This window comes from Zosterops lateralis (assembly GCF_965231275.1).
Source record: "Zosterops lateralis genome assembly, chromosome: 1".
Taxonomy (NCBI): Eukaryota; Metazoa; Chordata; class Aves; order Passeriformes; family Zosteropidae; genus Zosterops; species Zosterops lateralis.
The window spans coordinates 33,521,138-33,665,316 of record NC_139762.1 but is presented as its reverse complement, the minus strand read 5'-3'; the positions used below and the strand labels follow the sequence as shown (position 1 = coordinate 33,665,316).

At 39.2% G+C, this 144,179-nt stretch overlaps 3 protein-coding genes across 6 annotated transcripts; 1 reads left to right on the top strand and 2 right to left on the bottom strand.

Moving 5' to 3' along the window:
• Positions 1–82,455: 82,455 nt before the first annotated feature.
• Positions 82,456–91,231, bottom strand: FAM221A (family with sequence similarity 221 member A). 2 transcript variants are annotated; one of them, XM_083881316.1, is made up of 7 exons: positions 90,481–90,596; positions 88,792–88,965; positions 88,137–88,327; positions 85,891–86,097; positions 84,952–85,062; positions 84,228–84,316; positions 82,456–82,548 (listed from the first exon to the last, which is right to left on the bottom strand). In XM_083881316.1, exons 1-7 carry the CDS (start codon positions 90,534–90,536, stop codon positions 82,486–82,488), a joined length of 891 nt encoding a protein of 296 aa, XP_083737442.1. In that variant the 5' UTR covers positions 90,537–90,596; the 3' UTR covers positions 82,456–82,485. The 2 variants fall into 2 exon arrangements, with proteins under 2 accessions (XP_083737442.1, XP_083737441.1); XM_083881315.1 differs by lacking the exon at positions 90,481–90,596 and adding an exon at positions 91,020–91,231 and having other exon boundaries at positions 82,456–84,316.
• A 5,332-nt stretch (positions 91,232–96,563) lies between these two features.
• CCDC126 (coiled-coil domain containing 126) lies at positions 96,564–111,866 on the bottom strand. The gene is made up of 4 exons (XM_083868579.1): positions 111,778–111,866; positions 101,437–101,574; positions 100,407–100,809; positions 96,564–98,153 (listed from the first exon to the last, which is right to left on the bottom strand). The coding sequence occupies exons 3-4, from the start codon at positions 100,642–100,644 to the stop codon at positions 97,972–97,974; spliced, it is 420 nt and encodes a 139-aa protein (XP_083724705.1). The 5' UTR covers positions 100,645–100,809; positions 101,437–101,574; positions 111,778–111,866; the 3' UTR covers positions 96,564–97,971.
• A 4,769-nt stretch (positions 111,867–116,635) lies between these two features.
• On the top strand, positions 116,636–141,788 carry TRA2A (transformer 2 alpha homolog). Of its 3 annotated transcripts, none has more exons than XM_083884840.1 (8): positions 116,636–116,839; positions 125,689–125,822; positions 127,387–127,546; positions 130,944–131,132; positions 139,184–139,299; positions 139,729–139,836; positions 140,543–140,610; positions 140,797–141,788. In XM_083884840.1, exons 1-8 carry the CDS (start codon positions 116,804–116,806, stop codon positions 140,805–140,807), a joined length of 822 nt encoding a protein of 273 aa, XP_083740966.1. In that variant the 5' UTR covers positions 116,636–116,803; the 3' UTR covers positions 140,808–141,788. The 3 variants fall into 3 exon arrangements, with proteins under 3 accessions (XP_083740966.1, XP_083740965.1, XP_083740964.1); XM_083884839.1 differs by having other exon boundaries at positions 116,637–116,839; positions 127,381–127,546; positions 139,732–139,836; XM_083884838.1 differs by having other exon boundaries at positions 116,637–116,839; positions 127,381–127,546.
• The last annotated feature ends 2,391 nt before the right edge of the window (positions 141,789–144,179 follow it).

Genomic DNA, 144,179 nt, shown 5'->3' with positions numbered 1-144,179 from the left:
AATGGGCAAGGCCTAAACACAATATGTACTTTCTTCTCATCATCACTAAGAAAAAGAACCCAAAGCAAAGTGAAATGAAAGCAGGCAGCAGCCTAGAGTTCTAAAATAAATATAATACTTTAGAATAGAGAGAGAGAGAGAAAGACATGGAAAAAGATAAAGAGAAAATTACTTCAAAAGCTAATTTGGAAAGTACTATTTTTGCAGAGCATCCTGAACTGAAATGTGCTCCATCTGAACACAAGAGTGGAGTATTAAGCTTTTTTTAATTTGGTGTCTAAAAGCTAAACAGCTCCATCAAGAGGGTGTAATTCTGCAGTAGTCTCTGCAGTGGGAGTCACAGGGGCAAACATCCTCACTGACTGCAAAATGAGACAGTTCTCAAAGTCTCCTGTGATATGCCTGCTGAGAGCATTCATAGACTGCACCCAAGAATCCCAGAAAGCTTTTCCATTCCTGCATCCTGGGAGAGTCCAGTGCTCAACTGATCTGCACATGTAGCACCACAGTTATGCATGTTTGATGTAACAGAATTCAAAATGAGCCAAGCCTTTCCTTACAGGACAATAAGGAAGAGAGAGCTCTCCTGGTGAGTTCACAACCTCAACATGTGAGCTGTGCTGTGGCTTCCCAACAGCAGGGAGAGTCATCCAAGCCATCCAGCACTCCTCAGTGAGCACCATCTGCCTTTTCAGCTGGGATTTGCTGCTTTGTCATCATATTCTTTATGTGTTTTGCCCCTTGCTTATTGAAAGAGGCAGTAAGGGCTGTTTTGCCATTCAAATGAAATCTCACATTCTACGACTAAAACACATTAATATCATCCAGAATTATTCCCACTTGCTTGTACTGCTTCATACTCCCCATATCATTTATTACCTGAACATCTCACAGCAGTTTAGCAAATTGACCACTGAGTTAGGGAACCAGAAATATCACCAGATGACCGGGACAGAAGCATTAAATGACTGGTTTAAAGATACATAGCAATATGCAGCAGAAGCTCGAGTGTCCTGAGTTATAGCCCCATGAGGTCACAGCACTCATGTGACAGCAACTGAATAATGACATCAGCAATGGGCTCAGGGTTCCTACTGATTTTTTCTATCCCCTGTACATAAAGGCTGCCTTTTCCCTCTACTATTCAGTCATTGCACATATGTCCGACAACAACTCACTTTTCTGAGAAGTCTGACAGAAAGGGAGTAAACAGCACTGTTATTTGCTGAAAACAATAAATCTAAACAATATTTTTTTCTCACAGTATCACTCTGCTGTTGTCTCACTTAGACTGCAGACTCTTCAGAGCTGAACAACACAACATTTTCTATCTTGTTCAGCATGCTGTGGGCACCAGTAACGATGTTTAAAGACTGTTGCAGTGTTCAACCAGATAGCAGCCAGAGGAATTAAAGGGACTTTTGCAGCTGAATCCTTTAGTCATTCATTTATGCTTCCCCTTCCTCATAAATCAAAGGACAGGAAAGCAATTTAATCAGAAATAAACATAGAATTAGCAGTACAATTCAGCGTCTTGTGCTTTTTTCTCATTGCTTTTGATGAATAGAATCAGCAAACAACCATACAGCCAAAGAAAAAAAGAAATGAAAAATTAAAACCCCCACTAGTATCACCATGATGCAGATTTAGTGAAGGCCTGTTCTAGTCTTAAACTTAATTTTCTTCTGTCTCCTCTTCTTTTAGTCCTCTGCAATCTGGTTAAATAACTGAATTTTCAACTTCTTGTTAAGGATCTGACACCAGTTGTATTATTGCAAAGCTCAGAAATTACAGAGTGTACTTATTTTTTCCTATATATATACAAATATAGCGTCCAGTCACAATGATGTGGCTGGATGTCCTTTACCCAGCATTCTGTTCTGATGTGATATGTAGATATACTTGCTAAAGGACATGGCCAGGAGGTCACTGAAAAAGCTTAGTAAAAATGTGACAGAAACAGAAAATGGCAACGAAAGAGAAAAAAGCTAGCCAACTATTAAGAATATGGCAATTTACACATAAAACCTTGCTGAAGTCTCTGTTGCCTTAGAAAACTGTGTTTCTCTATGGCCCTCTCATCTCACAAAAAATGCCGCCAGAAGAGAATCCATCCTACAAGCACAAGTAAACTTTTAGGAGCCCAGAAAGCCTATAACAAAGAGCTGGAGACATTAGAAATATTAAATAATAATTAATGAGAGGATAGAAAAGAGATGTGTGAAAACAGCAAATGCCATGCAATTAGCCCTTTACCCTCACTGAAAACATAAACATCAGAATATAGAAATAAACTGATGAAAAGAAATGTATTCTAAGTAAGTGGCAGAAGGTTTCCCATGGAATTATCTTGGGAAAGATGCTGCCCAAAGATACCATAAAGCCTAAGTATCCTTAAAGGATTCATCAAAGACACCATTTTCTCAGAAAAATAGAAGCCACTAATAATATTTGGCACATTAAAATATATATGAGATATTGAAAAAACAAATTCTAAGTATTTTATTGACTAAGCCAAAGAGTAATTGTGTTGAATTAGAAGGCAAATTCTCATCTAGGAAGATTATTCCACAGCATCTATCAGTGGGAAAGTTTACTTCAGCATCTGTCAGCAGTCTCAGCCAAAGAAAGAGCTGGTCTGAACCCCCTTATTTTACAGCAAGTCTTACTAACTGCCTCTGACAACTGCACTCCTGGGAATGACAAAATGCTGTACCTGTGCCAAGGTTTACACCAAGGGGATGTGAACAACAGGCAAAGCAACACACACTTTGCAAGAGGCTTGTGAAGAAGAGCACGTGTGCTGTGCTTTCAGCTGCCAGCACCAGCCTGCCCAGGCACGAGGGCTGGCTCCAGTGCACGTGACATCTTCAGCAAAAATCACTAAGAGCACTGATCCCCCCTAAAGCAGCTTTTTGCAGTCTTCTCCACTCCCAATGCTCCATGTGCCCTGCCAGTGCGTATCCGTCACGCCTGACCCCGCAGAGCCCTCTCCTGCAATTATCCTATTACACCTAACACACTTAAAAATTAATTAATGCTCCTCTGCACTAAGATGCCATAATTAAACTCTTTCTCTTTTCATTTAAGGCTGAACTTAAATGAGGGTTTGGTGGCACTGCAGTACTGTAACACTCACAAAGAAAACACTGACCTAAGACCTTTGCAATGGGTTTTGGCCAAATAATTGCCAAGGGCTCCCTAGAATATCAAGATTTTGACCTTCCCCAATTTACATTTATATTCACCCCAGCTTTCAGAAATATTGGCTGAAACGTATGTATGGGTGATGATAGAAATCTCCTCAAAGAGAAAAGCAAAGTCTTCAGGATTTTTTCCCCCAAAATGAGCCTCTCTCACACACATGCCAAGCAGCGACCCAGCCTTCGTGATTGACAGTGGAGAAGAGTAAGATGACATTTCCTGACCTTTAAGAAGCATTTACTGATCAGCACTAACTGCACCATTTCATTCATCTTGTTACTTAGTAGTTTTGGTATAAAGTAAAAAAAAAGAAAGCTGTATTTTGCTCTTTATAGAATATCTCAAACACTGTCCTTTTCTCAGTGCCATCACCACACGTCTTGAAAAGAAGTGGGAAGCCCTGGCCTGTTTGCATTCAGCTCTCACTGAAGACAGGAGGGCTGGAAATACCTGACATCAGATTACTGTACATACATAAGAGAAGTAGATTTAGTAAGCTCTGCTTAAAGAAAAAAAGCAGAGTTTGACCAGGTTTTGGTCAAAATGGACCGCACATATTTTTCTTTCTTTTTTTTTAATTAAAGCCTGAATAAAACAACAGTTAAAAACAGATAGTCCAAATCGAAAAAGGTTTTAGTTTGACTCCATGTAAACAGTCTAAATATATCTATAGTCAGCCATACTAAGAAAGTACCTCTTCAGTTCAGTCAGAACATGGGACTGCTGTTTACCTGCAGGCATAAAGACAGCTCTGAACCACCTAGAGTAGGTCCTGACTACACTGTGGTCAGAGCAAGGTGGATATCAGTACTGACTGGCTCTCCAGGTGCTCAGCCAGGACCCTACATAAGCTTTGCAACTTGCATAATCACAGCTGAAGGTCTCTGTGCCCAAATCCACAGCTCTGGGCCACGCAGTGGATGCACTGATTCACCTGGACACAAAGGACCTTTAGGCATCCAAGAGGGCACTAACACACTGGTATGCCTTCAACTTACTGCAAGAGAGATTTTTGGCAGCTCAAGCAAAACCTCAGGGAAAATAAATGACTAATTTCTTTCTCAGAAAGGCTAACTTCAGCTGGAGATGGTGCTGACTGGAGGTTGCTCCCAGTTGCTCCCAGGGAATGTCTGTTCTCACAACACTGCCCATGAGCAAACAAAGCCTTGTGAAAGGCCTTTTAATGTCCCTGTGGTGCTCACCATGCTCTACACATCTTCTCAGCACTTGATATGAACAAATAAGAGGGAGTTTGAACAAAGCACCGAGCTTTACCCCAAAACCTACCTGCACCACCACTGCCTGCCAGTGTTAATAGGGATTCAGAGCCCTGGGTATGGACTCACCCCAAAGAGAGCAATGCTTTCAGCCTGCAGGCCTGAGGAGGGGTTAGGGAGGACAAGAAGTATAGCTGGGCAGGATGGAAGAGTATGACTTCATTTTTTGATGGGAAATTCTCAGGAGTGGCAAAAGGAAGCAGTCTTCTTGTCTGGACAGCCATGGGATTAGTGCATAAGAGAACTCATTTTGCCTTCCATTCCTCTGTCTTGTCTCTCACATGTACATCTGGATTCTAAATAGAATAATTAGGAATTTCTAGGAGTTTGCTGTGACCAGAATATTCAGTTCCTTTCCCTCTCTGGTGATCACTGTACCACCAGTCATTTATAACAGTACACAAACAAGATAACTCCATTAATAGTTGTGGTATCAGGACTATTAATTTCCATATTTTCACACTTCAATTACTCCATACTCCACAGTTCCTTCAGTATAGACAGACTCTTTTACCTATGTCATAAATTTTATGTGTATGTACACCCATACACACATGCTCCTTTTTTGTTTTACATATGCCACACATTGATATCTTTTATGTATCTACTATTGCATTTTAATCAAAGGGCATAATCTAAAACAAACTTTGTTGGTTTTAAAAGTATGTTGTAGAAAATTGAGAAATAAGATTCAGCTCCCAAGCAGTGGGTCAGAGTACTTGGGAATGGCATTTACAAATACTAGATTTGGAGCAAGAAACCCAAACCAATAAAAAAATCTGGGGATTTAGAGTTTCTTTTCAGTAGTTCTGTTCTCTTTTAAATTATTTGCAGTTCATTCTTATAGGTCTCTATTGCTGCTCCTAACAATGTACCCTGTATTCACACTTTTAATGAAAACAATTTGTTATGGGTTTTATTGAGCAAGGGTGAAAAGTCACACAGTCCTTGAGGAGCTAAAACCTGCTCTGGCTGTAGCCCTGTCAGAGCAGGCTCATCTACTCTGGCTGCTTTCCTTTGCAAACAGTCAGAGAGAAGTGTGTGGGACTGTGCCAGGCTGCAAAACCCCCTGGCCTCCCTCCTGAAGTTATCAACTCCATACCATCATTTGGGAAGGCCATTCCAGTGACTATTCACTGGTTCATTAGCTAATAGACAAATCCAGTGAGGATTTATCTCCTGTATCCATAAGAAAATCAGATCCATGGATTCATCCTCTTGTCTCAGTATATTTCCTTCCTGTTTTCCTCCTTCCTCTAAAAATATATCAAATATCTTTCTCCATCTTCTCCCCTTCATTCTATTAAATTCAGGTCATCAGAGATTATTCCTGAACTTCTCAGATGCACCTAGCAATGCTACATTCACAATATTCCCATTTGCTTGTCTCTTAACAATACGATTCACATAGTCAACATGGGTTTTTATCTAATGAACAAAGAAAGAAATCAAGTCTTTCCACTACCTGTTCAGTGGGTGACTACCTGCATTTATGGTTTAATATTTATGTTCATCTATGCTGTGCAGGTTTATTGCTTCTTATGTATACATAAGTTATTGATGGATTAGGTGTGCAAGATTTTGCTACTTTTTACACAAATCAGTAGAAACTTGGAGCCTAAATCAATATGGAACTAAGAAAGAAATTAAATTGCTATTTCATGGTCGCATGGACTGGAAGGTAAACAAAACCTGAGATTAACAGTCTTAAAAATAAGAAGCTGGAAGCATGGTAAATAGTACAGATCCATCACCTCTGACTTGTGACACCTCTTATAGTGATGGGAGGGAACCAGAAGAGTGACCTTGAAATATAACGAGATAAAATTATCAGAGAAGGCAGGAAGTAGCACAGATATAATACCCATGGAAAGGAAGAGAAAGAAAGAGAAAGGAAGATAAATCAAAAGTCCATTTCCACCAGTGTGACTGGTACAAACCATGACCAAGGAACAACCCAAGACAACACAATTTGTAGCATCAACAGCCTGCAAGGAGCCTGAAAGCCCAGAGAGCACATCCATCCCACGTTACTGAGCGACCACCACTCCTTGGTCAGCTGCCATGGCCCACCAGGCACCACTGCAAGCAACAGTGAAGGTTCTGAGTATTTACTGAATTTCAACAGAGAATTACAGTTTCTATTTCTCCGTTCATTGATTTCTCATGAAGTCAAAGCATTCCAATTTCATTCCGCATTTATTTCCACCCTGTTTGGGGGATTGGTTTGTATTTAAATAGCAATAAAGTAATTGTAACCAGCAATCCTAGGATGAAACTGTTGCATCACACTTCTCTCCTTGATCTTCTGGCTTAGCTCAGCCTCATGGCTTTTCTCCAGCATTAACTATTTTTCCCCTTCATTTTTTCTCATTTCCTTCATGTTCTCTGTGCACAAAACTATAAATTATTATTTTGAAATAGACTTTTGCAATACAGCTTCATCCCATAACTGCCCTAAAAATCACAAGGAACTCATTAAACAATGCACCTCTCACTGAGAGCAAGCATACCATATTCTGTCTCATTTGATGAGTCTAATTAAAGTTTTCAAAGTGGGATATGCAAACTGATTATCTGCTCTACAGGGTTTCAGAAGGAGCAGAATGCATTTAAATCTCCTAAATTTGGATTTATTTGATTAAATGCCCTAATCGTGCTTCAAGTGTTTTGAATTTCCCTTTGTTAAAAAAACAAAACATATATATCTGAGAGGGGGGGGGGTGGGTATTTGGGGGTTTTTTACAAGATAGCTATATTATTTGTAACTATCTGTTTTACATAAATATTTATTTAGAGACTATCTTCCTCTTCTCCAAAAAAAAAAAAAAAAAAAAAAAAAAAAAAAAAAAAAAAAAAACCCATGTACCAAGTCAATTCCTACTTTAACTGTCAAGGGAACTTGCCTTGTCATACTATTTTTCAGCATGTCCCTTTTGTTCCAAATTTTCAAGACCTGAATAAAAATGAGAAGCTATTATGCAGCAGAGAATAAAAAGAGATTGCTCTGTAAATTTTCTTAGAAATTACAATGTTTTATGCAAATCAGCACATTTCAGCCAACAGATTTGTTCTTCAGCTTCAGCACATATAATTTGATTCCACATCAGCTTGTGGTCATTTTTCAGATTAATCTCCCCTGATCTTTTGGCCACATCATTTTAGTGTACAATAAAAATCACAGTAAAGCTTCAGTGGAGCCTAAGCAGTCCCAAGAGGACACGGTTCTCCCTGAAGACCATAATCCAGATCTAATTTCAGAAGAAACCAGGTAGGATTTACATTTCTGAATGTTAGAGATCTCTGTTCATTCAAGTAAAATCCTGCAGCTTCTTCCAGCAGTATTTTCTCCCAGTTGTGCTAAAGCATCCTTATCACCAAGATACATACACAATCAAAAGAAAAGTTTAGGGATTGGGATTTTTTATTTGTTTATTTTTAAACACATATCATATATTCAACCCATTGCACAGTTCTAATGCACAGAGGGAAATGAAGTTTTCTCTATTCTTTTTGTCTTCTACATCTTTTTTCCTGAAAATTCTTGAGGAGAAACACTTCCTCTGCTGGATTAAGGACAAGTGCAGTTACTGTCCCAAGAGTGCTCCATGTTTGCATGTGAGAGAGAACATCCCTTAAGAGGAACAGGACTTCAGGCTAGGAATCTGATTCTCTTTAACAACAGATTCTCTTTAACGAGACATGTATGTCATGCCTCTGACAGACACCTTGATTTCAGCTACTTTTCCAAAGAACGTAGATTAAAGGAAAAACACAGCAAACAACAAATTCATCAGTGCCTATAAAACACTTACCTATTGCTGCCTTTCTCAACTGTTACATTTCATAGCGTTCATACCATCCATATACTTTCCCCCAGGCTCAGAAATTCCCTACTACTTCCAGCTCCGCATCACAGCAGGTTTTGTTTCAGAAGAAAGTGTTGGGTGAGGCAGAGTCAAACTTTTGTCCTTTTTGATTGTAAAGGTCTGAAACCTTTGAGTTTTCCATTCCTTAACTGTATACCAATTAAATATTTTGACAAAGCTGAATTGAACTTTGGTTCATAGAGTATGGTTAATTTGATCTTCATTCCATCACTGAACTCTCAAAAATTAATTTTCTTATCTCTAAACCACAGAAATATGAATTAAAAAATTGTGGAGCAATTTATCTTATGTCAAGATAAATTAGCAGTCTGAGCAACACTCTTTCTTCTTTTGCTACACCCACAAAGAAATCTGCTGACCTGGTGTCAGAGCATTCTCCCTTTTCTACCCACCAGCTGAAGCATTCCTTGAAGCCTCTATTTGTCATTATCATTGAAAATTGATTTACAAAATCTCTGGACAAAAAGCCTGTGCAAAATCCACATTGATGTACTGATTCAATAAACTGAAGTTTAACACACAAAAGCAAAAATTGTACTTATCATTAAGTAAATTTTACTGGGTTTGGCCAGTTTTAATCAAGACCTTTTCAGGAGGCCAAATGGAGCCATTTTCTGTAAAACTGCTTTGGCACCTTCTCTTTAACAAAGGTTTTACATCACAATACATCAAAATATAACTGGAAATGCTGTATTTTATTAGGACTAGAAGTTCAAAGTTATGATTAGGCTTAAGCTTCCAGGGATAGTAGGAGCAGGATGTCAGGCACCTTCATTAGCATGTTCCAGAACAACACACAAAGATTTATGAAAGTAGATGGCAGCGCAGCTGTGCAGGTATGGTTACTTCTGAGCTGTTCCCCGGCCAGCCTGCTCTTCAGATAACCATATAAATGAGTTATTTGTAGGTCCAAATCTCAGACAGAGACATGGTCACGGCTGGAAGAAGGAGCAGACTCACACTTGGGGATCAGGAAGGTTTATTCAGGCCCAAAGCCCAGGTGCAAGTGAAAGTTCTGGGGCTTGCATGCCCTTAAATACAGGGGGCGTTGCCTAGGGGAGGCAACACTCAGAACCAATTTAGGAATGAAGGGGAGTGACTTAGGAACAGGGGGCATTGGCAGGGCTATTTGGGGGCAAAAAGGGGAGTGGGGAAACCTGAAGTCTGGCTGAGTCACCAGCTTTTGCCAGAGCAGTCAAACCTTAGGGTGTGGTGATGAGTATTATCAGGGGAGGATTACAGTGAGCTGGGAGGGGCTATTGTAAGGGGAAAACAACAGGGATTTGGGAAAGAGGGGTGGTAGGGATAAACCATTACAGAAATTTAATAACAAAAACATACAGAACTTTAGAAAACTCAACATGCACATTCCAACATGCAGACACATCACTATTGCATAGAGAAATTACTGCAGGTAAAGACAGAGAACTCCAGAAATAAATTATATATGAGATATCCATCCACTACATTTTTGCATGTATGGACACATCTTCCCTTTGAAAAAGTTTTCCCCCCAAAGCTTTCCATTAGATTTGCTGCCAGAGAGCTGCAACATGACTGAACTGCAGCCAGCTGCTCACACACATGCAATTGCTCCAACACTCACATTTTAACCAACATCCCAAAGGCAGAAAGGGTTGATCATCTAAACCAACCTCCTTCTCAAAGCATCATCAGCTCCAGCAGAACTGTGGGTCAAGTTTTCAATCCCTCTGACAATCTCGTCAGACTGTCTGGGAGACTTGTTCCAGCATTGACCACATTTACAGCAAAAAAAAAAGGTTTGTCTTATATTTGGGTGGAAGCTCAGTGGATTTCCTGTATTTCAAATTGTGCCCACTGTTTTTGCCCTGTCACAAAAGAAGAATGAGAAGAGCCTAGCTTCATCTTTTTGCAACCTCCCTTTAGATATTTATACACATTAATGAGATTTTCCTGCTCTAAGTCTTCTGTTCTTCGGACTGAAGAGTCCCAGCCCTCTCAGCCACTTCTCATCTCAAACGTTCCAATCCTTTCAGCATCCTTGTGGCCCTTTGCAGGACTCCCAACAACTGTTCTACATGCTGCTTGTTCACTGGTGCAGATTTCCTACCACCTTTCCTTTATTTTCTGCTTGTCAGGATGGACCACTCTTAAACTTGGAGGTGATCCTTGAAAAACCAGCCAGCTTTCCTGGGTTTAATCACACAGGCTATTGGTGCCAGTGTTATGCAGATATACCTACTCCCCTGATCAAACCACCAAACACACCAGCGGCAAAGCCTGCCCTGCTGTAAGTGATGGCTTGGGAAGAGGAATCAAATCAAGGTCCAACCGTGTGGGGTCATCAGCACACTGCTAAAACAAAGTCCTTAATGTTTAGGTGTGCCCAGCTATCCTGAGAAAATTGTAAAGTTGATGTGACACTCATCCCACAAATACAGCTGATGTGAAACTTATTCCATGGATACAATGAAATTCACAATACAGGGTATATTTGAAGCCCAAATAACCCAAAATTAATCATGTGTGATATGAGGCTATCCATTTTGTCATAGGAACCATAATTTCTGAATTGTTTGATATATCCCTGTGTCTGAACTCTTAATTTTCACATTGAACACAGAACTAGTTGGATTCATGGCTAGATTTGGTATAAAGACAGCTATACCATGTCAGACAAGAAGCCTATTTATCCCTGTATCTTCTCTTTGGCAGTAAACAAACACCAAAACAGACACCAAAAGAATGTGAGAATACTCTGTACGTGTCCTGGTTCTTCCTGAACGTGTGTTTCCCACTTTCTGCAGTCAAGATCACACGACTATCCTGCAAGATTCCACGTTATTTGAGAAGCAACAAGTAATCACTTGCCTCTCCACCTCTTTGTTATTTCATAGATTTTTCTCATTTCTGTCTTAGTCTCTTTACAAGCTGAAGTCCTAATCCAGTTAGTATAGACTCAAAAAGAAGCTATTCTGTGTGCTAGGTCATTTCTGTTTCGCTTTTTTTGGTGCAGTCTTCCAGCTCAGCTAACTCTTTTTAGATAAGGGAATGTTCAAGATGTGAGAGCATGTGCTTATACAGTGGCAAAAATATATTTCCTCTTCAGTTCTCACTTTCTTTCTTAATTAATTTCTAACAGCTTATTTGCCTTTTTGACCACTGGAAAGCACAGAGTTGCTGTTTTAAGAAAGCTTTTTAGTATAATTCCTAGTAATTAGAGCCCATAATTGTCTAGGTGCACTGCGGATTTTTATTTTTTTTCCGTCACATATATTGTTTGGCATTTAGTGGCCTGGAGCTCCATCAGGCAGCCAGCACTTCTCAACTTTGCCCATGATCTGATGACTCTGACTGACTGCATTTGTCTGTTCTATAAAAATACCATGTGAGGTGTTCTGAAGCTGCTGTAGCTGTGTGGTGGATGGCACCAGCACTGGGAAGCTAAGTGTCCTTTCTCATCAATCTCCAGATATCAACCATCTCTTTCCTATGGCCTCTCGCTGTTGAGGGTGACCATGACAGAGTTTCTGGTTCACCATGGAAATCACCTAAAACAGCTGAACCAGAATTACAGGGATCCTGACTGGTAAAAACCAGTTGTAAAATCCTGGTAAAAACTAGTGTCATATGGCCTGTAACCATCACAACATAGGAGGTTCTTCAGCCAGCTCTTAAGCCCCAGACTTTGGCCTCACTCATATCTTTTCATAGACTCTGAGCCACTGGAAAACAAGACCTGAATTAAATGGAAGAACATAAATATTATTCCTCTGGTACTTTAAGAGCAATTAATTTCCCAAAATTTTCCATAGGTCTTGCATCCTCTATGTGTGTGTATATTTATCATTGCCTTTTCTTTCAAAAGTATTCAACATTTTTTGGGCTCTGCAGACCTTTACTAATCTCCTACCAAATCATCTTGCCCTAAAGATTCCCCTGTTTAATCAGATTTTTAGAAACAGCTGTCTAGAAAGCTCTGGGAATAAAAGTTCAGCTTTGTCACAGGCAGACATTTCAAAGCCAGAGATACACCTGCACCCTCACACACGTACATGCACATACACATAACTGCAGTGCTGTAGATACATAACCACATAGCAAGTCCTAAAGGCTTCAGTATTTAAAAATACACTCTTCCCTGAAGTTTTTTTTGAGAGTGCTTTATGGGATGTAATTCTAAGTGATCTGAACATGAAGGAAATATCGCCAAAACTTCTTTCATTTTCTCCCTTCCTTCTCCATTTCTCCAAGGTATTTTTCTCATGCTCTCTTCAGCCAAACAGAATTGCATGGACTGCTATTAATTTGAAAATCCAGCAAGAAAAGGCCAGCAAGAAACTTCCCCTTAGAGCTATCACCAAAAAAATTATCTCCACATAGGGAGTTTCATGTTTTTGTGAGCTCATAAAAAGTACAATATTTACTCTTGTAGTCTGTAACATTTACTCTTGCTTTAATTTTTTGCCTAAGCTTAAAATACTAGTTTTGACATTTTTCCTCAAGAATATGTTGCTTAGTCTGCCAAAAGGGAACTAGCATGAGCTCAGGCTTTATTGAAGAGGTGAGATTTTATTGTGCTTCTCCCACTTAAAAAAAAAATCTGTGTTCTAAAATTTGGTGTTATTGTATATTCCAAATTCCATATGTACCAAACAAGCTAATTTAGGACAATGCAGACCGGGTAGGTTTTTAAGCAGAAACTATTCCTGGAACAAAATCTGACAGGTCTGCACAGCTGGAATAGGTTTAAGCCCTGGCTCTAAAATATTTTGGAGAGTTTTTCTCTCACCATATGGACTTTAAGAACAAAAATTCTCTCGAGTTGATGTAAACTTCCAAGACCAGATCACTGAAATTTCAGCAAAGAGGCTGAAAGCTAATAGCAAAAGTTGACGTCTACAGTTAAAGGAGTCCTGTGGGACTCCTTTGGGATACATAAATATATATCTCCCCATATCCATGAGTATGTGGAAGGTATATTCAGAATGGAATTTGTGGTCATTGCTTGTGGTTTGCATCATTGAGTAGATTGTCTGCAGCTGGAGCCCTAAAATCTACACCCTGAACACTTTCTTCCTGTAGCCTCTCATCATTTACTCTATATCCCTGAGAATTCTGCACCACTTACTGTCTCTCATAATATATTTGTTTACTATACAGTAAACCTCTTACCCTGCTTTGCTGTAAAAGCAGCTAGAGCCCTCCTGATTGTTTTGTGGTTTATACAAGCAGCTCTATTGGAGTGTAGGAGATTTCACAATGTGTCTATGTAACCTGTATTAACATTGCTGGGATGCTCTTGTTTTTGTCCAAGGTAAAAACCCACCATTTCAATAATGTACATCATGTTGTGTCTGAACATATCCCACTAAAAATACAAATATGTAATAGTCTGGAACCTGTATACTCGCAGACTGTTATTTCTCTCTCCTTTTGCACATATTCACTTGTCCTTCCCAGTATACAATCTTCTGTGCTAACCCTCTGAGCCACCAAGGACTAAACATAAGGTGGGATGCCTTTTGTATTTCACTGTCTCCCCAAACAACATATTACTCATACTTAGAAAAGCAGCATGTTTAAGGAATATGTTTCTCCAGAGACTCTTGCAAAAATAATCAGTAGTGTTGGGGATTATCTGTGTAATCATTCTGTAATCTGGGTCAAAACCAGCAATCTAAATGGTAGGCTGCTTTTCTCCTATGAAACATATTCACCTTCCAACCTAGAGTTAGAACATTTCATACCTAAAGGTTCTGTCTCACAGATCTATAAACGCTTCTCAAGACCCTGAGTTTGGGTGCCCAGTGCTCTTAGTCTACCAACAGCATCCTCTTGTCAAATTATCACTCCAGACACACATGAGCGCTCCATGGCCAAGGTACTACATGAGAAATAAAATATTGTTGCTTACTCCCCCTCCAGAGGAGAAGCAGAGTGCCACAGCCACCAGGAAACACCACAGCTTTCAGCCAGTGCTGGTTCTGACAAAGTATTTTTAGCTCATCCTATGAGGAGACCTGAGTCCTGTTGCCTTGCAGAGGCCAGCAACCTTGTTGACTCACCCTAAGTAGCAAATGCATGAGGAAAACCTTCTTAAGTGATAAGCCTACAGCTGGGCAGAGACAATGTAGGAGATCTGGAAGAGCTGTGCTAAGGAGAACACTGGGAACATAAAACATCCAAGCCAGCTTGCAACACAAGGGCACTCACAGTGCCAGCCCTCCAACAGTACAAAGTTAATGGGAAGCTGTTTCATGCTGCCTCTGTCTCTTTCTTGGCAGTCCCTCAACTTCATAATTAAGAATGATGCAAGCGTGATTAGAATATTCAGCAAAATCTGAATAGTTTATGGTTTCTACTAAGTTATTTCCCATGAATCCAAAGAGCTCATAAGATCGTTCTGAATATTAAAATAAGTTATTCTTATAGGCACAGGGTATCATTATTTAATATTCATCATGACAGAATATAGTCATCTCACAATTAATGCTGCAGTATCCAAGATATTATCTAACATCCATTATCAGCTGTGTCTTGAATTGCCTATATTACATTTATTTAAAGAAATTCAGACAGGTGAGATGTTCTACAAAGAAGCCACTTTCAAACAAGCAAATGGGGGAAAAGGCACTGACTGCTATAAGTGTAATAAACTCTTACTGACTTCTCAAACTCATTACAGTTCACTAAAAAGTATAAAGGCTGATTATATGATAAAATAAGTGGAGAGAAATAGCTTCCTTTCCTTTATAGGAAAGGAAATGCAACAGCTACTCCTCATCTGCCCAACATATTTCCCATCCTTTTTGTTAATGCTGCATTCATAAAATAACCCATTTTTCCCCCTCGATTTTGTAAAGCTAGGCTTTGAACACAATTTAGGATATAGAGAATGAAATTTGAAAGCTATATTTACTATTTCTAGGGAAGTAATTTAACTGATCATTTCTTTTTCAGACCCAAAAAATTAAAGAATTTTTGCAGTACTGTTGATATGCCAGTTCCTCCCTCTGTCTTACTGATAATCAGATGCCAATGAGATGAAATTTAGCATCATGCAACTAGGCAACTAGAGTACCAAATGGGTTTTAAAATATTTAATCCTGTCAAAATCCTCACACAAATATAAAGCCCACCAGGTATGTAATCAGTGGTAGAAGAGTTAGTTCATTCTAATTAATCATCTTTTCAACACAGACTAGCACACCCAAACCCTCATGATTCGATAACCCTGGGGAAAAAAGCTATTTTGGAATAATAATGGTTAATATAATTTCAGGTAAAACAGACAGGATCCGGGTGTCAAGATACATATTTGAGAAAGACTTTTTGTGGTGAGTTTGCTCATGTTTTTTCCCCTGCACATCATGAGGATTTAATCATGCCTGATATTTTTGTCACCACTTTCTTATTGATGGTGTTAAAAAGTCAAAGTCAGACATGGTAGGATGCTAGAGAAGACAAGGTTTCCCTGGAGCCTGGGAGGGGCTGAGCTAATTCCTCTCAGCCCATAGATGAGCCTCAGTACCTGTGTGGGGGCAGGCAAAGCAGGCAGTGAGGCTGAGTCCTTCCTCCTTCTCTCCACTCTGCTTCAAAATCCTGCTACTGCCACTATAAAACTCAGTTTGCTAGTGATGCCAAGATGCCTGAGGAGCAAACAGGGCAGATTTACCATGCTGAGTGTATTTATTCAAAGTCTTTCTGTTTTTGTCTTTTGAATTATTGAACAGCCGAGTGAAGTAAATGAAAAGGGGACATCAAAACACAGCTGCAGTCAGACATCATTTAATGTTTGTTTTCCTCAAGGCCAAATATGTATCTTGATGTTATATAATGCTGCTATAAATTGATCAATAATTTGACAAAATAATTTTTTTTGCCCATTTAAAGATTCCTTTTCCTTGCATCAGTCCCATTTTGATGATGATGAGATACATGCATCAATTCCTTTTTAATTGCAAGCCACAGCCATTCAAGGATTTTGCTAAACCAGAGGATATGGAATCAAGGATGCAATACCTGAGTGACAGCACATCTCAGAGCAGTCTCATCTGAAACATTAGCCTTTTAGTTTTCTCCACTGAGAAAGAAAAGGAACTGAATAATTTAAAAAAATCCAAACCACACAAAAACAAAACTATTGGGGTAATTTGAAGTACTTCATCCCCTTCTTAAAGTGTTCAAAAAATGACTGTGTGTGGCACTTCATGCCATGGTCCAGTGGACAAGGAGGTGATCACTCAAAGATTGGATGTGATTATCTCAGAGGCCTTTTTTCTAACCTAAATGATCCTGTGATTTTGTGAAAAGGCTTTTGGCAGTGCCCCAAAACCAGCACCTGGCCTAATGCCCTAGAAAGGCCAAGGGAGTGCTGGCCTGTCAGCACCACCAATACCCCAAGCACTTTGAAGCAGGGATATTCCATCACTTCTTCCAAAAGCTATTGCCAGGGGCAGGAACTCACAAAAATGCTGGATCTGTTTGGCCATAGCATTGGGTTTCACATTCCTCACAGAACTAAAGAGAAAAAATGCTGCAGGGGGTGTAAAAGGAAAGCCCCAGCCCTGAAAATCTTTGCATGGTGGAGGGCCTCTGTGTCCACAGTGCAGCTTAAAGGTCTGGGGTCAAAAGACATTTAAAGAGTCCCCTTTTCCATTAATTCAAGCCTTTTCCATGTTGTTTGCAATTAAGAGATAATGCATTTAATTACAAATTGCACCAATCAGTCATGACTTCCAAAAAAGTCAAGGGAAAGTTGCTTTCCCTTACTTCGACTCATGTAATTGGCAAGCACAAGCCAGTGTGCAGACTGAAACAGTAAAAGCAGTGGGTTTATCTGTTGGAGTCTATATCCTTCTTCACTTGCAGGCTGCTTTGGTGACAGTGATTCTGGCTGGACTCCTGATCCCTTGCTGCACAGTAGTTCTAAATTGGAAAAAAAACAACCCAAACAAAACAAACAGAACAAATTTTGAGGAGCCAGCATGTCTTTTATGAAAATACCATCCTATCTTTAAAAAATAAAACATAAAGAGAAAAGTAAATATGCAGGAAAAAAAGGGAAAAAAGGTTCAATCTCTTAAATACAAGAATAAACACCCAAATCTGTCTATAAATTATTTTGGAAATATGTGGTTCAAGTTTGGCTGTAGGACAGGAAGCTAGTCACTCTTGAGGAGAGATGCCAACAATTTTGCAGTGAGCAGTGTCATTCAAGTCTTCTGTGAGAACTGCAAGCCTTACAAAGAAGCTTTGCGGTGTTTCTGAGCTGGTGGTGTTATTAGGCAACAGCATATGTAAGCATCCTTGACACATACAGCTTGTCAACACATTTCAATCTCAGGAGGAATCTAAATAAAATCTTTGCCTAGTACATTCAATACCGATCTCAAGAGGCATGAAGGAAAGAGGAGGGCAAGATTAACGCATATAAACTGTGGAGATCTTGGATTTTGAATCATTCAAAGCAATGAAAATCAGCAGTGGCTTACTTAATCTTTTATTTCCTTTCCATAATGAGCCTTCCTCTATGAATGCAGTTCTCTTGCCTCTCAGCTGTTTTTTGCCACTTTATAAAGCAAACACAGCTTCAAATTTGACAGTTTTGTTGTTGTTAGTCTGTGTTCTGGAACAAAATCTCCTGTTGATCTAAAAAGCCAGCAACTCTCAGTCCCATCCTGCCCTCATTACAGTCTTGTCTCTTCAGTGCAAAGGCTTTCTTCAACTTCTTGTTTTTTCAATGTTTTATATCACCCGCAGACTACTTCCACTTTTGCATTTCATCCTTAACCTTAAAAAGGGAAACCAAAACTAGCAGTGCTGCAGGGCAGTAACACCGCATCCTATAAACTGTCTGGTCCTCAGCTGATAGAAATTTTTCTGACAAAAATTCAACTGCAAAAAATTTTGCAGGACAAGGGCAGCCAGTAACAAATTCTACAAATTTACACAGCAGCATTACTAACACCCACAAAAAAATTGCTTGCTTCTTCTATCAAAGAGCTTCTGAGGGAGAACACATTTTGGGAATTGTGGCTTCTTAAAGCCTGCAGCGTATGAGCAGCATTAGCTAGGTTTGTAACTCTTGTTGGAATAGCCATATTTAATAAGAACAGTCCCTCTGAATGTGACAGAGGAGCTGTCTACTCCACATCCAGACTCCCACAGCAACGAGCAGCAGATGCCTCTGCTACAGAGCGAGTCCTGGGCAAGCATGTTAGGATACCTCCTCCAGTGCAACTTCCCTGCTTCAAACAGCCTGGAGTTTGGGCACATCCTCAAACAAAAATATGATCTACTGCTGAGCAGACAAAGGATTCTTCTTTCGCTCTTTCTGTGTTTTGGCGTAGATAAGCCTTTGCAAATTAAACCTTCTTTAACAGTGATTTTCACTGTTGGCCAGATGCTGTGTAAGGAAGGACCTCTTTTGGTTCATTTGCAGTCTTCACAGATCAATTCAAGACTGCTTGTTTTTGCTGTATAAAAAGTTATAATGACAAGCATTACGACTGCATTGTTCAAATCATGGCATATGCAGCATTTCAAACCTGAGCATTTTTCCTTTTACTCTTCAATTTCAGTTAGTTTTTAAATTCAAAACACTAAGCTCAGTTGAAGGATCCTAAATACTTATAAAAACAGCAAACTAAGATGTGCAGTTTCCAACTTCTTCAAATTCATGAATTGTTTAATTTTAAACAAGTCTTCATTTCATTTTCTTTTTTTTTTTTTTCTTCTATTTTTTTAGTAGATAAGCAAAATTATGACATTCACAATGCTTACTGGGAGAAAAAAATCTTTTTACTGAAAGAAACTTCTGGATTTTTTTCAGGCATTCAAGAATGATCTAAATGTGAGTATTTTAGCTCCTGTGACTGGCCACCTAGTTTCATGTAGATCTGCTTGGGTGTATACACTGCCATATGAAAGCCTTCTGGCCATCCCCTGTTAAACAAGGCAGATACTGATGTGGCCTATCAGCCCTTCCACACTCCATCTCCTCTGCAGAACCTCAATCTGCAGTCCTGGGGCTGCTCCAGACACAGCCACATGTTGAAATGAAGGGATCATAAGAACATACGGGAAAATCAAATTTAAATGTGGGTTTGCTCTTTATCTTAGGGTAAAGTCCTGGCAAAGGCAGAGTCACAGTTACTTTTCCCTTACCCATTTCCTGGGGTGTTCAGCATAAACAGCTCAGTACACTGGAGTCAAACATCCCTACTCTCTAACATGCTCATGGCTGCTTCTAGCTCTAAGCAACTGTCACTAAAGCAAGATTAATAATTCATGCAGCCCATTTGTGAATACACACTTTGCAAAACGCTCCAAATCCATCATCCCTTATTTTTTAGTGAAGAATGCACAGCCCTGCAAACTACTCCATTTGGTCGTGTGTGCAGACATGGAGAGACAGGAAAAAGATGTGAAGAAAATGCTTCTGTTTCAAAGGTCTGATGATGACATGTTTCCAAGCAAATAGTATTTGGACTTGAAGACAGAGAACCACAAAAAAATCCCCAACTTTAACAGCATCAGCTTCAGTAAGCTTTGATAGAGAAGCATGGCAAACAACAGTGAAGACATTCAAAAACTTACACGTGCAAATTTTCTCTTTCAGTTAACAAGTTAAGAAAAATGCTAAAAGGCTAAGTACAAGAGCTTATTAAGAATATCACACAAGGAGACTAATCATAGCTTAATCATGACTTGCTTAAATTCACTCATAATAATTATAACTAAAACTTGTTATTAGAGTGGCCGAAGTCTTAGATTTCCCCCGTGACAAGAGTAAAAACAGTTAAAAAGCACTACACAGCAAAGCTCATTGAGAGAAAAAAAGCTTTCCAGCAGTATAGGAGGAGTGTCCAGAGGGATGTAAATACTGCTTATAGTCTTAATATGTAAGGGCTATTTTGGGTGGTACTATCTGTTCCCTCTCTTTCTCCCACACAATACAAGAGTTCTCACAATGAGCAGGACTGCCAAAGTCAACTAAGCAGATCCAAACAAACATGGATTTTCAAGCTCCTCAGTGCAGCATATCTGCCTATCCACTCCTGGTGCACTTGCACAGCTGGATTAACATGATCTAAACCCACATTCTCATCAGAAGGGGGAGACGTGTCCCCAGCCACTTGTTCATGCCCTGGGCCAGAGGCTGGGCTCACACAAACATCTGGCTGCCCAGACTCACAAGCTGATGCACAATTGAAAATTAACCCTGAAAAGTAAAGTCGCTGTCTGAAAACAGATTCAGGTCACTGCACAGCTGCCTGTAAGTCAGTGATGGTAGAGGGAAAGGAGCACACAAAGTTAGGCAGGCAAAGGGCAGCAGTGGCTGGTTCAGAGATGGCAGGGACTTAGATGAACTTGACCTGTCAGCAAACTTCACCCTGAAATCAATCTCTACATTGCTCATGAGGCCTCAGCTCCCAGGGATGTCAGTTTGTCACATCTTTTGCTTCAAACCCTGTGTTTCTGGAACAACCAGGAGCCCCTACCCAGGGAAGTGGGAGACAGAGCTCTATCTTCCATCTGCCTATCTCCTCAAGAATTCCTATTCAATCTCCACTGCTCTATGTCCCATCCATGGTGATGGTAATCAATATTACCTAGATCCCTATAGATTAGTGTTTGAAATAAATCACTTTTTAAAACTTCTCAGACTACACCAAAGCACAAATCCTCCCTTCCTTTTGGTACAGCTTCTTTTGAGGACATTTCTCTTAGAACCACATCCAACATAATGAATATTTTTTCCTTACACTTTCACAGTCTACCTTCTTTGGTTTACCTGGTTTGATATAAATGGGACATTCAGCACAAGTTGCCAAATACAAGTATGTGAGATTAACATCAGGAGACAAAAAATTCTTATCTGAGTTGCATTTATCATCGTAAGACTATCAGTTGGCCATTAGCTCATTAGCTCAAGATTACTGTCTTCCAACCTGAGATGTCTTGAGATTCTGCCTGAATACCAGGGGTCCCTTCTGGTTAGCAGACAATTCATTTTAAATCTAAATGTACAGACAGAAGGCAAATAGCAGAATTTGGAAGAAATCTGCAGTTTGAATCACAGATACTTCAACCATCTGGCTCTGTGCAGGTTGACCATCTCACAACAGAGACTCAATTACAACAAATACAAAATGAGGGACAGTCATGGTGGGACATTTAAACCACGGATTATCCACAAAACTGTTTCCCTCAGAGGTTTTTCTCAGTGCTCAGGGAACACCTCTGGAGGTGTGTTAAATCAGAGGAAGTTCACTGCAAGGAAGGAAAAGTCTAAGAAACAGACACTCTAGGAATATAGGCGCTTAGTAAGTAGGTTCCATATAAGTATAATTTTGGAGGCCTAGTGGAAACCAGAATTGTTTTGATACTTATGTGAAAGCAATAGATAGAGAATATGCAAATGCAGTTTAAGATCATATTTTTATCACATTTCAGGGCTTTAAGATCTCCACATGGTGAGGTCAGCAGCGTATGCGTAGCAGATAATTCAAACAAAAAGCCAGAGGAAAAAAATTCACTTTCCAATTTCAGAAAATAAAAATAATTGGAGAACAATTATCAAAGCTTGAGCTATTTTTTTCCATTTGAAAATAAAACAAAGCAAGATTTGATGAGTGAGTTTTAAAATTAATGATTCAGGCTTAACATGCTTTAGAGGAGATAAACTTGAATTTAAAATAGTTTTGCAAAACAGGGAATGAAGTTGCCAACCACCCAGTAAGGGAGGGTTTGCCTCTTATTTGATTTCTGGCATGAAAGTCACTAAATCCCAACTCTCCTGATGAATCACTGAGAGTGGGTTAAGATAAGCCACAACTCTATATTTTTTGTTTCTTCAAAGTTTTGTGTTACGGTCCAATAAACAAGATTTCTCTTGAGTCATCAAGCAGTCAGCTATCAGCATTAGATTTATTCTCATTTGCTGAAGAGTATTAAGTGTCACCATCACTTAAGCCAAACAACCTAGCTCATTTTTGCTAAAGTAGACAAGAAATATAGCTTGTTTTAACAATAAAAAAGGGTGATATTTTTAAGGCTAATATATAGTATACTTGTGGTAAAAAATCAAGAAACCTTGATCCTTTTTGAGCATCTCTTTCTTGCAGAGTCTGGGAAAGCAGTAAATCATGAACATATCAGGATATCAGAGTCTGTATCTGAAGGGATCCATTTTCTTCATTATATGATTTATAACCATTTATTACCACAGCTTGTAATCTACACCTGTTTGTCCACAACACTCACAGCAGTACGTAGTGGACCAAGAGCATTGTCCTAGGGTATACAACATACAGATTTAGCTCTACAGGGATTTTTGATAGCTGTCAATATCATATATGGTAATAGCATTTCCAACCAACTAAATCCTAGACAGAAGCTGTCACTACACCCTTGCTGGGAGGGAGAGAAACTATTAAACATACATCAAACCAGCTGCCATGCAAACCTAAAATGCAAGAAAACATGTACAAATAGATTTATAGAAAATGTCAGGAAAAAAAAAAACCAACCCAAAACCAAAGAAAACCCAGTGGTTTGAGGCTAATAGCAACCACAAGTTTTTCAAAGTACATTCATACACAATAACAACAGCCTTCAGAGCTGACAGCATCTGCTCTCTGGCCTTCCACAATTTAAAATGCAAGTAGGTCCTTCAGAGTGAATCGAGGCAAAGAGAGCAGAAACAATTTCTAAAAAGGAGTAAAATAGTCTGTAGCTGTTACTCACTACCACACTTTAGTAGGAAAAGTGAATAATTAGCTCTTTTGATTCTGATTTATTTTTTAGCAGATTTTACCCAAATGTACAATTTGACACAAAACGTGTGCAGCCAATCAGGGACCCAGCTCTCAAAGGTGATGACACAATTTTATGCTCATGCAAGTTGCACGTCAATGCAAATCAGGTGTGTCAAACACCTTTCTGGATTGGGAACCTTAATGCAGGCAGACAAGAAGTACCTCTCTCACCTATTTCTCCATTCACCAAATTTACCCCATGGGTGCTTTGCCAGGTCCCAGCCTTGGTAGGAAACGTGTTCTTCCTCACAGACCATCAGCTTTTTGCAGATATTGCCATTTCTGCAGTACTCCACTCCATCACTGTTCATGGGAAAAAAGGACTCTTTTCAGGAGAATTGCAAGTGAGGGAGGTTGTGGCATTCCCCTTCCTGGAGATATTCAAAAGCTATCTGAACATGGTCTGGGGCAACCATCATCATTTGGACCTGGTTAAGTGGGACCAGATAATCTCCAGAGGTCATCTCCCTCATAACCTCAACCACTCAGTGATTCTGTGATGTGCAACCTTCTCTCAGACACCTGCAGAGGAATCTATAACTCTGAATTACAGAAAAAAAGGCTGCCAGAACAGGATTACCTTCAGAACAGCAATCAGAGCTTTTGTGTGTCACATATATGCTACACAGCAAGGAAACTTTGTCTTCAGGCACAGTTTGTCTTACAGCTTAAATACCTGTAACAGTTTGGGATTTACAGGTGTTCTAGCTTACAAGAGATTATTTCTAAAGCAGAGCAGGAGCCATTTCAGGCATTGCCTAGGAGCAGCACCCACCCCTACTCTCTGTTTGGTAATGTCTCTTCCTGAGCATCTGCAGGCAGGACTTCTGCACACCTGGCATCAGAGAGGATGCCTATAGCTCCTATAGCTACTGGAGTTTTGCAGATGTTTAGGGGGAGAAAGATTTTTAGCCACATTTTGTCAGAAGCCACATTTTTGGACCAGAGCTGTGCTTGTTCTCATGAGTGAAAGAAACCAGCAGTGTTTTTGCAGAGATGGGAAGAACCATTGCCTTCAGCGTCATTAAAGCAAGATGCTGAGAAGGAAATGGCTGGCTGGCTTATGCCGGGTCTCTCATTTCCCATAGATGAATTTCATAACTACCAACCAACTGCACATACATGAGGACAGGATGCCACTGACCCTCTTTTACCCAATTGTTTGGGCAAGAGTGTCAATGACCACTATTTCCAGAAGAACTTTTACGCACCAGCTGCTGTCTTGCAGACATAGTGATTGACAGATATGATGGAAATTCTATCACAAACACACTCATCATTTGGGTCCCAAAGGAGGCTTAGAAATGTCTCAAAATGACCCTTTAGGACTTAAGCACCTAATTTTGCTAAACCCTAAATGAATAAACCTTTTTGAATTTCTTGAGGTATGACTGCAGGTAGGGACACATGAATTAGAAAAGACAAGAATGAGAAGATTAGTATTAAACAAGCAATGTAGTATAGGTGAATATGAATTATGCAATATCTGATAGTTTATTAACATGCTTTATTTGGCATTCTGCAGTGATAAATCCTGAGGAAAGACTGTTAGTGCCATTTGGGGGACAAAAATCTGAACAATTGAACAAGATTGGTAGTGCCTTTGGAGAAAAATATTTCTGTATGTCCCTGTTCAAGTTTGGCAACTGAAACAGCAAAGCCACTAAAAAGAGATAACTAAAATAATGGATGTTAAATAATGACATGTCCGTATGATTTATAAACTCTAGATTTAAAGTTCACCTAATTGCAAGCAGAATACAGTCTCCCCAATCTATCAAATCTTATGTTTTTCACTAATAATGAACAGCCTAAATTTAATCTTGACTCCATAAAATGATCTTTCTTTTTCTTAGCAATGGCCATAAAGGAACATCGTGCTACTTAATTTGTGAGGATGGCAATACGAAGATACTGCTCTAGAAGCAACTTCAGCATTTACCAAAGTCACTCATGGATTTTTAACTCCAGTTGGGAAGATTATGACTATATAGTCTGGGCTGCTATGAAGCACCAGTGACAGACAAACAATTTCTGCTTCAAAGACCATGAATTCCTGTTGAGACGCCTCCTCCCTTTCCAAGGGCTGTGTAAATTTACAGTTTTTATGTTATATTGTGTGATACGGTGGCTGTTAACTCTTTCTGTTAAATGTGTACCCCATGTGCATAGAGTGTCTGTCCATACACACACACACGGGTTTTAAAATGGGCTATCAGTTAAGAAATCTTAATCTATAGGGGAAGGGAATACAGGTGACCTTGCCCCTGATAAGTAACAGCTGTGTTAATTACCCAATAGGCCTCGCCCCTGATGAGTTACAGCTATATCCAATAAAGAGAAGTGTGATAAAGCAGAATGGCTTAACTGGTGAGGGGAGGAACATGAACGGGAGGAGGGTCCTGAGGAGAGAGAATCACTGCTGTGAGGCCAGTCACAGTCTAGCTAGGTAAAAGCCTGCGTTCAGAGTCTGCAAACTGCAGTCATAGCTTAGCAGGAAATAACCAGCAGTCAGAGGCTGCAGGGGAAACCTACAGGAGGAGCTTGCCGCAGCCAGAGTCAGTGAATAGTTGCAATCAGGATGGCTGAGCTGTAAAGAGGAGTAAACCACGACCCTTTGCATGCTGTGATAAACAAGAAGTCTGTGTCTCAGCTCAGTTCTACCCTCTAATAAGAGAGCTGCTCCAACAACATCTTTCAGAAGAATCAATTGGATGTAAGCTGGAAGTCTACTTGAAGAGTCCTCCCCTTCTCTTGGCCCACCCCCAAATTGCACCAATCAAACAGTGTAACCACCTCATCACCTGGGACAACATGGTAACTTCATCTTCTCTGTAAAGCCTGGAGCACAAGGGCACAACACAGGCCCACTCCACATCTTCATAAATATATCTTCATCAAGGCACTGTATCACCTCAATCAGCATTTTCATTGCCATTAAGGAACCTGTGGGTCCTAATACCTCAAAAGACACCAAAAAACTTTTTTCCTAGAAATATAACTGCAAAATCAGCCTTTGCATCACTATGGCACGAACTTATGCTGAAAACAGCTGTAAATATTATAGAGACTAGAGTAGTGGTAAGCTTATGGGTTTCCCTAGGTAATGTCATTTGGACCAGGAGCTGCATGGAAACTCCAGGCTTTCTAGAACTGAAGGGGAGATCTATCTTCATGAACAAGTGTGGTGGGCCAGCTTTGACAATCAGCCAAACTCCCAACTAGCTGCTCCTTCTCTCCCTGAGACATTCACACCTCCTGGCTTGTTTTTGTCCCTACAACTGAACTTATTTAACAGGGGAGTAAACAGCAAGAACAGAATATAAAGCTTGTGGAGTGGAATAAAAACAGGGAGATTGCTTCCTGTTACAAAGTCATCTTGGTGAAAATTAACTTAATTTGTTGCCTACTGATTAGGGTGGCAGGAAACAAAAAGACAAATACTGAAACAACACCTTTCCTTCTCCTGCCTTTCCCACAATCAACCTCCTTCCTTCTCTCTTGCTTCCTCTACCAGCACCAGGAGGTTTGGGTGTAGATGAGGATGGACAATTATGATCGGTACACAGCAGTTCCTATCTGCTACTCCCTCCTCCTGACATCTTCCCTCTCCTCTGGCATGGCTTTCCATTGGCTACAGTCCTTATCAAGGAAATCTGCTCTGGAATGGTCTCTCACTGGGCTGTGGTAACTGTTCTGGCACCTGGAGCACCTTCTCCACCATCCTTATTGTTGAACCCAGTTGTTTCTCACCTTTTTTTCCCCTCCTCTGCCTGTCTAGTATTTTCTGCCTTTTCTTGAGCACATTATCCCAGAGGCACCACCAGTTCGGCTGATGGTGCTGTGACCAGTGGTGGGTCCACTGGAGGCAGTCAAGTCCTGCATGGGCAGACCTTGGTCTAAGGGAGGTCATCCCCTCCATGGTCACCCAATACAACAGGAGGCAGGAGGAGGCAGCACCACAATTCCAGTTTCTGCACTAGCTGACTGTCAACACCTGCTTTGGGCGATTTGGTACCTACCAGAGCACTCATTTCTGAAATCTTCCACTTGTGAGGCACTGGAAACCCTGGCAAAGAATGAAGTTTTACTATATAAAGCATTCTAAGAAGGAAATGAGTTAGAATGAAGAATGGAGTTATTTGGAGAGAACGTCCTTGCTGGTTTCAAAAGCCTGCTGTGTAACTGGGAGAAATCCAGACTTGCAGACAGTCGAAATGGAGAATGAGCTGGTGAATCTGCAGTGTCAGAAAGGAGAGGAAATGTCTTTTCAAAAAAATGCAAATTTATTGGCACTGCAGTAGAGAACATGCAAAGATTTAATTTTCATATATTTAAATGGTCCTGCAATGTACAAGGTGGAGACACCACAAATGTGTATTCCCACACTAAAAACAGATGCCTTATTCTGCAAATTACATTTATCATCCATACCTGGAATAAATCCCCTTGTACTGTCACAAGGGACACTGAGCTCCAGTGAGTCTTTTGAAGGCATCTGTGCTTCCTTAGGTGAAACTTGGTAATGTTACTGCTATATATAGCATCTACTAGATAGGAAACCCCCTCATCTTGGTGTGATCATATATGCTACACCACAGCAAAGAAAAATCTCTAAATCTGAAGAACAAGATTGGGATGGAAGAGACTGTTCCAAGCACTGCTCTGTATCTTAAAGAATTAGACATGTTTATGACAGAATTTTCTTAGTCATTTGAAAATACCACATAGGGAGCTTAATTGCACTCTGGTTTTCAGTATCAGGCAACATTTGAAGGCATTTCAGGCAGCATTGTGGAATGAAATAAAGAGAAATAATTATTGGTTTGCAAAATGAAATAAAAAGAAATAATTATTGGTCTGTGATTAAAACATTAAAATGTTGCAGCTAGAAATCAATTATTATTCTGATCACTTTGAGTCCCTTTGTAGGACTGTAGCTAAAGTCTGACCAAAAAATTCTGTACATCTGAAGACTGGTCATTTCTCAGTAGTATGAAAATGCTCAGGGGAAAATGACTTGTTTGGGTTTCCACAGGCAAAGTAGAGTTTAGACTTGGTAATATTCAAACAAACAAACAAAAAAGGCTCTCTCCATTTTCTAGCTGTAGACAATTTGTCTCAAGAAAATCCAAATGAAGTATGGCTGCAGAAGTTTCCCAAAGGCTCTATTCTTTGCTTTGCCCTACTTTTTATTTCTTCCCCTCAAGTAATGTCCCCAGGTTTTTCTGCTTTATTCTCAGCACGAATTTTTAGCAGTGGTCTTCCTACAGCAAATTCAAATAGTGCTGCTGTTTCTCACTCAAAACTGAGAAGGTCTCTAACTACTTTAAGGAAAACTGGATAATCAGTACTGGTAATTCTCTGGAGAGCACCCATGTGGCAGGTAATCTAAATGGAAGTATACAGAATTAAATCTTTCCAGTCCTCTCCAGAGCAACCCTATGTTGATCAGCATTCCCAGAAACACAGAAAACATCTTTTTCCAATGTCATACAGCCTGATGGGAACCAAAGATGCACAATTCTTGATCACTGGCTTGTACAATCACTGAATTCAGAGACATGATTTCAAGAATAATAACACAGAAATGTAACATTTGCTTCTAAGTATTTTTCCTTTACTACCTGGCTAGAAGTTATAGCACTTGTACTTCTTTCTTCTCCATTTTTAAATCTTTAGCAGTATAAGCTTCACAGTTTTGGGGTCAGCAAGAACAAGACAAACATTGTATACGATTTTAGGATCTCTGTGACTTTCATTTAATCCTCAATATGTAGGTTTTGGTATCCAAAGTCAAACAACATTTCTGAGATTAGGCGTTGGAGAGGAGATAAAGAGCAAAATAAAAACAAGCTTAAAGTTGTATTAGTGCAAAGCCAGAGGTGTGTGAAGGTGGATTTTTGAGCTGTTTTCTTCTAAACATCTGCTAAGGCTGAGGCACTGATTGGAAACAACTGCATTTGAGAGGCTGCTCTGACTGTAGTAATTAGTCCTACAATCACTGCATGCAGGTGTTTAATTACCCAGGTCCTGCTAGCAACATGGTTTTATTGAATCGGTGTTTTCCTTTTGTGGCCTTTACTGACGTGTGTTCAGACTTGCTGGGATGGTACCCTTGGGATAGCACATCTTTGACCTTCAGGGTTTATTTCAGCTGTCTGAAAACAGGTGGCCCCACAGGCATGCATGAGCCCAGAGCTGAGCATCACGGAGGGAGCAAACAGGCTGTGCAAACAAAGGTTACCCACTAAGGCACACCCTGGGGGAAGCAGGGATTCACATTAACTCCTGACTTCCAGGACACACATCACCTTTAACCAGTCATTCCGAGACCAGGATCAGAATTTTCCCTCATTCAGAGCAGCATCAAAAGTAATTTTAAAAGTTTAATTGTTATCTCACATTAGATCAAAACCTCCAGGACAAGCTACACTAAAAAATTCTTTGTTAGGTGTCTAAAAAAGGAGCTGCCTTTTAAACAACCATTTGTAGTCATCTTCGCATTTCTTTTCCAGAAGAACAAAATTCCTATTCCAATGTTATGAAAAAATAATCTTCATGCTGAGACTGACAACTGCATGCTTAAAGAGTGGTACAACCACCTTCACTTTCACAGCAAAAGTAACCCACTCTTTATGAGGTTTATTGTTTTCTTCTCAGGAAGGCAGGTGATTTGAAAGAAACAGAGTGTGAAATTGGCCCAATTGAGTAAGCAACATTCTTTAAAATTTCTGCAAATGAAGTCCAATGTTCACCAGCATTTGTGATCAATCTTTGTGTATTCATCTCTCCTTCCTTTCTATATATGTCACCAGTGACAACAACTGAACTTCTGAGACCCTTCCCCAGGATTTTATCTCCAAGAACAGAAGTACACTTCTCTGAAGATGTTCACACCAGAAGTTCCAGCGCTAAACTAATTGCTTCTGTCAGAAGTACAACACACATTTTATAAAGACATTTAACCCTGTCTTGAACAATGGTAGATCCATCACATCTGATAGTAAGTTGTCTCCTTAATTGCACTCACTTTCAGTCTTGTACAGCACACACACTCCCAAAAATGTATTGTGATGGTTATCCCCTGAATCAGTCTCCTCACTACTACAGGCTAACTGCTAATCTTCAGACCAGTGCTCTCCTCCTTATGCACAGATTTGGCTATGCTGAGCACCAACTGACACTCAGCTTTCTCACCTTTTAAAGCATTTTCAGCAAATTTATGTTCCTGTCTCACCATGTGCACAAGAACATTGGAGGCATTTTTATGAGGAAGGCTGTCAATCAAGATCAGCTCTTTATGTAAAGGATGTGATTTAATGAAATGGGAATTAATCCAGAGAAGCCTTACAAACCAAGCTACGAAGGATGCCAAATATGACAACTTGGTGTCTGTCATTGGTGTGAAGTTGCAGGCAGAGCTCTGAGCATGTGAAGCCCAGGATGAATGGACACCTAACCTACATCCATCCTCATGCTGGCAGCTTCAGGATGCCCTGGGATGCCAGAGAAGAAGGCTCTTCTCCTGGCTATCATTTTTTGGCCCTCAATAAGGTTACTTCTGAGTAATACTTCAGAAGTACTGAAAGCTGGAGTGGTCTCCTCCTGACAGCCATGACATTGTTTTCTAAGAGCTGTTCACTCAAAACCTGCTGCCAGAACTATCCTGACCGTAAAATAAACAAAACCCACAACTGTGTGTAGACCGTTGGCTTTACAAAACTGCAGCAGAAGCACTGAAGTCTGCCACTCTTGTTTCACTCCTAACAAAAGGGAAACGTCACCTGGTGCTGGAAAGGACAGTGACTACTGCCAGGAAACTGAAGTGTATGCTGCTGAAGTTTGCTCCATCCTCACCAGTAAAATTTCTGGAGACACACAGGATGCATACAAAATGTGTTTGTAGAAACATGAGTATTAATTCTGCAGAACACACAAGAACAGTGCTGTGTTTACACCCCAGACTATGCCAGAAGGTGCTCTGTGTCTCCTCTTGTACCAGCACCAGCCTTCATCCACATAGAGATGTTGAAGCACAGGCTGTGAGGAGGAGAGCTGTGCTTGCAGAGCATCCCTTACACCACTCCTGTACCCAGAGGGCATGTGCTCTGTGGACAGGACTGAGAAGAGCAGTACTGGACACAATTTGCCTGGAAATTGCTTTCTGTTGCAATAAGCTACACCACACAAAGAGGTTTGACGATGGAGCACAGTGGGAAATCTGAGCTGTCAAAGGGCTGAGCAAGACTCACCCGGACAGCCTCTCACCCACGGATGTGGTCACTTCCTAAACGTTAGAATTTTACGTGACCTCTGTCTCTCCCAATAAAAGCAATATCTCAATTTCACAAAGCAGGACCTTTGTTTTTATTCATCAAGATTTCAGAAACAAAAATACAGGTCTGAGCAATTATCCTCGGAGAAAAAGCAACAGCAGAACTGGAATGCATTAGCCATAAATGAGGCAATTAAGTCTAACCTTTGCTAACCTGGCAGGCCAATGGTATAAACAATATGCCAGGAGTTATTTGGGTCCTATAGATGCCCTTTAAAAAGCCAATTATCTGAAAATGAGTGACTCTGTCAGATGACAGTGTAGCAGTCCTTCAGAAAGTGCTGGGAGGGAGGTGGGAGGGGGTGTCTCTCTGCCTGGGCCCACATGCAGCTTTCCAGTATAATTGAACAGCTCTCCTTGCTCAGAGGAAGGCAAAGGTTTCTTTCAGTGGAAGGTCTTTGAAATTAATTACACTGCCTCTTACTGGGGAACAGTAGCGCACACTTGCTTGGATGCTATGTCAACATGTGAGTAGGTTACTAAAGCGGAAAAAAAAGGTACAAATGCAAAGCAAAAAAAGACGGGTGACACAGCAAGATGTATGAGAATTCCAAGTCTCAAAAATGCCAGGATGAGATGAAACACAACTAACTCAGCTTGTGTTATTAAAAACAGAAAAAAGAAAGTACTAAAATGGCTGTCAGGGCACATATACAAACAATGGTTATGAAGCAGGTAGGAAAGGCATACCCATCCAAGGACAGGAACAGAAGGGGAAAGGTGAGCCTTGATTTCAATTTGGCTTTATAAACAAACTTCTCCAGGTGACTTGGCTGACCTCACAACAGGTATCTCCATCAATCTATGGGGGGATTCCAGGTCCCAGTGCTGATTTGGGCTCATTTATTTTGCCTCATCCCTGATTATTTTTTTTAAGTTTATGAAACAAACTAAAACCACACTGCCCTTCTAAGATTCAGCAAGTGAGAATCAGGAAAACCTTGAAGGAAGGTATTGAATGACATTTACCTGCCATTTTTCTTCCTATCTGCATGCCTCTCCTCTCTCTGCTGTCTCACTCCCATCTCACCCCATCTCACTTGCCCCATTGCTCTGAGCATCCATTCCATCTGTCCTTCACTTTCACACTCCAGCATCCACAAGCAACAGAGACTGTAAAAGGGCATCAGAGACCACATTCATGAGCTAGCACTGGGATGCAAGCCAGCATGTGCCATGTGGGCACACACCCAAAGGATGTGGCTGCTGCTTGTTTGAGATGGGCCCTGATTATCTGCATGATGGCCAGGGGACTTGTGATGCTTTTGGGGTCTCATCTTGTCCAGACCACTTCTTTCTGCCTGTGCAGGATGGCAGGCTGGTTCTCACTGGCCCTGGTGAGACACAAAAGCCATTGCATGTGAAGAGCCTCTAAAGCAGTACAAGGCCAGTGCTGTCTGGGATGATGAAATTACTTACAAAAGCACTGTTGCTGGTGTTGGCTCCTGTCTTTGCATGTACTTGTCTTCACAGGCCAACAAGAGAGAATATGAAAATTCATAAAGCAGCAGCAGTGAGCAATCAGAAAAATATAAGATAATAAAACAGTGAAGTACTGCATCATAATTATATGCTCTATTTTGACACACAGACTGTATGGCTACCACTTTGGAAAACAAAATATGACTATCACAGCATCCAAAGAAAGTGAAACAAACAGCAAAACTAACTACATTCATCAGCTCTGTAACTATCCTGTAGAGCCCTGCCCCTCAAAAACCTTTTAATACTCATTTATTAGTTTCCCACCCCAAATTCAGATTTCAACAGTAGACTGTTTTCTCCCAGGAGGCTGTAAAGAACACACTTCACTCACACGCAGCAGCTGCTGCTCTGTAAACCAGCCTGTTACACAGGTGACCTGGACAAAAAGCATCTCCTGGGGTATAGCACATTTAATGAGCTGGGGACTCTTAACAAAAAGAGATTTGCAAATTTTATATTTAATAGAGCTTTCAATATAAGCAACTAAAATGCACAGACCATTAATTAAGCTGCTTGTTTTGGCTGTATTAGCCAAACTCTCTGGTGATCTGACTACACATTACCCTTAACTTAATGACAGCAACTGTTGGTGTACCTGATCTGACATTCATAGAGCTTTACAGTTCCTTTTCTAAGAAAAAACATCTCCAGAGAAAGTAGTCCTTTGGTCCTTCCAATGAATCGTTAGACAAAGGGCACACTAAGCTCTACTCAGCAACACCAGTCTCCTCTGTTATTAACCTCCCACTCAGCCTGCTTAATGCACACCCCACTGACACTGGACCCAGCAGCTTGTTTCTTGGAGGTGTTTAAACAAAGTCTTACCAATTCATCTCTGTTCCCATTGCTACTTTTTTCCGTTTCATTAACTGCTTAGTTCTGGGTTTTCCCCTCATTTATGTTACCATGGCAGCAGTTTCCTTACACCTCAAGCCACCTTCTGTTCAATAATCACCAAAGTCTCAATGTGGCTCTCAGCTCTGTGCTGCCTCAGTCCTGCTGGGACAGCCCAAGATCAGGTCTGTTCACACAGCAGCCTGGACACATGCTTCCATCGACTGACAATGAGAAAAGCTTTAGTACAGAGGGCAAAAACACTTACAATCTCTACTTAGCACTTTTGAAATCAATGAGGGCTCTCGCTCAGATCTGACCTTCAATCAAGCACACAGGACAACCTCAAAAAATCCCCAAATCCTGAGGGTTACTAATGAACACTGCAAGTAAATCTCAAACACCTGAAACATCCTCTGGAAAACAGCAGAAAATGTGGAGGGCAGACCTAACCTAGGTGTTTGGCATTACTTGTGCTACAAGTTCAGCAGAGCTGATTTCTTATTTATGTGTAATGTGTGAATCAGCTCCTTCTGCCATATAAGATTTACCCACTTCAAGAAACTGGTAAAACCATGAAAGATAGAAGACTCCTGGAATTTTATTTTATTTTATTTTCCTTGGAAAATAAAAATAATATTTGATTCTATCTCAAAGTAGTTGCTTCTTCCACACCTGGGAATAAATCCTGTTCTCCTGAAGTCATGGCAAGGCTTTTGCTGACAAGCACCATAAAGATGGTGTTCACTCGTCTATCTTCACACACACGCCTTATAGTCTGAGATTTCTTTTCTTCCCTATATTCTGCATTCAGTTCAACTTCTTTTCACATGAAAATGTGATCACAACAGTTAAGACATTCTAGCAGCCTTGTGCTTGTATATGTAGTGCTCAGACATGGCTCTCATTAGAGATTGTACAGAAATAAGCTTGATATTCTGAAGATTAACTTTACAGCCTTTGTACCACTTCCCCCTTTGCCCACAGCACATCTCCACCCCTATTTTTATGGTGCTTCATGTGATGCTCAGGATCTGCTGACCTTCAGGATCCTCTCTCTGCTTGTTCTACTCATGCATGAATAGTGCCTGCTGCCCCTTCTTTCAGAACCTGGAGAAGTCATCCTGCTCAGAGAGGTTTCTTCAGCACCACAGCCCATCCAAACTCTTTCATGTCTGACCATCTGAATTCCTTCAAAACAGTTTTTAAAGTTTTTTCTTACAGTCTACTATAACTGCTCTTCTCTCATTTAGCTCAGTTCCTTAGGTACTGCCTACATGGGAATCCAAACAGATCTACACTGGCCATCCAGCCTTTCTTACTAATTTAACTCATTCTCACTCTTCTGTGCATATTCTTCTTTCACAACTCATCCCTTATTGTCTCTTTCTAGCCATTATCAATCCAAGTTGTTGGTTTGTTTTGTTTTGTTTTCTCATCCTTTTAGAGATTTTAAATATTCTTTGCTGATCAGTTACATGTTGCTCAGTTGCTTTTGGCCAAAGACTCCGAATAACAGGTCAGAATCAGCACACTTTAACATCATAGCCTATCCCTCTGCCCTCATTTTTTAACAGGACTTCTCACCAGCACCATTTCAGGGTACCTACCAGCTGCATTCCCCATGATAATTAATGTCCATTTGTGAAGCTGCTTAAACTCCAAGAAGACTGAGTATGAAATCAGTGCATATGAGTTCTTAACTCCAACTGCACAGGAGCCAGAAGACAGATGGATGGTGGCATTAAATGCTCTCATTAGTGAACAGTTTTGACCTCTCCCTGGAAATCTCCAGCTTCAAAAGAGATACCAAGCAGTCCTGTCACCTGGAAGAGTGACACATCATGGCAATGGGTAGCATTGTAGAATGCAAGAAGGTATCTCAAGTACCAGAAGGGAGAAAACTGGCAAAGGGGAATAGAAGCAAAAGTAAAAACCTCTTTATCTCAAAGACTCTTAATCAAAAGGAAACCTTAATAGCAATGCCCAGAAATTACAATGCTCCCTCAATATAGTGTCCATGGTGGCAATTAAACTGAAGGGGAAAACATGATACAACATTTGAGTTTGAAATTGTAACAAACCTTTGCCTTCAGGTCTATACTAAACCCAGTTTGCCTGCATTCATACAGGAAAAGTAATCAAGGATTGGAATTACCTCAATTTATCTGTTTGGGTCATTCTTGCCTCATGGTGCTGTAAAGACACAGAACTTCCTATTCATTTTTTCCCAACAAAACCAAATGATTGCCAGATTGTTTCTACACTCAAACCTGAAAAAAAACCAAGAATCTCACACACTCCTTACGCAGCCTCTACAAAGGGACCCATTCCTGGAACAAATTACAGTAATATGGGTCTTCTAAGGCAGGGACTCAGCAAACAAAAAGAGCAAGCAAGGGTTATGATCTCTTTTTCTTTTTTTCTTTTTTTTCTTTTTTTTTTTTTTTTTTTTTTTTTTATGTACTGGAAAGGCAGAATAAATTGTTTTGTTTGATGTAAGTCTTCTTTTTGTTTAGCATGTTTTGTTAAAAAAAATCAGATATGTCAAAATTGTTACCTCTACTACAAAACAACACAGAAATATTGGGTAGGAAATAGGATTCTGCAAGTTTAGCATTGACAGATTTTCTTCAATTTGCTAGGATTTTAAGATAAATCTATTTTATACACAACCTACAAAAGAGAATTGTAAACAGTCCTAGAACAAAGAATCGCTCTGCCTCAGTTAATCAAATTCATTTGTTTATAATGTATGATCCTACTAGTACTCTAGTCTTTCATAAAAAATGGGGTAAGCAAGATAATCTCATATTATGAAAAGAAACAAAAGCAAAAAATCTCTATGTCATTTTAGCACATCTTAGAAGAGTAACAAGAAGTCCTACTTTTTCCATTTTGCAAATAATTACATCAGTAATTTAGGAGCTGCACCATCATTTCCAAATGCATTATCTACAACAGGAAGCCTCAATTAAATCAGTTATTAAACCTAATTAATTAAAGTTGCATGATTTCTACACAGGTGCACTTGTTTTTGTTCAAGGGAGTCTTACTTGCACTTGGTTCTTTTTCTAATCAGCCTAAACAAAATCGATATGTGAGAGTTGATGACACCTCTTGGTAGTTGAAGGATGAATTCCTAGTCATTTAGTTACAATTAATTTGGAAACACTTTCACTACTAGAGAAACCCCACTGAAATTGCTTTTTTCTCTTATCTGAGAATCAATCATCTCACTGGAAGATGAGGAGGGGTGGGTATACTTCACTCTGCAGTATTAAATGTCTAATTAATATTTTCCAGGTAACAAGTTAAGAGGAAAAGGAGAACTTAGATGATAAAAACTTGTCAAAGCTTGAGGAAAAGCTCCTGTCACACAAATGGCCATGGCTGTTTAGCCAACACCAAGAGCTCCCACAGGCTGCTCTACACAAGGCATAACACAAAAAGGTTTGCCGTAGTTTTGACTCATCTTCCCTCTCTTCCCACTCACATCCCACTAGTTTTTCTAAGTATTTTTCATTTGGCTCTTGCATTCAACAGCTCCTTCAGGTTTTTCTCATGTCTCCTACATCATTCTTTGTCACTTTTATAGCCTCTCTTGTCCTTCTCTCCCTTTGTCTCCTGCCTTCTCCCATTTTTTCTTCTCCAAGACCATTCCTAGGCATTGTAAATGTGAGTGCTCAGCAATCAAGCAGAAAGGGAAAACCCAGGCATCAAGGGAACCTTACTGCCTAGGTCTAACTTGAAATAGACTGACACGGGAGCAATTAGAATGTAATTTTATGTAATAAGATGATTTATTCATTAGTACGAGGCAGGGATAAAAGCTTACAACTGATGAGAGAAGCAGGTTTGTTACAGCTGTCAGTTCCACCAGCAAAATGTATTAGTCATTTAATTTCCTTTTTTTTTTAAACACCAAAAGCATCCTATAATTACACGTATGTGCCCTTCCTTATAGCAGGAGTTTTTGCAGAGTTCTTTATTTTCATAATGAAAGGAGAACAATTAAAATGTCATGAGATGATTGGTCTGCCATTGAGTTTGATTGACCATGTACTACAAAAAAAAAAGTATTTTTTCAAATAAATAGGAAGATATTGGAATCAAAATACCTATATTTTCTGTAGAAGGAAGGTTAATAAGCATCAGGTACCTCAAGCATACTCTTAGCCAAGAGACTTATATGAAGGTTCAGATGGTTTCTTTTCAAGGACAGCTGCTTTAACAGGAGTCAGCTCTTATTCCTTTACTGCTTTCAAAGCAATTTCAGCCTAAAAGTCTGATTATCAACATCCAAAGAACTTCTAAAGTTGGCCTTCCAACTCATAATGATTAGTTCCAGCAAAAGATTGCCATGAAATGCATCTGAATCACTGATGACATGTGGAAGAGAATGCGAACATCAAGGCTTTGGTTCATCATCTCACACACCAGCCACAAGGCTTGAGACTTCAGAAAGTAAGGAGTACTTTACTTTATCTCTCAGAGGTCACAACTGGAGAGCACACTTCCCACTTTGCAGTACCTCCTAGGTTGAATTTATGGTGGATAGGAGTACTCTAAGCTTGTCCCTTTCCTGTCTACTGGAGAACAGGAATGCTTAGTCCTCAGCAAGACCATAGCTGAACATGGTTCAGCACTTAGTGGGACTTAGCTGGCAGCAAAACACGGCAGAAAGGCCCCTTGCCTTGTACCAAGTTTCCCAGGTCTCCAATCATTCCACCCTCCCTCTAGTCCCCATCTGCCCTCCAAGGACTTGCTGCTCTTCAGAATACAAAATTACAGACTAGAAAACAAAGAAAGGTGCTTATGGCAGAAACAGGCAAGATTCTCAACCTTCCTCAACCAGCCCCTGTTTCTGCTATTCACCACCCAGCAGTGGAGAGCAGGAGCACCACCACTGCACTGTCATGGGGGGTTGGGTTGGTTTTATGTGTCAGAGCTCAGTAATTGCATTAGCATGTATGGCCCTGTTAACATTTCAGACACCAAGATGAAAGCACAAAGAGCCAGCTCGTGGTAAAAAAAGGAGGCTACTGTTGTCCTGGTCCTCCCCAGGGCTACCCTTTCTGGAGTGGGGTGGCTATCCTTACTCCTGTTCCCCTCCATTGTGGACCTTGCGTAGCTTGCCAGCACAAGCTGCCAGCTCCAGGTGGAACCTTGAGCTTGCTTGCGCTTTTCCCGTTTCAGGAAACTGCAGCCATAGCATCTGATCCCCTAATTAGCTACTGAATGTGTCTGCAACAGAGCTGATCACCTCAGCAATCCTTTGTCATTCAAGTGACAAAGGTTTTCCTTTGTCTTAACTACTTTCCTTTGCCTTAAACTACACCGAGTATTTTCAGATTCAAACTTCCCCCCATCAGTCACCAAGATCACAAACACATACAAAGTGCTAACACATCTGCTCAGCTCTGCAGATGCACAGCAATCCATTTAAACACCTGCTCCAAGAAATCTCCGGAGGGATCTTCCCTGTACTGGGGCAGAGGGGGAGCACCTGCCTGTGCCAATCACCAGAAGGACGAGAGAGGTGATCCTTCCCTTTTACTCATCACTGGTGAGTCCTCTGGACCACGAGGTCCAGTTCTGGCCCCACAGCTACAGACGGGACTTGACATACTGGAGAAAGTGAAACAAAGATTCATGAAGATGCTACATGGACAGGGGGATTTGCCACACTTGGAGAAGTGGAGAGCTTACAGCCTGAAAACTGCAAGGCTCAGGGGTGATCTCATCGAAGTGTATAAATATCAGATAAGAGAGTGTAAAACAAAGTGAACCAAACCCTTTATGCAGGACAAAAAGGGGCAAAAACTGAAATACAAGAAATTCCATTTAAACACAAGAAAAAGGGATTTTTTTTTTTTTAATTGTCAAGCTAATCAAATAATGGAACAAACTGCATGGAGACATTTGAAGACTGCATCTTTGGGGGTATTTACTACCCAACTGATTGTGGTCCAGAGCAGTCTACTTCCATAGTTGATCCTGCTTTGGACAGGAGATGGGACTAGACAATCTCCTGCTGTCCCTTCCAACCTTGCAAAGAGTGAGATGGGTTTCTTTACCTTCTCCTGGTTTAGGATTCCCCCTCAGCCTCTGATCTCCAGTTTTCCTGAGAAAGAGGCTAATAGCAAAAATACAGTATGAGCTAATGGTCTGGAACACTTTGCTCCCTTTAAAAAACAAGTCTGCTTGCATCATACTGGTGTATTATTAATAACATTACTCCTACCAGGAACAGCTGAACAAAAGCAGGAGCTGTATTTCTCAGAAGTTCCCCTCCTTCTGCTGCTTATTTCTCTATCTGAAGGCAGCTGTGACTGGATTAATGTAAGTACCTCTGCAGCAGATATGCCAAACAAGCACAGTAAAGGGAAATCAGCAGCAAATTATGACCTGTATAGAAAGATACACTATTTTTGTAGTCTGGTACTGTTTGTAAGAAAAGAAGAGGAATAAAAACAGCTTGTAAGATTCTAGTAAACTCTCTCAAGGGACAAAGTCAGTCCTGTTTACAGCAGATATTTGGGAGGCAGTTGAGTCCCATACAAATAGTGATGTAAATGCAGTTTTCTGCCCAGCTTGATGACAATTTACCAGAGGGCAGCATGTTATCTGGCAAGTCTTCCCCTGTGAAAGACATACAGGCAGCATACTCTAAATAGAATGTTGTCCAACAGGATGAGGCACTTGTGGGTATTTTCCGCCCTGTATCCACACAAAGCTCAGTATCTTGCTAATCATCTACCTGTAACATTCTAGCCACAAAAGAGAGTTGCTGCCTGCAGCAATGGATTTGACAACAGGCCTTTGCATAAAATAGATTAAAAACTTTCAAAATTGATTTAGAGATGTACTGAACAAGACTTTACAATGGAGAAAACCTTTGTTGAAGTCATCCTTGCAAGTAGAACCTATTAATTTGGGTGCTGCAGGTCTCTGCAAATGTCAGGTTGCCTCTGGTACAAAGCAACTCATGTGCAGCTTCCAATAAAGGAAAAATGTCAGCCACTTTTTAAGCTTCCTTGGGCTGACACAACTCAATTGCACGCAGTTAACCCAGGTCTCTGTTCCCTACCATCTGCAACAGAGAGTTTATGACACAGGTTTCCTCTTTTTAATTTACCTACTTCAAGGTACTTCAAGTTCACACATTTTTTCCTTGCTGAAACCAACCTACTTAATAGTGATGGCTTAAGGCAAAGTGATGCATTAAAAAAATATTCAAAAGACAGAGCCAAGTAGGACAGAAAACTAGTTCTCCAGCCCAGTCTCCACTCAATAGTAACTGTACATACCTATGTCACTCAGCCAGGCTGGTAGCTTATCTCACTAGTAAGCCATACATTCCAGAGTTTAATTATGTTGAATTAGAATTGGTGTTTTTCCTGATAATATCATAGAGTCATAGAGTGATTTGGGTTGGGAAGGACCTTAAAGATCATCTTTCACTAGACCAGGTTACTCAGAGCCGCATCCAACCTGTCCTTGAACACTTCCAGGGAGGGGGCATCTGCAACTTATCTGGGTAACTTCTTCCACCCTCAGAGTAAAGGACTTCTTCCTAATAGCTGAACTAAACCTACTCTCTTTCAGTTTGAAGCCATATCTATCTTTAACTTCCATTGCTGTAAAATTCAATCCATTTATCCCCAAAGGAAAGTCATAGGAACAACAACTCCGTTTTGTTCAGCTCTGTTCTAGTTTCTGCCTCTTTGAAGAATTAAACCTTCTCTTTACCTAAATCTTTTTTCTAGCCCATGGATCCAGGTTTGTAGACATGTGACTTCCTTATACTCCTCTCTAAACTGTCTCTGGTGAGTTTTTATTCTTCCTTGGTGACAGATGTTGAAATCTGGAAAAAGTAACTTGGCCAAAAATAGTTTCTCTGTTATTTTACTGAAACAAGAGATCATAGCATTGAAGTCACTGGATATGTTTTAAGTCTTTAAAAATTCTGTCTTCTCCAATTATTTATGCTGAAGTTGTTTGGCATTTAACTTGATAAAGCTAATTTAACCTGGTTTTAGGGTACTAACATGACCAATGCATGATCAAAATACATGATTTTGCATATTCTTTAGAAGTGACATCATCGTGCACAGCAACTTATGCAAATGGAGTAAGTTATCATACTAAGATTAAGTTATACTTAAGTATAACATACTAAGAGTAAGTTATCATACTAAAGCTGAGCAGGGAGGTTGGACCAGATGATCCACTGTGGTCCCTTCCAACCTCATCCATTCTGCAAACCAAGGATACTGATTTTATAGTGAATGACTGTGGGTTCAAAGATGCTGGTCATATATTTATATGCCCATAACTTGTTTCTTTTCACCACTGGTTCCTGAAAAACCAACATTGCTAGAGCAAATTCATTCTCATGAATTCAGACAAGTTCTGATTTAATAATGTATCTCTACCTACCTATCTATCTAAAGACTGATCCTTTCTGTAGGGCTTTTCAATCTTCAGGTTTAGTAGGTGGCAAGTACTGTGGCTTGCATGGCACCTAGAAAGAGGGGACATTCCAAAACAAATCACACCACTTAAGGATTTTAAATTGTAAGTAAATCCACAGACAGTAATGGAAAAAGCATATTTTCTGTAATTAAATTAAAGCCATCCACAATCTGAGGGCCTGACAGTACTTCTGTAGTAGCACTGACTTAACATTAGGCAAATGCTGATCACTTCCTGCTAAAGTCAGCCCAGGATCACTTTGCAAGTGTTTGTGCACTGATCCATAGAGGAAGGTCACCTTCAGCAAATGAATAAATGCATTTCAAAACCATTTGAACAAACTATAAATTTTAGGTTGAAGTAGTGGCCATTTGATAGTCTGAATGCCTTAATGAGCTAGTGCTACACTGAAGCACAGGAAGCTGTTTTGCAGATTTAAGAGGTCAGAGGGACAGATTTACTACTGATACATAGGAACAATCAGACCTGCTTTCTCTCCTGCAACTGGGGTGAGACAAGACAATTCTGCCACCTTACTGTTGAGCTGTTTATCTGATGACACACTAAAAAAAGAAATGAATAGATTTATGAATCATAAAATTATACTAACTGCAGCAGATGATGAAATTCATGACTCAGGCTACTAAGATTACCATGTTCCAAATTATACTACTTGCATTTCTTTTATTTATTGCTTTGCAGCTAGTATATTTTGTAGTTATCATCAATTAAATGACAGTCATAAACTGAACTTTTGAAAGATAAAAAGTTGACTGTGATGTTGAGCCAAAAAGCAAATAAAAATGTAAAAAGGTTAACTTTATAAATGCCCTGAGGTATTAAGATATTAACACAACTTGCCAGTCTGTCAGCATGCTCTGACTAGGAAATTTTCAGTACACCAAGTGTTCAATAAACCAGATTCAGCATTTTGGCTCACCTAACAGCAACAGGTTGTTTCCTCACTGTGTTTTTGCAAAGGACTAAAACTGTAACTTCTGGTAGAGTTAGGAGCAGCAGTAGCTAATACTACCACCTGTGTTTGAAACAGTGGTATGCATAGGCACTATCAAGTACACCTCAGATGAACTACTTAGAGCAAGTTCCAGTGCATATTTATTATGAAAAATAATAATTCCTATCAAAATCTGTCTTTTTTAAGAGACACTTTCACTGAAACAAAAATACCCAGGAAGGAAAAAGTGGCATTCAAAAACTAAGTCATTGGTATCCAGCATCTCCCTGAGTTCCCCACACCATTTCTGTCTGCAGCAGTAGGAGCAGAAGACTATAAATACAAGTGAGATTTTTGATCCTGTCTCTAAAGAATAGCTCTTCTCTAGAAAAACAGTGGGAAAATCTGCAGCACACATGCAGACAGGGATAGAAGTCTATTATTAACTTGTAGGGAAAAAGGCAAATCACTACAAAACACCCAAATGTTCAGCCTTGGAGTTTATACGCACATTAGCAGTCACATTACTTGCAAATGGCACCATGAGATAAATAACAGTGTCTCCAAAAGAATACTTGCACCAAACCATTCTCACTATCTACAACAGCAACATTTGTAGAGGCAATGCAAGGAATTAATACTGAAATACAAAGTCTGTCGAGTCATAGTGACTGAACTATAAAGCCCTGAGAGTAAAAGATGTCTCAAGTATGTGGCAGTTTTGAAGATATGTCACTGTAATACAATAAAGTCAGACTCTGGTTAACAAAATATTTCAAAAAAGTAGGAAAAATGCATTAGTGTAAACATACTGTTGTCCAACCAGAACAACTTTGAAACATTTCTTTCTTTCACATGATATGTTGGAAACTGTGGACTTAACTATGCCTGCCAGTCACAACCAGCCCTCAAGGAGAGCCTGGCTTTGCTTTTGTGGAATCGCCATTTTGACAATTATCTTAAATTAGAAGGAAGAAAAGTTGTTGTGGAGCAGAACTGCATTTCCCAAGAGCAGATTTCAACTTTAAACAAAGTTCTATGAGGGAAAAAAAAAAAAGATTTTTAAAATAACACCACTTCTACTTCCATCAGCCTTTACCTGCATCTCCTGATCTAGAAGTCAGTAGGCTTTTCCTTTGAACTCAGCTTTCATCACAGTAGTTGGACCAAGCCATCTTCAATCTACTTCCTCCAAAAGAACTCTCCCGGTTTCTCTCCTGAGGGAGATCAAATCAGTCCTGGAAACTGAAACCCTTGCACACAAAGAAATACTCCAAGTTGTGCTGGCTATACAGATTCACACTGCATGTGACTTTTACGCTGCACAAGGCTTCTTGTGTGTTTATTCAATGTTTCAGCTGGTAGGACTTGCACAGCTTGCAATTTACCACAGCTCATGCAAACACAGCATAAAAATTTGAAGTGTGTTAATTACCACCAAAAATCCTTCTACAGAGCTTCAAGACACTGGAAATACTGTCTACTGGATGCATAAGTCTTATTCTCCTTCCAGAATTGTCCTTGTGTCTCCTCTACTGCTGTCTTGGCAGGGCAATAACTTAACCCACTCCAGGTACAGCAGGCAACACTATTAAGAACTTGCATTTCACAGATCTTCAGGTTCCTGTAACAACATAAGAGACTGTCTTTGAGCACAGAGAAACTATTGCCAGAGGAGGGAGGGAGGGAGAACAGAAGAAAAGTTCTCAAGAATTGGGTTAGAAAGAAAAGCTGCAGCAGTGCATGAAGGGCTCAGTAAGTGATGGAGTGGAGGATGTATATGTTCCCCCAGTCCTTGCAGCTAACTGCATGGGGCCAAGGCTGTAACATGCACTTTTACAGCACAAGCATTGTAGGCCACATTTGGGAGAAAACCCAAGACACACCTGATAAGGGCAAAACCTGCTGTTGAGGCATCCAAAGGAATACCACCTTGCATCCCAGAGCCCCAAGGTTCACATTCACCATCTTCTTTGACTTCAAACAAGGACTGTTTCTCCAGAGCTGTCACGTCTGTCAGTATCCAGTATAACAATGCCAGGTGGTACAGGTCTTGGCTTTGCTGAAACACCAGGCCATGGAGTTGGAAAAGGAGGCCAGAAAGAACGCAGAGGGCTGCTAAGATGACAGAATAAACTTGCAATACCATGTTCAGAATACCAGAAGCTTCTGGTTCACACTGGGACTGCCAAGATGAAACTGAATAGATCTGGTCTGCTTGACTATGCTACCAATTCTTAAGGTTGCAGGAAAGTTGAGCAGCTGAAAGTTCACAAGAGAATAAAGGAATTTCAGGGAGTTTTGGCAAGTTTTCCCATCTCTGCAGTACACGAAGTAGAAGAGGGTCTCACCCACGGGCCTTAGGCAGCTAAATAGCTACTGGCAACACAGCAGGTGACAAATACAAACCAACATCACATCTTCACATAGGAGAGCAAATCTTGTTTGTCTCCACCTGTTGGTAACATAACTTACAACATTAACACACAAACACTGGCCATATATAACATACTAAAATATATTTACAAAAAGTCCAGTGCAGCATTTTTTAAGTCAGCCTTCTACATGGCATGGTCTTGATATGTTGCAGTCCCTGAACTTAAAGCTGCCAAAACCCAACTGCAATACTTGATCCCATGTGGTAACAGAAGATTTAGGACAATTTGAAAATTGTTTATCTAGCCGTGGTATGTCTGCTGTGAAAAACACATGGTTCAAGACAATTTCTGCAGGAACTATGGCACAGCATATTATCTCAGTGCCTGTCAGCACACACCCAGAAATCTGAGGAAAGTTTTCACCAGGGTTTTAAATTATGTGAATGAAGATCAGGCTCTCAAACATTCATCACAGTCTAGAAAGTCATCAACTTGCAAGCTATCAGACTCCTGATTTGAAATCAGGATAAATTCATGCCAGTTTCCTTGCAAATTGGGGAAATTAAGTGACTGCAGATGAAATCAATCTTTGCCCATTTAGCAGAAGTTCTTGAGGCAGTTACCTATGAAGGAATACAATAAAACCTGCAAGCTATACATACTTGCAGGAAAAAAAATGGTAAAATATCAATGAGTGTTAGTTAGAAGGACTTTTAACTAGCAGAAATCTATTTTGAAGTACAAAATACCCACCCCAACCCTTCTCAAAACTACATAGACACAAGTATTAAATACTGATGAAGTGAGCAGCAAATTACCTGCATAATAAGTAACCTAATTATGGATGTTAAGGTAGGCACGAAGAATAAGAGGTATTGAACAGAAGAGCAGGAGTCTCCAGAACCAACCAGAGGTGCAGCAGTCAGATCTGAAATAGTTCCTCCTGCTCCACCCAAACCACGGAGATAAGAAGTTCTGATGTTCTCTCAGTGGGCTGAAAGAACTCCTCTTCCAAAAGAAAAGCAGCCTTATGGCAGGTCTGCAGGCTGGGTCAGGTAAAGCCAGAGGAAGTGGTTGGAGATGCCTGAAGAGAGTCTTTCTTCTGAGGTAACTTTGTCACTATTTCTGCACCCTAGAAGGCAACTGTGGTGGCCGACTTGGGTACAAGGTAGTGGGCAAAAGCCAAGACTCATTCCAAGGCACAGATGGTGAGCACCAGGATGAGGAGTGAGGAGAGAACACAACTCTGAACAAGTAACAAAGGTCAACAGCCCTCACAAAAGAAAGCTGTCACTAGCTAGGGCTGGAGCTGCAGGCTTACTGTTCAAAGCTGTAAGGAGTCTTGGGCCCATGACAACTTCCCAATACCTTACTGCCCAGTAAAGCAACACCCAGGGCCTTCACCATCCTGGTCTGCGCAAGGACCCTGCGCAAAGCTGCAGATTGCTCACAACGAGGAAGAGTGAGGCCAGTTTCCTTTGGGCTTCTTAGAAGAAACAGCAAGTGAGCAAGGAGGCAGATGGCTCCTACAGGATCATTTCAGCCTCCTTTCCCTATCCTCCAAGTACCCATTTCTAGCCAGAAGAGATGCAGCTGAAAGAGGTGTTTCAAGCCACACAGAAGGCAGTCCATTACCATAGATTAATATTCAGCTTTGGCGGGAGAGCTGTGCAACATGACCCTCAACCAACCTGTTTTCTTAAGGCCTCTGGCAAATAAGAAAAGAAAAGAAAGCCACGGCTACAAAATTACCATAGAAAATGTCAACATAGAAACAAACAGAACTGGTGACACTAAAACTTTAATCAATGTTTAATTCAAATTGAAAAGGCTCATACATAACAAAAGGTTTTGTAATACTTAGAGCTGGTGAAGAAATCTTGAATAATCTGCAATTTATTTTTCTTTAATCAAGCATACAAGAAAGCTTCTGATTTCAGAAAACCAAGAAGGTTAATAATTTGGGGATTTAAGTACAGTTTAGTTTGTGTGGAATCCAGAGCAGGAAAATCAGGCAAATATTCATTCTAACATTTATTACATAGCATGATACAAACAATCAGGTTAGTCTAACCTCTCTTCAGTGTTTAACATTAATTGAAATTAGAGTTAGAATTATAATAATGAAGTTAATAAAATGTTAGTTAATGGGGAAAGAATGCAATCAGTATTTGGAAAGCATTCCACAAAACTTCTAAAATGTTTATATTTATTGACAAGGTATTATTCTTCTGTGTTTTCTGCAATGAAAATATTTATCACATTAACCGAAACTTCTACATAAAAATATTTTTATGTCATAAAAACACCTTTTATATTTTGCTCTCTTTGGTTGTGTATACAGAAATCAAAAAATCAGCATCATATAATGAAAAGAAGATGAGCACCTTACGCACTATTCCACATTAAAAAAATCTAATTTTGGTTTAAGGATAGAAAACCAAGAAAAATATCAAGGATGAGCCTGCTAAAGGTATCTTCTATCCACTGTGGACCATATTATTGCACCTGAGGGGTCCCCAATTCCCCTGGTGCTGCTGCTTACCTATTACACACTGCATTTTGACATTCTTCATCCAACAACAAGCAGCCTCAGTAACTCTTCCACAAAACAGCAGTCTGCCAACAGCGCTGTCCAAGAGCAACACCCAGAGGCTAAATATACTGCTACAGCAACACTGCACACACTCTGACCTGTGCTTTTCTGAGAAGAAAGGAAACCTTCCTAAGGATAAACAGCAATTTCCTGTGAAGATAAAAAGCTGACAAAACTTTTTCAATAGAAATATCAACAGCCAAGTGTTGCAGGCAAACAAATCCATTCATGAAAATCACACCCTCATAGCTACTGCAAAAAAAAAATCATTTACTAACAGGTGATATATGCACACAGAGCAGATAAATAGTAGGTTTTGCAAAGCTGTGTGTAGAATATTTTGGTTGGCAGCAACACAGCAAAGGAGCAACTAGAAGAATGGCTTCTCTCTAGAAAGCCAATTGCATTTTTTAAAGGCAAAAAGACAGAAAAGAGGAAGGGTGCTCACCCTTTCTTTTACCAGTTTTCAAAGCAGTATATTGTGGTGTTGACTTAAATCCTGAAGGCAGTTACTGTAAAAACAACTGTTCTATGCAATAAAAACAAATCTTCAGCAAAAAAATAATGCCTCAGGACATCTTTAAGAGAAATATGTCATCTGGATTTAGAGCATAAAGAGGGATAGAAAACACACACACACAAAAAAAAAAAAAAAAAAAAAAAAAACAAAACAAAAAAAAACACCCACCAGCTCACTAAAGCTTCATTTTAAAAATCTCTGCCCTTTAACAAGGCTGGTCTCTATAAATTTAAAGCCTACATCTGAGTAAAAGAAAAAGGCTGAAAACCAAGAACACAATCAGTAAAATCACACTTATAACCCTCAACACTTAATTAGAATAAAACATACTGGAAAGGAAAAACAGTGAAGACTGTATAATCTCAAAAACGTGAATCCACCTATCAAATCTTTTATAGTTTGATATTTTAGATCAGGTCAATGATTTCAAAGCAAAAGTCTCAAACACCTGATGGAAAAGTTTTCATCTGTTAAGTAGGGTTTGCCCCATTCTCCTTGGTTAATCACTTTTTTTCCCAAATCTGTTGTCTCAGAATTTTGTTTTTTATGCAGCTCATACTCTTCACCTGGTGGCAGTGAAACTGGAATCACAACAAATACAGGGAAGCAATCATTCCTCAGCACCTGCTCAGGCATCAGTCTGTTACAGCAGAACAAATTCAGGAGAACAGATTTAAATTTATCATCCTACAAACAGAGGGAGAAGAATTTAATCAGTAAGCAAAACAAAATGGATTACAAATAACAACCAAGCATTTGAAGCATTTGATGAACATATTTTGTAAATTCTTAGGGCCCAAAGCCTTCAAAAGATGTAGTACCATAACATTCCCAATGGAGAGCAACACTCAACATCACAGTGCTCATTAACAACAAAATTCAATCAAATGTTCAGTACCAGGTCTGTCAACCCTGTGGCAGCCAGGACAATGCAAGCTTTTGAAATTTTGAAATACGAATTCACTGAACTACCATGAACTACAGAAATACTCAGGTTGGCCTTTCTAATTGAGAATTAATGAAACAGCTGCCATTCATCTTCTATAACTTTATCTTTTAACTTTTGTCATATTGTTTTATCTCTCTAGAGGAGCGAAGAGGGAGAAAAACACAAAGTAATGGAATCTAAATCAACAGCAGCTTTTTTGCTATTAAACCATCACTTGCATTTAGGATCTTTGGATTTATCAGAAGGGATTACAAGCCTAAATACTTAGCACATTAACAGCACTAGACTCCATACACAAAACATAAATCCACAGTTCTTATACACATAAGCATAAACATCAGCTGTTGAGGAGGAAGAGCACACACTGGGTTTGGGGAAGGGGACTACAAGAAAGACAATCTCAAATGCTGATCTAGAAATCTAGATTGACAAAACTCAACAGGAACAGTATTTTTACACAGGAAGGGTTGCTTGTTCAGAGTCTCCAAGCCAGCAACTCCTCTGGGCTAGGTCAATACTAACAGCAAAATACAAGATAACTGTACATCTCTCACCTATCCCTATTGCACCCAGGGAGGATTATATGGGACGTAAGGGACTTTACACAAATAGTCAAAAACTTGAAGACAGAAACAAGCTATTTCCAACTCTTTCAACAATTATCAGAGTGACTCCAGAGAATTAGTCACTTCCCAAGTAACCTGAAATCTGGGTTAAAAGATGAGATCTGAAAACTGGATCTTGCAGGCATAAAGGACTGTTCAATATTTATAAAACATTTTAAATGCTCAAAGGAAAATCTTTAGCTAAGAGGATCCAAAGCACGCAAAGAAATACAGGAGTGAACCATGACTACACTCTTAGAGTGAAGAAAATCTGAGCATTTGAAGAGCTTGAAAAGCTTTGTATTTGCATATTTGCATTTCAAGATACCGTCAAATGCCTGTCAACAGCAAATATCCCCTTCTCACACTAAGGAAACTGAAAATTGATTCTACGAGGAATACAGCTGTAGGACAACATTTCATCGTGTTTACTCCATTGCATTGTGTTTGATCTTACTTGCTTTTTTAATTTTTTTTAAATACACAAAACTGGATGTTGAAACAGACTGAACATTGAATCTTGGTGTGGCTAAATGAGTGGCTGCAAGACCTTACTGCTAAACATTGCTTTTTCTACACAGTTACCTAACATTAATATCCCTGTTCTAAAGCCTTACATTATTTTCCTGTGGCAATTTTACATTTGCTGAAAACAACAAAATTTTTACTAGTTACAAGTGTGCAATTCCTCTGGGTGCGAGATTGAGATGGAAGGGAAATTACCAGTCTGTCAGGAGCCTGCAGATGGGCACGGAGATTAATTCCGAATAAGCTGATTATAGATAAAGCACTTTGAAGCAAAATAGATTTTCCCCAAGAATTGGGACAAGGATTAACAGCCAGAGGTCTAAAAGACTCCCCAAGAAACAGCTGAAAGATATTTATTAGTATCACAGTTCTTAATAAAACTCTCATCTGTATTTCTGTGCTCTGCAGGCAGTACAGATTGCTTTCTGGTGAACTTCAGTGGTTGGAGCACATGCATGTACACAAATCCAGAATGAATCCTTAAAAACTGCCGGCAGTGCTGTGTTGTATTTTGCAAGGTGATTGGATCACCTTACAAAGTCAAAATCAAATGCTTCTTTTCATCAGGTGAAAAATGTCAAAAAAATTTGCTTTTATTAATAACTGTAAAACTTATTAATCCCTGCTAAAATCAATACCAGCTAAATTCATCAATGGTTTGAGAGATAAGAGCAGTTCTTTGCATTTCAGAGGGTAGCTGCGATGGAAGAAGGCAGAAGCATAATACCCTGAAACTGGCCATTAAAATTTTAATTTGAGTACTTCAGGCCTTATTTATAGAACATTATCACAGCAGAAATTTTATGGAAAGCAGAAGTGGAGCAACTAGTTTTTATGTCCCAAATAATCTTTTCTACATCCTTGAAGCAAGTTTCCTTTACGCATGAGAGAAAGTTAGGGGGGGTTTAGTATCTAAGGATTATTATGAACAATCCTGAATGCTGCTCTGGGCAGATGGTTCTGTACAAGTTTTGTGAAATACGTTTAAAACCCCCAAGCTGGCCCTAATGTTCAGTCATGAACTACTGAGTCTTCTTTACTATAGTACTGTGTGTTTCATGAGATTCACTTAATTTTTAATAAAAAAATCCATCAACGATAATGAGCAAGAAGATACACTATTTATAGGATAACTTCCCTGCTCAAATGCTGCATGTTTTATTCTTCTGTTTTCCCATGGTAGTCCTCCACTGGAAATAAATTTGCAGAAGGATTTGTTAGACAGTCCTGTGCATCATCAGTAATGCTTTCACCACTGCAGAAAATGGTCAAAGTGAAGCTATTAAAAGACATACTGCAGAGAAGTCATGTAATAAAACAAGATTATTTACTGTACTGTATAAGTGATATGCAGTGATACATAAGCTACCCTGCCAGGACACTGAAGTACTACAGCTGTCTTGGCCTGGTACTGGATCATGACATTTCCTCAACCTAAACACAGTAACCAGGATGCATTAACCTCATAATGAAAACAATTTTAATTTAGCTCCATGCTTAAACAGTCATCTCTGTAAAGCTGGCAAATAAATCATTAGTACACAGGCATAACTAAGAAAGAAGGATTTATTATTTGGTCTTAACTCCTGGCCAGAACACTGAAAGATTATAGAAAATAGTTACACAAGAAAATGAACCTGAGGAAAAACAAGCACTCAGGTGAAGAATGCACAGATATGAGGCTATAAGATTATGTGCTAATGATTAGCATTCAAGAGGAAGATAAGTTAGTAAAGATGGACTTCAAAGTTGGAGAGCCAAACTGTGAAGTATGAAGGTGCACAGATCTACTTCTTATTCTCAGAGTCACTGAGACCCTGGGCAAGGGTAAGCTTCAAAAAGGGTCTGCAAATGGAGTTCAAGGAGATACCAGTTGCTGTCTTAAGGCAGGGAAAGAATAACAGTTGAGAGGAGAAAGAATGAAAACATCAACAACAATTTGTATCACACAGGGTTCACGTATATCTGTAGATTTGTTTCCGAGGCATAGGAAAACTTGCTGCACAAAAAAGAAACACAAAACAAAGAATAAAGGCCACAGTACATTTTTTCAACTGCATTTACATTATTAAAATTTAATTTGGTTGTTTTAATAATGTTCAAACACTGTGCAGTCATTGGATAGTAAGATTAAAAAAGTCAACTTTCTGACTTCAGGAAAAAGTAAGTTTCTAATAGAAATATCTCCTTTGAGGCTGAACTGCCACGATTTATTCTCCAAGTCTATAACACAGTATCATTCAATTATTAGTTGCTCCTTCTGAGATCTGAGTTAAATATTAAGAAAACTCTGGGGCTTTCTACGTTCTCAATTGTTATTTGTGCAGGCTATCCAGAATTATGCAAATAGTCAATTAAATTATTTTTTTTTCAGCCTAGCACTTCAAATAAAATATTTCACTTTAAAATCCAACTAACCACCTCTATACAAGAACAGCCTTATCTTCCTCATCTGACAATTGACATACCATGATAACATCTACCACACGTGTTCCATCTTCTTTTTACGCCAAATTCCTGGTTTTGAATGCAAAGCTCTAAATGAAAAGATATATAATACATAACACTGGTTATGTATTAACTTCCCCTTTAGTTTAACAGAAACGAACATCAGTCAAGGAGATTCACCAGGTTCCAAATGAAAATGGATTGGTGTGAAAAAATGGCGAGGAAAGATTTTTTCTAATTTTACAGTAAGGTAAAACATGCAAAGGGCTCAAATCTCCCTTACACAGAAACAAGAGAGAAAAAAATAACATCAGAAGAAACACTAAGAGGTCAAAAGAAATAGACTTTTAGAAGCATGACTGAAAGTCCCTCCCCAAGTTGTATGTTAAAGAAATGTTGAGGGGTAAGCGCTCTCTGAATAATGTGAACTTTGTACTCATAAACCAAGTAAAATCCCCCCAGCCCTCACTATTGCCTAGAAGCATGTATGCTGAACACAATACTAAGAAATTTCCATCAAATGATAAATGTGACACCAAGTCTGAGGTGAACATGAGGAGAAATTTGAAATTCACCTGGCAATTTTGGATGATGTTCCTAAATTATTATCTTGCTGTACCCCACATATTCTCTTCAAGAAGAACCAATCATTTTTTAAAACCATCTTTGTTCCTTTTGGTTTTGGTGGGGTTTTGGGGGTTTTTTTTGGTTGATGGTTTTGGTTTGTTCTTTTTTTGTTTGTTTGTTTTGGTGGGGCTTTATTACATTTTCTTTTTTTCTCACTTTTATGTGAAAAAGCCTCTAGAACAGAGCCAGATCTGAATAATGGAAGCAAAAGTGTTCTAACTAAATCCTACCATGTTTAATAATTTATAAACATCTATGATATCATTCTACACTTTAGTTAATCTATTTCATCACTCATTCATCCAAATAGAAAAATTGCTTAATTTTAAGAAACTGCTCTTTAAATGGGGAATGAAACACAATGAAGAATGACTTTTACATGAATCAGCTTCATCCTCTGGGCACAGTAACTGATGGTGGTCACCCATCAACTTGCTGTTCACATCTCTGCTAGGAATTATTCTTAAAATGCAACAGCACAGGAGGCTTTACTGAAGCCATCATTGCAGAGATGATGGAATTGCCAGTACGTCCCACAAAGACCAACCCATGTGGAGCTCCAGCTGGTACTCAGTGAACCAGTTCAAATATATTAACTGCTCATGTAAAAAACAGTGCATGGGAACATGAGCACTTGCTGGGTAGCTTGTGGCTTTTCAAATTTGGGAGCCCTACTGAGTTGGGGAGGCAGCAAAACAGTGCCAGATGACAAGGAGGTAGAGGAAGTGCTGTCCAACATGCCACCTAACCCAGGAAAGTAGGCTGCTTTCTCCTTCCTGGCATACCATGCACCAAGAAACTATTAAAGCTCAGAAGGTGGCAAAGAACACAAACCGCAAAATTCCTCAAATTTAAACAAATATATTACAAATACAAAAGGACATTCAGCACTATTTTGAAGAATTTAGTTCTGCCAGGTTGCCTCTTTTTTCTTCTCCGTCTTCCTGCTTTTTACCTATTACTAGTTCCTTTCCCGCTCCTGGTTTACAACATATTTTGGGACTGTCTCCTGTCAAAATAAAAGCCAGACCCTGAGTTTCTACCCCCTTCCATGATGGCAGCCAGCACCAGCTCTGGCCAGACTGGAGGACACAAGTTTGCAGATTGTCAGGAGCCCTTGGTAATGCATGAGTTGCCAGCTCCATCCTTTTGTGACCCCGCAGAAAGCAGGAGCTCTGAGCAGTGCTGACACCCTTACAGAGGAGACACAAACCTGATCCAGGCTGTGAAACTTTCCTGCTCTGTCACATGAGCTGCTCATTTCAGCACAGCCCATACCTGGAACTCTCCCTCAGCTCTTGTATTTTCACAATTACACCATCTGTACCTAGAATGACCTTTCAGAAAACTCAGCTGTCAACAAGTAGTACAATTCCTTGTCCATGACAGTTGGAATTGATTTTTTATGTTAAGTAGAAGAGAAGTTTGTTTATGGCATTTCAAAATCACTGTAATCATTGGACTGCATTAGGAATAACAAAAGTCTGTGTAAATTCTCTTTCTGCTATTATACCAAGCAACAGTAATCTACTGCATCAGGATTTAAAAACAGCTTCCATATAACAGCTCTGGAGTTGAATGTATTCTTAAATGCATATTTTACTCAGTCTCCTTCCTGGAAACCCAAGAGAATCTCTGAAAACCTAATCATTGAGAAAGGTGTTCCCTTTATTTATGTGACAAGCCAAATGTTCTAGCCTTTTGCTTATTTGTTTCCTGAGACAAAAAAAGAGCTTTATTTTTATTTATTTTAATTAGCTGCTTGCATATAAAAGTAACTGCAATGTCATTAATCTACCAGCAACACCAGGTTCCATAATTCATTTACTTTTTTCTCCCTTAAGTAGGCATTTCTTCATGTCACCTCATTACTCAAGAATCCTTTTCCCAATAGGTTTCCTCAGTGCATCTCATTTTAAATCCCTCTTGGGAGCTTACTGTCCCTTTACAATGCTCAGAGGCAAACTTTTTTGCAGTTTCTTTTTTCCTTAAGCATCATTAGAATAATTAATGTACAATCAAACCTACAGCACCAAAGCTGAAGTAGTATTTACCTTCTTTAAAGCTCTCTGAGGAATAGTGGGGAACCCTGACAACTGGAACAGATGTTGACTTTTGTCACCAAGGAGACGAGATGCACATTATCAGTGAAGTTATAAGTAACCAGCTCAGTAGATAAAGTTGGACAGAACTGCTCATGCTGTGAACAGCACCTGTCACCAGAGGGAACTAGTTAAAAGCACATGTCATGGCTGGAGACTGAAACAGAAAAGTCTATGTACTTTTTTTTTTCCTTGATGGTTGGTTAGTTTTTTTGGGTTTTAAACCATTCAAGCTTGGTCTCAGGGGCCTGTAAAATTTCCACATTTAAAGGCAAAATTGAATTCAGAAAACACAAACTGTTCTGCATAGTTACCTCTTACTTGGAATAGACAAAATTAAAGATTCTTAACCCATCTGAACAACAACAGACAAAAATTCCAACACTATAAAATTTATTCTTTTCAAACAGCTTCCACTTTAACCAGGCCTTTAAGCTTTTCACGGTTTTCTTAACAGATAATAAGTAGTGAATAACATGTCTTCAATTCAACAATTCCTCTGCCTGTTTTTTTGAACTAGGAGGAAAATAAAAAAAATCAGAAATTATTAAATCTTTCTATTTTAATGTTTTACTCAAACGCATTAAAGGAACACCCTGGAGCCTACTTGAATTCAGCTTTTCAGGGTCCTTCCCCACAGAAGATGGTTTCTATTGTGTTTCATTTTAATGACATTAAAAATCTTCTGAAAAACCAACATTCTCCTTAATGCTCAATCCTCTTAAGCTGGATATTACTGATTTGTCACAAATCTAGAGGGTCCAGCTTTCAATGCTTTATTTTTTAAGAAAATACCTTTGTATTTAAATGTATGAAATAAAGCTTTGACTAAGGCAATGTACCCCTGGGATTCTGACGTTTTAACCCAACTAACCTCGTATCACCAACATACTCCTAAAATTCTCCTCCAAAAAGATAAAGGCACATTTACCATAAAGAAGTTGTATCAGAAAGGGTTAGGAATAAATAAGGCATAAGATCACCTCAACACTGGCCAGGTATCTATTCTGTATGACAGTGATGATACTTTGCTCATGGTGAGTTTATATATAGCTTTATTGTAAGTACTCATAATTACTCCCTTCTGTGCTTCATCATGCTCCTGGACTGAGTTAGAGAGAGAAGATTGAGAGTCATTCTTCATTTATGCACACTAACCTTTAAGATGTGAAACCTTGACTGAGAAATTCCATTGCTAATGAAAAAATTATTTTGTCAGATTTTTTCTCTCTTTTCTTATAGAGATTCAAAAAGGGAAATTAGCAAGTCTAAGAGTTCATCCAAGAGTTTCAACAGAATAAAACTGCCTGGCATTTCTATGCAGAAATCAAATTTCATATTCTACATGCTACTAAAGAGTTTTTCTTAAGGCTAGCACAGTTAAAAAGATACGGAATATTAAAGTACACAAGCAATGAGAGTCATTGGTTCTATCACTGAGAGCAGTCACAAGGTAAACTCCTGGTTTTTTGTCAGTATGATGCTACATCAAAAGATAGATGAAATGTTTACTGAAACGGCCATTCTCTGGCACAGCAGGGACTCCCATTGCAGAGACAATGCAAGTACCTCAGAGGGAGAAAAAGAGAATGGAGAAAATGCTTGTTGAAAAATGTAAATAACTGAGAAAAAGGCTAACACCAGCACAGATAAAAAGTACTGGTAAGGCAAGAGCTCTTGTCCCATGCAAAATGAAAGTGATGAAAAACTGTTAATCTCTTACGACTGGAAAAAGTAAATTTATGCACACACGTGGACCCAGAGAGGCAAGTCCATTATTTCAAACAGAATTTTCACCTGTATTTTAAGCACACGCACAAAAACTTGGTAAAGGTCAAAGAAAGCTTATCAGCACATAGAGAGGGAAGAACCAGTTTTCCCAATATTTTCTAGTTAACCAACTCAAGAATTTCATCCCCACTGTGAACCACTTCCTCTGAATCTGAAGATACTTCTGGCATCACGTTACAACACTTCAAAGAGCAGAAAGGAAAAAAAACCCAAACCTACCCAAGCAATCAGCTTTGCAATTGAAAATAAGAAGTTAGCAATCAGACAGCAAAAGCAAGCAAGAAATGCAAAGAGTTAGACCTACTGGAAATATAATCAGGATTCGTGTCAGATCTCACCTCACACTTGAGTAATATAACAATTTCTAGAACTAACAGCTTTGAGATTCACCAGGCAAAAATAAAGTTAATTATTCCCTAGACTGGGTTTATTTTCCTAATCTCATTTTGCTTTTTATCAAAATATGAAACAGTAGAAGAATCAAAATCCCTCTTCTACTGAGTTTCATGCCAAAAATCAATATGTGCTGCCCACACAGCAGTACACAAGATTTCCATCCCTATATGGTACTGCCCGAGATGAAGACACATCCTGGGATCTATTTCACAGTTTATCAAGTGTGGCATGAGGTTAAATATTTCACCAAGAAACCATAAGGACTTTCATAAAAGTCAGAAATAACTTGAAGATACAAAATGTAGAAAGGGACAGGAAAAAAAATCAGTAAGATCAGCTTATAATTACACTGAATATGTTTTTTAGTAAAGTTTTGTTGCTCATATCTGCAGAAGAAGAGCTATTACACTGGTAACCAGAACTGAAATAGAAATATGGTCCTGTATTTAACAGGCAAGATACACAGTCATAAGAGAAACCTGCAAACCTTGCCTTGTTCATTTACCTATCAAACTTATGTATTCCACTAAATATTGTGAAAATGTTTTATTATCTAAAGCTTAAAGAAAAAACAAAAAAATAACAAAAAAATAACAAAAAAAAAAAAAAAAAAAAAAAAAAAAAAAAAAACAAAAAAAAAAAAAAACACAACAACAACACCTTGAACAGTGAGTACCTTGAACAGTGAGTGTTGCCCCTGAAGGCCTGGAGATGTTTACTGGAAAGGAGTCATACAGGCTCTGAAATTTTCCTTGTCTGTCCCTGACCCAAATCCATACATTTCCAATTGTATAGGTTTGCATTGATGCTACAGTAGATGAATTTGGATTCAGAAAAATAGAGAGAGGAGTATGTATTTAAAGGGAAACACTTCAAAGAAGCACTTCCTCTACATAACTGCTTACCCTTTTTTAAAAGAGGTAGAAGTTAAATTGCAACAGAAAAATTGCATAGCAAGTTGAAGTGACAAAGAAGGATAAATGAAAATTTCTTCCTTGATCTACCAATTAGGGCTCTACCAATCCATACCAAATTTCTGTACATTTCCTGTACTTATGAAACTTTTAAAGAGAAGTTCAGATTTTAAATAGGTAAACCAAAGTTGTTACTATACTGACAAACTTCAGCCATGCTTCTACATGCAGAACACCACTCTGAACAACAATCACAGAGACCCACCTGCATGTTTATTTGCCCCCTCTAATAACCAACATGATTATAAACAGCTGTAAGTAATTATATTCATTAACATTGTACTCTACATGACATGTACCAAGTCTAAACTGCTGCATCTGGCTACAGTAAATGCTCTGGGTATAATGAAATGCAAGAGCAGAAAACTTATTCCCTATGAGAGGGCACGACCCTTGTGATTATGTACAACTCACACGGGCAGGGAGGTTGTGCTGACATGGAATATTTATGTGCAATAGTGACAAGAAGGAGACTGAGGAAGCTGGGCCTGCAGGAATGGAGAAAGAGCAGCTGATAATCTTTTCAGGAATATTGTGTCCTAAACTAAGAAAAAGCATAGATATTAAGCACAGTCTCAAAGTTACCTCCCTACTTTGTGCTTTCTTTACAAGCAGAAGTCAGTGAATGGTAATACACTTGCACCATCCATCTCCTTTTATGACAAATAACCTGCAACCAATTTCATGGCACCAAACCTACAACTCAGACTGAGACAGACCATTAGAATGCTATTGCAGAATGGTATGCACTTTATTTGTATAAGTTTTCCACACAGTATTTCAATGAGAAAGAAAATCTATAATATGCTTGTCTGCAGCCTGTATCTACAGCACATCCAGCCAGATTTGCTGCTCTTTACATAACCCTTCATCACCACCTTCAGAAACAGAACCTTTTAAAATCTGAAATCTTTCTATCCAAAGGCCACTTGAAAGAACTAATTAAAACATTTCAGACACACAACCCAGGTGGAAGAGCACACGCAAAATTATACTTGCATAAAAGCACTGACATGTCTGTTTTCTTTTGAGAGGACATCTTTTGTATAAACTCTGGCTCATTGCACCAGGAAAAAAAGGAAAATTAACGCTCTATTCCTCAACGCATTACCTTTCTCTCTGTATTGAGACGCTGAGATTTAGAGCCATTGTTCATGTGCACAATGTCTCTGCCACGAACAGTTGTCCCTACTAATGCCTATGCCTCACAAGCTTGGATAGACAGTGTCATATTTCATCTTTTTCACCAACAGGAAAGATTGATTGTTCTTCGTACCTCTTAGATGTCACTGAACCAGTCAGCAAGAATTTGCAGAGTTATATCCATATTATTTCTGACACAAATTAATTTCTTCATTTTAACACTCTTTCACTCAAAGAACTGTTGAAATACCTCCTGAGTCATCTGCTTCGAATCTTGACCATGCATCATCTCCAGAGAAGCTGTCAGCTCCTGTGTGTCAAGTGAATCAAACAAAAACAGGTTTGCATACTTGATGAATTCTGTGACCACACATGACCTACTAAAATCAAGATTCATTTAACACAGAAGTTAGCGCTATCTGCTGGTGTAAAATTTCTTTTACTACAAAAGTCTCTTTCTATATCCAGTGAAGTGTATTTTATTTTACATTCCACTTTCCTATGAGATAAAGTGCCAGTATGTCTACTAGAAAATGCAATGCAGAAAAGAATCTCACACAGAGATCATTGACTCTAATTTTTAAACTGAATTTGTGGAAGAAAAATACACCACAAAAAGCTTAACAGCTCATAAGAAGTTATTTGTATTCTTGTTGCTTCTCCCCAATGGACTTAGTCATGCCCATCAGGATAAAGAGCTAAATGGTGTTCAATTTATAATGCTCTTCAGAGAACTGCTCAAACTCAGAAAAAAAACCTCAGAAAACTAATTCAGAAAACAAAGTGAATTTGTGCTAAGAAACAAGGTGAGCAGCCAAGGAATGCTTCTGAATGTAAAGCCTTTTGACCCCTGAAATGCAGAGGTAAGAGCAACCAAGTAGAACAACGAGTAAAATGACTGATACCACCACCAGAGGCTGAAACAGCAGTGGTCTTTCCTTCCTGAGGACTGCAGGTACTGTGGAGGTGAGGAAGTGAGTTTAACCAGTTTTGTAGAACTGTGTATGATGATGCCACAACATGAACTGGCACTACAGACACACCACAGCAAAAGTTCAGATTGGGGCCAAAAGAACAAGAATTTTCTCACATTATAATTACTGAATACAGTGGCCAAAAAAAAAAAATTTAAAAAAAAAAAAAAATAAAAATAAAAATTTCTTGAACAAACAGTATTTTATAAAAATTATAAACCTGCTTTCATAACAAGAGCTGCTACAATGAGCAGCATTCATTCCGTACAATCAGCTGTTTAAACAGCAATTTCCAACTGAGCCAAGTGGCATGAGCTTTGTACAAATATGCTTCCCTATAAATAAGTACCAGGAAGAGGTTTGTGCTGTATTCATGGAGACTACATAAATCATTCAAGTTTACAACAGAATTTCCTTGCATTTTCTCAATAGCTGGGATTCAATACACCAGGATACACATGGGTAGAAAATGGCAGGGCAAGGTTATAGCCAGGTCTAAGTGGAACACTCTGAAGGAGAGACAGAAAATCAGCCCATTTAACAGCAGCCCAAATGGGGTAATAGAGCAGGAAAAAGTGATCAGTGAGAGTTTCATATCCAATATCACACTTTTTTTACAAAAATAATAGCACTAGTCACACCAGAAGAGTATCTGCATGTGTTCCATCAGGCTGCCTTTGAGGAAAGAGTCCTGTAAGTTACATCCTATTCCTTCCCATTTATTTTTCATACCATAAACACAGTTTTCTAAAACACTAGCAATTTCACCAGCATGTACATGCAGAAGCAGGTTCCAGCTCCTGTCACAAGAGAGGACCATCAATACTGTTAAGCTAAAGCTCAAAATTCAATCAACACACTTACTAGCAGTATTTTAGTACCCCTTCAAATATTTTCAAAACACTTACAATTTCACTGCTGTACAATTACCTAGAAGATGCTTGATGCCTACCACCTAGTGGATTTATACAGCATAACCTTTAAGATTGCACACAGACAAAAATACCCTAACCAACTATAAAACAGAAAAAAACTTACAAGCAACACACCAAACTTTTCTCCATCTGAAGGAGCAGGATGCTCACAGAACCTCCAGCAATAGAGAGCCACAGAGTGCTGCCTATCCAGTATCTTTTCCAATTAAATACCAATCTGTATATCAGACCATTAAAAAAAAGTGAATAGAACATTTTTAATGGCATTGAAAAATTAATCCATCGTAAATTGAGTAATTCCCTGAAAATTTCAATGCTTCAATTCATTACTGCTGCTCCAACCTTACAAAAACGTATGTGCAGACTGTAACCTTGGTGATTATTCATAAGAATGCAATCTCATATGTGTGTGGATGAATAAATCTCTGGAATTTATACAGACAAGCTGCCCAACTTTTGACAGAATTTTCCCTCTCCACACACACTTGCACTGTCAAAATTAGGGAAATAATATTTCTGAAGCAAAAAAGAAGAAAATTTATTATTTCTAATATTAAAGGCCAGTAACATCTTGATTGGCAAAGTCCTCTACTGCCACTATGGAGCCTATTTCCCCATCTATATCCTTACTTTTTGTTATTGGGTTGGCTGGGAGGAAAAGAAACTCCAGGTAGGGAAGCACACAATTCAACCAACCAACACACTACTACAATTTACAAGGTGACTGCATTGACTTTTTAATTGTAGGTTCTCTCATTAACGCTTGACTTCTAAACATTCTGGGCTTTGTGTCTTGTCAGTCACCAAACACAGTGAAGAAAAGCTAATGCTCAAATCCAGGATCTAGATAATAATTCCCCTCTGGAAATAAAACATCTAGGAGACCAGGATCAAAAGTTCTATTAAGAACTACAGGGGTCAGCTGTACAGCTTCACTTGGAAACGTAACCTAAATCTTCATCTGCTGCTGCCAGGTCTCCAACTATAAAATGTGTCACACTGAGCAAACCCCCTCAACAGGTTCTCAGTGTCTCGAAATCAGTGCTGATCAGAACAACTTTCTCACCTCTAATGCTCTTGAGTGCTCAGAGAGGGGTGGTTGATCCACTTCCAAAATTAATTCAGTTGCTGCTGAATATAAATTCTTCTGCACTTCATCTCACTTGATAATCAATTCATCTGTTTCGTCCATCTATGCAGAAGGAAAAGCAAGTCCGAAACTCTCACTCAGAGAACCTAGAAACTGATACCAAAAAAGCATTAATCCTCTTAAGGTGCTCATAACACAACACATACCTGAAGAGAAATGAGTGAAAAAGCAAAAATTTTTAACCTCTGCTCCTATGACATGACTGCCTTGCTTCACAGAGTAAAAATGTGACTACATGATCAGGCAACTAAAGGAAGAGTTTCTGCATTACTGCTGATAACAGTGTGAGTCTTAACTGCCACTGAAAATTTAAAATGTCCTAGCCATCCTCCAGTTTTTGATTATATTGCAGAATTTAGAATCTGGATTATCCACATGTCCTTACATCCAAAATAACATCCACAAAGTCAGACTACAAAAGATTTCTGCTGGAAAAGAATTCTCTAGAATAAAAAGAAATCCTTCCCTTCCAGCAGGAAAAGCAGGTGACCTGGGAACTCCCTACTGATTGTCAGCAGAAAGGTCATTAAAATAAAGATAGTTTTCCAGAAACAAAAAAACCAAAAAGCTTCCTTGAATGACTGGCAGGATTAGTTATAGGAACCCCATATTCATATCACAACAGGTACCTATCAGACTCAGCAAATAGAAAACCTTTGAAATTTATGAAGTTAAAAATCCATTCTCAGAAGTAGGCTTGCAATGATCTTTTCACTGTAACTTAACCCAACATGCCCACAGAAATATGAAAATATATATGAACATGGAAGACCAACCTACGGCTTTACAGACTTGCTGTAAAGATTTGCTATTCCCTCTATACTCATCTCCAAAAATGAAAAGATAAATAAAATGATTGAAGTACCTCTAACACACTGTCCTGACAACCCTACCACACACACACATATTCACCTCAAAATCTTGGAAAGCCTGGTGTGGAGGGCAATTAGTGAGGAAACAACAGAAGAGTTAACAAGGCACTAATGCCAGTTTCACATTAAGCTGATGAGCAATCAAATTAACATCTCCTACTAACAAGCAATATATAATATAAATGTATCTGTGGATACATTTAAAATAAGTATGTAAAAACACAGGTTTGAAAGTGTTTCTAAATTTAGTTCATCTAGTGAAATCTTAGAAATGAACTTCATCAGGAATTTTTAAGTATCCTCAGAAGATTGACAGAAATCTTTTACCTGTAACAAGGGCAGAATGAGATCCAGTGGTTGGAAATTGCAAGATGGACAAACTCCAACTAAAAATAAATCCCCAAATTGTAGCACACATTGCTTTAAAAGCTTAGATTAGCAATTGAATAGTTGCTGTAATTCAGCCAGACATTAATGAGTTGGATAACAAAAGCCAGTGGATTAAGTTCTACTACAGAAGGTGAACAGAATTTATTCCTTCAACACTTAAAAATATGAAACAACAACAGAAAAGATTTATTAGGCACTCCTGCACTTTCAGGCATTTCTGGTGACCAAAAGCACATGCTTTTGTTACAGACTTCCTTCGTTTTTTCCTGCATAAGGCAAGAGCTAATTTGTAAAAAAATACTGTAGCACACTGCATGAAAATAATAAGGACTCTGTCTCATGAAGAACACTTTCCAAGACAAGATTTCTGCAGGATATTACTTCAAAAACTAGAGCAATAGAAACTTAATGAGCAGAAGATTCAACCAGGCAACCAAACTCCAGTTAATACCAGTCCAAGCACTAGAGAAAATTTAACAATCTACACATGACTAAATGAAAATGCAGGAGCTCACAGGGTGGCTTGGGAGCCACAGGACAAATCTCCTTCCAACCTGTGTGCATGAGACAGTTCATGGCTCAGATAATGCCCTTTGGATAACTCCACGGGGCATTAAGTACACGGGCAGCATTTTACTAATCTCCTTTACGAAGATGCAAGCTCTTCACACTAGCAAACAGTAGAATTAAATTCCTTTAAAACAAACTAAAGGCTTTTCAAACTATAACATTGAGTTTATTAAAAAAAAAAAAAAAAAAAAAAAAAAAAAAAAAAAAAAAAAAAACCACCACACAAACAACCACAACTGCACAAACCGCCCCACACAATCAACCACAAGACTCAGTCATATCAGCTTCCAAGCCAGCTTCCCATCTTGTTTCTGATAACTATAGCAATGCTTATGAAAGTCCACAAGAGCAAGTTTTGGGTCCCTTTAGTGCAGGTTACTACTTTACAGTATATGGAATAGCTAAAGCTAGCTCTGGCACCAACTTGCATCCTTAAATAATTCAAATTAACCCACCCTCCCCCACTTTTTTATTTTAATGAGCTACTGAATAGTTACCCTTTTTTAAACATTAGCATGAATATTTTTTGATTCTTCCTACAAAAAAAAAAGGGCTGAATATGTATGCTACAATACGTTTCAAAATTAAAATTACAGATTAGTAGACACATCCACATAAAACAAGCTACAGTGTCTGAAAAGTCAGTATGTATATTGCACCCTATTACTATGAGTACCGACTTGAGCTGCAATTAAGGGAACCTCTAATTACCTCTGTTGTTTTATCTGTAAAGCTGCCATCCTCTCAGCAACGTTTCATAGGAGACCTGGTAAAGCAGTCAGCACCACTACATTCCTCTTTGGACACAGAATTTACATCAAGTTCTATTAGTTTGTGAAATAATTTTTAAGCCCTTCCACTCCAGAAAAATCTATCTTTGTTATTTTCATACACGCCATGTCCCAGTTCACTGATTATCTCCTTATGTTTCCAAGACATATGTTATATAAATACTTTATTAAGAACAAATGTTCCAGTCACTCATCTTTGTTTTTTGGGACAGTATCCAGGAGAGACACAATTAAACCAGCATAAACTAACTAAGAAAGCACAGGCAACAGCAACTGAAATAATGCCAATTACTCTGTACTCAAATTTTATTGGGTTTACTCACACCTGTGATAGTTGTTTGACATGCACCAGGTTTCCCCAAGGCAAGACAAGATGTTCAGTTCCAAGAGCTTCAAAACAAGTGAGGCTTGTGAGAGAGGGCACGAGCATTTTCAGGATCTTGAAGGAAGAGCACATTGCTTAGGCAACTGAACAGCAAGATTTAACTCAGTAAAGCCAATTTTGACAGTTAGGTTGGCAGATTAAGCAGAATTAAACAGTCTGCTTCAGTTTAATAGCCAGCTATCTCATCCATCTGTTTGGGTTCAGTGGGCTTCCTGTACAATGAATTTGCATGAACTTTGTTTAACTGAGCTGGAAACAAAATCAGTGATATCATCACACTTGGTTGTACTATCAAAAGTATTTGCTAGCCTGCCTACAGTCAGTATAATTTAAATAGGTATGACAGGCAAAATACTAAACACACCTCTTTACTGTGTGCATCTTGGACATTTCTTCTGTTTGAAAATACCATAGCCAAGATTCTATGGAATGGTACAACACAGAAAATAGGTCCTTACCAATTACTCTCAGTGAAATAAAAAGTCAAGTCACTACACATTAAAACAGGACAACTTTTGTGGCTCCACAACTCTAGCATGATGCCAGCAAATACTCATGCTCTGTATCCTTCGCTTACCAAAGATTTCAAAATACTTAGAACAAATTCCAGAAGAGTCTGAAGATGGCTTGCTTCCACCTGCTACTTAGTCATCTTGAATACTGCATTAATTCTTCCACACACATTACCACTTGCATACCCTTTGCAGCATTCAAACACTCTGGGGGATATCTGACATTCAGCAGAACTCCTCTCCTCTTCATTGTTCCCAGTTTAGAATATTTGTGAGACTGCTATGATAACTTCCCCACTAAAGATGGCAGGATTTTTTTTTTTTTTTTTACAATGGCATGTTCTTGAAAAGTCAGAAGATTTCATGTCATCATTCATTTGCACCTTAACTCAGGCAACCAGGAATAATGTCAGAATGGATGAGGTGATGGGGTGGGGACTGCCGTGTTCCTGAATAAAAATAGTTTTCAAGCTACACATGAGGCCACACATTGTCAACACAAAACAAGAGGGCTACACAAATATATGTAGAGCTACCAGAAGCATCAAAGTGCTGTAAGCTTATTTCAGCAGCACTTCAAGTATTTTGGCAGTGTAAGACAAAATGCATCACACAGACATGACTTCACTGTTAGCTATTCACAATTGAAACAGGTGTCAATGTCCAGACTGTATAATGTTTCAACAATTTAGTACATCACTCAAGTAGTCTTCAAGAATAAAAGCCCTTTTCATGATATTTATCATGGAAGAATGCTTCTTGTTGGGGTTGGGAACACAAAAATAGAAGAACCCCAAAGTACCTCGCACACACTGTCATCAGAATGGTACCAAAGAAACTATCTTCCCTGTCAAATGAATGCCTTTAAGACTCCCCAGTCACACCAATGAATCTGCATCTGTTCCAACTCTGGTCCACATTAATAGTTTTCTTTTCCTTTATCTCCAATCCAAATCAAACCCAAACCAAACTGGAATCAAAACCAGACTGGACAATGGAGTAAAAACAAGTTCCAAGACAGTTTTGCATTACTTGTGGGCTGTTGTTTAACACAGCTTATGGACCCCACTGAGCTCAATCACCCCTGTGATCTCCAGAAAACTGCAACTGCTACTATTTCATGTGGATCAGTAAAGTTTGTGAGAGTCAATCCCCAAACCCTGTCTCACAACCCAGCTATTCTTCTACACACTACTTCCCCATACAGGATACAACACTAAAACCGCCCCTGCTCATTAATGCGTACCTTAATGTGATCAAGTCTAAACATTGAAATTGGGATTTAGCAAACAAAATTATTTCTTTTCTCCAACAGCAATCAAATGTATGCCATGCTCTACTAGATGGTTTCCCTTCACAAACAACAAAAACAGAATTTACTTGGGTTCTCCTTGTAGCTCATCATTTTCTACTCCATTTCACAAGCTGTTAAATTCAATATAAAACAGCAAAGCTTCTTAAGCAAACACATTTAAAGTGGTTTAGGTTATACTTGAAAATAGCCACAAGGTGTTTGCTGTCACTGTCCCAGGCTCACAGCTCATCCCTTCCCCCGCAGACCAGGGAACCGCCGGTTCCCAAAAGCAGCACAGCCCCATCCTTATCCCACTGCTGTATCCTTATCCCAGTGCTGTGCAGGCACACGCAGGCGGGTGTCTGAGGTCTGTGGCTCCCGAGAAGTTGCACTAGATGGCAGCTTCCCCCTGTCCAAAGCCAGCTCCCCAGGCCCGCTCCCCCCGTCCCTCCCCGCAGAAGGGGAGCACACGCCAGTGCTGACATTCTGCCTTTGAAGACGGGCACTAAAGCTGCACAGCTGAAGAGGTTTTTAACTATTATAGAACAGAAACGCCTTAGTCACCATGTTCTGATTTCCCTACATTTCTTTTAAAAAAGCAAAGATGTCAAAAAGTCTAGGTTTAACACAAAGGAAAAGGTGGCAAAGCCTTTCATGTTACTGGAGAAGGACAGATGCTTTCATGCTGTGCTGATGCTGTCCAGCTACACATAAGAAACTAAAATAGTATGTCAATAGCTAAATAGTTAAATTCTGGTTTCTAAGGAAAAAAAAATTTCCAACATACCACATTTCTGCATAACTAGATCATCTTTTGATGTAACTCATACTCTGTCCATGTCTTCTGAAATTTTTCCAAGGATCACAAAACAGTGAGACGAACTTCTGTAACCCTTTCTATGGCTTGCGTGAACTGGTCCCTAAAACTACTGTTCTTATTTGTGGTGCCTAAGTTGTAAGGAGGAAACAACATTTTACCTGGATTTTTTTTTTCCACAACTCTAGCAGTTTAAAATTTAACTATTCAGGCTCCTTGAACATACAGATTTTCAGATAACACCTGCCATGTTAATAATTCAGTTTCTTTCAAAAGGTAGCAGCAGCACTTTGTCTCATTCAGCTGGTAAATCATTTATTGTTTGGTTTGTGTTTTTTTTAAGGAATGTGGAATGACCAAAAATACATTCATTACACCTCAGTATTGAGCAGGCTGCACATGGAAATTCCCTCCTGCTCCTTATTTCCCTTTTGTCCTATTTCCTCTCTTGGTAGTTTTTTAACTCATCTTTCACACACACATATATTAATATACACTTTCCTTCTTAAAGGATCTGATGGTCACTTCTATTTCAAGTCTCTTCCTTTTTGTCTGCACTTTGTCTCTCCATTTTTATCTCTTCTTTTAAAACTAAAAAAATAATTTGGGCTACCCAAAGAGACACCTCTCAGCAATACAAACACCTAAGGAACTCTGACTACCCAATTACTTTTAACAACTAGATGAATTTACGAATTAGCACCTTCCTTGGAGATGGAATTAAAAGCTCTTCCAGTAAAGGGACAGAAGGGAACCTAAGTCATCTGATAAGCACTGAGTGGCAGATAAAGCAAACTGCAAAACAAGCTACCAAAAAAACCAGGTTTCAGCCATGCTTTTGGGAAATACTCCCCTCTCCATACACACAACACTACATTTTTCGTAGAAAATTAAGAAAATGAAACTTCTGGGAAACAAAAAAAGCAGGCATGGCTTCAAGAGATAAGCAAGACAATGATTAATAGTCCTATTTTAGATTAAAAAAACATACCTAGCTTTTTTCGATCCTTTCAGCCTAGCAGCCAACCTTTTTCCTTTCATTTTAGTATAAGTATGTAGGGTTTGTTCAAAGCTTTCTGCAGTTTTCTTAGACGCTTCCTTCTCTATGAATTATTTATCATTTTTGGAGCGATGTTTCAACAAAGCTGGGGAAAGAGACATCAGGAGTCACAACAGCCAGCCAGCACTACTAACACAGAGACCACAGTTCAGACTTTTGAAAACTTGAGATAAACACACACAGAGCTGGCCCTCCTCAAAACACTAACAAAATGCCTAGAAAGACATACAAAGCAATGAGAATAATTTTATTTTCTCTAATAGCTTTGTAAAAGTTAATGGTTAATTTCCTTCCTCTCATTTCAGTACTGCATTTCTCCAACTACTCCCCATTTGCTAGCAAGTGTCTAGAAAACATGGAATTTTTTCTTCTCCAGCTGAAAATTCCTACCCACTAGCTCAAGGATATCAAGTCCAGGGCTTCATTAAACTCTTCACTCTCATCATGGCCACATCTCAAAGCGGTGCAGCAAAACTCTCACTCTGTGTAGAGCCAATCTGACCTTCCTACAAGGAATATTCTTAAGAAAAAAAAAAAAAAAAAGGAATATTCTTAACACAAAAAAGCCCAAACATCACATCAGGCTATATCCCTCAAGGGGCAACCTAGATTTAAAAACTCTTGCTCTCATTCCACAGAGATGTTTTTATAAAGTCCTCTTCAGGTATTGAAACAGTCTTTAAATGTTGTTAGCCTTTCAGATTCATTTATATGATAATAATAAAAAAATGCCAACAAACAAAAAAAAGCAAAAAAAATTTTGAAGGATTTAAATATTTCTGTATTTTCAGATGTGCACCCATAGTCTTATGATGGCACTTTTTTAAGGTACCCCTCAAAGCCACCAAGACCACCAGTCACCCTTCTCAAATAAATCATTGCCTACACAGTGTTTTTAGCACTAAGCAAATATTTTCTCACTTAAGAGAATCTCCACAACCTTTCCTTTCAAAGTAATTTGCCTGCATTCAACAAAAAACAGTAATTAAACTTGTAGAAAACAGCTTTTTTAAAAAATCATCAAACTGTATGCTAGATTTCCTTACATTCAAATATTTTTTTTCTTAGCTGTGTTCTGTGAAAATTTAGTTTGCATAGAAGTGCACAAACATTGTATCTTCAGTGGATGGAGGAGCCATGCAATGACAGCCTGGTTTACATAGAAACAGAAATGTTCTAGGAAAAGTTAAGCAAGTAGAAAAGCTGGTTATGACTGATTTTAGTCTGCAAGAAAAAGAAACAGCTGTGTGCAAGTTCAGGTTTGGGGATATCAAAGGGATTTCCACAGTGGCAGATTTTCCTTTCATATCTGTTGTTTGTACAACATTTTTCTGAATACATGCAAACATAACATCTTTTTACAAAATCCCTTCATATTTCTGCTGTTTATCAGAATTAAAACCATTCACAGTCTTTTTAACCATATCAGTAACTATTACTAAGTACTGTGCTTCTCAGATAATGCCAGGAAGAAACAAAAGCACCCTTTTTATAAGGCAGCAGTTAAGGAAATACTCTAAAATTCCATAACTGCTATGATTCTGTGATGCTTAGGAAATTTTAGCCAAACACAGAAATCTGGTTTTCCCTCTATGTAGGGGAAAAAGAAAAAAATTTACAGAAAACTCTTTGTGTTTTCCCAGTCACTAACTCAAAACTTTTTTAATCCAAAACCCATTTTACAATATATTTATATCTTACAATACACACTTATAATACAAGACCTGGGAAAGTCAAGGTCCATTGTAGCTCAAATCTCCCATCTACTAAATAAGCTAAAGCACGTTACAGTGGGTGTTTGGGATCTCTACCCTAAAAGTTGTTTCTGTAACAATAAAGAGTGATGTGAAGCAATCCATCTCTGAGTATTGTGATGATACTAGACACTACCAAAGCTCCACTACACCCCTCATCAACTCCATCCTCACCTGCATGGCTTTGGTTACATCCTAGCTTGTTTCCTTCTCAGGCGTGCTACCCCAAAAATGCCTGTGATGTGCAAAACATACAGAAATGGAACAGAGAATCTGCTGGCTGCTCCCTGCTCAGGCCAGTCAGGGCAGCTTTGTACACAAAAGTATCTTAACACTGTGTGCCAAAAAAACCCAAAAAGCCCTCTTCCTTTTTTAAAAAAAATCAGATTCACAGCTGTAACTCAAAAAGCAGGGTAGATCAGAGTACCAAAATAATTCAGTACGAGGCGTTTTGCTATAAATTTAGACTATTTTGAAGAGCACCTCGTTTCGTATTAGTATTTGCTAACAGCACAGACTTGCCTAAATGATCTGATTTAAAACCAGAATTGGATACCCTGCTGGTATGTGGAAGGCTGTGCCCTCAGGTGATTCGTTAACATGTTCCAAAAGTTCAAAGTATGGAACATGAGCAAATCCTAAACAAGTTTTTTTGGAGAACATTATACTCCTTACACCATCTCAACTTTCTGAATGCCAAGTACCGTTTTTTCCCACCCACAAGCCTTTTCCTCAGCAGCCTGTTGCCAAGGCAATCCTAGCAACTGCAGGACGAGTCTCTTTAAAAAGATTTCTGACAACAGCTGTATCTGCCAACTTAGCAGCACCTCTTGTCAATGTAATTACAAGTTGCAGAGAAACTGTTATCCCCTAACAGCTTGCTTCAAACTGTGATAGCTGGCTTTATTTCGTATAAGCACACATTGCTACAGTCCCACACGACTAAATCACCATAATATGTCTGTCCTGGTAGGCAAGTATGCTTTTGCAATGCGTATTTGTGTTTGGTGAGTTTTTAATAGAGATAAATAAAGAGGGAACAGCTACAAAAAACCTCGAGGACAAGCCTATGGAAACAACACAGATGCTAAAACAAGCATCACAGCAAAATCTGCTTAGAGACCTAATGTCCTGCAACATTCATTTTCAACAAAGCTTTTTGGTATCTTCTCCTCTACTTACAAGCTGCTACTCCTTCCTTCTTCTCAAAATCTTGCATTAAGATACATAACAACAATATCTCTCTGGAAATTATATGGGGAAGAGCAAGCTCTCCAACCAGCAACACTACTAATGAACAGTTTTCTGTAGATTAATGTCCTAATTCCCATGACCACAGCAGGCACACATACTCACATGTATTTTCTTTCTATCAAGTGCCAGTACTACCCGCTGCTGAAAAGACAGGAATTAAAATTTGTATTTTAGATATTCACTCTCATCTTCTCATATATTTCCATCCCAGAAACTAAGCTGATCAGATCACTTTATACCAAGTGTCCTATGGCATTCCACTGTCTCGCTTTGGGCCAAATGTACAGTTTCCAGTAAAATTCTGAGCTGGCAGATACTCAGTCAGAGTGTTTACTGAAACTATTCATTTAGAATACTCTAATTTCTATTAATTTAGAAATTGGGAAAGGCCAGAATTGGCAACTACCAGTTTCATCATATTATCAAAGAAAAAAAGGTTTTGAAAGACTGGGGAATGCACTCAAGACCTTTGCAGGATATCTGGGAGAAATTAATCTTTTACTAACAGAGTTTTCCTCTTACTTCCTTACTTCCTTACTTCCTCTTACTCTACCACTTCTGGAAACAAACTGGTTTTGCTGAAAACTAAGAGTGGAAGGTATAGGGTCGGGAAAGCTACACAGAGAAAGCAAATAAAAAGGTAGCTCATTCAATAAAAACTATAAAAAATTTAAAACAGGATTAAAAAGAAATAGAAAAAATGTGCCAAGATATAACTCCAGGGAACTGATAACAGATTTTCATCTGTTTAAAGTAGTCTCATTTAGCAATGTCAATAGGTCCACAGGGATGAGGCCATGCACAAGGGCTCTTGGAACATCTTTTATATGACAGATGGACAGACAAGGCAAGCTGGACAGAAGCTTCCTGTCTCCTCCTCCTCTGCAATCCCTGCTCCAAAGCCACAGGCTAGTGTGGCATGGGCAGTGCCAGTGCACATCTCTGAAGAGGCATGATATTAGGGCTGTGAAAGGTGTCCCAGAAAGGGAGATTGACATTAGTAGAACTTGTCCAAGAGGCACCAGTGTACCTCAGAAGGCCTCAAAGCTTTTTTAAGTCCTGTTGCCATCAGCTCCTGAGCCTTTCATATTCAGTTCTGGCCAGGGGCAACAGGGTTCCTACTCCCACCTGCTATTCTCTCTTTCGACCAAAAGTGTGCACAACACCCAGGCATTCAAGCAGCTCACATGTGCAAGTGAATTTATTGCAGGTTCTGTGACCAACAGAGGTATTTTTTCCCTCAGAAGAGGAAGAAACAGAGGTACTTTGTTTCCTCAGCACGAGAAACAAAGAACTTGGGCCAGACAGAAATAGACCTGAGGCAAATCATACTCCAAAAATCACTTCCCCAGCACAACCTGAACCATTTTTGACAAAGCCATTTAATTTCTAGAGTATGTTCCCGGCAACAGATCAGACAGTCCTTCCCAGCCTGCCCTGCTTTCAGTTAAAAAGATGACTCCTCCAGGGAGCACTGTGCTGGTATTTGTAAGCATCTGTTACACATCATATCATCTAAATGCTTTAAAATTTGTTACTCACCTGGTCACACATGTTTGAGTTCAGACCAGCTGTCACCTGCAGTGCCCAGAGCCTGTACTTCTCATCAACACTCGGACACTGCAAGTTCGGTGGAATTTTAATCATGTTTGTTCAATTCAGAATTTAGGATTTTCCACAGTCAACTGATACTGCTCAATAAGAGAACATACAAATCAGCAGAGATTATGCAAACCTCCTACAGAAATGTGCACTGACAACTACCAGAATATAAGCATGCTGAAGAGGTCAGAATATTCCATACTAAGGCCAGATTCCCTTCTGAAGAAGGAACTGAGAGGAATCTCTTACACTGGCATCCGTCTAAAAGCTTAGTGACAAAACTTTCAAGTACAGAATATTCAAGTACAGAATAGATCTCTGCTGGCAACTTTTTTCTCTAAATGTGACAATTAAGAAGCAATATACAAGATTTTCTACATGACCAGCAATGTAATCTAATATTTCAATGCCAAACAACCTGTCTAGACATTAGCATTTTAAATAGGAACTACTAGCCCTCTGTATCAGTCTCCTAATGCTGATTAGCAGGTCTTTCAGGTCATTTCCATCAGCGCTAACATGTCACACAAAGCCTACCATTTTCATCTGGCAGATGTTTTCAAAATTAAATTACATTTCTTACCAACATTAACTATTGCTCATGAATCTCATTATTAAGGGATACAAACAGCACTTCGCAAATTTGTCATGTTTGCCAGTCTTTTCATTACAAATTTTTTAAACTACAGGTCACTTGAATGTGTGTCCCACATTATTCAGTTTTAAAATGCATCCACATAGCAGGTTTCAAAAAGAGAAAAAAACATTTATTGCTATCATTTTGTATGTAGAACTGACATACAGTTGAAAACTTTAATAAAACTATTCCTGCCTATTCCCTATTGATCCCTTGCTGTACCAACCAGAAAAACAGCCACCATAGATCTGGAAATTAAGAAAATTGGGGAAAAAAATCAAAAATGCCATTATGAAAATATAAGCATAACTCAAACAGATATTTATGGAATGGAATATAGATCTTATTTCTACACTTTCCTGTAATTATCCCAACAGAATTATGGGAAAAAAAGTAATGCATTTGATACCTTATCTCTCATAAAAATATGTGCTAGTGCATCAAAAACATAATCCTCTAAGCTAAAAAGAATAGATCAAAGAATTTTTGTGACTAGAAAAGAACCAACAGATTACACAGCAGCCTCACATGGCTTTTCTCTTAATACATTGCTACAACACTTTATTGACAGTGACATCTTAATACAAAGGAACAAAGAAACAGGCCAGTCACAAAATAAATGTGCAGGTTTTGTTTTCTTCCGTTTCCAAGAGGAATGTAGAAAGTAATTTACCTTCATTTACCTACAAACACAAAAAAGTTCAGACACATCTTTTAATTTTAGTTTAGTTTGCAATAGGCAAAAACACCAGTAGTTCATATACAAAACCAAAAACTGTCATCATCCTTTTTATGCTTGTCATACAACTGCTACTAAATATGTCCTTGTTGTCTTCTCAAGAGTACTTTGTCCAGCACATTCAACATTGTGGGTTTTTAAAAAATCTTTTTAATTTCTTGAGATGGAGCAAAGAAACCCTTCTCTTAAAAAAGCACTGCTGTCTTGTTAAAGAAAGCCCATAATGCATACTGGACGAAGAACAAGAATTCAGCATTCTGTATATTACCTTCTTGTAGTATTTCCTGAGTGTTAAAAAACCCAAAACAGTGTTTCCATAATTTTACTGAAGTGTGAAGTGCATCAAGACCTGCTCATAGAAAATAAGCATTTTCTTTAGGAGAACCAACAGTTCTTAAAGAGAACTTAAGAGAATATAACTCACAACATATTCAAAGATCTAGCAAGTACCTTGAAAAGTGGTTGTATAGAATTAAAGCTTTTACATCCAGGTAAAACACAAACTGCACACATACACAAACTACTTACCAAAAACAGGTTCGCCAAAAACTGCATTAGTCCAAGGACAAGCTTCAGTCAACACACAACTTGTTTTCAAGAAGTCATTACATCCCCTGACATTTGAAGTGTGGAGAGAGCATATAAGTTATTAGCTGTCATTTTTCATAGGTGCTTGATGGCTTATAACAGCCAAAAGTTACATCAAAACAGTTGCACTGCTGTTGAGACAAGTAATGCCCCACCTTAAGCTTTCAGTCTTTACAATTTTAGGTGCATTTGCAAGCCTGCTCTCATTTTCTTCCAAGAATTAATGAATCAGATCAGGACAGGTAATGTACCTCAGAGAAACAGTTTGCAGCGAACATTTTTAACAGTTTAATTGCCAGCTAGCAGTATGCAGATCTTACTTTTCAATCCTTCCTCACAAACGTTAGCATGTATCTGGTATCCATTCTCTTTCTCTCCTTAATCAAAGGAGACAGCAGCTCCAGCATACCCCCTCATTCTCTTTATATGAAAGACTTGGGGTTGGCTGAGAGAAGCATCGTTTCTCCACTTTTAACTTTGTATCTGAACCATTGTAAAACAAGGTCAATTCCAGAAACATGGCTTTTGGTAGACAACTGTTTACCCCTAGTTCAAAGGAAAAGGTCCAGGGTTCAGAGCTGGAAAGAAAACATCTGTACAACTGAATATTTTGATAACCTTAGAAGCACACTCTCTACACTCTGTACCTTACAATATTAAATAAAACACTTTGACTGAGTCTCAATGCCAGAATAAGAACCCAAAGGAGAATTACCTATGATTATTAAATCTAAAAACTCTTTATTAGAAAAAGTTATTCCATAAACAGAACGAGTAAAGTTTTGTCCACCTTCTCAAATTCCTACTGGGGACACAACAAGCACCATTGCTTCCTCCAGTTGGCTCAAAGCTACACAGATTCTGACCAATATTCACACACCAATTAGCCAGCAGATCAAAGAGGAAAGGCAACCTGTGGTACTCCTTCTGGATTTTCCCCTCACCCTGCTGCAACCCTCACATTAAAGAAAACTATTCATTGTTTGGATATTTTTACTTTTTCTCACTCCCCCCTTCCAACATCCTCCTGTCCATCTATGTAAAAATGGATGCTTTTAGGGCAGGAGATACTCTCTTAGCAGGACTCCAACTGCCTCTTACAGTATTCTTCCGTCAACAGCAAATATTTTAGCCCTCCATTTATTTTTTTTTTTTGGCTTACCAAATATTCAAGAAAAGCATAGCTACAAACTTATTTGTGCAACAGATTCTCACACATCACGTATTAATTTAATGAACAATTCTTTTTCACATTACAGATAAGAATAACTGCACTTTGAAGGAGAACAACAGTACTTGAAATTCTGAAATCTGAAATAGATTATTTTTGTTTTTCCAAAATCAAATGCTTTTGTTCTCATTTATACAGAAACTTACTGGGAGAGGGAGGACAAGATTAAACACCTCAGTTAGAATCAAATAGTTTTGGATGAGCTCAGCCGGTGTGTAACAGGATACTCTGCCTAGAATGGGGTAAAGCAACTTGAACAACGCCCTGTTTGCAAAGCTATCTGTGCTGCTTTTGGTGTTGAATAATGCTGAAAGCAAACTGACTCATCAGCTCCAAAATTAAACATCCTGAAAGTGAGGTGAAGATGTAGCTGGCCTTAGTAAAGTGCCTCATAAAAGAATGGAAAAGTGATACTACTGCTAACTTATCTGAAGCTGCAGAACTGACACAGCTGGCCTGGAGACATCTGACTGAGCAGTCCCAATCTTTAATGGCAGAGTCTTCTGACATCCCCTTCTTGGAGTGTGTGGAGATCCTCCCCTGGGTTGGGGGTGCCCCTCAAGGTTATTCCTCAAGGCTGAGCAAAAGAGATTTGCCTAGTCTTTGGTATGAGCCAGTAACATCAATCTCTACTTATTAATTAGTTTTGCTAGCTTTCCCACAATTGCTTCAATATGGCTTAAAACCAGAGAATTAGACTGTACTAATAGTCACAGCTTCTGCCTATGGAGTAAATATTTCTGATTAAGATATTTTAGTCTAATTATTATCATAATAAATTAAATATTTTATATAAACATATCTGGTTTGCCATCCTTAATTCCACAGGACAAAGTTGTACAAAGGTTCAATTACACTTGGATAATCCTTTAGACATTAGCTGTTGACTAAATCTGGGGCTAAGATTGGATCCAGCCACACCCAGACTTCTCTCTAGGAGAGGAGTTAAGAGAAAGCAAGGGGGTCCTTTCTGCAGTGCATGACTCAACTAATAAACTTTGTGTGAGGCTCCCATTCTGTTTGTGACACAGCATCACAGTGGTGACAGGTTATGGCTGAGCCTGGCACTTTCTCTAGGGAAGTAACTAAAGGAGCCAATGGGATCAGTGCCCAGCCATGCCAGACAGCATGGGTACAGTGAATGTAAAATCAGAGCTAAAACAAGTTTAAAGCAAGTAATTATTCCTTCTACCAGAAGAGAGATGCTAAAGGTTCCAAAGCAAGAGTAGGCTTCTAGACAAAAATAGTATATTTAGTTACAACCCCCCCCGCCATAACAGGTACACCTGTGAGAGGTCTTTTAAACTGGAAAACCTTTGTTGTTGTTTTTTCAATTATATTTGTGCTAAGAATAAATAATATCACTACTTGGAAAGTTGTCTCCTTTCTTAGGCCACATGGCTATAAACTGTCTCTAGAGAGGCTCGGGGATGTACAGTCATGAGACCTGCCAGTCACTGAATATGCACAACACGCTGCAAAGACACTGACAACTCGACAAAGTAACTGCAGGGATGCCATTGCAGGCTGTGAATTCACACATGGCATTCCCCTCGCTCCAGAACCTGAGACAGACAGATGTGGTTTATATTTAGTATCAGAAACACAGAGAAAGGGGAGGAGCTCCTTGCAGTCCACTCAGGATCACTGACCAGTGTCCACTATCATAACAGCCAAGGAACATCCAAGCCTTTCCACAGGATGAAAGGATGATCAAATCTAGTGAAAAAAATGCTGTTGCACACTCTAACAATGATATAATATTGGCAAAATAATGATTTGAAAGCCAGCTACTTTCAAAATAAGACATGCTTAAGCACTGCCCAGGGCCTGTGCAATCAGGCTTAAACAGCTTAGAGTGCTCATGTGCATGAGAACAAAACCCTTTTCCCTGCCCCTGATTCCTTGGATTAGGGTCAGAAACAGTTAATGCTTTCAGCTGAATGACAGATATATGCCCACCCAATAAATCACACGGATGAAATGGTAACTTATCTATCCCCTGATATTTTGTTCAAAGTTCATTGCTGCTCTCAGGAAAACAAACCATCAGCAAGTACCTGTTAAACCAAGCTCTTTATTTAATGAACAGTACTAATGGTGCATACTAGCATTTGCTCTCTTCTTTTGTAATTAAAAAAAAAATCTTTTCTAAGAGATGTATGAAGAAATTTTCAGTAGAATTGGAGGTTGCAATATTGATCCTGCAAAACAATTATTGGGTTTTTAGGATAAATTCCAATTTCATTTCTGATATGACATCAGTGTCCAGTTTTCACAGCCAGCAAAGTTATGAGATATATTGTACCTGGGTTTTTTGTATAGATACCAATAAAGTTTCAGAAAAAAAGTAGTATGCAAATAATAAGTAAAAAAACATGCCTATTTAGGAAAACAAGTTTCTTTTACTTGGACATCATCAACATGAGTGAAAAGTGGTTGGAACTTCTAAGCAGTATTTAATGCCATTGATATTTTTATGATCCAACCTGTTTTCCAACTAAAAAGAAATATCACTAAATAAATGTAGTAACTTTTTTATATCCTTAGAGTGAAAACAATAAGTTAAAGCACTGAATATTTTTAGAATTACTTTAATAAAACCAGTTTGTGATGATCAGAGTACAGTTTAGTAGGACTGAATTTGGCAGAACTAACGCTTAAAACAGACAAATATTGTCAACTCAAAATGTAAAACAATACATTTTTTTCTAAAAGATATGCTCTTTGTATCAAAACGAAAACAAAATAAAAGGTCTTTTAGCTATTAGAACCTCTCTCATTAACAATATTTTGCTGTGAAAAAGCTCACTTGTGCAACACACACACAGATTTCCAGAACTGCATTCCCTAATGGATATAGTAATGGGGATAAGTAGGAAACTAAAGTAAACTTCCACTATTAAGCTTGTAATAATCACTTTGAAAAATGAAAACATTTTCTTTCTGCCTTTTTTTTTTTTTACTTTTCTTTATGAATGTTATTTGTATTTGTTTGTTTCTTGTGATTACTTTTCTTTATGAATGTTATTTGTATTTGTTTGTTTCTTGTGATTACATTGTGAAAACCCTATTTATTTTCAAGACCATGCAGAGGACGTGTAGAATGGATTGCTTGCCAGGGCCAGAAGAGGGAGCTCAAATTAGTACTTTCATTTATTAGGCTAAAGCAGCATGTAACTGTAGAATTTAACAGTAAAGGTACTTTAAAAACATTAATTAGACACTTTGATGTAGCATGCATTTAAATTAAAGTAACATTAGCCTCTCTGATCGGCATATGTAGTAATGGCATTATAGGTCAGAGTTAAAGGTAAAAGGCTCTCTTAAAACTGAGCCTTCACACCACAGGTGATATCTGAACAAAAACCAAGTCACCCTGCAGTAAATGCCTTCAAACTCATCTCTTTTCCTTTGCCCATCAGGCACATGGAGATATTTTCTCCAAAGCTTTGCAAGCTTCTCCCAGTTCTTGCTGTAAAGCCTCCAGTCCAAGAGACACCTTCAGGTATTTTTAAGAACAAACTGACTTACACCTCTCTGTTCTCAAAGTGGAATCAGTTAACTTAGGCTCTGCTTTTGCCTCCTAAGCTGCACTCTCTGCTAGTTATTCTGTACCAAGTTCTTGCTGTGCTACTTTGCAGAATTAAACCATCACACATGCACTAAATTTTATATTTTCCTGTCCACTACCTTTAATACAACATATGTTGCCACAGCTGTGAATATGGACAAAGAATACAAAAGCATATCTCCCTGAGGTGATTCAGTCTATGTTGGATTAGACATGATGAATCTCTTGGATAAATAAGTTTGTACCAAACAACATGCAATTATTGCTTTACATGATATAAATAACATACACATTTCCACTTAAGGTTTTCAGAAGTTTAGTGTAATAATTGTTATAGACAGTAACGGACAAACAGAACTGGTAGAATAGTATCACCAGAGAAATCTGGGATAAAGTATACAAGCAAGATCCCTTCAAGTAGCTCATAAGTGTGGAAATGGGTTTGCAAGTGTACAGAAGGTCGTATTTTATAAATAGATTTATATGGTGACAAGAACAGAGCCTACAGCAGTGTGACAGAAGAAGGGTATGTTTCAATTTTATGTCAAGGAGATGAAATCAACAGAAAGGGGGAAAAGATTTAAAGAAAATATTAAAATATCAATATTAACACAACAAATCTCACCACATAAAATCCATAACCAAGATGAGTTTAAAGCACTCTACAAATAAAGAAAATGTATCATTAAACTCTAAGAATAAGACATATAATTTCTTTGTTCTCCTACAACCTCATATTCAAATACGAGGTTATTCTCTCAGATCTTAAACTCTCAGACCTGCAATTCTCTAAATATGCTTCTCCATTCTCAAATAAATATCTGTGTAACAGTTTCTGGAGATCAGAAACACATTGATTAAAGAAGCAATTTTATTACAATGAGATAATTAAAAACTAATTTCAGAAAGGAACAAAACAACAGAATAAATAAATCAATAAATACAAGTATGCAGGTAGGCATAGAGAAAAATACTCAATGCAATCATGAACAATGTCCCAAACAATAAATATTTATTTATTAATCTCATGGCTTCTTTGATGGCACTGGATTCCTCTCTTTACGTTTAGCAGCTTTCTCCATTTTCAGCTGTAACAAAAAAAATCCACCACCAGTGGTTCAAACATTGATTTGTAAATAGGCTAACAATGCAATATTAAATTTCTACATCCAGTCACAAATTTACCAGAGAGAAAGGTACACAACATTATTATCCCAACCCAGCACTGCTCACCTTTGCACCACAAGACAAAGGAGCACTTCCATGGGGCTGCAGCTCCTCCCCCATGAAACCAGGCTGCCTTATCTCTGATAATGGCAATCCAGGTATTTAACTATCCCTCAAGGCCAGTGTGCCTCAGGAATGTTCATGGGTTTATCTCTAAGTCACTGGAAGGTGGAGTAGTTTTACTGCAGATGTCTAACAGACATGGTTAGCGGAAGCAGCGCACATAAAACCACACAGGAATGGTGCTGAACCTTCATCTCAGAGTCTCCCCACTGACCCATAAGGCCATGACTTCCTCCTGTAAGATTTTTTTCTACTCAACAGGCTCTTGCAGTGTGGTAAAATTTATCAAAACACACATTTCACAGATTTTGTAGTAAGACTAACAATCCAAACAAATATATCTGTTGGTTTTAGAAGCTACAATTTTTCTCAAGTACTGTTACACTAGTGAATGAAATTGTATTTAAAGCAATTATATAAAAGGGATGCAGAGACCTTAGCATCCTATCTAATACACATGCTGCTATTAAAAGTGCAAGAAAAAAAGAATTAACGCTTTTTCCCATCATCAAATAATATCAAAAGGAAACAAGACCTCATTGGGAGGTCTACAAATGAACTCACTGCTAAGCAAATGTTGTTGGTCTACACAAAAATGGATTTTAAAACACTTTTTCCCCTTTGGAAGCTTGAGGATTTTATCTAAAATTCCTGCTACCTTTTGCAAAGAAAATAAAATCTTGGGGTGGAAAAGAAATGGAGAATTTTGATGTTTTCTATAAACCAGTGTAATATTTGTAACATCTGTCCATATTTTGTGATGATTTACAAAACAAAGAGAATTATATTGAATTTCACAAAGCTAGAACAGCTTTCTCCTTAACAAACACCTTGTTGCAAGCCAGCAAGCAAAATTTTAAAAGTTAATGATGCAACATTGCCTTTCAAAAGAATTCATAAAGAGTCGAGACACTTCAGCTGAAATGGTGGAGCTAAGAGGCTAATGTGAGGAAATAATAGGTATTTAAACATGTGAATAACCTACACCACAGGACATTTAAATTAAAAATAGTTGGTGTGGTGGAGGAGACAAGTGAGTGATACAGATCATCTAAGAAAGACAGACCAAATTTGGCCAAAATTACACAGAGAGTAATTTAAAAAAAAAAAAAAAAAAAAAAAAGAACATTACAAAATTTTAAAAGTGAGGTAGCAAACACACAGTCTTAAATGTCACAGGGGAGTTTCTGTAACTCTGTATTGTTGTTTCATTTTGTCACATAGTAAAAGGTTTTGGTTTTCTGTAAAAGAGAGTTACCTCAATTAAAATCTGCTCAGTTAAGGTAAATGCCATCCCACACGACTGACCTTTGAAATCCTGTAGTAGCTCATAACTGTATTTCAAAATTTATATTAAGAAGCTAGCTTTCTCAGGAATTCAGAAGGAATTATAATGCATTTATATGCCACTTAAATGGGTTTCAGACATCCTCTTGTGAAAGTGTATCTAAATTAAACAATAAATGTAGTAACTTGCCCGTTCCTGATAACGTTTTTCAAAGTAAGCCATGTCATCAGCTTCTGATTGTTTTCCATGAGAAACTTGCCCTATGGCACCTGAACTACCTGAAAAACAAAACATAAACAAAAAACAACCCCTCCTTTTTTATTAATGATACTTTCTATTCTATTAGTTATGTTTTACATTTGGCAAAACTCATTTAAAATGGGAGCTCACCTTTATAGGCAAGCCTAAAACCCAGCATTTGGGACAAAAGAGAAACTTTTTTAGTGTAGGCTTGCACATACCATAAATTGTATTAAAGGAGTTTAACAGTTATATTAATTGCTAAATTGTTGTACTAAATAAGGGACATAAAATAAGTGTAAGTGATCCTTATTCTACTGGCAGAAGGCAGTTTCATAGGATTGTGCTGAATATGTACAACCCATTCAGACATGATGAGTTTCTAAGAGGAATTAAGAATTTTAAAAACGGATCAACATGACACCATCGATGGGAAAGATAACAAACACTAAGAAAAAAACAATTTAAGGTAAAAAAAAATATTATGAGCAAAAATGGCAAGCATTAAGTTATTCTATGCATCTGAAGTACATGAATGTTGTACTAACTTATCACATAGCAAAGCTTCAATATTCATTTTAATGCCCTGAGCATCCTTCAGTTCATTAATAAAATCAGTTAATTTTATACTAAATCCTTTTTGTGTAACAGTATTATGCTACTTATACATCACCTGCTATTTGTGGCGAGGTTTGAGCGGAACTTGAAGGTCCCTGAAATGCTTTTAGAAATGGATGATCCATGCTAGTAATGGGGGCTTCTAAAAGTTCAGCAGAAGGAGCACCTGTCAGAAAATAAGTTGAATGAAAATAATAATTAATTCCAGGAGATACAGTCCTAATACATATGCTGGGGTCAAAACAAGGTTACAGATTAATATCTACAACTCTCAGCGCAGACCCCATAAACTGGAGTTAGCAAAAGCATTTCAAGGATGGCTTCAAAAGGATTGAAAAGCTTTGTTTCTTCAATTACTACAGTAAAGTTTTAGCTTCTAAACTTCACGCAAATCCAGGAATCCAGATCAGATCCAGAATTTAGAAAATAAATAATTGGTATGTGGCAATAATAGACAAAACAGTATTTCGGGACTAAACATGTGTGTTATTAAATGACACAAAATCACAGAGCAGAAAAAGTATCAAGATCAACTAACATGACTGTTAAAAAGGTCTACCAATTACCACTTTTTTTTTATGCTGAACAGCTATTAACCTTTGAATTTGGAAACAAAAGTGCTGTAAATATATAAACCAAGAAATACCTGGGCAGTAGTAGGCTAAAGGACCAACATAAATAAAACATGGAAGTATTTAGGTTACAGGAAGTATTAGAAGTTACAGGTTCTCTCTAAAGGATACGCTGCATTTCAAGCAGAAGCTACCAGGTTGAACACCAGAATTGTTGGTAAATAGTTTTTTATCAACTCCTATAGGGAGTAGGACAATGTAAACCCTTAACATCTTGAGGGCAGCTGGAAAGGAACAGTCTTCCTGCAGTTCTACTCCTATTCATCCAATTTGCCATCAAACTTTGAAACTCTATTTTGATCTAGTACTTCTCAAAACTTAGGCGGAGAACTAAAATTTCACCTCAGGTCAGCTGCACATACCTATTCCACTGTCATCAAGCCTCATGTAGCCTTCTGCTAGAGAACTGAAACCAGTCAGTCCTCCCATGGCAGCGTAAGGAACATCCTGCCCCACGGGCTTCCCTTGGGCTAAACGCTCCTCTTTGGTTTCCACAACTGTTTCATGAGCATATGCTGGCTGACCACACGCACAGGTAAAGGAGCTGTGAAAGCCTGAACACTTGGAACCTAAGAAAAAAATGAATGAGTGAGATGGTGATGGGATTTAAGCATCCAGCTGTATGAAAAGGCTGTATAAAAGAGAAAGGACAAGTCTTGGGATTAGATCATGGGGGCCATTCAGTCACAGGATCTTACTGAGCCAAGTTTCAAGTACCTCTAAGGATGGAGATTCCACCTCCCTGAGCAGCCTGGACCAATGCTGCATCAGAAATTTCTTTTCTGATATCTAACTGCATTTCCTATGTTGTAACTTGTGTTCATTGTCATTAGCAACATACCTCTTCATTCACTTACAACCAATAAAAAGAAAAGAAGTTCTGACACTGGGTAAAGCTGACAACCTGCCATCATTTTAGCAGCATTCCCTTCAAAGGTGTATAGCACAGCTATGTCAACGTTGCAGGGCTAAGAAACTTCATATCTTGATTTATTACAAAAATCACAATTTAAATGTCTTTTAAAATTAACAAAATTTTCTTGGTAGCAAATAGAGACTGTGGAAGCAACAAAATGGGTTCTACACAGGAGTATCATTAGACTGACTTTCAGGGGTTTTTTAAGCTTATACAGCCACAGTATGTAATTGAAATAGTTACACAAATGTTATGTGACATTCAGAAACAGAGTAAAGTGACCTGTCTCCCCTAGCTACAGCTAAAACTGTCATCAAAGCCCCTCTGGAGCAACGATGTGACCAAGAAATTGAGGAAGTGATGTTGCAAATGTTTCATTATACAAATTACTCTGCTTCCAGCTCACAGTTCATTTTGTGGAGACTCAAGAAAGATTTCTTTAAGTCTTTCATAATATGCTGATCACATTCTTGAAAATGTTAAAGGTTTTTCATATTATTTTGGGTGCTCCTCAGTAACAGAACTCTATGTTTGGACACAGAATACAGTATATGCAATATATACAGAGCTACAATCAGTTAAATTTTTTAGTTATAACCTATCTCTCACGTTAGATTTGTCAACACTGGACAAGACTCATACCATTACATTAAAACAAAACAAGTCCAAAATAGAAGCAATTCTTGGTTTACTGCAAAATCTGTGAAGTCCTCAGAAGTGTCTGGTATTTTTGAGAAACACTAAGCAAAAGGCATCATATATATTAATATTGAAAATATTATGTTCTATGGATTCAATCTGAATTATCCAGCTGTACATCTAAGATTTTCACATTACTTAGAGTAAATTCTTGAAAGGTTGTCATATAGATATTTTATGGTTTATTCTATGGGATATAATTTTCAACCAGCAAAAGCAGTTTACTGTTTTTTCTGTACAAAACAGAGACATTCCATGAAAAAAATTTAGTAACAGCACAAAACTCCAGCAAAAAAAAAAAAATCTTCATCTTATTTAATTCGAGGTTTCAAACATCTTTATGCATTATTTATTTCCTGTGATTAATAATTACTGTTGTTTCATAACATTAACCTCAAACAACTGTAGCAAAAAGCTTCCTCTTAATCCATTCTCTAAGATCTTGATGAAAGTTCATTCCCAATTGCATTTTTGGACCCACAATCTACAGTCGTGAACTGCTTTGTTAGAGTGCTGGCAATAGAATTACTTGGGAACAGAGTACTACTTCCTGCTGAGTTGAGAAAAAATATAGACATTTATTAATGTTATAGTAAACTAGGCAACAGAGGAATGGAGATCAACACTTCTCTTTCTCAGATTACCAAGTTCAGGTAGAAAAGGCACATGCATGCAGCTGGAAGTGACAAACTGCAAAAAGGGTGCTTTCATACTGTCCATCTTCAGGCATCTGTCTCCATAAGCACCTATCTGAAGCATTCAGAGATTTAAACTCCTTCACAGGACCTAGGGAAACTAAGGATGCTGTTCTGAACCCTCCTGTGCAAAAGGTGATGCCTTCCTTCCCACTTCCCATCCTCCCTCAAGGATGAAAATACACACTGGTGACAAGAGCAGCACATGCCAAATACCCTGGGCAGAACACAGATCCCTCACACGCTGTTCCTGTTGAGTCTCCTGGCAAAGAATGCTGCAAGCCCAGCAGTAACTTACAGGAGTTACAGGGGAAGCCAGGGGCTGCGCTGTGCTGGTCAGGGAAGTGTTTGCAGCGGCAGCGGATGGGCTGGGTGCCGTTCAGGGGCACAAACTGGTAGGACTGGCACGGGCAGCCTTTCACTCTGCAAGGCACACGGATAGGGCGCTCTTTGGGAAGCACCTCATAGTCTGTTTTGTGTTGTTTATACCTAAAACAGGAAAAGTAATAACTTTTATAACTTTGTTAGCAGCAAACTACCTGAAAGGCTTACCATTTACTTCACAAGTTTTATTTTGAAGTAGCTTTAATTGCACTATTTACTCTTAATTGTTAATTTTCAATTAAATGCGTAATAGCAGGTGGTTTTACATCTATTCATTACATAAATATCACATACTCTTCTGTTTCATTTTGACAGCACTACCAGAATCAATCTGATCTACGTTAACTCATGTCTTGCAGCTGAATTTATTGAGACTACAAAATCATTTTTGTCTCAAAAATATATTAATACTTACATTTACAAACAGTTCTTACTATTTAAAACCTATTTTTCTCAACTCTTACACATTAAATAAACTTACCTATGTGCTGCTGTAATTTATCTGGGAATATTTCACACTTTCCTGATTTTTAAAAATACTAAAGCATAAAAGAAGGGAAGGTACCCACCGGTGAGTGCAGAAGCACGGTGTCTCTGGTCCCACAAGTTTACAGTCCATGCCAGTTGGTGATCTCCAGCTCACATACAACCTGTTCTGTAGCCGAGCTGGTAATACTTTTCTTTTGTACTCCTCATATTCCTCAGGAGTAAAGAGCTTTCCTCCATCATCATCACCTACAATTCTGTATGCATGGTATTAAAAAAGCCATTAGAAAATGAAGACAATAAAAGTAGGCTTCTCCAGATTTTTTTTAAATGACAGAACTTTTTTTGTAAATGCAAAACAAATCTTGTATTTCCTATTACTCTTCTAATAATTTAACAGAACTATAGCTGATTTTTAGAGAATATTTTTTGAATAATGCTCTATTAAAAAATTTGCTCAGATGGACTGAAAATCAGTTCCAAGAGAGAAGGGAAAAATTAATACAGCAAACGATCAGGGGTTCCCTGGGAAAAAAAGCAATGAGCACCAAAGGTCATGTAACCAGCCAGGTCTGCCTCAGACTTCTTGACTGACCTCTAGCAAGTCACTTCACCCATCTACACCCAGCTGCAAGCTTCTATCAGGAGATTAATCTTAGTCTAGTCTGAGTATTCAGCTGCAAGCAGGTAACCCCACTGCCACTGAAGTAACAAACAATCCAAGTTGTCTTCTGATTTGCAAGAAGACTATGCTAGTTTCTGCAGCTGAAGTTGGTGGGAGCTGTATCCCTCAATTCAGACAGGCCCATTTGTTTAAGCCCATGTTCAAATTCAAGGTAACTGAATAGCTGGAACTCTGGAGCAGCATCCTAATTCTGCATTTATGGAAACAATTAAGGACAATAAATAAAATATGTAAAATACAATTGAGACTTAACTGCAGCACCTGCCTGTGCAGACAGCGATTTAATTCATGTCTCTAGTATTTCAGTTATTATTTATTGTCTATGCTAAAACACGCTGAACGTGTGATTCTTTGTCAAATATTCTGTGGATTGTGCACTGCCAGCACGGTACAGCACGAGAAAAATGTGCCAACACAACACTATCATTTGCATGTCAACCCAGCCAACACCCACTGAATCACTGCACATCTTATGTAAGAAATACCACTGTGCCTTCCTCGAGTGTTTTACTCAAGATTTTCCTAAACTAAATTAAGATCTCATCGCAGCACGACTGTGTTTATTTTTGTTCAGCCTTTGGAGAGGACTGCCGACAAGATTAGCAAAGACACGCAGCAGTGTAGGGGATTGATACAATACAGAACTTTGAACTCATGATGCACACAAGTCCGTGTATTCTGGAAGAGCAGCGCGGCTGGCAGATTATCTATCAAATAATGGTTTGGACTGGATGGGACATTAAAGGCCACCCAATTCCAGCGCCCCTGCGGCGGACAGGGATGCCGCTGGCAGACCAGATGGTCCCCGCAGCACACCTCACGCTGCCGGGCGGGCCTGGACGATGCGGGACTCCACCACCGACAGCCAAGGCTTGCAGCGCGTCCTCCCTCAGCAGGCGCGCCAGCCACGGCCCCTCCGGCCGCGACACTGCAGGGCGGGCGGTGCGTGCGGCCCAGCGGAGCCGCCAGTTCGGGCGGGCCGGGGCGAGCATCCCTCCCGCAGGAACCCCGGGCCGGCTGCGGGGGATGCGACACGGCTGGAAACGCCCGGCCCCCGCCACCCCAGCGCGCCGCCCCGTGCCCTCACCGCCGGTACTCCGCGTACTCCTCCAGGGCCTGAGCGTCCACCTGCAGCCGCTCCATGCCCGCTGCGCCCCGGGAGAGCGCTGGGAACGGGCACGGAGAGCGGGAGGCACCGGGGGACAGGCGGGGCAAAGCCGGGGGACGGGCGGAGGAAAGGCGGGGGACAGGCAGGGGGAAGGTGGGATACGGGGTGGGGGCGGCAGGCGGAGGGAGGGCAGGCGGGGCAGGGGGCGGCTCGCCCAGCGCGCTCCGCACCGGCGGCTGCGGCACGGGCGGCCCGGGAGGCGAGAGCGGTGCCCGTGGGCACGGCCAGCCCGCCCCGCCCCGCGCCGGGCGCTCTCCCGGCCGCTCGTTACCGGGCGCTGCTCGGTTTGCCCCTGGGTTGCGCAAGGCAGGGAGCTGGGCGGTGACCACGCAAAAGGGCTAGGTCGTTAAAACTTTACAGTATTTATTACATTTTAACAAAGGCATCGGCATTCCTTGGCTACAAATTGCATAATTTTCCTGCTAATTAGCATTCAGCCCCCTATTTGCTAGTCATACCTCTCACTTGTCGTGCTGATTAGGACAGGCACGGCTCTGCCCATCTGAGTCTGGAGCCTGGTGTGAGTAGGTGGTCGCGATCGCCCACGGCTGGAATTACCTTTCCCTCAGTTACTGCTCAGTTCTGCTGGATTCACTCGTGGCTTTCATCCAGACACTCCATTCTTCTTGGAATTGTCTTCTCTTTTCCTTAAAACAAAAACCTTAGCCGAGCAAACAACGTTCACAATGCAATTGCTCAATCATAACTGCACAGCTATGGCTACTGATTAACAGCTAAAAAAATTGGAGAGTTTGATTCAGATCTTGAGGGGCACCGTATGAAGGACAGGACACACGGGATGTGCACACGCTCCCTGGGAAGGCAGTCATGCCTGCTGTCCCTCGGGATAGACACACTCACACAATGTGGTTTTAGTGAATCCACCACAGATTGCTATTTCTGATACTGCACTATCTGTGTAAATTAACTGCTTCCCCCTGATGCAAACAAACCGGCCACAAAGTGACCAAATATGTGATGAAAAAGTATGGTACGTTTTCCTTATCCCAGCTTTAGGAAATTGGTGTTTAAATTGTGCTCTGCCTGCTGGCATAAGCTATATGTCAAATTGAGATCCAAGAGGAAAGGCTTTTTCCATAACATACAGTGATACCACCCTGGCAAAAAAACCAAACCAAACCAAACCAAACCAAAACCAACCAACCAACCAAACCCCCCCAAAAAACAAAACCAAAACCAAACAAAAAAAAAACCCCAGTAATTCAGGGAAATCTCCACATAGTTTTGAACTGTGCAAGCCACCAGCAATGCAGCAGAAGGTGAAGAGGAATGTCACAAGGACCATGGCAATGTTTTGCCAAAACATCCCTCTGAAGGAGAAGAAACAACAGGGACACTCTCAGGTTCCCAGCAGTATCCAAATAAGGTGATAGGGCATATGGTTTGGGCATTTGTCCTGTGGCTATGCCACATGTGTAAGAAATTTCAGCAGAGCGGAGAGCACTGCAACACAACACACACGTTCTGACACACTGAGATCTGAACACAAACAGGTCACCCTCAAAGGTGGGGAAGATATGGTATGGGAGCAAGTCCCCACTGCCATCAATACACCTTCAAGTAAGCTACTGGAAGAAAATAAAATCACTCAGAAATGCCAGGATTGTCAGGGAAAAGTCAGGGGAAATTCCTCCTGTGACCAAAACTTCAAAAAATAAACAGATGGGGGAACGGGGACCTTGAAAGCAGGACTAGAAGCTCTGCAGACAGAGAGTTTGAACATACTGAGGAACACACTGCTCCACAGGAGCTGCACAAAACTGAAGATCTCTGAGCTACCTTATCTGTATGCACATTTTGCTGGTGCCAGAGATCCCAGCACTGCCAATAAAGGGAGAGGTGCGTGGTGGGGGGAAGAGCTCTGGCAAGCCTGGTTCACATAGAATGAGCAGAGCTCCTGTGTCATGGGTTGATGTGCCTCATCTGTGCAAGGTCTTTGTTAAAAACAGTCCCCTGAAATACAGTTTGAGTTTAGAGAAAAGAGCCAGATTTCTTAATAAGGAAGCTTTCAGTGAGGGGTACAAATGTTAGTCTATATGTCACTCATGTCAGTGTTTATGTATGGACAGCCAGTGAGAACTTATTGAGAGTAGGAAATCAAGTATTTTTTTGTGAGGCATCTGTCCTATTAACTAATTCCCATCAAAAAAAAATGGTGATTTTTTTTCCTGGGTTTGATCACAGCAAGTGTTTTGCAATACAGAGAGTGTTCAGTTTATTAGCACCCAGTGCTAATAAGACATCCCACCCCCTCTGACCCAAGAACTGCTTGGATCCAAATGTGGATCAGTAGATTTACTTGGGGACAGATATAAAAGGTACTTTGTAACTCAGAAATTGAGTTCTTAGCTAATAAAGGTATCTCAAACACTCTTTTCACTGTCATAGCATGAGTATTGGAATGCATTTTGAATTTAGAAAACCAATTCCTGTCTCTCATCCCTTCTACAAGATTATTAATAGATATGCAAAACAAAATTCATTAAAGATTGCTCAAAACAGATTTTTTTTTTAAACTACCAAATAATTTTGAATAGCAGGGAAGGAAAAAAAAAAAGAAGGCTTTCTGCTACCATGAAGAAGCCATGATACAAGGTAAGTAAAAGGAACAGGAATCCAGATGGCATGCTTTACCTCCTGTAGTTGTGATGTAGCATACGGATACTGCTGGCCCAAGATCTCTGAACACATCAAAGTGGGTTGAACATATGGACACATACTTACAGTACAGCTCTGTGAGACCTAAGGTGCTGCCTACACATCAAAGGCAACAGCTTAATGTTTCACAGGGTGTTGACAGTCTCTCTCAACACCCTCTGTTAACAATAAAATGTGTGACCCTTTAAATTTTTTAAAACTCTTACAAGTTTGACAAGTGCTTAAAATTATTGTCAGTGAAACATCTATAAATTGAAGATAGCTACTTCACTAATGCAAAAATAATTAATTTAGGAAAAACCTGTTTAATATTTTAGACCTCAAGTCATTATTTTGAAGTAGTAGTCAGTCATTCTATTTCTATGGATCTGGCCAATGACTATCTGATTAGCTCTTCCGAAAATGAGAAGAATTCAAGTGGCATAAAGCCCAACAGAAACAGTTTGTGTCAAATTGTTTCCTCCCTCCACATGTGTTATCAATATCCCAATATACTTAAAGCAAATGCAAGCAGTACTCTTTTATAAACTTCTACCCATGACCATATACTAAGCTACAATAAAAATTAGTTTGTGTATTATAAAACCTAGCTTACAGTATTTAAAAATGTCAACATGTTTTTCTTCAGTTTTGCTATCAGAACAATGGAACCTGATTAGACACCAACTGACAAAGTAAGCTGATGAATGCCACAGGGAATATTGCCACAGGGAATAATCATGTGCAAGCAAGGATCAATTAATAATTAAAGGTTTTTTGCTGGAGGTACTGACAAACACAGTTAGGAACCTGTAGTAATTAAGATCACTTAGAGATAAGAAAATTAAGCAGCATGTGATGCCATTGGTGCTTAAGAGATGTGATTTCATGAATGTATGTAATGTGAATGTTTTTTTAAATTGGGCTTCATTTTAATAACCTAAAGGATATTTTCAAATGTCTATGTGCACCATTCCTAACAAACTGAGATTAGTGGATTACCCATTCAGTACCAGTCCTTTCTACATGAAAAACATAGCAAAAGTCTAATTCACTTACTAGCTGCTATAGAAGGAAGTCTCCCACTTCACTCTTGCCTTTGAAGGTGGCATGCTATCAAATACATGAAATTGAACCCCAAAGACAGGAGACTCTTTGTTTGGTAAAATAAAAAATGATATAAGAACTCAATCATTAGATAACGAGTGTTATATTTGGATTAATTGTTAATTGACATTCTGTATCACCTTTAAAAATACCAGATCAATTTTAGGTAAGAATGTTTTAGACATTCAGGTCATGCAATGAGTCAGTGTATTTTTAGGAATTAAAATGTTTTCAAGAAAACATAGTAAACTGGGACGTTAAATTTTACACATTTTTTCTAAATAACTGCTTGATAGAGGTTCCCAAATTTACTCTGCTTCTGCATTCCCATGAACAAAGGCTGTGACAGCAGCAAACACCCCCAGAACGTGTACTTGCACAGGAGGTGCTTGGTTTCTAAAGCAACTTGTACACATCACAAACACGATGCAGTTTGGAAACCTCTGCATTAGCAAATATTTTTAATTAGAATTCAGGTCTATCTCGTCAGCTTCTTTAAATGATTGTGTTATTGAAAAACAAGGATTTAGCAGTTACTTGGAAAAACAGAGAACTGTGCAGTATGTGATGCATACATAATACGGGTGCCAAGGATACTGATGTTTCAGCACACTAAACATAAGAACCTGTATATCCTGGGCCACGTTTCTGTATTTTTAAAATTATTTCATTTAAAACAGATCAGCAAACTTCCACAATCTTAACAATGCATAGACAGCTTGTTAAGAGCTGTCTCAGTGTGTTTCAGACGAGCGTCTTGTCCATCCACTCATCTCAAAAGTTGGAACACTCAGCACTTCTTCACATACAATTGTGAGAAAATGCTTGGATATCTTCATTACATTAAGATTACTATGCAGAAATTGAAAACTATTTATTTAGATGAGAAAAGCAACAGAAAGGATAAGAGAATAGAGACAATTTCCCCAAGATTTTTGCCTGCCAGGTATTTAGTTGTGGAACTCAAGGGCTGTATTGAGACCTGTGCTGTTTCTGTCTATTTAGACAGCAATCAATATACACTCTTCACTTTCCATTTTTCTTCATTAGAACTTTTGTTTGGAAGTGGATCTTGAACATTTTTTTGCTACCTACATTAAGCAATCACTCAGAGGCACAGAAGTACTGCCAATTACCTGGTGAAATCAGCTGATAAACACTCATGTGGCAAATTACAGCTGAGAAAATTCAAGTCCCCTAATTTACCAAAAGATTTCAAGAACAAAACCAAAACACTCCCCCATCCCCCAAATCAGCAGTTCTTTATATGCAAGGTTGTATGTCCTCCTTCCTTCCAAAGAGCAGAAGAAGAAAGAAAAGAAAAGAATACCCTAAACCCCATCCAGCCTAAGAACCAACCAACCATAAGGAGATTCCATATACAGAAAACTTGAATGAGGTCACTTTGGGAGGCTTGTGATGTCATCTGAAATGGAAAACACAGAGCTGCACCATAAAAACTGCAGCAGAGAAGAAATACTACTTAAGTGTTCCCCAGAAAGAAAAAATATGCTTGGCAACACAACCAAATGCTGTGACACTATCAAGCATTTTGGACATGGGGTAAGTTGTAGGCTTTCTCTTGCTCCTTCTTCACAAAGCCCTTGGGCTCTTTACACAACCTCCTATGTTTGTAGGGCTGCCACACCTCTCACATGTCCTATATAGGAGGCTGCAGGCTAGAACATGCAGATGTTTTCTTACTACTGTTGTTAATAGGAAAGTCAGCTGAGACCCTCCCTTTGTGCCTTCCATACCTTTTTTTACCTTAGTCTGCACATCTTAAGTTTACGTTTTTCTCTCTGAATAGAACTGTGTGTTTATAGCACAAAGGTTTCGGTTTGTTACAATCAAGTATCTAGGAAATAAACCAGACAGATGGATATAAAAATGTATGTATGTATCTATCTATCTACATGTTATCAACCTGCAGATTCAAAAGAAGTTCTGCACATGTCTTCCTTACTCTTATGTTAAACAGTAAAGTCTTTGCCATTAAAGATCTAAATCAGTTCTTTTATTTTAATTTCTTTCTCCCCTCACCTCTAACCTGAGGAAAGTTTCAGGGCATTAGAATTTCAAGAGCAGAAGAACTCAATGACTAAGAAGAAATAATACCGAAAGAGTACTACTAAAACTCAGAGATGTAAAATTTTCCAATCCAGAAACTGATAGAGAACATGTAGCAAGAATGACAAGACCATTTAATCACAAATGAACAAACAAACCCAGGAACATTTACAAGTACAATTAAAAATTTATTTTTCTCTTTCTGCATTGAAGTGAGTACATGTTTACACACAATGTGACAAAAAAATCATCTGGATACTAACTACTAAGATTGCAATTGTATTTTACTTTATAACCATCAAGAATATCAGCAGGGAAACGGAAGAAAGGAAAGAAGCACATAACTTTGCCTGGTATATCACCCAGCACCTCTGTTTGCACTCATCCCCAAAACCTCACATACAGGACACTTTTGGCAAAAGTCCCTGAACATTCTGTCCCTCCCCAACATTCAGTACAGTTTAAAAAACAGGTTCAGTGGCACTTTAATATAATTTCAGTAACATTTGAGATACAGTGCAGCCACACTGCATGCAATTCACTTTGCTGTAAGGCTGACTTAGATATAAGGCAAACATTACCTTAGCTCTCAAATATTCCATGATTAGACACCCTTAGTACATATACCTCTGTTAAATGCAGAGATGCCTTGATTCCCTTCATTGCTTCTCCTCCTGATCAAGAAAGCAATTCAGGGAGATGGTGTGCTATACTAAACACAAACTGCAAGGCCTTAAAATGTTAAAACAGCAATGAAAAAAATAAACTGTATTCACATATCCAAAACTTATTTCCATCACTTAAATAATTTTATCTGCAATTACAAAATACATACACTTAAATATCTTTTTAAGAAATAATCATTTAAGATATCACAGATGATGATTTGCTTTTGATAATCTAACTGCCCTATCTCTGGCATAAAGATAAACCTGGACAGTGTTACTACCTAGAATGTTTTCCTATTATAATAAGTTTTCTTAAATATACAGTAAATTCTCTTTAACTATTCTGACAGATAGTGCAAATAAAGACATTCTTTGGGTCACAATTTTAAAATATTACCACCAATGCTATCCTCAATTTAATATTGTTTTAGTAAATAAGTAAGAAAATATTTTAAGTATACACATCTTCTAATATCTGTTTAGCAACACATTTTCCTCAGTTATCTTGGCTTAATGCAGATCACAAAAAAATTAATAAGCTACAATACTGCTCACCTATCCAAAAGATATGTTATATACATACTTAAATAAATAGATTTAGAAACCCACCTATAAGTTTCCCATTGCTTTCCACGTATTGTTATTATCCAATGGCTTACTACATCAAATCATATCAAAATATCTTTAGAGACAACAAAGATCACCTCAGAAGCACTGCTCAAAGGCAATGAAATAATGCTTTGAGAACCTAAGCACATGTTAGGCCTACATAGATCCAAGCACATTGTAGAATACAATAGTTTACGCTTGTTTTAGAGTCAACTACTGCCTTGCCCTAGCCAGAGACAAAAAGCTTATCTTAAATATTATCCATCAATGACGTAGCAACACAAAGTGGCCCTGTTTGCTATCTAATGTTGCTTGCTGGCTTTCCACGTTTATTTGCAGTCACTGGCACCTGATGGTTAGTTCCATTAGTGGTATTTGCTGCTGAGCCATTCACAACGATGTAATCAACCTTGTTTTCCAATTTCACAAGGCGCTGTAAGATGTCATCCAGAAGAACAGCAATTGTTCTCTTAAGATCAGCTGAAGATAATGGAAAAAACAAATTGCAGTCTGTTATTTACTCTGTGTGGAAAAGAACTTCCATTTCAACATATTCACATCTTAAGACTTGCTATCCTCCCTACCACACTTTTTGGAAAGGAATGCAGAATGGTCTAGAAGAACAGAATTAGAAAGCTGCTTGATTTTTCTTTAATAGCATTTCTTAGTTATTTTAGGGAAGGGAGATACCACCGTAACAGGGAACTGTAAAGGCAGCCAATGAAATATTGGAGTATAAGAATAAAAACACTAGTTGGAACATCAGAAGTGGCTATTCAAAGGTATTATTTCAAATTTCATCCAGTCAACAGCACCAGAATACTCAGCTATATCATCTTCTAGCCTTGGATGCAAGGATAACATATCTAAATATTTTCCAGTATAAAATAGGCAGCTAATAGCTTTCCCCTAAATGACAGATTTAGCCCCTATTAAAGCTGTTATTAGAAGGTATCTTACTGCTTCTTACATAAGCTATAAAGCAAGGGTAAAAAAATATTTACAGCTTTATTCACTGAAAAATAAGAGAGAAGATGGTGAAAAAAATTCTCATATTCTGGAACACAAAACCAGTAACATCTTTCAACAAAAAACTATTTGGCTGTTTCAAATCACTACCTTCTTTCCGATTTGAAAAATATTAACAAACTTACCAGGCTTTACAAGGTGTTAAGATTCCCCTTACACATGAAGACATCTATAAACTCTGTCTCTACCCCCAGCCCTCTAACCAGTTCTTAACTAAACAGAAAGATTGGGGACAAAGATCACAAGCATCAAAGTGAAAAAATAGGAGTAAAAGAGACAAAATTAAAAATTAGTAGTTAATAAAACCTCTTTTTTTGAAGTACTACCTCTAAAATGAACTAGTTCTTGTTCAGTAATGTTAACTTTGAAAAATATTTTAAAAATTGCTTAACAATTCAAGCCAGAGCAGGGTCTGCTGTCAATAACAGAGGGTAGGTCATGTACTCTGCAGTATTATTTTGTGCTCAACAGTGTGAGGAAGGGAATTGTCAAGTTTTAATTCTTAGGATCAGCAGGTAGATCAAGAGATGATTTAAGCTTATATTAAACTTCAGACAAAAAAGCACAAGACAAGTCTCATTTGGAAATACACTGTAAGACTTATAGAGCAGGAAAAAGCTGCAGTACATGAGGATTTTGTGGGTTTTTTTAAATGACAGAAAAACTTAATTACACCGTTAAGGAAGGAAGTCCCTGATGACAAAAAAAGGTGGGAGAAGAAAACAAGGAAGAAAATAGAATGCAGTCCCTTACTGTCACAAGAAATAATTTTAAGAATGAAAGGATTAAAGGTTTAAACACTTTTTACTGCCCTACTCCTCTTGGGTTGCTCCTGCACATCTTGTCATCACAGATTTGCTTCCTTCTTCCTTAGCAGCAGCAAAAAGACTTCAGACACATTTTTAATGCTTGCACTCTTACCAAATGCCTATAAAGGGCATCCTACAACAGGCAGAGCCATTTAAGGAAGTCTTCAGGGGATCAAAGTTAATTACTACACATCTTTTGAGACACTATTTTTTAAAACAAATATTTTTAGTTATCTTTTCACTATTTCAGAAGACAGTAAATACTGGCAACCTATTTATCAAGTTAGGTACATAATCACAAGACACAGGCAAACCAGAGATATGATGCACCAAGTATTACAGCTTGCAAGACAAGGGACCTTATCTCTTGTGGCTACTTCTAAAACAAGGGGAGATTCTCCCAAATTCATAACTGCCTTGCAGTCTCCAGACTGTGAACTCAACTAGCATGTTACTTTTTCATTGCTTTTTTAAGGAGAAGAAAATTCAAGAAATAAAAGCAGGAAGTTAGCAATGAGGTACCAGAAAAATCTGGAATGTTGAAGTGACTTTATATAAAACTTAGTCCCTGTATCAGGCACATGCTCATTCTCCAATAGCTGAATATTCAGAAAAAGACAAATGTGCTCTTACTTGTGTAAGCAACTATAGTCATGTACCTGAAGAGATCTAAAAAAAATCCTGGAAAGCAAAAATCTCATGTACGAAGCTTGATTTTGCAACTCATCTTAATCTTCAACTTCACTGAATAAACTAAGATTAAATCAGTTAATACAGAGAGGCTTTTTTCTGCTGAAGAGCATTTACTACTTAAAAAAACCCTGAAAATTTATAACTTTACAGTTTTCAAAAAAATAATATATTCAAGTAACTAGTATGGCTTTTTTCCTCTTACCATATCCTGACATAGAGGCTCCACCACCACCATTCATCAGGTTTTTATTTTCTTCTGCCAATGCTTTGACGTATCTTTTACTGAGATCTAATATCTGTCCACGCAACTCGGCACTGCTCTGGCGTCTTGGATACTGGAAAGTGTAGCGTAGCAACATCAAACCCCAAATGATTCCAAAGACTAGTAAAAACATACTCAGTTTCTGGGACATATTTTTTCTTGAAAATGTTAGAAACATTTCTGATGAGGGCCACAGGCGTGTCCTAATTTCAAGAAAAGTAACTGAATTTGGCTTTGTCAAATTATGTTACATATTAAACAAAAAAAAATTTCTATGAAGTGAAAAATCTTCTGGCTGGATCATCTTGAGTATATCTTCTCATGTTTTAGCTGGTCTTGATTCCTGAAATTCATAAAGTACCACTTGGTTATTATTCAAAACTGCTACAGTTGTTGAGATCAAGAACAAATATCAGTTTCCAAATACAGTATTATTGCATCATCTAGCAAACAAGGTTTTTTATCTGCTTAGGGGTCCAGTTATATTTCCTTCTCACCTTCAGTGATATTTACAGGGTTTCTTCTTCCTACTTTTACTGATTTTTATTCTCCAAAAATCAAAACTTCTGTGCTTTCACAAAGCACCTTAAGTATTTTAAAATACTGGGATTTAAACTGACACTGAACCCAAATGCATTTGAAGGAAAATGCAGTTTATAGAAGAGACCTGTATAACATTTCTGTACGACACTGTGATGAGTTATACACATACATCTACATACAAGATCTTGTGAAATGATTCACTTGATTCTTATTCTTCACTTTGAAGTACAGTGCAAGTATGAGCAGACAACATATGGAAAGATGTTTTTGGTTGGTTAGCTAGTTCAAAGTTTCCTCTCCTGGCTTTGTACACCAATTAAGGTTTCTTACTTGTTTTGGTGTCTTACTATTGAATAAAGAGATAAAACCAAAATAAATTGGCACATTGCACTTAAGCATTTTACTTCGACTTTAAAAAATGTCTTACCATAGTACCCAATTCTGATTCTTCAATGGATTGAGGCTTCAGAAGGAAAGCAAATGGTAGGAAAGCTTCAGCAGTTAAATAACAAACGTTCAGACAGTTTGAAGCAGCTTGAGCCACACATCTTCAGGAATCTCTATACTGGGAAAAGAAAGAGAAATTTAAATAAGAAGAGAAGATATCTTCATTTACTTGTGGAGTAGTTGCAGTTGAAGGCTTCAAGCTACATGCTTTTAAAACAGAATTACATTTTCAAACCTAACTTCAAGCATTCGTTAGGGAAGGACATAGAATTACTCTTCATTTTATTATGAATGCATAATACTGACTTCAACATGTTTTTAAAAGAAAGCTTGGTAAGAATCTCACTCAGCATCTCATTATGTTAGAAGACAGTGACAACAGATGTTCGGAATTCATCGTATATGTACATGCACTTATATTTACATAGGCGTCATTCTCTTACTAATTTTTACCCCTCAAACAGATCCCACATTTTTAGACTCTTTCCATTTGTATACCTCATATTTCTCATTTTACATCCATTCCTGACACTACTCCAATTATTCAATAGTTTCTTAAAAGAGAACTTCTATTATTTAACATCGTCCAGATAAAGCTACTCATTTTACACAACAGTTACATTTTTCCTCACAATTCCCAGTTCTTTCCCGGATAGTACCTGACACCAGCACTTTTTAGAGTTCCTCACCAGAAGTTCGATACTGGCACTTATGCCTCGGTGTGTATCAAAACATTGAGACCGAGTTTCTCGTGCTGCTGAGCTCTGATCTAAACCTAACTCTGGCATGGCACTTTTCCTAACTCCACCTCCATGGCACTTTCCATCCTCTCCCCTGACCAGTTCCATTGGCCTTATGCTGACACCCTACTGTTTGCTGCCAGCACAAGTGTTGCTGCCAGCAGGGCGTCGAGCTCTGCTTCTCGCTTACCCTTCACTCCAGATAATCCTCCCAACAGGCCAGCCAGCGTGCCTGATTCAAGTGGCAAATTTCTGAAGTGCTCTAAAATCAACATGCATATCTAAATCATTCTGAAAATTATTAACCCAAGGCAGGGAAGGCACTAGGACTTGGACACCAAAGTTGCCATAAAGTAACAGCCAGTTCTGTGTAAAATGCCCCATGGCAGCCACTGCCAGTACATAAACTCTTACTTCTGGGTGCACTAATGGCAATCCCAAGTCACTGAATGAGGAACACTCACCCTCCACTGTGGGGTATGACCATGCACAAGGACAGACAGCCAACACAGTCATTTGAACTCCCACTGTAAATGCAGTGAGATGTACTTTGCTCAAGGAATGTGCTTATACCCCCCCAAAACTGTTTTAAGACACTAATTTGTCTTAAGTACGTAAAATAAGTGGGAAAACAGTAAAAACTTACATTCCACAGCATGAATATCTGGAATTGTGTGGCTTAAGATTTCCTGAAACAGATCTTCCCTAAACATGCACTAACCAAAACTTCTTTTCCCTAGCTCTTTGCCAAATCCATGGCTCTGCACTCAGATTTTAAAGAATAACTGCACCCACATCATGATTTATCTACATAATCTCTGAAGAGTATCAAATATGATGGAAAACTTCATGACACCCAGGAGATGAGTATTCATGTGATGGCTCAGAAGACCAAACAGTATCTCTCAAGAAGAGACCATAGGTTTCAAACCCCATTCCCAAAAGTCTCTAATTCTTCTATTAAAAAAAAAAAGACTGAAAAGAACAGACAGCTCTTGCAAAACTTAAATTTAGTTCAGCTCAGTTCAGCTCTCCACAGATCTCCAGCCATATTTCCCCCTCAAAGCATTTAGACAGTATCACTACAGTCCTCTGGAGTAGAAATAACTCTGCCATCACACTGTAAATAAGACCACAAGCCAGGATAAGAGGTCCAGCCAAGAGGAAGAGATTGAATAAACTCCTGCCAAGCAGCAGCAGGAATTGCAGACTGGGCCATCACCATGTATACCTGATTCACAGTGCGCACACTGACTCCTGAAACTAATGGAAATCAAGGACTTAACCTGCTGGGAAATTGCATAACACCCACATACTGACACGAAGCAAAGGAACTGGGAGCAAGGTATACCAAAATGGAGAGAACTATTTGTACTTGTCACTTTTCCTACAAATTTTTAAAGGCCATTTCTCCTTCATGAATTCCAGTGTAATCTCAACATTCTGGAGATTTGGTCTCTTTTTTCCCCCAGAAGTGGATGCACTTCTACTGACTCATAAGTCATTCCCAGCAAGACTCTTGGGAAAAAAAAAAAAAAAATTATACCCACATGATTTGGAAATAGGAAAAAAAGAGTATTGGAGCAGGCACACATATTAGGAAGGAAACAGCACAGTAAGATGGATGGATTGATGGACTGGAATATTCTTGTACCTCTTATTCCCTGAAGGGTCAGCACTTCTCTACAGAACATTATCATTTCAACAAAACTTGGACTCAGAATGGACGTTTGTTTCCAGTAATTCAGACATAGTATCCCATAAGGTAACAGCACACACAAAAGAAGGTACGCTGCCTCTTGTGATCTTTATTCTCCCTCATTCTCTCAAAGCACACAATATGCTGAGTTGGAAATCCTCCCTGAGCAGGAAAAAAAAAAAAGGAAGCTGAGATTTCCTCTTCACACTGATTTATCCTGGATAGAAATGCTGGCATACCATTCTCCCAACCACAGCTGAGGGACTTTTGTGGCAAGGGCAAAGCACTGCAGAGAGCAACAGGAAAAAAGGGTGCATCAGAGCTAAACCTTGTTTGCAATTCCTACCGTCTCTAATCATGGAGACTGAGGCAAAAGAAAGACAACCATGAAGATGAGGGAGTACAGCCAGAACAAAATTTGAAAATCTGAGGAAAGAAAGAAAAGAAACAAAAACCCAAACCAGCAAACCCAAAACGAAACAAAATATTCAACAAAACAAGTCCAAATCAAACAAAACCCTGAGTGGACTGCAGGCAAAATGGCAATCCAAGAATCCATGAAGAAGAGAATGTCTTCCACATAATCCTGTCAATAAGCAGCCTAAAGTAACTGATTTAAGTGCCAGTTTTCCAAAGTACTTTAAATCAGCCAAGTACTTTAACTCAGCATGCATATTTAAATTATTCTGAAAGTTACAAGCCCAAGCCAGGAGTAACCAATTAATTCCCGAATGAGGAGCTGACACTAGGTTTGCCTTTCAGGTACATATAAAGAGCTTGGTTTTCTTCACTATTGCCACTGCTGATTGTCTAAGAAAAGTACTGCCAAAACCAACCAATGTGAATGCAACTTTGTCCAGTGGAACCATAACACTGACATCCATCTGGCAACAAAAACAACAAACTAAAGCAATCATCCACTTCAAAATAAAACCATGTCTCTATCCCGCATATCTGTATTTCTAAATCAGTCATATATGTATTTTTTTTATTGACTGCATGAAGCAAAAGCAGCAAAGGTAAAAGAAAGAGCTACAGAAAATGCACTATATGTTCCATAATAAAGCAAGGTTATCCTTAACTACTAGTTAACTAATATCAGACTTCAGTTTGAATACTGACCCTTCTTCATGGAAACCAGCCATACTTAGAAAACATCCTTCTCAAATTTTGTTGCAGTCTTCCTCATATTCTGCTTTACTCATTCCCAGAAAACCCAAGAGATTATATTAACATACAACACAAAAATGAAACGCTCTGTAACACAAGGGAATGCCTCATACATGCTCTGAAACAACCTCAGGTTATCAGGCAAACAAGGCATACCTAAATCCTTAAAAGCTTATTGCACTTTACAGCACTGACACTTCTGCCAGTCAATCAGCTCATGAAAGACTGGCTTATATTCATCATCATTTTTGTAGCCTGCCCAAGAGACTCAAGCCTTCCTAAGCCACTAGAAATGGTTGTAGGGCAAATTTAAACCTGTCCTGCAGAGATGATTTGTGTACCTTCTAGTTTTGAAAAACGTACAGGATAATGGACCTTAATTACTTGTGAGAGAAAAAGAAAGCAGCAGGTCCATCAGGTATTTTTGGTAGTTTATTAATAAGGAGTTTGCAGATGCAAAGAATATAGAAAGCCAAAGCCTGAGAGAAATCCATTTGATTCAAAGATCAAAAATACTTTTAAGAATAAAGCAAAGAACAATACAGCAAAAAGAATATTTTTAACATACAGTCCAATAAAGTCACCTCTTTGGTCATGTATTTTGAAAGACAGAATGTCAAATACTATGGCAGTAGTTCCTCAGTGATACTCTAGAGACCTAGACAGCTGTCTAACAAACTCATACATTAGGAAAGTAGGCTTGATAAGTGGGAATTTTACTCAATCTATTACTTTACTACCACAACATTTATCTATTCCTCACTTTCAAATTATGATCAACAACAACAAGACACTGCATTCAAGAGCAGGTCTGGCTTTGCAACCAGCTATTAACTACATAAAAAGAAGTGATTTATCAAGACAGAGTTTAAAAAATAAAAAGCTATATACAGTCATAGAAGTGTGCATCCAATTAAAGAGGAAGTGGAAAAAATATTGTAACAGAACAGACAGCAGACAGAAATCAGGACAGTACAAATAAAAGCTGACATTAATAACTACTATAAAATAATTGTAGAGTACAAAATTTGAATTTATTAGCATCACAGTGGGAGCACAAAAAGTTTATGAAATTATTAATGATTTAAAATAACCATAGAAATATTACATCTGTACAAGAACTTACTATTAAATTCATGGCAACAAATACCCCTCAGTATAGAGAGGGTACTGTATCAGTAAACACTAAACTGCCTGTAAATATGTAGAGTGATATCTCATTGCAAGAGCCAACAAACATTTCAGGAAGACAAGAATCACTGGGCATTACAGGATACCAGGAAAAAAAAAATTCTATTATTTTCCCCTTTTTTACATCTATTTACAGAGTGCACCCTCTGGCCCATTCACCTCTGTGACCTCCCAAGTATTTTGTTTCGTAATTTTTGAACAGAAAACTTTGAGCATCACTCAGCTGATATGAACCAATCATGCTGACCATTCTGAGAGCAGACAGCCTGGTTCTATGTTATTTGGAAAACCCTCAGTCATTTCTGTGAAGCAATGAAAATGGGAAGACTAAAGAATTACTGACACACACCAAAACAGCACAAAACATATTCACTAGTCAATTAATTTGAAAAGACTGAGACAATTAAATAAGCACCCAGAAGCCCAGGAGCTCATGTGCTGGGACTTTTTGGAATGCCAAAAATGATGTTTGTGTTCTGGTAATTTACAGCCTTAGATGGCTGTTGGTTTGGCAGTAGGTGAAAAGTCTGCTTGAGGTGCAGCTGGCAAACAGGTGCCCAAAGAAGTGAAGTGTTTACACAGAGCCCTGATTGAAACTGGTACATAAGGAAGAATCACAATCCTCATATTTTTGTGATTACGCAAGTTCTCAAGAAGATGCCAGTAAACTACTGTCCTGTACTGGCACTTCCACACTGGTGACTGTTGCAGGCCACCACCATCCTTTGCTTCCCAGGTTCATTAATCAGGTTCACTCAGACAGCTGCACAGCACCATAAAAGAGCAGGATATTCTACACAGAACCAACCATTAACCGCAAATGCAGTTCCCAGACAAGTGAAATCACATTTAGCTTCTTTTAATAAAATTTTCTCTCAGTACTTCAAGTATTCTTATTACTGCTGCTGTAAAATTTGGCCAACTGAAAAACATCACAGCAGAGAGGGAAAAGAGGGTACTGTACTGACAATGCCTCAGCAATGCCTGACACAACAGAGCCCACCAAAATGTGCTGATGAAACTCAAGGGCCTTTCCAGACTGCGTCATGGATTAGTAGATAAGAGAGACCATTTATATTAATAGCTGCTAGACTCAAGTAAAAATATCAGTACTACAAAACATGCTGTTGTCTTAAGAACAGGTAAGAAGGCATACTTCTGGACAAAAAAAAGGCTGCACTATCACTAGGAAGGCTGCTGGGCTGCAGGTTTTAGCTGTTCTGTACCACTTGCAGAGCATGCTGCCAAAGGAGTCTGCCTTTGTGTCTTTTCCAGGACATCTATCTTTATACCTTCTCCTACAGCATGTGTTCCTTCATTCCCTACTTCTACATGCCCAAGACTTGCAATTACCTTGGCACACTGAAAAAAAAAAAAAAAAAACTTTTGCCTTATTGCTAGCTGCTGTTTGGGGAACATCTTTAATGGATATTCCAAGTGAAAGAAACATGAAGTTTAAGGGAATAGCAAAAATGGGCAACTACCAAAAAAGACCTATTCTTCTACAAAGAAAAAATAAAATCTTGTGTGCTCCCTACAATTTCTGCCTCTCAACACAGCCAAAGGATATATGGGCCAACAAAAGTCCCAGCTCATCAAGCAGACACAGTGCTGCTGCTGACAAGCTGCTGGGACTACCTCAGACGTATCTTAAACCAGGAATGCTTTTACCTCCTACGGGCCTCTAAGAACAGCACCAATTAGTCTTGTAGATGAACTCGAGAGCACAAACATGCTGCTTTCCACTTCAAAACCCACACAGCAAGCTTACAGTGGCTCTGGTATAAAATTATCTGAGAGCCCAAACACTAGACTACCTTTTGTCAGTATTTTAGAAATACTGGAGAGCTGTTTCTATTTAAATGCATGCATTCCTATTTTAATAGTTTTTGTTCCATGCTTTCTACCAATAATTATTTTCATTTTGCCTTGTGTCTAAGAAGTACCCTCAAGTACCTTAGAGTATCTTTTTTTTTCAACACCTTCCCCATTTATTTTGCCTACTACTGCCAATGAATGCTTTTAAAATAAACCAGCCATTTAAAAACAGAAATTCTTTGTTCCTTGCCTGTGGGCAGTCAGCCAAGATTCAAGATTTTGAGAGGGGAAATGGCTTGGCAAGGCTTGTGAAGAAAATTAAAGCAAGCAGATATCAATAGGGACAGTATATCAATAGGGACAGTATGTTATACACTTGCTGAACTTCCCCTCCTCCCACTGGATCCATCTTGGCCCCAAAACATTTCTACATCTCTGTATCAGATTCTTAAAAATAATAATAGTAAAAAAATATTTAAAAAAAAATCTCAGCTTCATTTTCCCTGGGACACTTTCTCTGTTTTCGCTTCATGCTTTATTGCCACCATTCAGGTCACTATAGGACCCTTGCCCTTTGATAAGAGTCACTTAGGACGGAGCACAAGGCGCTTTCTTGGCTTTTGTAACACACCACAATTTATTAATTGCAGGCTACCCCCATAGTACTCCCTTGTGAAAATTTACAGCTGTCTTTGTATCACTCTTTCCAAAGCCCCTGAGACTCCAAAATTTCCTCATGAGATGATAATGTTCAGCTGATTTTGACTAGTCTTACAGAGAGCCAAGCCTACAAGATGATGCATGTAGGTTACTGGTTAGACTTTCACTGAACGTTTTAAACAGACCTAAAAGGAAGGCAGCTGTCATTAAAGAGAATTAAGAGGGGAGGGGGGAGACAACTAACAAAGTGACAGCTGCAATGGGGGAGAGATTGCCACTGCTCACACACATACACAGTGCACCACCCAAACATTATTCTTGTAGAACAGCAACAAAAAAAGGACTTGTACCATTGAGGAGAGAGGAAGAATTTAACTTGTCTGGTTTTCTTTTAAGAAACCTGCACAATTCAAACTGAGTATAAATTTGTCCACCAAAACGATGTTTCTATGGCAAAACTGCAATGCAGACAAGGTTTTGTATTCATGCTCCTTCCCAGCAGGCTGACCCAGATGAAAATTTCAGAAAAATAACACTGGAGGAAATATTAAAGATAAGTAATTTCTTCTATATCCTTTCTTCCACAGTCTTATTTCTAGACTGACTTGCCAGCTCAACATAGCATAATAATGGATTATGACAGACATTGGTTAACTGTAACACCTCAGTGGTGTGCACTGCACAGTACTTTATTATTAACATTAAGGAAAAGGTACCCAGAAATTTAACTGGATTATTTATATAATGGTAGCCTCCTATTTCTTTAGTATTACTGAAGAAACCAATTTCATTGGAATAAGTTTTCCATTCCCTTGTATGGCCCCGAGTTCAGGCCCTATTTTACATGGGCAAAGTACTCATTCAGTTCTGAGCAACCCAAAATTAATCTTCTAAATTACATAGGCAAATGCTAGTATACCTATTTTTTGTAAAGTTTTTGAAGTTTTTTTGCAAACCATAGAAGAAAATATAAGAGGCTGTTATTAATAATGCTCAGGGGGAAAAACCCAGCTCATAAAACGGCACAAGTTATCAATCACAGGTGAAAGAGGTTGTAAAAAAACAAACAGCATATAAAGTACATTTTAGCAGTAACTTGTACCAGGAGAAACAGATTCAAGTGACTGAGCCTCACAGATTTTTGACAGCTACTGGAAAATGGCTATTTTTGACATTTACTAGTCTTCATATACATTGTCTACACAGATGACAATTTTAGCTGACAGCAAGCATTTATCCTACTTACAGTTTAGGCAAGATGCAAGAACTAGTCCCCTTTACTATTTTTGGAAAAAGTACAAGTGATAATGAACTCCAAGGGAAATATACTACTTTTAGCAGCTAAGTGACATCAAATCCCCAAGACACATCACAATTCGTGATTAGTTGATACCAACACCTCCTTCGAGGAGGTAACAGCCAAAAGGAGTCTCTAAAAGCAGATACTACAAAAGCTTTTGAAAGAAAAGAAAAAGGGGAGGGGGGGGGGGGTGGGGAGAGAAGGGAGGAAAGGAAGTACCTTTATTTCCAACTGTAAAAAACTTCAGGAAAAGGAGTAAAGGAATTCCAGCATAATTGTTTAATTCTCTGGAGCTCTCAAGTACCTATTAAACAGCTACGTATTTTAACACCTAAAATAACAAAAATAGGCCAGAATAACTTCGGCTTTTCAAAACAGGAACAAAGATAACAATAAATTTCTACATTTGGTCTAAAACTGCAATCACACTGCTTGTGACGCTACCATAAGATGCTACTCACAAACTGATATTATCTTCATATTATCTCCTTGCTTTGATATTCTCGTGAGAGTAAAACAGCAATTCATTACATTTGTTCCAAAATTAACAGTACGTTATAGTTATGACAAATCACACGCACACTGGGATGAACATCATGTTCATATTCTGAGGGGTCTCTTAAAATTAAAAGATCACTTTTCACTTTGTGAAAAAACACATCTGTCCCCCCCTCCCCAACCCCACCCTCCCCTTCACCCACTGAGGGGGCAAGACAACAACAACAACCAGAACCCAAAACAGCAGCCAAAAAGAACTAGTTAACCCCATCTGAACTGTTCTAAGGAAACTCCACATCATGTCATAGCACAGAACAAAAATTCTCTCTGCTTGTTTTGTGGCACACAAACACAGAAATTACACTCCACTCTCGTTGTCAGTATCTTTTAGATGACAAGAGACATAAAAGAGAATTTACAGGATGCTACCATGTTAGGTTAGGGAACCAAAGAGAGAGTTTATTAATAATGAATGAGGAACAGAGCTACCCAAATAAGGCAGAGCTAATAGCATGTTATACATATTTACCAAAATAAACTCAATCGAAGATAAGTGCAGTCAAAACATCATCAGATACTACAACATTGTAAAAAGGAAGCATTATTCTGCAACTCTCGCTGTCAGGAAATTCCATATATTATAATCTACTAAACCTGAATGTTTCAAATCTTGCAGACTTCATTCAGCATTACTTTTCCCTATTTCTCCCCAGTACCACCGAGACCAATTTCCGTGTTTACCCGTTTGTTTTGGGGGGGTTTATGCAGACTTGTTGGCGCCCTAAGATCACTTAACCTGACATTGTTAAGGATCCTGAATATGATGGTTTTTTCCTTCCTGTAAGTTCCATCACACCATTCTAATCACGCTGTACCTCCTCGGAAGTTCTGTCCTTACAAGAGAAAACATCGATCTTGCAGAGTCACTGCAGTCACAGCTTAGACTGGAAGCCGCTGCTCCCGGCGGAGGAGAGCAGAGAGCCCTGGTTTACTGCACCGCTTCCTCCCACCCAAGGACACTGCACCACCGCCCCGGCACACGGGTCCCGGCCCGCCACACGGGTCCCGGCCCCGGCACACGGGTCCCGGCCCCGGCACACGGGTCCCGGCCCCGGCACACGGGTCCCGGCCCCGGCACACGGGTCCCGGCCCCGGCACACGGGTCCCGGCCCCGGCACACGGGTCCCGGCCCCGGCACACGGGTCCCGGCCCCGGCACACGGGTCCCGGCCCCGGCACCACTCACCCTCCGCGCCCTCAGCGGGCCCGCAGTGCCCCCGCCGCAGCCGCCCCGGAGCCGCGCAGGTCCCGGCACGGCCGGGAAGCGAGCCCGGAGGAGGACGAGCCGGGAGGAGGACGAGCCCGGAGGAGGACGAGCCGGTCCCGCAGCTCCCGCAGGAGGGGCGGACCAAGGCGGGCGCTCAGGCGCGGTGCGCACCCGCCTGTGCGGGAGAGCCGCGGCCGCCCTGCGCCATCCCGGTCCCGCCCGAGCGTGCAGCCGCCCCCAGCACTTCCCCCGTGAAAACACACACAGGGAGGGACGGACGGACGGCCGCTCCCGCCCCCCAGCCCGGGGCGCCGCTCTGGGGATCTGCCGGGCCGCCCCCCGCACAGCGCCCCCCACCGGCCGCCCCGCGCTACCTGCGCGCGCTCCTCCCGGCCCGCGCCCGCGTCCGCGCGCCGCTTCCGCCTGCCCGAAGCCCCGCCCCCCGCGCAGCGCGCGCCCCTCGCCCGCCCGCCCGGCGCCGCGGCCGCCCCCCAGCGGCGGGAGGGAGCGCAGGCAGCGGTGTGAGGCGAGGATAGCGAGGGGGATGGTGCCCCGCCACAGGACGGCCAGCAGAGGCCGTGAACTAAAACACAAGAAGCTCCACCTCAACATGAAAAAGAAATTCTTTGCGTTGAGGGTGGAAAAGCACTGGAACAGGCTGCCCAGGGAGGTCATGGAGTCTCCCTCTCTGGAGACATTCAAAACCCAGCTGGACGCATCACCTGCTTTAGGTGACCCTGCCTTGGGAGGGGGTGGACTAGGGGATCTCCAGAGGTCCCTTCCAACCCTAACGATTCTCTGATTATTCGTGGCTGGAGTGGTATATAACCCCCCCGTGATAATGGCCTAAATAAAACTGATTGCGAGTGCAAGACTGTGCCATAGAGTCACCCCAGCCTCTTCCTGAGGTGCTGTTTGAAGGAAGCTGGTACCAGTTAAGGAAAGGAGAACATAAGAACAAAGCAAAGAACACGTTCAACAGCTGCAGAGTTGATTCAGAAGTACCTGTTGGTCACCTTATCTCGATCCCTTCAGCGTGTGTCTCCCTCCCTCCCTTCCCGTGTGCGTCAGAGGCCATCTGGCTGCTCCCCGCTTTTCAACCCTCATATTCTGCACAGGTTACACGCAGGAAAAATCAGCATTTTAATGTGATGCTGTTCTAGAGAAAGGGATATTGATACATCAGAGTGGTTAGTGGCCTAGACCTAAGTGTACAGACAAAACTCTTGGCAGGTGCGCTGTGTCAGCTGATGAATCTGAGACAAAAACTGTATGGCAAAACAGTATCAAGCACCATGTGACATATGAAAATGACTTCAGTGACATATGAAAATCAAACCTTAAAAGTATTTATATAGTCCTTATATTTGTGGGTAATAATATTCTTGGTATCATTTCAAGGGATAGATAAAAGCCCAGGATTGCAGGTATGTTGCAGTGTTCTGTACTATTGGTCAAAATAAAAACAAAACTAAACAACAGAATTAGATTGCTGCTGCAATGTTATTTCATTCCTCTCCTGCCAATCATTATCTGTAGACAGTCCCTTCAAATTTAATTTGCATAGCTATTGCTCTGTCCTTTTCAAATATGTATTAAGAATTTCCTCTCCTAATGTGTTTAAACTTCTAAATTATAATGGCAGGAGGACAGCACACTAATCAATATGCTCTGTGATTAGCATAGCTTCTGCATCCTCACTTGACCAGTTAATCCTATAATCTGTACATGCAGATAAGAATACATGCAACTTTATACTTGCCTTACTGCCACTCCTGTTTTTCCTCCCTCCTGATCCCTTACCAGTTTTTTATACTCTTTCAATTTAGGGAATGGGCCTGATCTGGGCCTATCTTTCCCCTCAAAGTGAATTTTTTCCCAAAATTCTGAATACTCTATACTTACTACTGCACTAAAGTTAACACTATATTAAACCAGTGTATTAATATTTCTTGAAAAACCTCTATAAGGCATGCTTGAAGAACATCTATTTATTTCATGTTAGTGTATCCTTTAGGCCATCTCTAAATGTTTTCTGTGTTCAAACCATCTTTCCTTTAGGAGAGAAACTCCCAAAGACCCAGATCAACCTTGGAGTCTTACTAATAACTAGTGGAAGCTGAAATATAATAGAAAATAATTATTGTCTTTATGGTCCAGGAAACTCTGGTGAAGTCATTGTAGAGAACAACGAAGGCAGTTATGAAAAAAAAAATGTTGAAGGCAGCTTGTAGATTTCAATTCAAAATGTAACATTGAGTTGACTTTTGAAAAATGGGTATTCGTATCAGCAAATGTCATTTTTATTTTAGGTTTAGTTGCCAGAACATTTTAGGATAACTGGAATGAAAAAATCTGCTGGAATAATGCAAATGTCTGTAATGTGTGCATCAGGTCTAGTCTAACTCTCAGGAACTGAAATCACAATGTGGACTGTAGCTAGACCTCATACATGGAACATGTTAACAAAAAGGGTATTCCTATCCTGTATTCTCCTGATCTTTCCCTCCCTTCCCTGCTTGGTTTTGTTGTAACCATTATGTATTTTAAGTGGGTCCTTCATATTCCATTTTTTCTTCTGTGATCTATTCTATGGTAGAAGACTGATTAGTATTTTCATCTTAGAATTTAAGCATGCCCTTAATGCTCATTCCTTTTTGTTCCTGTAGTTGGAATATAGGCAGCATCAGACAGGATCAGAATATGCCAGAACAGTATGTAATCTTGCAGTAGAGTAAGTACTTTACTAATAAAGTTACATTTGAAAGGGATATGAACAATTTTATCTACCAGAGCTGAACAGAGTAGAGCTGCTATAAAATATTATGACATGGATTAAGGATTGTTTTTGGAAAGTGAGACATCAGCAGAGGCTAAAACTCAGGCCAGCTTCCTAGGAATGAAAATTTAGTTGTAATTAAACAGGAACAAAGAAATTGACTGAAATTTTTTAAGTAAGTGATATGCAAGAAACTTTTACCCAAAATTAAATGTTTTGCAGGCCTAGAGGACAAGGAAGACTTTTCCTTAATACTGCCTTCTTTACCATTGTGAGATTATTTACTCTTCAGTCAATTATTTGCTTCTGATTCACCAAGGAAAAAGAGCAAGGGCTGGCATGTACAGTTCCAACATTCCATTTACAACAGAAGCACAAAACAGTCAACATCATTTATGGTCTGGGTAGGAAGAAACAGAACCATTCATATAAAGAAGAGTGTATGTCAAGGCTTTGGTAGAACCTCAAGCAGGGGTGACCACTGGCTACCGGTGTTCCTGTGATGTCTCCACTGGGACAAAGCACCTGTTGGGAACCCAGTGCTTTCCTGCACCGACAGAGCATGTTTAGCTGCTTCATCATCTTGGGAAACTTTCTGACTTAGGGAACTACATACCTGATGTCAAATGCCTGTAAAGCATCAGCAGCTGTAGCTATTGGTGCATGCTGGAGGAGGAAGCACCACAACTGCATAGGATACAGGTTTAGGAAAACCTTTCCGAGGTGTCTGAGCAGAAAAGATCAAGATTTTAATAAAATCATGGTTAAAATGCAATTATTATGATTGCAAATCAAAATTTAGGCCTTTGTTTTGTAGAAGCACTCAACACTGGATCCTGTGACTTTCCCTCCACCTGTGTACAATAAAAGCAGCCCTCCAGACTTTCATATTAAATATCCTCCTGCCATAACAAAACACCCCTGACGGCACAGACCCATACAAATTCATACGGTTGCATAAACACATTCATATAAATGTTCTTCCTCACAGCCCGGGAGCAGAACCCGAGAGAATGTGCTGGGGGAGGTGGAAGATAAGGGGACACGGGAGCAAGGCTGGTTTCCATGGCGTGAAGGAGCAGGGCTGGCAGGAGAGAGGAGGAGGGTGCGGGGCTGCCCCGTGCTGTCCCAAAGGAAGTTCCTTTCCCCCGGTGTGCAGGAGGCCAGCCCACTCACAGAGCCCAGGTATTGGATTTATTGACAGTTCTGGCTGGGAAATCCACACAGCCTTCAGCACGACTCCCAGAACTTTTCACTATTTATACATTTTAGCAAACAAAGGCGCTAATATTCATTGGCTACAAGTTACCTCGTTGTCTTACTAATTAGTATTCTATCTTCTATTGGTTAATTATTTTCTCGCTTCCCATGCTAATTAGCCCGCATGCTCAGTCTTTCTCTCCTTTGGAGGCGATGGGTTTGAGTGGGTGGTCTGTGAGCCGGTCCCAGATCTCCCCCTGCCGGAATCACCTTTTACCCGGCCAGAGCTGCTTCAGCACCATCGCCGTGTTGTCTTTTTAGTAGTTTCTTCCTTATCTTGGGAATTCTGCCAAATGTTCTTGTGGCCCGTGAATTCTCCATTCTCTGTGTCCACTATCAGTAGCAGATCCTTCTTCCCAAGCTGTGTTAACCTCTCCCCAGGCCGGACATCACTGAAACAAGCCTAGCCCCGAACATTAGCAATTCTACCGACAGCTATTTTGTCTTTTTAACGCCCGAACATCACTGACGCATGCTTGTCAGCTGCCTGTTTCAGGGCTTAAATCTCCCTTCTTACTGATTAGGCTTGAAAGCTCACATACACCAGACGCCAAAGCACGTTCTTAGTTAAGAACCCTTGTTTACCCATCCCACATTCCGCAGCCAGGCCCGTTCACCTGGCGGGGGGGGCGGGGCCGGCCGGGGGCAGCGCGCTCGCTCCCGCGGCGGCGGCGGCGGCGCGCATGCGCGGCGAGTCTCCCCGCAGCGCTCGTCGCCTCCTTTGTGAGGGGCGGGCGCGGCCCCGCCCCGCGCGCGGTGCCGGGCGCAGACGGAGCGGCCGCGGCGGCGCCATTTTGCGGCGGTGCGGGAGGCGCGGGCGGGAGGCGGCGGCGGTAGTGGTGGTGCCGGTAATAGCGGCAGTAGCGGTAACGGCGGGGATAACAGCGGCCGGGGGTGTTGCTGCTGCTGCTAATCGGGACTAGCGTCCCCCGTTCGCCCCAGCCCCGTGGCCAGGACTCAGCCGACATGAGCGACGTGGAGGAGAATAACTTCGAGGGGAGGGTGAGTGGCCTCCCCTGCGCGGGCCGTGTCGAGAAGGGGACCGGACCCGGGGGCGGCGGGTGGCGGCGCTCGGCGTCCTCGGGCCTAGCGGGGGTGGGGGCAGCGCAGCTTGGCTCTAAAATGGCTCCTTCAGGCGCCCGAGGCTTGCCTGGGCAGCGGGTGACGGCCTGCGTCCCCCTCACACGCTCCCATCGCCCGGCGGGGTTGGGGCGCCGGCTCCGGTGCTGCGGCCCGCTCCCCGCCCGGCCGGCGCGGGCTGATCCTGTGCAGACGGCGCTGCTGTAGCCCCGGGGTTCCTCCCCGCCGCTCTGTTTTCTTCCCGCGGTCCCGAGCCGCCCCGTTGCCGCCGGGCCCGGGGGTCCTGGTCGCTCCCGCCCCACCGAGGAGGGACCCCGCGTCCTTTTGTGCGAAGTGCGCGGTCTCTCCCGGCTCAGGAGCTGCCTCGGGCCGGGCCCCTCCGGCCACTGGGGAGGTCCGGCCGTCGTTATTAAACCATTGAAAGTCATCGATCGTGCAGCTGAAGGCTTCGAACGAGCTGCTGTGGCTTTATAACCTCGTTAGGCCTGTGTCTTCCCTCTGATGGCTGCGGGTTTTCACGTACACGTGTGCCTTTCCATTTTCAGTGTTCTTGTGGTTTTCTTTTTGTTTTTTTGTTTTTATTTAGTGATGATCAAGGCAAGCAGAAATTAGAAGCTGCTTGAAACAGGAACGAAATGTATGCTCCTCCATCACAATTTACTTTTTTTTTTTTAATTTTGCAGAGGTTTTCTTTTTGTTCTTTAAGAGATTCTTTAGAGGAACACCTGAGCGTCCTCTTGGTGACTCTCTCTGATGATCCAGTGACAGCAGCCTGGCAATTATATATATAGTTAATGTCTGGGGAAACAAGCAATAAAATCTTGTAAGAACGGCATTACCTTCCAAAAATTACTTTTACAAGACTATTGTTGCCATTTTTGTGGTGATTTAAAGAATCCATAGGCTACAAGTTCGTTTCCTAGCGGTGCAATAACTGCTGCTGCTCCCTCGCGTGAGGTAAACAAAACCTGCTCTTGTGTCGAGTGCTTGGACAAAAGGTGGCTGCGTAGCTAAGCAGTATTGGGGAAAATAAACAGATCTCTGAAGGGGAAACAGCTAAGTTTGAGAAACTTGAGCAATGAGTATGCTTGGTTGGTTTTTTCTCTTTTTTTAAGATGACGTTAATCTCCCATTTTACAGTCAAGATTTATATCTTTAAGGATTATTTTCTTGTCTGTATTCCCATTGTGGGTTATTGTTAGGAAAGAAATTAGGCTAATTTTTAGAACATTAGTATTGGGCTCTTTGATGGATCTGTTGTTCATGTTATAAAGCTGTTACAGCTCTGTACTTTCAGTATTTCTGCACGCCACCTCCTGCCAAATGTAGAAGTGAAATGTTTTGGGAGTACATGAAGTCTGGAAAGTCCTACAGTAGCAGTTTCTGTGACTTCTGCTTATCAGTTGTTCCATTTTTCTTACGATGGAAAATTTACCTGTTGGAAGGAACTGCTGACTGTATTGAGTCTTCACTTGGAAAACTTCTTTTGTTTTTGCTGCCTACACGGAAATTTGTCAATTAGTGTGGCATAACTGAGGATAATGGCAGGTACTCGATTGATTTCTAGTTGGGGATTTTGTGGTTGCACTGAAGAACATTTGTAAGCCTTTTTACTTTTTTTCTTCAGTAATACTGCTTTGCCATAGTGGTACTAACATTCTTGAAATAAGAAATTATATTTCAGACTAATGTTTTATATTTTAGTTCCATTCAGAGTGCTCACAGGCATAAAATGAAGCACTTGTAACTTTGAGGCTTTAGTTTAGTCTGCTGTTCCCAATAGGACTCTGAGACACTGAATGTCTTGATGCTTCAGTTTGCTGCATCCAGGCACGGAGCACTGAGGGTAAAGCAGAAGTTTGCATTGGGAGAAAGAACTGCAGAAACTGGAAGAAAGTTTGTAAAGAAGCCGTTTCCGTGGAATTTGGCACCGATAAGAATTCTGAGTACCCTTTCAGTTCTTCCGTCCCCTGCCAGTTTAAGTGCTGATTAGTGTGATGTGCTTTTAAAACTGAATGCCAAAGGAGTAAAGGTGTTTAGTTTAGGTTTAGTTTAAGGCCTTTTTTTATTTTATCTGTGTAGATGCACATTGTCCCAAAAGCAACTTCAGTGAAAGTTGAGTGTGAGCAGAATTTTTTTAAATGCTAATTTTATTGATAGTAAGATACTGTATTGCTTTGCCTCTAATTTATGATTTTAAAATCATATAACCTAATCTGAACAGGAAATTAATAATTATGGAAATAACTTTCCAATTAAATTGCTTAGTTTGCATTCTTTAAACCTTCCACTTCTAAAGTATTGGGTGAAATCATTGTGGAGCTTTTCCTTCTTGAACTCACTCCTTTATTGACTTTTTTTTTTTTTTTTTAAGCCAACGTTAATCAAATATGCTGGAACTAATCAAACTAATCAACACCTACTCTGGTTTTGTGTCCTTTTGTTTTAACGTCAGCAAATTCTTTGTTAAGAATGTGGCAGGTCAAACAGAAGAAAGCCCCCTCCTCAAGCATGGTGATTTAATGGCAAGAAATTGACAGAAGAATTAAAAATGTAGTGGATGTGCTAGAGCTAAGTTTATGGACATTAAGAATAAAAAAAGATTTTAAATGGTGCTTCTTATCCAGTGACTTTTTTTTGGAAATGTCAGAGTGTTTTGTCACCATTGAAGGCTTTTTGTGAGCAGATTAGACAAATGAGGCTTTTTCTATCTCTTATTTCTGTTAGATGGCAGGCAACTTCCTTTCATATTTTTTGTTATTTTTTTATAGGCTACTGTTTATTTGGTGTTCAATCTGTAGTACAACATCAGATTTTTCCCAGAGCAATGAACAAAAGGGAGTCTGAACAAACCTGCACTACAGTAGCTCCACTTTGATTGGAAACTTCGATCAGTTTTTTTTCTTTTGAGTTTCTGGTGACGTTTGATTTCTGCAATCTTAACAGTTCAGTAGCTTTCTACCAGTATTAATGTGTTGTTTGTCTAAATAGGCAAAACCTTTTATCAGAACAAAGATAAAATTCAGTTTTACAACTCTATATTGATTGTCTTCCTTCTAATGATCCTGCTCTCTGCAGGATCCTACAGTGAGATAAATAATAGAAACTAATAAAACACTTAAAGAAACGTATGATTTTGCACACGGCCCATCTTGGTGAAGGAACTGTGCATATTTCATAGGTACACAAGTGGCTTTTGGGTTAGTTCAGCTAACCCAATATAAGTGCCTTATATTTGCTTCATGAGGTTTGGATGCAAAATACTTAAATACGTATGAAATTACCTAACTGATCAGCGTTGAGATGATTTCCTTGGCAAAAAAATACCCAACGGCGTCAGGGCCAGGCTTGCTCAGCTATTGTGTTCGTCTCTCCTGCAGTGGCAGCCTGCCACCTCTACGGAAAGGAAGCAGTGTTGCTTCCCACACCTTTTCAAACACCAGCACAATGGGCTGCTGATGCTCAGGGGTTCTGCATTCGCTTGGGGAGTGCTGTGATCGCCCTGTCTAATGACCAGTGTGGGAGAGCTTTGTGCAACTCCAGTTTTTATTTTTTGTTGTTTTAATCAAGCTTGATAAATTCTGCATTGTTCTGGACCTTGTCAGCTGGGAAGAATGCTCCTTTTGAACACAAATTCTTTTTACTGTCTTCCATGTGTGGTAAAAGAATGACTACAAGAGCACTCCCTGAAGAGGTGTATTTTCAAGCCTCAGTAAGGAGAGTAACTTGTAATTTCAAAAATTTTATTGCTGAAATACCTTTTTTTTTTCTTTTTTGGGGGGTTTGGGTTTTTTTGTTTTCATAAGGGGGATCATTGAGAATTACATAAAGTTTGCTTATGTTAATAACTTTTAAAATACCCAGGTCTTCAAGGTAACAACTTATGAGATGCTTTTTATACAGAAGCTTATTATGTGTTCTATTGTAATATTTATAGAAGAGTAGCTAATTATGAGGACCATTTTATTTTTAGTATAGTGACAGATCACAGTATGAAGCAAAAAGGATTTAACTTCTCTCATGAGTTTCAAGGAAAGTTGGTAGATTCCTGCCACAACATAGTCTTGTCCTCATAAGTGAGATGTCACTAGCTTAACAGTTTTATCCAGCTAATGTGGGCTGCTGCTAAATTCATGTTTCTTTTTTGCCTGCTTATATTTTTCTATCCCCTCTTAATAGAGTTCGACTTCATTTTTTTTTTTTTTTTTTTCATTTGGGTAGGAGTTTTTAACAGGATTTTTGGAAATGGTGTTGCTAGATCACTTGTCCTGTCCTTTTTCTTCACTCCAGGTCAAATGAATTTCACCTGAAATTCCTGTGTGATTTAATGTTTTGTTGTTTGGGGGTTTTGTGTGGTTTTTTTGGTTGTTTTTTTTTTCATTTCCCATGCTTTGCTACAGAAAGCTTAAATTAAACTTACATCATTATTTTTACTTAGCATCTCACTCTAAATTTAGATACAATTTCAGAGTATGACTGAAATTGTAAGGTGAAAGTTAAGGAAAGGCATGACAAGATCGGGGCAGAGGAGTAGTGGGAAAGAACCGGGGCTTGTTTTGTTTGGTTGGTTTGATGGGGAGTTGGTTGGTTGGTCAGTTGTTTGTTTTGTTGTGGATCCCCCGTGTTCTTCATCATCCCTTCTCTTGATGGGTGGAAGATGGAAAGAATACTTCTTCAAGACTCTGTAATTCTCCTCTGCATAAAAGTGTTTTAAATGCTTTTAAAATAGTGATTACGTTGGAAAGTAGGATTTCTTTCGAAAAATGCAAGGAATTTCAGTAGTAGATAGAACTTTGGGATCAGTTAAACAGTTTGGATGAAATCCGTGGACTGACTGATGCCTGGCTCAGATGGACCATCTAAAGTTGTTGATAGTTGTTCAGTGTCTGGGGTTATATGATCCTGGAGTAATGGGGGAGAGGAGGAGAGATCCTTTCCAAATCACTTTGGTTTGTTACTCTTCCTGGGAAGAAAGAAGATAGCAAGAATTAAAAATACTCCTCAGTGCTCTCTTTAAATCCTTCTTGCTGTGCATTTTATCTAGAGACTCAATAACTGAAGCTGCAAACCTTAGATTTTGTATTTGTCTATGATTTTGGCTCCAAGTTCCAATTCTTGGTGAATCGTTAGTCCCATTTCCTGGTGTGTGTTTGAGGAAAGCACTACATCTTACCCTGAAGAAGCACACTGTTACAATTGAGTTCAGTTTTTTGTAGTTATTATTGTCGGGGGAAGGTGTATGGTTTTTGTCTGGATGAGTGGGTTTTTTGGTGTTTTGGGGAGAGGTGTTTCTTGGAAAAAGTGTTACTTACTGGCAGATACAGGATTTATTTTGACAGGGAAGTCTGATCTGAAGAATATCAAAAAGCTCTGCTTCTCTTCCTGCAGGCTCTAGTGACAGCAAATCTAGATAATTCACTGTCCCCATGTCAAACTATCTGCCTACAAGTTTGTAAGGGTGAAGGTAGTGACTGGACATCTGCGTAATGAAGCCCAAAGCATTAAGATAGATACGGTTTTGTAGGAAGCTGGTGGGATGAGGAGCTGAGTCTCATCTGTAGCCCTTAAATGACTGAGGATCTTTAGGACAGAAAGATAAGAAAGTGCTGAGGATCCAAAGTGCAATTTTAGTCTTTTCTCTCCAAACTGTACTTAGTTTCTGTGGTAAGAACAGAGCTAAGATGAGAACCTACAGATTGCTTTAAGACTGGAACAAAATTGAGTTATTTTAGTGCTTTGGGGTAATAGAGTTGTCTGGTTTCTTAGGTTAAAGATGACATACTAAGAATGTTGAATACTTTTGTCATATATGTTACAGAACAGATATAAATAGTTCATGAAGAACAATTGGGTTGGTCTGTGGTATAGACTAATATACAGCTTGCTAATTGTTTAATAATAGTGGGAAGTAGAGGAGAGAAAGTCTTCAAAATCTTTGTGACTCCTTGAAGCTCTGAATCCCTTAATCCCTGCCTGTAGTCTTACTGATATAAATCTAGGTACTAGGTACTCTTCCAGCATCATCCTTAAACTTTTGCAGGTTATTGTGATTCCCTTAGTCTCCTTTAGATGCATTGTAGGAGTTGTAACTAGGTTGCATCAGAAGATGAGGTGTAATTGCTTGCCAATGACAATGCGCAACTGCTATCAGATAATCTCCCTTCAGCTGCAGTTTACATCTACAGTTACTTGGTTGAGGAAGTTTGAAATCTCCAAGAATTTACATGGTCCCCTCTGTCACTGCGGTTTTCAAGTTGTGTATTTGGGAATACAGCCCCTAAGGGTCTCGAACAGATAGTTCCAAGAGGAGTTAACCTATATGAAATTATGTAATATTTACATTTGTCAACTTTATACAGATTTGGTGTCATAGCTGATGTTATTGCAGACTCTATGGGTGGTATTGTAAAGATGCTCCAGTTGGATAGCTAGGAACACTAAGCTGACTTCTACATTGTGTGGGAGCAGTTGGGTCCATGGTATTTTTGGCATCTCCCAACACTTCTGGATTGTGCAGGATCAGGAGGTGGGATGGGGGGTTGTCTTTGTTCAAGTTTCCAGAGTTCTTGTTCAAGAAATGATCTTTCAGATGTATAAAATATGGACAATGCAGTATCTTTATGAAGGAGTATCTGAGGAGGGTGAATTCTTTCTCTTTTTATTTAAGGGTGTTTTCTAAATCTGATGTCACTTCAAATGTTTTTCTTTATTACTAGATCATTTTTACTAGGGAGAGAAATACAAATAGTTCCCAGAGAAATTGGCAATTGTTGCAAGGGATGAGTTATAAAGAGAATTTAGGAGGCTGTCAAACATTGAAGAGTACAAAGACAGAGGCGAGGTGATAAAAAAATCATGTTAGTGGTTATAAGAGACATTTTTCTTTATTGCAAACAGTGGATTTCAAATGTCAAAACACCAGATTAAATTTGGTAGTATTTGAAGGCATGCACATAATTTATTTCTGTGAAGTCCTGTAGTTGGCTCAGTACACAGCCATCTTCATAAGGGTAACCTGTTACACAGACCCAGTTACAGCCAAGCTTTGAATTCAGCCTTGATTGCTAAAATTCGGCAGGCCTATCATCCTAGTAGGTGACATTCTCCATGAGTCCTTTGTCCTTTTTATTGTGGTAAAGGGGAATGGTAGAGTGGCTGTAATAGTTGTTTGTAAAGAGTCTCTCAGGTTCTGTTTCTGGTGAATTTATTGTCTTGAAATGAGGACAAGATCCTTGAAAAAGAACTCCAGCCCAAAGTAGTGAAGAATTTTAACTGCAAAAGAAAATGCAAATCTGGACCTAGACAGAGTAAGAAAGAGAAAAAGTTGTGAATACAGTCAAGAGGAGAAATCATGAAATGTAGCACCTTTGGGAGGGGAGCTTGCTGTGCGTTTTTTCATTAAGTATTTTATGTAGTTAACAATGTATACGACATACTCTTCTGTAGGGGTTTTCATAACTAAGCTCCCTAGAAAATGCTGTACACTATAAAATGTGAGGAAATCCTAACCTGCTCTTTGTTTGCTTGTTTTCCTAGTTTTTCTCTTGTGTGCCTTACCATGCAAGAAAAAAACCCTTCCTGTTTTTACTCCTATTGGATTGCTTTAACTATACGATTCTACATCTTAGTTTATATGGATTATATAAGGAAAACAGGATAACAATGAGGAAGAAAAAGTAGGAAGAATGATAATTTATGTTGCTTATACCTATGTGCATGTATTATGCAAGTAAGTATGTGCATAGATAGGCTTTGACTGGAAATCTTTAGCTATTCTATTGAATTGAGAGTGTGTTAGTAATCTGTAGGAATAAAATTTGAGATATTCAATACTGAGAAGCACATAGTTATTATTTTAGGGGGGGGAATCATTGATATCAATACTTCAATATATTTGTGCTAATTAGTTTTTAGTGTATCTATGTATCTTATAAAAAAAATCTCAGAGGGGAGGAGGGTAGCTTTGCCAATACAGTAAAACACTGAGAACTCAGTAAGCTTATTGTTAGAACATAGACACTTATACAGTTTTAAAGATATTTTTTTAAAAAGTTGTTTTATAAAATAGTTTCTTGCACTTTACCTGCTGGCTTTTCAATTTGGTAGATAACATCTGAACTCCAGCAGAGTTTTATAATCCCCACGTGCTTAAATATACTAAATGTTCTTTTTCCATTAAGGTTAATGTTCGTGAAGAAATTGAAGAGTTTTTTCCAAGAATGTGGAAGATAAATCAAGATAAAAGAAGGCTAATGAAAAGTATTAAAGATCAGAAAATTAAAATTGAATGGGGGAAAAAATTGAACAGAAGATTGGTCAGATAGAAGCACTTGAATATTTTTTTAAGGCTATAATGAATTGTTTGAATTGGGGAAGAATACACGAAGTATGAAAAATGAAAAACTCAATGAAGAATGAAGAAAAGTAGAAAGCAAGAGTGAAGTAGAATTAAAAGAATCTGGAAGAATGAATGGGTCCTAGGTTAAGTAAATGTATGGTTTATGTTCCAGTGTCTGTATGATCAAGTTGTAGATGAATTTGCATGATTACTTAGTTAATAGAGAATTGGTGATCTGGTTCAAGCAGGGACTTATTTGAGGCAAGCATACAATATTAACAGTGGGTTAGCAAAATGAAATTTGTTTTGGAGGGTATTGCCTAACCATTTGTTTTTCAGGAGCAATCAATATAATAGAATTACTGTACTTTAAATGTTAGGAGTTAGGCATTTACACAACCAATACCATTTTTAATACTGTCTTTTTTGTTAGGAGTCTCGCTCCCAGTCAAAATCTCCAGCTGGGAGTCCTGCTCGTGTAAAATCAGAGAGCAGGTCAGGATCTCGCAGTCCATCGAGGGCTTCCAAACACTCTGAATCGCACTCTAGGTCAAGATCAAAATCAAGGTATGTTCGGAAAGTTACTCGTGTCACCTCTGCGTTACTGCTGTTATTTTGGTAGGCTGGTGGAATTTCTTCTTCCCTGTTGTAAAAATTATAAACTTTTTGGGATGTATTAGCAGGGATATGTTAATTTGCCTGTTTGTGCTCATAAGTGCACAAGTCAAGTTGGGAAATTATTTCATGGATATGATTAGAGAAAATACTATAATTTGAAGTAGTAACATAGAAATCACAACTGAAATATGGAGGTTTGTCTCTTCCAGAAGAGAGAGAATGGATTGCACTGCAATTCTGTGAAGCTCCTGTTTCCTTCTCCCAAAATTGTTTATGGGGGAATTCTTGGGTAGACCTCTCCTTTAAGGGGCAAAAAAAAAGTGAGACCTGGTGCAAAAGCATCAGGGTTAGATACAAAGAGTAAGCTGTCTAACTGTTAGAAATATCTGAAAACAGTGTTTGTGAATGTTCTTGACATTCTTTCGTTGGAGACTTTAAAAACATAATAAAAAACTACGTCTTAAATTTGGTGTGGATAGGTTCTTGCTTTATGAGACTTCTGAGATTTAAATTCACTTTTCAATGCTGCACATGTCCTTGTCTGTCCTTCTCTATCCCAAGTATGGATGTGTGGAGGTGAAGCTTTACAGCTCTAGGTTGTGATCTGCACGGATCAGAAGAGAAAGGTCTTAGGCTTTTTTTTCTAAATATGCCATAAGTGGTATCTGGTTTATACTACCTATCTTCTCTCTTCCTTTTTACCAACATACTAAGGAAAATGGAGAGAGCTATTGAATCTTTCTTTAACCAAGAGAGAAACCAGAAAACAGCATTTGTAGCACTAGAGGGGAGAGAGGAATAGTCTTATATTGTTTCTTCTTCCCAGTTCTTTGGAGAGAACAGTAATAATACATCTTCTCTATTTATATTCTTCTTACCACAGCAACTGAAAGAGTTGCTGTGCTCTGAATTGCCAAAGTTCAGCTAATGTTACAGTTTCTCTTCTTGCAGTGTTTAGCCACCTGTTTAACCTACCTGTTTTAAACAGCTTATTGTCAGCAAGATGTTTGCAAAGAAGTGCTTGAGGAGTAGAGCAGGTGTTTGGGTTTGGGTTGTTTTTTTTTTTTTTTTTGTCTGGAGTCATTTTCATGCCTAGAGAAACTTCACTTGTAGATATTGCAGCACTGTAGTCCTGCCAGATACTCAGTTGTTCAGTCAAAACAGTACTTTACAGTGTAGCATATCTAGTTTCTGTGTCACCGTTCAGTTGTAAGTTAGATAAGCAGCCAAGCTGATAAAAGTTTAAACTCTGAAATTCCTGAAAACTGTAGTGAACATAATCCTCCAAGTGTGCTGGAAGTACTCTCAAAGAGTTAAAATTGGTGCTGCCGAGCAGGTTATTAGAGATCCATGCAATCGTTAGATGTGCAAGGTAGAAGAAGCTTAATGGCTTTAATTGTAGGCATCATCTAAAAAAAGATGTTTCTGTAGAAAATGTATGATTTACAGTTCAATACATTATGACCACATGCATATGAACTGACTAAAGGCTTTTTCTTTATCGAAGATCCAGGTCCAGAAGACACTCGCACAGACGTTACACTCGCTCCAGATCCCATTCGCATTCCCATAGGAGACGTTCTCGAAGCAGGTCATACACACCAGAGTACCGTCGCCGAAGGAGCCGTAGTCACTCTCCAATGTCCAACAGAAGAAGGCACACTGGCAGCAGAGTATGTCATGCTCAAAAAGGCTGAGTATCAACAAAACAATTGATGCTTGTTAGAGTAGTCCAGGTTACCTGCTGTTTTGTCACTAGAGGATATGAGAATTGGGTGGGAGTGGGGGATGTGTGTGGAGCAATCTCTGTCCTTAGAGCTGAGCACTTATTTCTTGGTCCTGCAGCTGGCAGTAAAGTTGTAGAAATTAATTGAAAAACATTCTATTGCAAGTCAGTATGTCCAGATATGGTGACATAGGCTTCCAGCAACTCTAAAAGTTGAGCTGTTCTGATTCTTTCTTCTTTTTTTTCCTTAGTTCCAAGTATATGTAACCTTTACAAAAATTAGACTGTCTCTCTGTGTGCTGGCAACCTGACAGTATTTGACCTAGGGACCCATAGAAGGAAATTCACAAGTGTTTATTTGCTTATAGAGTATATGTTGAAGGTTCTTGTGATTTTATGCTTCTGATTATTTAATTTGGTTTACCTTGAAGTAGAACTCTGTGTTATTAGGTAATATGTGAATCTTTATAGTAGACTAGAAACTTTTACAGTTGAGAAAAGGAGGCACGACAAGCCTTCAAAATTTAAATGAAAAGTGTCTCTTCTTATATGAGCAGAAGAAAGAATAGCTACAGCAACCAAAATCTAAAATACTGATGTTATTCTGAGATTTTTCTGTGTCCTTTGTAGCAGCAGAACAGTTGGTGTCGAAGGGGACCTTTAGAAATCAGCTACTCCAACCCCCCCTAGAGCAGGTTCCACAGGATCACATGCAGACGTGTTTTGACCACCTCTAGAAAAGGAGACTTGGCAGCCCCTCTGTTCAGTGTGTGTCAGTGTTTCAGAGAAGTTTTCCTTCATATTTAGATGCAATGTACCATGTTTCAATTTGTGCCCCTTACCCCTTGTGCTGTTGCTGAGCAGCACTGAACAGAGTCTGGCCCCATCTTTGTGATACCTGCCCTTGAGATATTTGTATGCATTGATAAGATGCCCTCTCAGTCATCTGTTCTCCAGTCTAAACAGACCCAGCTCTCTGAGCTCTTTCTGTATAAGGGAGATACTCCAATCCCCTAATCTTCGTAGCCCTCCACTCCAGTTTATCGTCTATTCTGTTTCAGTGCTTCTTTGGCTTCTGGTTTCACATCACTTCAGGCTGATCTAAATGAGTGTCACTGGACACAGCTACACAGCTCTGCCTTTTCTTGTTGAGGGCAGAGATATGTTTCTGATCCTTTTAATCTGGTTTAATCTGCAAATTTTTGTATTGATTCTGTCAGAAAGCATACAGGCATTTTTTGCAGGCCTACTTTGGTGAAGCAGATCACCAGGAGCAGGTTATACCAATGTGAGGGAGCAGACAAAGTGGGAAAGAGCAGGACTCCAGCAGTGCTAGTGTGCAGTGGCTTAAGCTGTGGTGAAGCAATGTTCATAGTAGCTTTTTATGGATTGTTGCCAGCATCCAATCACTATGAAGTAAATATTAATCTAGTATCTTGAAAAACTGGCAGAAATAGCTGAACTTCAAGCGGGTTAGCTGTCTTTCTAGTGAAAGGTGAAAGAATCCACTTTACTACTTCAGGAAATATTAGGGTGCTTTGCTGTGTGAAGATGTTTTTCTGCCTTGGAAATGACTTTGTGAAACACTGAGTGTTTTCACAGTGAATTCCTCAGTAGCAGTGTCAAAATGAAACTGAAATTAGACAGATTTGCAATTCCCTTAATAACAAGGTCCTAAAGACACCAGGGAAATCGGTAGCAATTTTGCCACTTCTTTTCTTGTAGAGACTGCTTGCATACCGGGTTGATGGGAGGCAGTACAAAAATCTAATACAAAAGCTGCCCTTTAGTTTTCCACAGTCAGTTTAGGCCTTCCCATGGTGATGTCACTTGGCACTTAGGGTGTGCAGACTCATCTCAGTACTTCTCTTGCCTCAGAAAAATTAATAGGATTTAAGTGTAAGAGGGATGTTAAAAAAGGGAAACAGGTATGGATGCGTGGAGGAATTTACCCAAACAATGATTTAAAAGACAGTTTTCATTATACTTACAGGAGTTCAGTAATAAAATGAATATTGTCAGATTGAAATATGGAGTAGAAATACATATCTTGACATGTATAGTTAAAACTTCTGAATTATAAAATGCCTGGTCTTTCGCTCTTCAGCTTTAGTAAAGAATTGCAGAAGATTCGTGTGTTAGAAGTTTGAACTTTGACAAATGGAAAGAAAGAATTTCAAATATATAAATAGTGTGAGCATCTTATTTTCTCAATAGGTTCCTGAACAAATGTGCTGAAAAAATATGACAGGAGATCTAAACCTTTTCAGTCTTTGAATCAGGCTGAAAAGCAGGCTCTGAGGCATAAATTACTATGCATAGATGACTTACCTGAAACTGAAATACAAATCTCAGCTGTGTCAATTTCCAGTTGTTATTTTGGCAGAAACATTAAATCTCTGTGCTTGTTGCTGGTGTTTTAAATTGCTGCATCTAGTATTAGAAGTGCCAGGCAGCTAACTGAAAAACATGCTGATTTTGATCAAAATAATTCTTACAGAGGATTTGGCATTAGATAAAATTCTCTGGCATGTAGAGAAATTTTGAACCTAAAAGAGAACTTGTACCTTGTACTATTACATATTTGACTTTGTCTAGTTGAAGTGAAATTTATTAAGTATCCTACATTACATTAGAGAGTCAAGAGTGTTGTGCTAAAGAAATATGCATTCTTTTGGATTACATTTTTACAGAACTGGCCTTCAATACTTGTTGCTCTCTAGATGAAAGAAGCAGGTGCCTTTCATCCAGTTAACAAGTGGAAAGATTAACTTACAAATGTAAATATTGACTTTCAGTATAGTTGGATAGGAAGTGCTGAGGTGGAGGAAGTTTCAGTAGAAGCTTAGCAACTGTCTGTGCTTAGGAGCTCAAGTGCTTACAGGTAGTGTGGGCAGCTGGAGGCAGTGTGCACTCAGTAGTGCCTGTGATGACCCTGCAAAAGGGCTGAAGGGGGGAGTTCAGGCTGGCAGAGCTGTTCTCAGCACAGATTTGTATGTAGTGTCTGCCCCTTGTTGGTAATTTCAGTATGAAATACTAACAACATGGGTTCCTCTTGTTCTGTAGCTTTTCCGTAAATTAGAATGCTTGAATTTTATCAAATGAGGTTTTTTACCAACCTGAGAAGTTTGTCCTGGTCTTTTTTTCTTTCAATTAAATTCATTGAAAGTAGTTGCTTTTTGAAACAATCTTACAATTAGAATGATAACTGTTAAAGTGTTACACTGTGTAGTAACCTGTTTAGTTTTCTTCAGATTTATTTTTTTATAACTGATATTTTTTTATATATATTTAATTAATTTTTTAAACTAAAATTAACTTAAGTTAAACATTTGTGTTACCAGGCTAATCCAGATCCTAATACCTGTCTTGGAGTGTTTGGTCTCAGTTTGTACACTACTGAGAGAGATTTACGTGAAGTCTTCTCCCGTTATGGACCTTTGACTGGTGTCAATGTGGTTTATGATCAACGGACTGGACGATCAAGAGGATTTGCTTTCGTTTATTTTGAGAGAATTGATGATTCTAAAGAGGTAAATGCATGCTTTGCTTCTATTTTAGGTGCACTCTTTATGCAGTATCTTCATTAATTGTCTGTAAAAATACCCAAGTTTTTGAGTATGTATTCACTAGCAGATACTCACACTGAGATTAATTTAAAATTAATTAATCTTTGTTCAAGCAATATAGCACTTCTAAACAAATGAAACATTTGAGTTCAGTGTTCAGATGCCTGGGCAGATTTTGAGCATAAGCTGTCTGTATTAAATCACCAATGAGCACTGGATTTCAATTTTAGTCTGTTACTTTAAAATGCAAATAAATCTTTGAGGCTTTTATGTCTAAAGTATTTTTGAAACATTTTGGAAGTTAAAGTTCTAAGCTGTTTTCTGAATCAAAATCTTAGAGATTCCCATTGTGTTTTCTCCTGTTAGGCATGTCATTGTCTATTGGAAAAACATTGGGGTTTGTCTTGATTGTGCCTTGGTCAGTTGCTTTCCTGGTTGTTTAAGAGATAGCTGTTAATAGCTAGACTGAGCTGTTAGTACAATTGACCTGTAAGGAAAGAATCAAAGAATATGAACAGCAGCCTGTGTTATGATTCACATAGTGTACAACAAGCAGGAGTTTTTTTATCCTCATAATAATATTGTGACCTTTACCACATTTGCTGAACTTTGTCGATAAAGTTGCTTTTAAAACTAAAGATACCCTCTAAAAAAAGTCTTTAAGCCTGCATTGTGTGATTCTCTCTTTTCTTTGGGACAAACTTGAGTCACAGATTTCATCTTGTTTATGGATTATAGATTTGGGCAGATGTGCTGTTCTATTTGTGTGCATTTGATAGGTTTATTTATAAGGAGATATTAAATAGGGCTCTTCTCTTTATAGATCATTCAGCATTGAAGACAGGGAGGATGACCTCTATCAGAAGCTGAATAATAGGAATTCTGCTGTGTGATGATATTTTAATGAAAAAAACCTGTTTTGTGGATTAACTGATTGTACTATACTTAGTTCTTGTCTTTGACTTCTGGTATGATCCAACTGAGAATCATGGGAAGAGTAGTTTTTGTAGATGCATATATGTGTGGTTGTTGCAGGTTATAGAGGTATGTAAAAGGACACAAAACTTCCTTTAGTTTTGTCCCTTCTGTATTTCCCTGCACTCTCATTTGGACAGGCTGGTAGAGAGGTTCATGGGGTGGATGACTGTATATCCATCTGTCTTTAGTGGTCTGCTCTCTTCTGACTTCAAGCCTTGTATTTCTTTGCACACTGAATTTGTTGGGTTTTTGAAAAAGTCTCTGTTTTGTAGAACATCTCACATCCAAAATATTTGCACAGTATTCCTTGGCACATTCATTTACCAGTCTTGTCTGTTTCACAGCTTCATATGTCTTTAGAAGTAGTTTTTTTTCCTTGGTTGCCACAGGCAGTGGTCATGCGCGATACCGTGCATTTCTTAAAATGTTCCGTGTAAATAGCATGAAGTCATTTGTTTAGCATAAATCTGTTTTGGCAGATGCTCTGAAACTGGAATGCAAAGGAAAACAAAAAGGGATGTTACTTATATTTAGAAATACAGAAGTAAAGATTAGGGCCTGAAGCAGGAACTGAAATAATTTGGAATGTAATTAAACACGTTTTACTTTTCTCCAACGGTTTGGTGCCTGAAGAGGGGGAAGGATGCAAACTCTCCCAACACCTAGAACTTAAATAACTTAAATACTTTGGCAAGAAGGATAGAAGAAAAATTTGTTTGACTTACTTCATGGGCCTTGAGGATAGATTTGAAGATGGCACTAAGTGGCAGCTGGTGTAGAAAAAGGGGAGAAATATAAATGTAGGTACTTACATACAGATGGACATGTAACTATAGGTGGGAAATTTTGTGACAGGCCCTGTAAGAGAACACTGAAGGAAATGAAGCAGTTCTCTGTGTGGAAGATAGTCTGAAAAGTTCAGTATGCATAAAAGCAATGACACTTGAATTACTTCTGCTTTAAGTAAGTAACTCCTCTTAATAATAATTTAAAAATCTCCAGCCAACCAAAACCAATAACCAGAATCCATAACCTTCAACTTCAACATCCTAAACATCTAAATAATGAGATGAGATGAGATGTTGAACTGAATTCCAGCTCTTTTAAAGATAGGTGGATTAAATGAGAGTAGAACTCTACAGAAAATGAGGATTTTCCATAATCTTCCCTAGTCAAGGCTAGCACAGCAAAGCTTCTCAGCAGACTTATTCTGAAATACAGGTAATACTAAAATTTTACATCAAATCAATTGTGAGTAGTTATGTTTAAACTTTCATAATTTAAAGATTGATCAGTGTCATTTGTGCACGGATTCTCTTGCAGCTGAAATCCCTCAGGATCTTTGTCATCCTGTTACCACCTTTACAAACTGGATCAGTTACTGAACTACTTATAATGTTACTGTGGGTCATGAGTCTGAAACCAAGTTGTACAATGTCCATTTGGTGGTAAAGACATTTTGAGTTGTTGACTAGCCCAATGTACTGGAACTCCAAAGCCAATGTAAAATAGCATTTCTTCAAGGTGATACTTCTCAGTGTCCTAAAAGCATAGAAAGGGCAGTTTAAAAGTTTATTTTTACTTAAACTGTTTTAAAGTTTTAGAATTTCAGATTATGGTACGATAGCAGCCTTGTTGTTAGCTGTTCTTGAGCATCTTGGTTACAGAGAGGAACACAAGCTTAGCTTTTGATAACTACACAGAGGAGCTGTCAGAGCGTCACAGTAGCTTCAGACATTTCACTACAACAGGACTGAGAAGTTTTCAAAGCATGTGTCCAATCCAGGAGATTACTTGTAGGATATGTTCTAGTCTGTGTGAAACTCTGCCGAGGTTAAGATGAAACTTCGTGATCAGACAGAAGGTTCCTTTTCCATCAGATGTCTTTTATTGCAGTGGTGTAGTGTTTGCAAAGTAGCACCCAACTGGATTCTTAGGTTTTGACCCATACTAAAGGCACTTGTGAACACTGTCTTTAGTTCCAAGTGTGAGAGCAGACAGTAAATGTAAAGGACTGATGAATGTCTAATGGTTGTCTAGAAACCTGAAGTTTTGCTATGCCAATGTTCTTGTCTGTCACCTTGTGCAAAGCCTGTTTGAAAAGCTTCTGTCATTATGTACCTGTTTTTAGAATGAGTATAGTGGGCTTCATTTTTTGTGAAGTAGTTTTATTTCAGAAGGTTGTTGGTTTTTAAAAAATACTTGGTGTTGCTTTTTGTGCCTTGGGTGATGCAGTGTCTTGTCTTGGCCACTCTTTTCCAAGTCCTCAGAACTACATATGCAACTAAACATCTATTCAAGACTTGTTTCTCACACTCTTACATAGCTAGCAGTATTGGCAACGCTGGCATGGAGCCAGTGTTATAGTGTAGTTTTGCAATATTTTCACTAAATTATAGAGGATATTCATCTGCCCATCACATAAGGATTTTCTTCCTGTGTTTAAGACGATCACAAACTTCTATGTACTAGGATGAGAAAAAAATTAAGTTGATGGGGGAGGAATTGATTGTGTCAGGGTCTTACTTAACAGTAAGTTGAGACAATCATGAGTGAAAAGTGCTGGCTGTTCTAGGGACGTGGTTCTTACTACAGTTGCCAGGGATTTCATATGCTGCTAAACCAGCTTTTCAGTAGCTCAGGCTGTGAAGTGTTAGTTGTTTAAACTGAGGCTACTGTGAATGTACTGTCTGTAGGAGGAACTCATCTAAGAAGCATCAGCTATAGCAGCTGTTGGCAGTATGGAGTTTTCTAATGCTAGTTAGATGGTCTTCTTCAAAAAGTTTTGACCACCTTCCCAGAACCATTTTCTGAAGTACTGTTCATTAACAACCAACACAAACCATTAAAATCATTCAGTTGCCAAAGACCAGAACAATAATGGAGTTTTTCAGTTCAGTTTGAAAAACATGTAATCTGTGGTGCAAGCAGACTAGCTTAGAACCAACATTATTGAATAAAACTCCCATGGCTTGTTGAAGAAATGGTTTAAGTATTGTTCATGGTATGAAGAACAACCCTTGATATACCAGAAAAGAGCACTAGAAGGTCTCAGATGTTTGGAATTACAAGTTGCAGACTTCTGGAGACTTTGAAATACCATGACATTGCTAATACTTGCAGGAACATCCAATTCTTCGTTCTGGTTCACTGAAATCCTGTATTTCTGAAGTTCTAAAGTGTTCTTTAAAGATAATACATTGAATCTTTCAATGCTTAAGTTCACAATTGTATATGTTTAAAAGTTATAATTGACAGTATTGTAAATTTTTTTGAAACTTCAAACTAGGGAATGTAAATTGAGTGTTGTTGGAAAGTAAAATGGACACTTGAACTCGGCAGACTGCAGCAAGTGTAAAAAGATGAGTTTCTTAATTTCTTTATTAACTCCATCAGATTTTTTTTTTCTTTCAGTTGTTCTCAGTAAATCCTGAACTGAATGAGTAATTGATATACTGGAGGAAGGAATCTAATCCGTTGTCTCTTTCATCCCTTGGTTTACCTGTGACAGAGTGGAGTGCTGTTTTTATCAGTGGCATTAAATGCAGTAGAGAGGAATGTCCAGTGAAAAACAAACCCCCAAAACTGCTGTGAGGGAAAAAAAAAAGGCAGTACCTTGTGAAGTTATTTTTGAATCATGAGAGCACATTTTGAAAATAAGTCACAATATAAACTGGTCATGTTTGACTATTAAAATGTATTCAGTCTGTATGATGCTAACTTTGTAGTGATGTCAAGTTATTGAAATAGTTATGCAGACTGAAAGTCTTGTATTTTTTTAGTGTCTTCTTGATTGCTTAACTAAAACCAGCCACCCATGTAAGTTTGTGCATTTAATTAAAAGTTGTGTTTCCAAACTTGTTTTACTTTACCTAACTGGTCATATATGTAGAAAACTTCACATACTGTATTAAATATCAAGTGACATTGAAATCTTTGTTAAATTGGATGCTGTCTGACTTTGAGCCACTGGAGATGATACTATAGTTCAGGAACTGCTCATTTTGTCAAACTAACACCTTACAGATAATCCATTTTCTTATTATGGGTGGTCTGCTGAAGGCTTAAAACTCTAAAACTTCAAAAATATCATCCAAGATTAAACGTATGCCATTCCCAGTCCTGGTTCTGTTTTCTGACTGCAAACATAAACACAGAGGTGTGTATGCAGGCCTGAAAAATCAAGTTTTCTGTGCAATTTGCTATCAGAATTAATATTATATGTTTATAGGAATGATGTTTTCTTGTTTACTGTCCTCTTGCAAAAGCCTTGCAAGTCTTCTAACAGCATTCAGATATTTGGAATAAAATCCAGGTTGTAATAAAAATAGATTGTTGACAGTTAAAAACTCCTAAGAGGGCATTGTGTGTCTTAAACCCCAATATCATTTTATTTTTTTCTTTTTAAAGTTTCATTTGATCATCTTAAACAGTATTTGAGAATGTCTTCAGCATTATTAGAGAGAATATTCAATTTTTCTCTTCAACACTGAAATATTAACACAACAGTCATGCACACCCAAAACCAGCAAGAAAAGGAAACGGAAATTTGTTTTGAATATGACAATACAGTAGGACTCTAAAATAGAAAATTTTCTTCTAAACTACTTTATCTTTATATAAAGCATAGAAATGCCAATGGTTAGGATCACTAATATATTTTTACAGCCTTCATACAAAATAAGTAGTGTTATATCAGTTACGTGAACACAGTTCTAGAGAGGGCTTTTGGTTGTCCTGCAGCAATCCTTACCTAATAATGTCAGCTTAAGTACTTCACTTCAAAACTTGGTGTGCACATTAGGAGTGGTGCAGAAAATCTGGGGACCTCTTTAGAAGGAATTCTCGGTTGCTAATTACTGCATGTGAGTGATCCATACTGTTAATTGTTGTAGGTTTTGGCTTTCCTGCATTTGGGGATGCAGTCAGAATTATAAGAGGCTTCATTGTTTTTTTGTTTATCTATTAAAGATTTTCTTTATTTTAAATATTTTAGTTAGCAGCTATTGCTGACAGCTGCTGAACCATAAGAAAATTCATGTTTTAATATTTTGTAGGACATTAGACATAATGACTTGGGTGTCAGGAGTTCCCTGCAGTCTGGTAACCATGAACTAGTCTTTATCCACTGAAATGTAACACATTTCCTGGTATTTCTAAAGCAAACAGGCAACTTTCAAAATTAATTCTTCATTTTTCTTGCTGGTATGTTGCTCTTCTCTGGACTGTTCCCTCTGTCAAAGAATTTTTCCTCTTGAAGAGGTGTTTGTTGGCTTAACTAAATAAGACACACATGCCAGATGTTCTGGATTTGAGGTGGCTTCTTGTCAGCTAAGCTTACTATTCTGCAAGTTGTTGACTGGACTTAAAAATGCCATGCAGCAGAAATTTTCTTACAAGTTACCTTCCTGCATTTCCATAAAGATGCTTTTCATCACGAAGGTAATTTTGCAGCCTTCATTGTTAGATTTGTGCACACATACTTTCCTAGGATGCATGCACAGATTTATTTTAATTTAGCATCCTTGTGGAGGAGGGAAAAAAAAAGTGAAGGCTAGAAAACTAAAGCTGGGGAGCATGTTTTAGTCACAAAATATGCCTGAGTGTATGTTGAAAGACTTGGAATGCTCTTTGCTGTGCCTTGCAGTTGGCTAAATGTAGTTAGTTTTGTACAGGAACACAAATCACTAGGTGGCGATATAGTATGGACACAAACACCCTTATTAAAATACAAACTCATTCTTGATAAGTACATTAGTGATCATCACTCACTTCCAGTTTGGGCACAGCAGTTAAATCATGTGGATGACAGGTTTCTGTATCTCCTTTATGACATGCAAGTTCAGTAAGACTCTTGTTAGAGTTGAGATTTTTGAATAAATATTTTATTATTAAAAAGAAGAAAAAAAAAACCCTCTCTGCTTAGAGGCACCTTCATGTTTTGAGATTGGGTGTTGTTTCTTGCAGATACAAAAATAGCAAAGTGGTTATGTTCTTTAACTCAAGGTTGTAACAGTGTGTCTTCTCCACACATGAAAAATTAAAATAATGTGTATTGGACTAAGTGCTGTGCTTAGTGTTGAGAAGTAAGTGGTGCGTATTGGTATTTCAGAGATGCTGTAGCAGCTAGAAAAAGCTATTAAAATTAAAAAGCAAATTTTAAAAAATTCTCCCAAGTCCATAATTAGCTGTTAAAATTAACTGTTGTGGATTTGTTGGAGTTTGGGTTTTTAGGTTACTTTTGCATGAACGTAATTCTCAAAGGAGTACGATGTGCTCCTATGAAAAACTTACTTTGATGGTTTGAGTTTGTGAAAGGCCATTGTATTGATTCTCAGAGTGGAGAAGCTGGGGCTGGAACACCCAGTGAGTGCGTGCAGGGGCTGCGGGCGGCTCTGAAGGCTCAGGCGTCTGAGCGCAGACCCTTGTGTGTATCACTTAAGCGAGCTGCTATTGTGAGGGGGAGTGGGGAGGAAGGTTGTAATTAGGTATCCATGTAGGCTGAACCCGCCATTTTACTAAGCTCTGCTGAAGTAGGTCCTTGTAAGGGAGATGGCAGGAGGCTGGGAGAGCATGAAATGGCAGCCGACGAGCAGTAATCCGGCCATATGCACCCTACAGGAAGCCACTGTTTTGCACAGCCTTTGAATCCGCCCGTCCCCTCTGGGTCAGAGACGGCGGTAGGAAAGATGCAGTTTTCAGGAAAAAAAGCTGTTTTGACTTTCAGTTTACCTTTCAGATGGGTAGAAGATAAAGTCTAGGGAGAGTGGCTGTGTTAGTGGCTAGCCTGTGCTCTCTTAAGAAGGGATTGAGAATCGCATTAGTTCGGCACCCCAGTGCAATCCTGTAACACCACTAGCAGGCAGGCATGGGGACAAGAGATGAGCCAGTCGCCACAGTGGGGCACTAGTAACCAGTCTAAACAAGACAAGTTCCAGGCTTGTTTTTCTTGTGGAAAATAATGTGTTTGTACATAGCCTTCTCTAGTTACCAGTAGGTTGCAGATTTCACATCACTGTTCCTTGTCTCTCCTGCAGGCGATGGAGCATGCAAATGGAATGGAGCTGGATGGCAGGAGGATTCGAGTGGATTATTCAATCACTAAGAGAGCACATACACCCACTCCAGGCATCTATATGGGCAGGCCAACACAGTAAGTTTAGTGGATTTAAACTGAATGCTGGATTCTGGTTGAAGAAATTACTACTATAAAGAATGCAGTACTGTGGTTCACATACACTTAAATCCTACTGTAGTTTGTTTGTTTATAAAAATATTGAAGGACACGTTTTTAAAAAATAATATCCAGCATGATCAATTAATGTATCCTTAGCCTGCTGAAATACTAATGTGCCCATTTGCCTCTGATTTTGATGGGAATTAGAGTCAAATCCCTCTTTTTCTGCGAGTTTTTGAAGATTTTTTTTTAATATTTTGTTTGTATATTTTTGTGTCTTAACTGTCTGATTTACTACAAGATCACTTAAAATAATTTATATTTATTCATCTAATAATTTAACTCAAGATGAGGAGTAGATATATAAAGGGGGTTTTGTTTTTGTTCTTTCTTTTCCCCTAATAGCAGTGGAGGAGGTGGTGGCGGTGGAGCAGGTCGTCGTCGGGACTCATATTATGATAGGGGGTATGACAGAGGATATGACAGATATGAAGAATATGACTACAGATACAGGTACCTAATCTTTATTTTGTTTCTGTAACAGTGGATTTGTTGATTCGTTGAAAAGTTTGATAACAAACCACATTCAGTTTGTAGCAATGTTCTGCATTCATGCCTGTTATGTGTTAGAGCCTCATTCCCTTAGGTTTTGTGGGATTAAAGCAGTCAGAATCTTCAGTGTTTATGTAATTCGGGTTTTCTCTTGGGCAAGGGATTAATTTTGCTGCACGAAGGAGGTGTAGAGCATGTACCCCAGGAATCAAGTGGACAGATAAAAAGGGAACTCGTTTTCCTATGCTGTATATAGAACCAGGGACAGCTGATATACACTGCTGTTTAAAAAGGGATTATTTGTAGATGGGATTTTTAATGCTTGACATTTCATAACCATCTTGCTGTTTTGAAAGTTATCTGGTTTCAGAGAATGTTGTTCAACAAGAATTGTAGGCATCTGGAAAAGCACTTCATGTGTTTGTAAGGCTAGTGAGAGTTTATTAAATTCTTTGTTTGGGAATATCTTAGAGTTTAAAAACATCAAATAGAAAAATATAAAAGCATTTGTTAAATAACCATAAGCCACAGCCAAATAAAGCAGAAATCATTCATGCAGGCCAAGTCTTTCAGTGCTGAGGAAGTGGTTCTGTTCTGTAGAAGTGATGTGAATAAGGCTTCTTTCATAATGGATGTTGTTTGGTTTCTTTTTTAATTTCCTTTAAAGGAGACGATCACCATCGCCTTATTATAGTCGATACCGATCACGATCAAGATCCCGTTCCTATAGTCCAAGTAAGTAAATACAAGTGAATAAACAGAGTCTGCCTGACATAAACATTGTTACATGAATTGATCAGTGGGAATTCTGAATGTGAAAGCAAAAAAAGCTGGGCACGGTTAAGCTGAGATGTGTACAGTTAGTTTCTGATTGTTTAATTAGTAATTACTAATAATTGTGTCATCTCTTGTTTTTTCCAGGGCGCTACTGAAGATCAGAAGAGTTACAGTTGAGGACTTGATTTTTAAATACAAAGTTCAGATCTTTAGCATCCCTACTGCTTTCCCTTCCATCTTCCCTTTCTTGTCATCCTTCCAGCTCTTTCACAAGTCTTTGGTTCATTTAGAGTATACATATTTTCAGTTGAAGTATTCCTATTTTCCATCCCTTCTTATTGTAATACTCTTAAATATTGTAATTGTTGTAGTTTTTGTGTAGTAAAACATCTTGAGCAAAATGAAATAGAGAACCCCAAAGTGCTGATACATTTTGGAAGTCATTCCTATTTCGTTTTTAAAACAGTTGGACTCCTGACTAATCAGAAGAGAGCATTGATATTTTTAAAGCTTGCATGTCATATGTAGTATACACACTCGGATACTTTAACATAAACCTGCATTTCCAAGTAACTTGTTAATCTTTCTGTTAAAATGTTTACCTATTACTTTGATAAACAAGTAATGACTTTGAGCCTTTTCTGTAATAATAAATTTGCTTAGATAGTCATGAACCAGAGGATTTTTTTTTAATTTTTTTTTTTTTTTTTTTTGTCAAGTAGTTGCTTTGAGAGTAGACTATTTGAGCTAGATCAGAATTTGATATTTGACTGACTGGGAGAATAGATCCTTGTACACTCAAAATTAAGGCTGTGTGTTTTATAGAAAAAGTTTCTGGATTGCTACACAGTGGATAGCAGTTGAAATTAAAATTGTTAAATTCCTGGGGTCTTTGTAGTACTTGGTTGAATATTTTCCCTCAATTGGTGCAAGAGAAAAAAATATTTATTGAACATAGCAATTAGTTATATAATTTGCTGTTCATGAAAGAAAAAAATCACCAACTTTTTGGTATTGAAATAATGATGGAGCAAGTTTTGTTTCCAGTCCTTGTTGAACTTTTGGAAGTATGGATGGAAAAACTTACAGCTACGTGTAAACCTTTTTTTTCCCTCAATAAAAGTTAAGTCCACTGATACTTCGACTTCTTGTCTTTCATTCAGCGTTTTGTGTCACTTTGGAATATAGGTTAAGCAATACTTGATACTGGGGTGTGGACGATAAAGTCAGCTTTTACCTGTCTTCTCAGGAGCCTTGTCTTCCCTGAGAAATCAGTATTATATGGAATGGCTAAGCAGAGTGAGTAGTCCAGCTTTCTCTTGTGTTATCCTCGTGACTTGCTGGAGTTGTGGTGAGATGGTTGAAAGAGAGAAACACTATGGACTGTTCAGCTTTCTGGCAAGTGGCTGATTGAGCGTTGATGTTGCCACAGCAAAAGGAGTATGACTGCAAAGCCCTTGCAGTAGATTTTCATCCTGATTGTCAGGGAAGGCCACCAGAAGAGTTTGTCATGATTTTAAGAGGGTAAGTGTATGAAATGTAATTGTATTGGTTATTTCTGAGTGTTGGTGCCAGGAACTATTAACAAGTAGTTAAAAGAAACACCAGCACACATCTTAAAATCTGATAGAATATGCCAGGAGAAATTGGTGACAAAACAAGTTGTAACTGGTTACTGCTCAATGCCTTTGAATCCATGATGTCTTATCCATAAATTACAGTTGAAAATTCTTAGTAAATTGAAAGAAGAGGAGCTGAAACACTGAAGTTAAATCTCTCAACTCTGATGAAGTTACCAGTATTTATTGCTGATCCAGACAAATTAGAACATGTTAAGAAAATTGTGCTCTCTAAACCAAAGTCCTGGTTATCACAAGATAAAGGACTGTTGGTATATTCAATTTTGGTTTTGTTCTTTGAAAACATGGTCAGCCAGTGTCACACCCAGGCACAAGAATGGGTGGAAGGAGGATCTAGGGAGCTACAGGCCTGTTGGCTTGACCTTGGTGCCCAGGATGATTATGGAGCAGGTATCTTGAGTGCCATCACATGTAGAGGACAACCAGGGGATCAGGCCTTTCCAGCATGGATTTAGGAAAGATGGGTCCTGCCTGACCAGCCTGATCTCCTCCTGTGACCCAGTGACCCACTTAGTGAAAGAGGGAAAGGCTGTGGATCTTGTCTACCTGGAGTGCAGCAAGGGCTTTGATAGATACTGTCTGCCATGGCATTCTGGAAGAGCTGGTAGTCCCATGGTTTGGACTGGTGCACCCTTCACTAAGTAAAAACCAGTCTGGATACCTGGCCCCAGAGAGTGGAGGGGAATGATGCTACATCCAGCTGTTGGCTGGTCACAAGCAGTTCCCCAGGGCTCAGCACTGGGGCCAATCTTTTACATATCTCTTATCAGTGTTCTGAATGAGGGGCTTGAGTGCACCCTCAGCAAGCTTGTAGCAAGTTGGGTGGGGTGTTGATCCATAGGAGGGTAGGAAGGTTCTGCAGGGGGATCTGGACAGGCTAGATCAATGGGCTGAGGTTCAGTAAGGTAGTGGCAAGTCCTGCACTTGGGTCACAGCAAGTCCAGACAGTGCTACAGGCAGAGTGGCTGAAGAGCCTGGCATAAAAGGACCTGGGGCTGCTGGTCCATAAGCTGGCTGAATGTGAGCCAGGAGTGAGCCCAGATGGCCATGAAGGCCGATGGCAGCCTGGCTTGGATCAAGAGTAGTGCGGCCAGCAAGATCAGTGGTTGTTCCCCAGTACTCAGCACTGATGAGGTCACACCTCGAATCATGTGTCCAGTTTTGGGCTCCTGAGTTTAAGAAAGAGTTAAATGTTAAAGAGTTTAAGAAAGAGTTAAATAAATTCCCCGCCCAGGGAGGTGGTGGAGTCACCATCCCTGAAGGTATTGTGTTCCAATATGGCACTTGGTGCCAAGGTGGTGATTGGTTCAAGGTTGGGCTTGATCTCAGAGGTCTTTTCCAGCCTGAATCATCCTGTGTGAGTTACAGAAAACTGTGCAGGAACAGCAAGGCAGCCAGATGCAAAAGCATGGGGAGTAGCTGCAGTGCAGGTTGAGGGAGGCATTCAGGCTCAGGGAATTAGGATAACAGGGAGTAAGATGAGAGATGGCTACTTAGTGCAGTTTATGGTATTGGTGGCCTGTAATTGTCAATGCTTGAGAAGTTGTATTCGCCAGCTAGGGAGCAGTTCAGCAAATATGTTGCCTGGAAGCTGAAGGAGTGTTGCAATACTTAGCTTGGAGATTGTTGCTTCCAACAGATAGATCTGTCAGCCTAAACATCCTGCTTAGCACAAGTCCATATAAAGTTATTGGTGGTAGCAGCATTGTATTACATGGTTCATTTTACATCACATTCAGTGATGTAAGGCAGTCCACTTGAAGAACAGGTGAAAGTGGTAATTCCTACTGTCCTGGACATACTTGTAGATGTCTGAAATGTGTGAGTAATTGCTGGACTTAATTGCCCATCTCTAAAACTGGCAATCTTGAAAAGGAAAGGGTGATT

What these genes read in the sequence shown, in the direction of transcription:
- TRA2A (XM_083884838.1), top strand. Translation starts at nt 116,804, where the DNA reads ATGAGCGACGTGGAGGAGAATAACTTCGAGGGGAGG. An exon ending in AGAATAACTTCGAGGGGAGG is followed by an intron (nt 116,840 to 125,688) that starts GTGAGTGGCCTC and finishes CTTTTTTGTTAG; the next exon opens with GAGTCTCGCTCCCAGTCAAA. An exon ending in AGGTCAAGATCAAAATCAAG is followed by an intron (nt 125,823 to 127,380) that starts GTATGTTCGGAA and finishes TCTTTATCGAAG; the next exon opens with ATCCAGGTCCAGAAGACACT.
- FAM221A (XM_083881316.1), bottom strand. Translation starts at nt 90,536, where the DNA reads ATGGAGCGGCTGCAGGTGGACGCTCAGGCCCTGGAGGAGTACGCGGAG. An exon ending in AACCTCGCCACAAATAGCAG is followed by an intron (nt 84,317 to 84,951) that starts GTGATGTATAAG and finishes TTTGTTTTTCAG; the next exon opens with GTAGTTCAGGTGCCATAGGG. An exon ending in AAAAACGTTATCAGGAACGG is followed by an intron (nt 82,549 to 84,227) that starts GCAAGTTACTAC and finishes TTTTTGTTACAG; the next exon opens with CTGAAAATGGAGAAAGCTGC.
- CCDC126 (XM_083868579.1), bottom strand. Translation starts at nt 100,644, where the DNA reads ATGTTTCTAACATTTTCAAGAAAAAATATGTCCCAGAAACTGAGTATG. An exon ending in AGCCTCTATGTCAGGATATG is followed by an intron (nt 98,154 to 100,406) that starts GTAAGAGGAAAA and finishes CATTATCTTCAG; the next exon opens with CTGATCTTAAGAGAACAATT.